Genomic DNA, 144,179 nt, shown 5'->3' with positions numbered 1-144,179 from the left:
CCCTTTAGTTCTAATACGTTATAAGTTAAGTTATAAAATAGTCTTCTTTTCTAAAAGGCAAGTGCTGTGAAACCAGGGCTTTGACCTTGATTAACATGATTTGTCTGACTCAGTGGGGGGTTTTATTGCATGGATCCCATCTTTCTTTCTCTCTCTGAGCGATACTTTATTATCATGAACTAATACTTTTTGACAATAGATTGTGGAATGCATTATGAACATATAGCTCCCTGTCAGAGAGGAATTGATAAAAACATGGGCTTCAGGTGGGGAAAGTGGAGACCAACATCAAAGCCATCACACAAAAGGCAGGAAGACTGGCTGCATGAAAGATTGATGAGGCACTTAAAACCAAGATTAAAAAAGTATAGAGGAAAACAAAAAGGAATCTTTTATAACTCATCATAAACAACGGGGAGGGCTTTGACTTCACAAGAGAACTCCTGAAATATAGATTACTGGATTTGCGACCTGGAATGACCGGAGTGCTGTACCAAGTCTGGTGCTCTCAGCTGTGATGGTCCTTGATAGTGGGTCATGTATTATGGATAGTACAGCACAAGGATGTGGGAAAGACTTCTATGCCCTCCACTGTTTTATTAATCCTTCAACATTTGATCTCAGACCTTTGACCTGGGATCTATTTTATGATTTGTTGAGGGAGTACAAACAACAAGAAAGATATGAGGGGCAAAGGAAGACTTCGTCGCTTCGGATTGATGTCACAAGCAATAGCTCAGTCCCTCATGGTGCTGCAGCAAAAGCTTTTCAAACAATTAGGGAAGTCGGTCATTGATTGAACCCATATGAGTCTCTGTTGGCATAAGACAGAAGCTTTATTGCTGCAAGGGGCTTCTTTTAAAGTGTTCAGACAGTTCGGTGCCTGGTGTGTGAATTCTGCGATATCAATACTGAAATCGGAGTCTCTGTCTCTCTCTCTGTCTTGCTCTGTCTTTATCTGTTCTCTCTCTCTCTCTCACACACACACACATAGACACACACCAACAGATCTGTACTTTAAACTTACTTATGAGGCTCATCACTTCTAGTCTGTTTGAAGTGAACTGCAAAATATTTCTGTTTCTATTTCCAAGTCAAAATCCAGAGAAATGTAAGCCTCCCCAGCAAAATGACTCCGAGGACGGTGATGTGGGTGTGCTGGTCGGTTGGTGGGTCAGTGCACCACTTTGGTTCAGACTGAAATATCTCAACAGCAATTGGAATGATAGCTATGACGTTTGGTAGACACATGTGTGGTGCCCAGACAATGAATTTGATGAATTTGAATGACTGCAGCTTTTTTAATCTAGCTGGTCAAAGTTTTTATTTGTTCGGAAAAATTTCACGACGCCTACAAGAAGGCTTAGCACAAAATTTGGACACATATTGGTGGTTCAACCATAATGATTTTGACTTTCCTTTCACTACACCCTGAAGACAGGCGATTTTCACTCTTAAATTTTGATCTGGGCTTTCATGCCATCATCATGGTGGATTGTGATTATTTTGTGGTCCTTTGTTATTCCTTATAGCACCATTATTAAGTTATAAAGTTCCTTTGTGCAGCAGTATGCCTAAAACCAGCACTCTAGACATTCCCATCAACACCGGGTTTACTTTGTGTTGAGTGCTAATTAGTCAATATTAGCATGATGCCACCTTAAACTAAGATGGTAAACATGGTAAACATCATACCTGATAAACATCAGCATGAATTTAGACTTTTAATCTTGCATATTGGTGCCCCCAGTCTATCCCTCACTTTCAGTTCTTTCCCATCTGTTGACACACAAAAAAAGAAGAATTTAAGACCCATCTTTTAACAACTACTTTCCCATGAAATGCCCCCACAACTAACTTAACTGCTTAATTGCTTCAATTCTGTCTGTTATAATTATTGAGCTACATGTGCTTATTTTCATTTTAATTATCTAAATGTATGTTTAATATTTCTGTGAAGCACTTTGATCAACATTTGTCGCATAAATGTGCTCGATAACTTAAATAAAATGACTTATGATAAAATGATTATTATTTCGGCCACTGTTTCAAAATTGTTGCAGTGAATTCATCCCGAGAACCCAACACACAGATAAAAACTATTTCTATGCACAGCATTGACGAAATTGCATTTTTAATGTCCTGATTTAAGTTCACGGTACATTTGACAGGACATCACGCTGCTAGATTACTCTACATATACATTCACTGGCCTACTGATGAGTGTGTCCTGACAAGTTGCTATCATACTGTGGGCATGCAAAATCTCCTTGAGGGTGAAATTAGGCATGTCAATAGCAACTTTTTAATTCCATCAGATGGTAGAGAGGGGGAGATAGATCAGCAGTTATCCAACAGCCAAAGCTGGAATGCAGATCATGTATTTTTAATGAGCTCATGGTAAGATCAGACACTGAAAAGGGCTAAACATCTCTGGGATATTTAATTCCTCTAAAAGCCACAAATGAAATGAACAAATGTTTTGGCTTATGAAGCAAACAGTGGTGATAGCAACATCAGCAGCGTACAGTGGAGGCTCTGGAGGTTTGGTTGGCTGTGACCTTTAGATGGTTTTCATATCCCACAACAGGGGTTCTGCTCGTGTGTTGTTATTTCCGAAGGCTGCGTTTTGTTTTTTACAACAGAAAGCGTTTCAAAGCATACAAGAACACAAGACAAACGTATATGTTTTTAATCTTGTTCTTTAAAAGCTACAAACACAGTCATCATACACTCGAGTCCTGGGGGAATTAAAGTGGCGTTCTTTTTGTTTTCAATATAAATGTTATATCTGAAATAGCGGCATCTGTTCGGGGATCCTAAAGAAAACAAGGAAACATACTGAGCTTGTACAAAAGCTTGACCCAGTGTGCTATAGTTCTGTCCTGGGAAGGTTATGTATACAGAAAGATGTCCATGAATAATAATTGAATTGAACTGTACAACAAACTCCTTTCGCTCATGTTTTTTCTTTTCAGTGTCAACCATATGAGTGTCTGTTTAATATTTAAAATATTGAAAACTAGGCCTCGCTGCCCATTGGGACAATAAAGGCATAGATAGTAAAATAGTTTTTTTCTTCTTTAAACATTTTCTCCGAGCTGAGTAATTTCTGCAATCATTTTCCTATCTGTGAATACTGCATACAGAAACTAAACCCATGCACTACATCAGAGGTTTTAACTTACTTAATTGACACGATGAAGTGATAATCAACAATAAAATGTATCTTTTGTGTGTGAAGCACTAAACACCTGTACACTGAAAGATGAATATGAAAATTTTTAGAATTGGTCAGCTTGAGGTCATGTCAGTTACAGTTTCAGAAAAAGCATCAAAACATCTGCACAATCCTCTACACAGCAGTGTGTATGTGTGTGTGTGTGTGTGTGTTTGTGTGTGTGTGAGAGAGAGAGAGAGAGTGTGTGTGTGTGTGCACATTTGAGACCATCCTCAGACTCTTCCATTTCAGTTCAAAAACACAGAGCAGTTCTCTCAGCCACCGGACTGTATCGAATCAAACCTTTGTGTGCATGCATGACCATAAATGTGTTGCATGTGTGTGTACTGCATATATGAACATGTGTTTATGATTACACATACACACTCCTTTGGGGAAACATGATCCCATTTATATGATCTTTAAACTAAGTTGTTCGACAGCGACAAGAAAAGGCAACTCTAATGTACTGCGCTCTTTGTCATATTCAGATGAATATGTGATCACTTGGTCCTGGATGAAGTCATATTTAACAGCTGCTCAGCCACTGGGCTTGTAAGTTCACTATCAGCATGAGCACAGATGTATAACCTTTTAAACAAAGGCTGACTTGCTCCGCCTCAGGCTACACTTGCCAGTTTGCTTTGTTGTTAAAGCAGAAAGAAAATGTACATGAGAGAGAAGTGCTCATAGATGAAGAAAAAGAACATTGGTGACAAGTCAAACCTCTGACAGACAGATGCTGAGAAGCTGATAGCATTCTATTTACATGCCTGGAATACGCATTTACACATCAAACGCTTGCCTGGGTTATTTAAAAGCCACATGCTTCCTCATGATGTCTTCTGTTGTGAGCTGAAAGCAAAGCAAAAAGAGGAATTGCCTTTTGTTGCACACCAAAACAAAGTAACACAACAGAATCTACGTGAACAGGAACAAAATGTGCCCCACAATATGCATAGGAGGATATGCACACCAACACAAGGAGCTACACTTGACAACAACAGACAAACAAATATTCTGCTTTGAAACCAGATATTCACACCAACACTGAGCCAAATTCATCCCGTCTTTTTGCTCTGTATGTACCAACTGTTGTTGGGTTGGAGACTGATGTCAGTAGACTGAAGCTTCAGCTGCACACAAATATAGACAACTGCTGTGTATTATGCTGTTGTTGTTGGATAAAAACCCAAACCAAATATAGTTTTTATGTGGGGTTGATGGAATTTTTCTTCATCACTCTACATGAATATATCGTAAATTAAAAAAACAATGGAGCGTATTTAAGCACCTCAAGGTTTTAAAGGGACAGTTCACCACAAACATCAAAAAATACATACGCCATAAATGATCGGCAGGCCCCTCATTTAATATAACAGACTATTCTATAAAACAATTAGGATTTGTTACACTTTTTTTAATCATACAGTACATTTCAAAGGTAATATGTCTGGAAGCGTTGTGTACCTTTCTGCCAAATGTCTCCAATCTCCTCTCTGATATTGATTTCTCTCCAATGGCAAAATTGTTCCGGCACATCATTCTTCAGCCATGGACTAGAGTGGAGGAATGTGACAGTTTATTTTGTAGCTTGCTGGTTTTTTTTTTTAATATATATATATAAAAGCTAATGCTTGAGTGTGTAATGTGATCAGAAATGCTGATATTTAAAGAAGTGGGAAAGTGATTACAAAAACATCACGGAGGACACCACAGGCCTATCCTTTTAGGTCTTATAGAATCCAAAGTTGGTAAAAGTAACCATGTTTAAAAACCTGAATAACGGATTTAGCCAGAGAGAATGACTGTCTCTCACTGTTGGTGTGCATGAGCTAATATCGAGTCTATAGATCAATATGTTTTTCATGGAGCTGAGCTGCGGCTATTATTGTATTGGCTCTTATAGCAAATAAAAACAATTCAGTGTGATGTGTGTGTGTGTGTGTGTGTGTGTCAGTCTAGAGAATCATTTTGCTGACATTTAGCAGATGCCCTCCTGCTCCAGCCTTTACCGTAAGGTGCACAACAAAGCTCATTGAGATAATGTTTTTCTCATGCATGGCTGATCTCAAATCATGGATGAAAAAAACCTTTGAGATTAACTACAGATCCATCTTCTAATGGTATTCATGCATGTTAGTTACAGGAAAACATGCCTGGCGGCCATCGATCCTAAGCCTGTGGGTCCGGAGGCAGAAATGTCTTTATTGTATTTCACCCGAACAGCCTTTTCATCTTACTTACAGTATTGACAGCACATAATGAGAGAGAACAAGACACAGAAAGAGCAGAACAGAGAACCACTGTTTTTTTTCCTGATCACTTGATCCACATTCTTCTTAAGCAAATCTATACTGAAGAGGACATGTGACTGGCCCTTTATAAACAATGGCAAAATTAATTATATTAATATAAGTTTTAACACGTCATCTTTTTATTGCATAAAGAGATAAAACGGTGGTGATAATCATATAGAAAACACACAGAAGGGGCGAGAGTGCAAATAGAGGTTTTGTTGCAACACATCCAAAAATATCCAGGCTATGTGTTTCCAAATATGCAGGACCTATTTATGTCAGTGAGCATCAGTGCATCCCACTTACAAACAGAAAGTGCTGCTTCCACTTCTCAGCAGAGCCAGGCGTACAACGTGTGTCACGTACATAGTGGAGACAGCCTTATTGTTTTAGGGAGCTGCAGCCACCCTTTAACCCAAATTATATGGCTAGAATATACTCCTAAATAGGTTCTCCGTTTCCAAGGCCAGAAGACACTAATGTGTAATGACCAACTCAAATGACCCATGACTGAACTAGGAGGAAACAAGCCTCTGGGGCAGACAAGAATCCACTGAGTAGTCCTTATAGTTTGAGTCATTCAATTATTTTCCACTTAGTATAGTGATGACTATAGGGAAAGTGGAAGCGCAGTTTAGCAAGACTCCCAACAACCCAGTGTAATAGAGGAGAAAAGTTTGTTCTTATCACATTGTGCTTAAAGGTAGCGAGTTGTTTGGAAAGGGAGGGGTGGGGATGGGTGAGCGGGGGGCAGCAGAGAGATAGTGAGATCAGAGAGAGATGGAGGATGGGGAGGATGGAGATTGTGCTGCATGCAAACTCTGCATAGTTCTTCACAGGTGTGAAAGAGAATAGCAACAGAAGGAGCACAACGCAGAGACGTCAGGCTGCGCTGCTCGATGCTAACCACTGTTGGCAATGAGGGGGCTTGACTCCTCCCACCCAGGCTCTGGGCCTGGTGCCTCCCAGGAGACTGTCGGTGATTGAAATGGAAATTCAGGAAGTAATGCTTCAGAGGGAGGAAGTGTCTTGCTCTCCCTGCCTGCCAGTCAGTCTGTCTGTTCATCCTGTGGTGCTTTATTACTGTCACTTTCTGTTCGCTTTAAGCCATAATCATTCATGGCACATAAACACTTTCAGTATGTTCAGCTGCAAAATCCACATGCAAGGATTGCAGAGAATTTTCCACAGATTTTTTTCATATCCCATTTCCTTTGTCAAACTCTGAAAGAATACTGAAATTGTCGTTATGACCTATTGAATGAATCTCATTTCGAATACAGTAACAGCTAATATACTAACAACTACAATAATCCTCCAACCAGCCTCATGTAAAGCCTATAAATGTTTACAACATACTGTTAAGTCATTTACTGAAGACTATAAACTTGTTAATATATTGCAAGTTGAAGGAAGCCGCTAATAATTAATGAATCTCCTCTCAAGCTACTCAAGAAAAACCTGTTCATGTATCTATCTTTGTTTGTTTATGGCTACTGGCAAATTACACATGTTAAATAACAGAAACAGCACAACAACTCTTTTCCTATTCATGCCGACTTCTGTCATTTGTGTGCTGCCGTTAAAAGGCAAGATATGAAAATCTTTAAACCTTTGATTTATGCAGCCCGAACACTTCAGAGAACAAAGCCGCCCTGGGCTAGCAAGAGGTTTGACAGCGCAGCCTCAATACAAAGTATTCGGCCTGCGTGTTTGAAAAGGTCATTAATGATGGGCACAGACCCCTCTGGTCAAAATGCCGATATCTCTTTATAGGGCAAACAGGCCTGAGTCAGTCCCTGCTGTGCTTCTCTGTCAAATCCTGGTGTGTGTCACTTTACAAACAATACCAAACAAAATCACACACGTCATGCTTCATCTATTTTGTTATAAAAGACCAGAAGCCTGCGAGCACTAAAGAGGAGAGGAAAAGGGTAAATTATATGCAAAGTGAGTGGAGTAGGAGGGGATTTTGTTCAGTGTGCAGTAACCTTGTTTCCACACAGAACAATAGGCCTCCCTGTTTGAAGAGAGAAGGTGGACAAAGAGAGGAGGTGAAGTAAGTAGAGGAGGCAGGAGAAGGTTAGTGCTGCACAGAGAGTGCAGTTTTGGTAATTTATAGGGGAAACGAGTCCACAGCCATGCCGGCGGCTCTGTGGCTGTACCTGAAACACAGTGGTGCTTAGAGCAAAATGAAAATGTCAGGATGGTGACGTGCTGGTGCTAAGCAGGTATAATGTGTCCCATTTTCACCATTTTAGTTATGTTTATTGGCAGGCTAACTTTTCCGAATTAGCTCTAAAATAAAAGTACAGGTTCCATTGTAATGATACGATACTTTTTATGTCTTTATTAGATTGTGCCACTATGGGGACGACAGGAAACCAGGGAGGCAGAGAAATGCATCAAAAGTCCCCAGACAGACTCGGTCAAGAGACTTTGTATGATTGACATTAGCAAATTCAATAAATGAACATTTTGACCCCATATGCCACTAGATAACAAATTGAGGGACTTGTGCAGAGGTTCACATATTTAGACTAAAAGTCAGGGAATCACCAAAGTCTTCAGTGCATAAATGAAACTTAAACAGAAAAGTCTGTGCCACAATTACAAGTGAGATGTTCCACCTGCTGGTGGGGTGAGAGGAAGAGTCACGGGTTCACTTATGTCAGCAGGATTAATCATCACAAATCAGAAATGTCTGTACAAACTTTTAAGACAATCCATTTAGCAAGCACCCACCATAAAAAAGCTGTCATGTACAACAATATGACTCAAAACAGGACCTCACACCTAACAATAACATCTGGCATGTACAGATGTGTTAAATGTGCCTGCTGCAACAACATGGTGAATACAACACTCTTTAATCATCCTCACACTAGGAGGAACATTTCTATTCAGGAATTTATAAACTATATGTCAGCTCATGTGATTTACATGTCATTATGTCCCCTGCCGTCTAGCATGTGTTGGACAAACCAAACGACCCCTCAAAATATCAGAACATAAATGATATGGATTATGCAATTCCAAAATGTAATGCTGAAGTAGATCACGGTTCACCCTCTTCATTAAAATTCTGTGGGACTGATGATGTCTACCTGAGGACAGGATGTTGTAAAGAAACTGGCTCAAAGAGAAATGCTTTGGATATACACACACTTAACACTATAGCACCAAAATGATCTAATGATGACTTCAGCCTAAAATGCTTCTTTTATCTGTTTTGTCCAGAGAAAAATATAGTATATGATTGCAATTGGTCCTTGTATCTTGAGCCAGGGAACAAGGAAGAAGATTCACTCCTAAACGATTAGGTCCAATTCCCTGCTGTTATAAGTGTATGTTCTGTTAAACATCTATTCTTGTTTCTGGGCCTGTAATTCAGTACTTGGTTACAACCAGCAATGACTTGAAATACAGTTATTTTAATGTTTTTGGAATTATAGTAACATGTAGCCCAGCAGTCTATAAAACCTTTCATACCACTGCAGGAGCCACAGAAGAGAAAGAGAAAGAAAACGTAGAATGGCGCTAAAACTGTAAGAGATCAGAGGTGAGAGGAGAACTAAAAATGAGCTGTGTGCCAATGAATATGTAGTAATGTGAAGCCAGTGAAACTCTTCTAACATGAAAAGAGAAGAGGTGGCAGGGTGTCATTTTCAGTAGCCTTGAATACAGCTCCTTTGGTATCTCCAGCTCTGTCGATTAGCACTTTCTCACAAGGATTTCATGTGTGTTTAAAGTCAAAGACATGCTATTCATCCCGTCGTGTTGGATCGCTGTTTGACCGCATCACCCGGATTCCCTCTCAAATGAAAAGCGACATTTCATCATGAAGATGCCACCTGTTAGCATCATCTGACTCGTGGTTTCTGTAGCAATTATTGCTGCTGCGGTTGCTGCAAGCTTTATTGGTGTTGTCGTTCATTGTGGAAATGATGGTGATGTTGATTAGTGATGCAGTGCTGCTGTTGTGGTTGTGATAAAAGTGGCAATAATTCCATTTGATCATGCATTATCTAGCAACATGACAATAACATGGTTTTTGATTCCAATCAGTGACATTTTCTTATGAAGAAATGTCTTTTAGCTGCTTTATTACTGATATTAAAGAAATAGATAAAAGTACAAGGGACCAAAATTATTTGGAGAAAATCTAAACAGACTTAGTGAAAAGCTACAGCAACATCACGGTGAAAGTTTATCTCACCGTCAAAAAAAAAAAAAACATAGAGATGACTACCTCAGATTTCATTTTCTGTCAGCATCAGAGAGCAATGCATGTTCTTTCTTGTTTTGTGTGTGAATGATTTGTACAAGCCTGGCCATGACCAGGAGTTCTTTAAAATGCCTTGACTTTCCATGGCTTTTCATGATTTCATACCTACTGGTGTGAGGTTTAACACACATGAAAACACAGACCACTGAGGTAAATGTGGAATGTGGCACCCAAAATAAACACTCTCACACCAGAGCAGCTGTTACAGGAGCTCACTGAGCTGATGAAGTGTTAATGTATAACGAAATTAATTAGCTAAAAGGCTAAAAGAGGGATGAGGGTGAGATGAACCTAAAGTACAGAGACAGAAGGGTGAGTCCAGGAACAGATATAGCATCCAGTGAAGAATGAGACAAGGCAGCAGTGAGGGAAGAGCTGAGGGATCAGAAAATCAGCATTTCAATTACATGAAAGCAATTGTTTTTTATCTTGAGTGCAAGTTAATGAAACTAATTAGTCTTTGCAGCATGAACCCTCTGGCACGTCAGATAATCGCCAGAGGCTTAGATAGTGCCAGTCAATTTTTAGCTTACTGCAGTAGAGGGGGGAAAAACAAACAGAGCTTTATCGCTCCAGCAGGACTTACACCTGGGGTTTACGTCAACTTCAAGACCTCTGTTCACCTTTCCAGGTTACTTAGTGGCCATTTACATGAGGCGTCTACAACCTAACACTTCTGTGAGCTACAAACGCTCAGGTCTTTAGAACAGCTTAATTAGCATTTGATTGAGAACTCCACCAGATAATTTGAATAGCTATCTGTAATAAAATGAAGAAGGGCAAGACTTCTGTCTGCTTTAGCACAGTGCATGCATTTGATGCATTGCTATGCAGCACAGGTGAAGAAAAACCTGCACGTTGCTACATCCCTATAAGAACATTAAGAATTTCACTGAAAGTCTGAACTACCCCAGAGTGAAGACTCCTGCGGTGGGCTTGTTTGTGTGATTCACTTTGTCTACAAAGACAGCGAATGGAAACAGACAGCGCTGTGAAAAAGACTGGAATTCACGGCACACATAGGGAAATTATGTTCACACTTTATCTTGGAATGTCCTCAAATATGCTTTCAAGCGAAGTCAAGTCAAGTAATGTGCTATACAATAAAAGCCAAAACACAAAAGCAAATAAAATCCTGAACTGCCATAAAAGATGAAATGGTTTCAACGGTTACAACAGATAACATCGAGCAAGAAAAGCCCATAATATCAACATGAATTTTTAAAGGAAATTTAAAAGAAGATACTGAGCTTGGCAAACTACATGCTGATAATGCGCATTGCAATGTCAAGACTTGCAAAACACGGATGAACCTTTCTACATCTGCAAATAAGAAGCATGACTTAATCTTAGTTAAATGTTCCAGTTTGACAAAGTAGTCACGTAGTCACTTGAGCATCAAAAGTCTGCACTTCTTATTTTTCCAAAGGGTTCAGGTGCTTTTTATCAAACAGCAGTGATGCAAAGACCAAAATGTTCCAGTTAAGCGAGGGAATGAGCAGACATGTGAAGGTTAGTTACAAGGCCTGTGATGAGATAGCAGGCCGTGAGAGCAAGACATACAGGACTCTTCACCGAGTCTGAGCTGGGGGAGGGGGGCTGTCCATGGTGCTGAACTCAAACTGCAGCATGAAGTGGCAGCTGGCAGAGAGCTGTCCAGGGTTGCTGAGCTATCACGCAGCTAAGCCTTCTCTTTGGCCACAAAAACAAAGACGGCTGAAACCCTTTTCTGTGACATCTAACATGAACATTACTTTATAGCATATTCATAAAACATCTTTCCAACAGATACATGGAGGATTCCTGAATAACTGATCTCCCTTGTTGTAACCTTACAGGATATCTGGATTGTTATTCATGCATTCGGTTTAACTTTTAAACTGATGCTCATATGGAGCTCGTGCAAGACTAAAAAACAACAGGGGGGAAAGGCCAGTGAGTGATCCAAGGAGATTTAGAACTCCATCTAAAAAGGTCAGAACTTTGTGGAGTTACAGCGATAGATTGCTCACAAATTGATCTGACAAAGCATCACCTTGTGTTTCTTGTTTTAATACCAACTATTGATTCACTGACCTTCGTGTATATAAACGGACACTACCCTAAATGTGGCTAACATGGATTATTTCCACTTATATCTGTTTGTCAAAGCTTTTAGAACCCCGGGCTTGTCAATCAATAGTCAGAACTGCATGGGGATCTTTCGATCCACATCAGAAAGTAATGAAAAACAGTATTAGGTGCTTTCAGTTATACTGTAAACTACACAAGGAAAGCCACCCTTTTATATAATAATGCTGTTTTTTTGATTTGAAGTTTGCAGTTGGCAATAGTAGGCAACACTTGTTATAAATCATTAGCCTTTTACTTACTTGTTGAACAATATATGGGGGATTTTACAGCCGGTAAAGAAGGCAGTACTGATTGAAGAGAACAAACAAACTTCCAGGGTAAAGTTAGTGAAGATATTTGGAAGCTCAGAATCTAGAGGGAGATAGAAGTTTGATGGTGAAGTACAGAAGCTCCAAGTAGGTCAGAACTATTCCTGGTCTCCCACCATATGCTAAAAGGTGTTCCAGTATACTGGCGAGTGTGAGTGGAAGAATATCAATGTTGCTGCAAATTCATCGGCTGGCACTATGAGTATACAAACCCCGGGGTGTTTACTGCAGTGCAGCCAGGGTCTAGCAGCTGGTCATCCATCCAGCTCTCTAATACTGGGCCTGGCTAAAACCCAGTCCCACAGAGAAGAAAGAGGGAGAGAAAGTCAGCATGGATATACCAGAAGCTGGCTGAGTTATCTGTTCATGGAGCTGCTATTTAACAACAAGATACTAGCTGAGTCAGAGCTTATTCCAAATCAATACATGAGAGTACCATACATACATCAGAAACTTCCTGACATTAACCTAAAACCTCTGCTGCTGCTACATCTCTCCTTTGAAACACAAATAAACACACACAAAAGGATTGGATTGGATGAGTATAAATGATATTCTGGAGCACGGGGCCACAATGTGAAACACAGCCAGGTTGTATACAGAAGGAGGTGGCTCATTCATTGTTATTTTTTAATACCAAGCAGAATCTCTGGGCAACATCTTGCAACTGAGTGGATACACCTCATGAATACATTTTGGTTTTCCACTATAAATTATTTGTGAGTGCTGAAAAGCAAACATAGAACACAAAATAGTGGATGTTGCATTTAAAGGACGGGAAGAGTCATTTTTGGGTAAGATTCACTTCCTTACCGAGACGTATATGAGAAGATAACACTAAAGCAGGCAACAACAGTCAGCTGACGTACATTAACAAAAAGACTGGAAACAGGAAGAAATATCTGGAATGGACTGAGCTAAACCAAATCTGCCTGTGACCAGTTATCTGGACAGCCAACACACGAGCAAGAAAGAGTACGTTCTGTAAAACGGTGATTTGTACAGATTACACACAGAGGATATTTGCTGTTTCCCGTCTTCACGCTAAACCAAGTTAACATTTATCAGATATGAGGGTGGCATCTTCTTTTCCAACTCCCTGCAAAAACAAAAGCCAAGAAGAGAATTTAGCAAAATGTCAAACTTATCTTTCAAACATAAGATGAGGGACAACTAATGACATTAGTTGAGAATTTTGTGTCCCTTACAGCTGCCATGTGACAGAAGAACAGGCCACAATCACCGCAACTAAACACCCCCATCATCGTTGTTTTTCCTCTTGGAATCTCCGAGATGTGTCCAGGATCTTTAATTAAGTCTGCAGTGTCAGGAGGGGATGTCCATATTACTCCTCTGACATTTCCGCTCCACTGATATGGAAACCAGAAGTGCACAGATTCCATTAAGTGTGCAGGGTGCGTGGCGGCAGAACACGGGGCACCTGCGGGATTCCTAAAGTGGCATTTCCTCTGCCTGTCATATCCTCTCTGCGAGTAATGAAATCAGTTTGGCTCCTACACTCCTAACTCAGCACTGTCAGATATATTGTTGCGCTTCAGTGGGGGGAGGGGGGAAGGGGAGGGGGGTACTGCAGCAGGCACAGTGATGAGGACAAAGTTAAAATTTTGATTTACGTTGATGTTTTTGAATCCGGCACCTCGCACTGCAATGATAGAGACTATGAAGAGATGAAAGATATAGCAATTGCTTAATCAGTGAGGTGCTTCCACCAAAGATATCCGTCTGTATCATATTTTGCAGTCTTGTTTATTTCCACTGAACATTATATTCAAAGCATCACTTCTAACCAGACTCCCCAGTGCAGCATACCTGACTGCGCTCTCCTTCGTTCCCTTTTCCGGCTCAACTGCCTCATTAGAGAAATGCTTTCCTCACGGCTTCCATTAAAAGATACATTGCCCGATTTCAGCTCAATTTAGAAATCATTAGATTCTCAGTGCCAGATTTTTAATATTTCCAACTGAGAATCTTTCACAAGTGTAGTTCTAAAATGCCTAAAACATGCACGGTTAGTGTTCCTAAACAGGAAAAAAAATCAGATGCACTGTAGAAACAAATCTGATCCCACTTACACCTGCCTAACATTTTTGAAAGGAGCCTCATCTCTGCTTGGTAAGTCCTCACCAGTAAATGAACCCTAACAGCACCATCCTCAGAGTATAAGGCTGTGTCAGCCAAGCTGTCAGAGGAGCAGCTGGATTCCTTCTGAGCTGAATCTCTAGAAGACAATTGAACACTTTGTGTGCCACCTCACTGGAATGAAGCTTGAAGTGGGATTATCTAGTTATCTGCTTATACCCTTGATATCTACTGTGACTGACTCTGAATCCAAACTGATGATGGCACAGAAAAATACCCGAGAATTATTTTTGGACTGCCGCTAAAGCAAAGTCAAAGGAGAGGGGTGTGTTATGAAGATGAATTTCTTGAAATGTCTCTCCTGGAAATAAAACACAACAGCTGATCAGAAATCAGAAATCAGAAAAGACTTTATTGCCATTGTAAGTGAAGAGGTTTCACATTACTAGGAATTTGTCTTGTGATTGGTGCATACATAGAACGTAACAAGATGCTGATGCTAACTGTTCAAAGGCAACAGCAGCACAAAATTATATGCACTCTTCTAGGTCGTATGTCCTTGTTTTCATAATGTAATGTAAGCCTTAAATTATTGAAAGTGTAGACAGTGTGGCTTCACTTCGCAACAGGTTGTCGTGCCTCTTGGTGTGTCTGTGGCATGTTTACATGTGAAGTATGTCAGCTTCATGAACCTGCTTCTTGCTTCGTGCCTCAAACACGCTCTGCAAGTCGTGCATAGATCCATCACCCTGTTCTGTTTTTTTACATGGAAACACTCCGGCTATATTAAAAAAAAAAAAGGTCCGCCAGCTCAGCGTCCTAAATTTCACAGGGCCGTGACAGGTTGATGCCATATTTACTGTGTGAAATATAATGCAATGAGATGTGGCTATTAGAATGGCTGTAGCTCTTTTTGATCTGAGCCCTCTGCAGCACAGAGCTGTCAGCGGAGCTCCGTGAGTTTTTTATTGGGTCGGAGATGCACAGCTCATCTGGGAGCTGGGGTAGATAGATGGATCCTATGGGGTTCGTGTACATGAGTCCAACACAGACAAGCTCAGCAGGTCTGGATGTTTCTGCCATGTTGCTTTACTTATTGGTTAACAATCCTTCGCAGCATGAAAGCAAAGATGCATGAACAGACTGAACTATTTTTTTCTCCTGTCAGATATTTTCAAGTTTTTCACTGAGATATCACATGAAAAGACGTTGTGACCATGGAATTATATGTGTGCTGAGGGAGGATAGCTGGAAATTAACTACAAGTTAATTAAGTATATACAGCAAATCAGAAACAAAAAAATTGTTAAATGAAAGACTTCACTGACAGATTTAGACTGACAATACACTTGCTTTTCTTCCCTTAACAACACAGTTTAAAACATGTTTTTCCAACTTCTGATATTTTCACTCTTTATCTCACACTCTTTTTCTGTTTGCCCCTTTGAAGCTTGTCTTTTTTAGTCTCCTTTCTGCTTCCCAAATTTGCCTCCACTTTTCTGCTTAGAGAAGCCAGCTACAAATCAGAGTATGTAACAAAATACATTTCACACTACATATTAAAACTCTGGCCAACTGCAACAAACTGAAAGTCAAGTAGAAGCATATACACACACCATACCCACCTCTCAAATACATACTGTATACGCATACTGTATTTTTATGCAGGTCACCACATGACAGACATGCCTGTGAAAACACTGCAGCGAGGAGGAGAATAAGAACACAAGCTGAACCATATAACAATCATGAGCACAAGCATGGAGCACTCCAGCCCAGATCCTGCTCCATTGTGCCAGCTGACATTGACGGAAGCCTGGGGCCTTCCTAGAAGAGGATCCTCTAATATCCTGCAGCCTGCTGATGACCGTGGCCTTTCTTCCCCTTTTCCCATTGTGTCCAATCCACAGATTCGATTTACGGGCCTTTAAAAATGATTCAAACTTTTATGGCACTGCTCACTGAACTGAACACCACTGAAATGAAATATAGGAGGAAGAAGGCAGACATATTTTATTTGAAAGTTTTACTCACTTCAATTGTCACAGCTGGCAGAGAGCATGAGATTGGACTTTCATTGTTTTGCTTTTCTTTTTAAGCTCAGTTTTTACTAATACTGTTAAAATACATTTTATTAGTTTTACAAGGGAAATGTTTCTAATGAAAAAAGCCTTTACCTCCTCCTGCTACTACTGTATTCTCTTTTCCTGTCACTACGCTCCTTTCTCCAGATTAATTAGATTAAAAGGGGCCACAATAGTCACTTTGTCTCAGCAGGAAATAGATTAAGGTCTGATATGGATTCAGTTGAGCCCAGATGCCAATAGCACACATTTATGATGCATTTACTCAGTGCAGGGGGGTGAGAGGGGGAAGTGGAGGAAAATGGTTTGAAAGTTATGTCTGATAATGCTACATTATGTATTTTAAGATGATTATACAGTGTGTAAATATACAGAAATGATTCTAAGAGCAGCAGACAATATCCAGTATCCATCCTTGCCAAGGGGCACTGAATTATATGGTGCTGTAGGTTAGTAATGCATAAATGACCATGAGAAGTGTGAGTTGGTTGGTAAACTGCAGGTAGTGAGCAGTAAAGTAAACTTTCATTGCCTCTCCTCGTAGTGTTGCGGTGAACTGCTGATCTGTTGATCTGCTCACATACAGATGAGGGGCAGCTAAATCACACCTGGGAAACCATCTTTGACCCAAAATGTCACCGGTGGATTTCCACATGTCAAATGTGCAGGGGAAATGAATGTTAAGGGAAGAGGACAGCCTTGAGAGGATTGTCAGCATGGATTTCCTGGATTACTGTTTGGGGGCAGTGGTGCAGAGTGGCTGAGGCTGTGTTTGCGGCTATGGGAAGGTAATTAATTAGGAGCACTTGTAACGCACCCTGCTTTGTCTTATAATGCCAATACTGATACAATGTAGCAAAGCAGGAAGTTATCTGAGCAGCCCATGGACAGAAATCATTTCATTAGGACTATGCATCTTCTCTGCTCATCTCTCCTGCTGTTATTATGCGCCTCCTCTGAAATGGCTGGACCATGTTTTTTAACATTCTCCGACCTCCACCACTTAGGATTCATCCAGTCAAGTCCGGAGGAGTCAATTTACCAGCATGCTTTAATAAATGAATCAGAAGGCAGGACTTAGCGGGAGATTGGAGCTGATTGCGCCCTTGTTCTGTTCATTTGCACAGACCCCAGTTAATTGACTCCTGAGCAGCGATCCATTGGACACGCGGTATCTGCTGCCAGCCTCTTCCTGACCCCTCTCACGGCAGGGAACAAAAGAGCAGCGCTTGTTTAAACAAATGCTTTGTTTTTGTCCGGGCCATGTGCACAGGCACCTGTTTGTGAGTATAAACCACAGATAGGGAAAAAGAAAGATAAGAAGAGACAGCGAAATGTATTTATCTGCTGTAGGGGTAATGTGCAGGACGAGTAACAGGAAGACGAGGAGGAGCAGCAGAATGGGGAGAGGTAAGATTGATGTAGATAGCAAAATGTGCTTAATGTAAGTCAGCAATTGATTCATAGCTCTATCAAAAGATAAAATATGGAATGAATATGTCTAATTCTCTGATGATAAATAGACATCTGCAGATTCTTACCAGTTGTTGAAGTGGATGTACAAATAAAACATAAAACAACATAAAGAGGAGATGTTGTTGTCTTTGATTTTCACATTTTTGTGAAGTAATTTAGACTGTCAGACCCATATGGGGAAATACACTATATGGACAAATGTACTGCGACACCTGGCCATTACACCAACACAGATTTTAATGACATCACATCCTAAATACACTGACATTAATATGGCGTTGATCTGCCCCTTTGCAGCTATAACAGCTTCCACTCTTCTGGGAAGGCTTTCCACAAGATTTTGGAGCGTTTCTGTGGGAATTTTTGCCCATTCATGCAGTAGAGCATGGGGCCTGAGGCCAGACACTGATGTTGGACCGAAAGCCTGGCTCACAATCTCCATTCCAGTTCAAGGTGTTGATGTGGTTGAGGTCACAGTTCTGTGTGGGCCAGTCAAGTTCTTCCACACCAAACTCATCCAGCGGCCGAGCCCAACCTCTGAAGAACACCTGGATTCAATAATAAATAGTTGTGTCTTTTGTTTACAGTGTGTGTAAAATTCCAAACGGAAAGTCATTCAGTGCATTAAAGTATGCACATTTATCTTCTCTAGTAGTCACAGAGAGCTCATAAAAATGACTATGACTATGAGCCTAATTACTCGAGACTGCAATTAGGCCTTAATAAATAAAAAAAGCAACGAACAGACAGAAACCAGACAATAAAAGGGCCATTTGATACAAAATATCATAGGAGAAACTTATTAAGTTACTAAGTTTCACTTTTTTCCCGCTCACTTTTTGTTGCAAAACTGCAGTAAAAAGTAGGACAGATGGTCCACACACACATCTGTATTTTTTTCAGTTCACTCATGTTCCTGTTTAAATATAGGCTCTCAAACTCCCTAAAAGCTTGAGAGATTGTTTTCTTAAAAGTTCACAACCAGTAGATGAGCTTAACAATAGTTTAGTTTTTGAATTTATGCTAGCACCACATATCTACCATCACATTTCTTTTCTTTCACACCTCAACCGAAACCAAACCAGAGTTCGCTTGGGAGCAGACCAAGATCCCCCTGGTCAGGCAGTCTTAGTACAAACGTTTAGTGTTCTGTCAGTGTTCTAAACGAAGTCCAAGTCATAACAAGAATCAGGGTGTGGTTAGGTTTAGGCCAAAAAAATACTAGGACCCCAAATAAGCAGACTCAGACTAAAGAAGAGCTAAAGTTTTAGTAACAACAAAACTATTTACAGTATTTAGAAAAAAAAAAAAAGCATGAAGCTCAAAGCTAAATTCGTTGTGTCTTTTCCAACCGAGCAACAGATGATTGCAGAAGAAATGGTAAATACAAAGAACTCATATAAATTTAACAACTAACTCTTTCCAAAGGAGACAGCAGAGAAATTTCTGGAATGGCTGGACAGGTGAGACAAAGGCAGGGACGTGAACAAGGAGGAACGACGGTACAATCTGGCAAAGGTGGTGTGAGAACACAACTCTTTAAATAGCCGAAGAAGCTAGTTGGGTTGAGTGGCAGGTAATGCAGAACAGATGTGCAGGGGTGAAGTTGACTGGAGGACTGACAGGTCCCGCCCAGCGCCGCTCTGCATACACAGAGCATACACACCTGCTACACAGGGAAGAATAAGGGAGAACGGTTAGAGGACAGACAGACAAGGAAAAAACACAAACCTTGTTCAAACCTTGTATCAAGACGCACTAGAATGCAAAACATGTGAACCATGTCTTCTTTTGTTACGTAGATGAACTGGCCAACATCTTCTCCCAGACAGCCACAGCTTCTTCTCCATTCACTTTCTTGGAGGGTGTGTGTGTGTTTGTTGGGGGTGACAGTTGTTAACAGCAAAAAATTCAAATTAAAAATTAATCAAGTTATTGGCTGTGTTTATACGTTTTACATCCAATCACAGTAACAAATAAATCAGACAATGCACAGGCAATTTAGTAAATTCCTCTCAGACTAATGAGTCTGCTAACAGGTCTGTGTTGTCTGAGACAGAGATAAGACTGAGTAAAAATGTGAGACCATCAAAAAGTCTAGACCAGTACTCCAGTGCCACAACACTGCTGTCTGTTTGTTGATCCTGGCCATTCAAGTCAATACAAAAACCATGAATGTCACACAGTATGATATAATTATATCAGCATCCCAAGCTCTGACTGACTTGCAGAGCCTGTGTTTCCATCCCACCACCAGCGACGTTTGCCAAACCACAATTGGTAGGAAATGCTTGCTGGCTGCATACCTGCTGCGTGCTGTAATTTTCTCTCTTGCTTTCAGTCTGAAAGCATATCACACGGCAATGACAGTATGATGTGGGTGCCTGGGATTTCAGTGATTGAGCAAAACAACCCCATGCTTAAATTTCTGTAAGAGGTTAAAGGTGACAGATGAGCTTGTGACAGGTGAAGCAGGCACTTGTTGGCAGCTGTGCCGCAAAAACAGAAGTAACCATGGCAATAAAACATGACCAGCTCTGGAAGCTTGAACATACAATGCTCTATCATTATTTTGATATGGATGTGCCAGCCAGAGGAAGTGCCATGCAGGAGACTGAAAAACAACCAAAGCAGCAACACATTTTACAGAGTGATATGGAATAATTCAGTAATCGATCCATTGTGCTGCATCTAAATATTTTTACACATGAAGCATATATCTGGGTCCAGTGCTGCCACTTAGTGAATCACAATTTTGGATGCAGGGCATTGGATTTCACTCATAAATATTTTAAAATCCAGCAATATTTATGATCATCCACTTTTATGGCTAATCTATAGTAGAGCCATTAGGCATGCATTAGTGAGTGAAGTATATTTGACCTAATCCTGGTTCTCATTGAGAAGTCAATAGCCTGCATTAAGCCTGCCTAAATAAAAAATATGGCCTGGCAACGTTTTTGCACCAGTCACTTGAGTACCGCTTTCAGGACCCTCTCCCCAGACCTCCTGTTAATTGGGACATTCATAACTCAAACATGATCCCTTTGTGACTATTTCAAACCTCAGGGACACAGAAGAAGAGGTGGAAGAGGGGGAAGCAGAGACAGACTAAGAGAGAGAGAGAGAGAGAGAAATGAAGAGAGGTAAAAACACAACAGCATGAAGAACAGATGTATGACTACGTGTACAGTAAGAGGAAAAGCGCGACTTTGCGTCTACAGCCAGTCCACTACAAAGTAGTCCCAAGGGTATGAATCTACATTGAATTACCTCTCTGTCGAATGACCTTGATATTTATGACGTTAAACATTACCTGAGCTACAGTTAGATTCTTGAAATGCTCCAAATGGGCTTATTAAATTTGGGATTTGATAATTACATCAAAGCAAGTAGCAAATGTATAAAAACTGGATTAGCAGCGCCATGGCAGCTTCTATGAGAACAAGCTAATAGGCAATTTGCCTTCCTTCTGAGTGCAGTCCTACAGTACAAACTAAAATAAGAAATGCCACATTTCTCAAATGTCATATTGCTCCTTTTCTGCAACTTATTTCTGAGTCTCACGCAACTGCTGAATGTAACAAAAGGTCCAATCCAAGCATTCACAAACAAAGGGTGAAACTCCTGATTTTCACTCCTGAGAAGAAAGAGATCCTGTCGGCGGGGTTCCACCCTCTCAGCTTTGACAGTTGGCTGGTACAAACCAAGGCTGCTGCAATGTTGTAGCTTTGGGCGTGTGTGCTGTGTTTGTGAGATAAATGACAACATGTGGAAAACTCTCCATAACACTCCACCTCCTTTGTCACCTAGTCAAACTCTCAGGCTGCTCTGGATCAGCTGTCTGGTAGAGGTGAATGGAGACATGAGGGCTGGGATGACTGTCACTAACTGTTCCCAGCAGCCGTCGGCCATCACACTACGGCTTATCACACCCTCAAGTGTGTTATATCTCCACTGCTTGCATCACGCCCAGGGATCTGCTGAGAAGTACAAAGAAAAACCTTCAGCAAAATGATTACCTCAGTCCAACCTAGATGTATCCCATGGCTGTCTCCCAAGAAAACACACCAGATAGGCTTCAGCTATGGCAACATTGTCAAGGCAGGCTAATGAGAAAAGATGTGTTAAACTGCTTAAAATGCAAATGTCCCTTGCATTTTTTTCTTTGCAGTGCTTCTTAATGGTTTTTCTCTAGAGATTTTAATTGCTTTGACATGCTATATGTCTAAAATCTGTATCCAATTTACAGATATATTGACCCATGAAAATCACATGCAAATGGGATCAGTCGTGCCCAGGTTAAGTGAGCGATCTTGGCAGCAGGTAAGAACTTTACAGCTCACAAATATCAAAAGAGTGGACGAGGCCGACTTTAGTCCCTCTCTCTCTCTCTCTCTCTCCCTCTCTCTCTCTCTCTCTCTCTCTCCCTCTCTCTCACTCTGCTTCCTCAATAACTCCAGCCCTGGCATGAATATAAATGGAGACCGGTGAAGAGCAGGGACCGGGTGCCAGTGAATGGCTTTCTGCTCGGCCTCCGACAGCATTGCTCCCCTAATGGGTTCAGCCTGACTGGATTCAATCATGTCCCCTGATACCCTCTGAAGAGGATGCAAATTGTCAATCAGACCATTCTCCCCTCCCTTCATGCTGCTCCATCTTGTGCTGCTGTCTTCGACTCGTTTTCCGTGATCATGTTGAGATCATTCACCTCATTCTCATACTTCCCATTTCATCTCCTTACAAACTCACGTTATCTCTACTTCCTGTTTTTTTTACGTTAGGTCTGTCTCAATCTGCTCGACAAGAATTGCAGTCATGTTTAACGAAATAATGAGCATGAAGAACGTCACAGACAGTAATGCTTTTCTTGGGTGCATTTTTTTCAAGGGTCTGTACTGTATGTAAGAGTCTTTTGTATTTTAAATAAATAAAAAATAACATTTCCTTACGCTCTTAAAATGTGGAGATAAACAAGAGGTTTTACATGAAAATGTCTATTATTTCCATTCACAGAGAGGAATAACAGGTTCACTGACTAAACAAACACTGGAATGCCTGCAAAAATTAACAAGGTCAATTATGCTTTTGTCTAATCCATCCATTTTTTTTTTTTTTTTAGGAAAACAGCAACAGTAAGGTGGAGATGACATATTTTGATTAGTAAAGGTTAATGTATTTATTGGATTGACTCATAATGCAATCTTATTTCATTAGCTTCATGCAAAAGCAATTAGGCTGTGAAAGCTCTTGCTCGGGGGCAGGCACAATGAGGAGACAAATAAACATATTTCCACACTGGATGACAACTCAATTCAATTCTTCCTGTAGGCTCCATGTGCATCCACCTTCCCTTCGAAATAGAGGAACCTATTCATGAGTCTCTAGTTTGTGGCACACAATAGACAACACACAAGGTATAAGCATGCCGCTGTGTCCTTGTGTGACCAAAACCTGGTTGGATTTCAGCTAAGACCAATAATTCATTATACCTAAAGAACAAAACATGTTGTTTGTCAGCCTGTAGAAGAAGACCAGTTGTTGAAAATCAAACACAAGTGTGCTTGTGGTGGACTACAGTGCTTCAAATACGGACGTTTGAGGAAATTCCCTCAAAGTGTTCCCAAGCTAACACATTCACAAGACTGGGACATACAGATGGACAGAGAAAGACAACAGAAAGATAACAAGAAAACCACAAGTCTCATGAGTGCAGAGGCATAACAATGAGAAACCAATTGATTGTCATCTAAGTTACTAATAATAGGCTAATTATCACTTTCTTTGTTGCAGGTATAGTGGAGTTCAAGCTGATGCTCACTTTCAACCATTTCACAGCGTCCACTGTCAGAAACATTCACTAACCGTTCCTCTAGTATTTAAAAGAGCATTGTGATAAAAGAAGATTGTGCTGACATGATCGATGACAGGGGTTATGCGCTGCAATTAGCTGTGATGAATTGCAAGACTGTAGACACTCTGTAAATAATTGATTTTGAAAAGAAACATCAGATGTAGGCATTCCAAAACTACAAGCATCAGTGTCAGCAGGTGATGTATGGAAACCCAGTTAAGAGCCCATTTCCCTCCCATTCCACCGGGAAAGGAGAGGCTGCAGTAAATAACCACTACATTGCCAGAGGGGTAGAACTTGGAGAGGAGAAAATCCCCTGTACTCTCACCACCTTTCTTTCTCTCTCTCTGCTTTCTCCTTCTTATGCTAGTCCATGCATTCACTTTCGCCTGCTCCACCCTAGTCTCCTGTGCCCCCCCCACCCCACCCCCCACATCTTTCCTCTGCATGTCTCAATCTCCTTTGCTTTCTTGCCCTCGCAATCCTGCTTCTTTCATTCCTCTGTGCCTGGCGGATGACTGCTGAAAGGAAGGTGGAATTGGATGCCTCCTTTGCAGAGCTTTCCTTTGAGACTTGTGGGAGATTTTGTCTTGCTGGAGTGAGGTGTTACAGCTCGCTGGCTCGTCGTCATCCAGATCATCAAGTGTCTGTCTGTGACAGTCAGATATGGCTCTTGAGATAGTGCAAAGCATTCAAGACAACAAGCATGCTTCTGTCATGCCTACATAGACTTCAGATATAAAACATGATTGTTTATTTATGATGTACTACAGATTTGTTTTGTTGGTTTTCTTCTCCTGTACTGATTAAAGGGATGAGAAAAAAATGTTTTCAGGAATTGCATACTTATCAGGACTGTACACAGGTCCTGGAATAAATTGCAATTGTTATTAACTAGATTGAGTGAATCAAAGGGTGAAGATTTGCTTTAATGTTAGGCTGTCAATAGGGTAGGTTAAGGTAAGCTTTAGGATTAGGTAAGTAATGTTTAATGCTATGGTTAGGTGGTGGTTAAGCCTGCAGAAAAATAATGTAAGTCTATGCAATGTCCCCAGAAGTGATGGGAACACGACTGTGTGTGTGTGTGTGATTTCATATTTGTACTGCTGAGTCATCCCTAGTACCTCTCAATAAACAGCTGGAAGTCCCTCTCCAACTGAAACGAATCACGCTGGAAAATTCGAACCTTTGTGGGTGGAACTCTGAGTATTTGGCATTCAGTGGTGGATGAGTTTTTCCTTGGGGCTTCACTATTACTTTTAACAGACTATGATTGTCAGTGGAGGGAAAATGCTGAACACCTTTGTTTCATGGCTGGTGAAAAAGGTCATTTCAGTTCCTCCATGTTACACTGACCTGCTGAGTCACCAGTACATTCGTATGTGGCTGACAACTCCACAGTGGAGAAAAAGAGGGCTTAATCCCTTCCCACGGGTTGAAACCATCTCCTGTCTTATCTCCCTTTCTTTCTGCTTCTCTTTGAGTGATGGACAGGCAGCTTGAGCCTTTATGGAAGGCAGCCAGACAGGTCAAAGGTGGCAGAGCGGAATAATCCCTTTATGAAACCGTCCTCCCTCACTGAAGTAAAGCTGGCATAGGGAAGGTCAGCGTGTAGGCTCTGTCCCTCCTGAGCATCAGCCAAAGATTGTACTGGTCTATTCACTCCCTTACCTTGAGAAGCACACAGCTGGCTTATCAGCCTGGAATTGGCTGTGCAGCATGAATGCAGCAGAAGAGTGAAGCCAGATGAACGTTTGAATGGGGCTCGAGTGTGAATGCTTTACCTGTTTCACTCCATCTGCTGCCAGCTTCTCCCTGTCCTCTATCACTTGTTTATCTCTCTTTTACTTTTATCTATTCTTTCACACAATTTCTGAGTCTATGTGCAGGAAATTGAGTTCGTCTTCTGTCTGAGATCTCCGTGTTTTTAAGATGACCTGCGAGAAGAGTGACTCCTGCTGAAAGGGATTGTGCCTTTTTGTACAAGTCAGCTTAGGATCACGGCTGTTCTACTCTAACACTTGGTTCAGATGAATGCAGAAAAAATAAGTGGAGAAAACCTTTTGTCTGTATTTTGTTTTGCTTTCAAAGGCAGGTCCTGATCAAAGTGGCAGATAATATAAAGACGCTATGACACTGACTTTGTTATATCAATCATGGAATTAATGACTATACTATTATAAATTATCACAGAACTCTACACTTCACAGTTTTAACATTTTGAAAGTCAATATTTTCAACTCAGTATTGCCCAAGTGGGGGGCAAAGTTAGTGACTAGTTTTAAAAAGTGCATATAGTGGAGTAATTACCAGCTAAATAGTGCAGAATGTCAGTATTGATCAATGTACATCATTCCCCACTACAACTTGAGTTCATTTAATTTGAAACTGCAGTGGTTAAATTTGTGATTTGGCCCTACCAGCTATGGTCAGGTCACTGAAGAATGCCTTGCTGTTTTGGTTCACTCTCACCTCCCTCATCAGTGTGAATTACTGACACAATAGCCAGTTTTCGGACCAGAAACTGTGATGAACCCACTGTACATTGCCTTCCTAGAACCAAACATTGCATTAAGCTGGTAACTAGCTGCTAAGGAGCCAGATACTGTATTTCCTTCAGCAGTTGGAGAGATAGAGTGTGTTCAAATTAACAGTAATGCTGGTCTATGTCTTCTGGAAGTGTAAAAAGACAAATGTTTGCTAACATATCAGCTTTATGAGTTGATAATATCCTGGTGTCTTGTTTTGAGTTTACTGCAATGCCCCTGAGCTGGCTAAAAAAAAAAAATCAATTATTACAGGTTTAAATATCAACACTTGGAGCTGGTTGTGAAAATAATGTGAATTGTAAATTGGGTACCTAGAATTTGCACAAAAGGCTCAATGACTCAACTTTTGTTTGCAGCTTCTGACTGTTATTAGTAAGGTTTGAAATTTGATTCAGGCGGATATGATAGATCTGAAGTCTTGTCCTTACACTGTCCCAATCTGTATTATCAAGCAACAAATAAATTATTTACTCCGACTCCTTTGATAATCTTTTATATCAGTTAAGTAGTGTTGGACGCTGACAGCTGTCATTCTGTGGAAGTCTTGAGCAATTACATGCCTGCTACTTTTCCTGTTTAAAAAGTGAAAAGCTGTGCTTTTATTTTTTATTTGGTCTCTTTATTCTCATCAGCATCCTCCTCTTTATCACACTTTGTTCTCTCAGTGAGTCCCCTGTCTCATCAGTTTGATAGTGGTGTATTGAGCAAAGCATTTCCACAGGTGGTCTCCTCGGGCCAGAGCCCAACCTCACTGTCCCTGGTCCAATTACAGCAAGAAGTAGAGGACATTTTTATTGGTCTGTGAGGGGACATTTCCATAGCTGCCATCGTCTCCAGGAGTAGAGTCATCTAGTGCTCAATTACTCCTCCATTCCTAACCGGCAAGGGAAAGAAAACGTCCTGCTGAGACCTGGTGAGTCCCAGCGCATTACCAACACAGAATTTCTGACCTACTTCAAGCACAAAAACCCCACAACTTATTTTCACTGCTAACTCCAGTATGATTGAATGTGAGGTGAGTAATATTTCCTTGGAGTTTGGTAGTGAGGCACTTGCATGCAGACTCTTTAATAACAGTAAAACACATTACATAAGCTTTTAAAGTAATTTCAGTATGCTCTAAGTGCAAACACACCATAAGTAATAAATTATCCCATAGGCACCCATTAATAAACAAATAAAAGTCAATTTAACAATAATAATAGTAGTCATGATCTGTATAGCACAACAAAGTAACCAGCAGAAAGATTTGGTTGTATTTCCTTTCTACAGTGCCAATGCTCAACAGCATGTATTAGAATTTTAGCATTGAAAGAAAATTTGACAGCGAAATATTTGTCTAATTAGAAATATACAAATCTAAAATTGTAGCAGACTTAGGTCAGAGCCAAGCAGAACTCCATGAGTCAGTTGAGGATAAGACGTTGCCCTTGAGAACGAAATAAATCAACTGCTTATCTGAGGCTTCTTTCAAGTCTCAAAACGCTGTGATCAGCCATAAAAGCAGTACTCGGGGCATGTAGAAATAAAAGAGAGTCTCACCTGCATCAGTAGAAAGGGTGAGATCATTTGTGAATTGTAACTGAAGCCAAGGGAGCTCACTTATACTCATCTGATTAGTTTTTAAAAAATATGTACCTTATTTCAAATGACAGATTGGACAAGACGAGACAATTTCTCTAAGATTTGTTACAACAAGGTGCAGGGCAGAGGCGGACATCATTTAGTCCAGGACGAGGTGTGAGCAGGCATCAATGAGACGAGCACCACCAGGTCGTACAGTGTACTAAACGAGAAGTTCCTTGATTTGATATCTAGCAGGCAGAACCCCAGCAAGGGGAAGACACTGAGACACTGACACTGTCAGCCCAGTCAAAGAGCACATCCTCAGCACCTTTCCAAAGGATCACTTTCTCTGACCGCCTTGACCCATCGCTGAAGAAAGTGCAGGATACAAACCAGCAACCAACTGGCAACTATGTGCAGACCTCAGCAGGCAGAACAAGTTAACTGACACCATTACCTGGATGTCACTGACATCCTTACCTGGACGTGACTGAGGCCTGATTTGATCACACTGTCAGAACAGGTGTACAGTCAGCAACATAGGAAGCAGTTGCCAGATACACAGCCAGTTATACAACAGAAACAGGTGTAGTAAAAACAACCAAGTCATTAGGGACGCGGCAGCAGAAATTATTTATTTATGGCTACGAAATAGCAAATTGCCTTTGTGGAACTGTGTGTCAGTTCGTTTAAGAATTCATGCAGACATGTTTGAATTTATTCTCACAGAATGTGCTGATTGAAGAGCAAAGCTGAAGGTAAAGCCTGAGAGGTTTATGTGTGGAGAACCGTATATCCACTAACCTTACCTTTTACATTTAAAATTCCACTGTTACAAATCCACAGTATCCTCAAAGGCAGGTTCACTCAGTAATGAACACCTGTGAGCAAAAGCAGAAACAGGACCCTCTGATAAATGTGAAATAAATTATTTCTACAGATCAGACTCCTTCGTTTCATTAATCATCTTCTTCCCTTCACCATCCGCCAATGAACAAGACTTGCCGCTGCATACTTCTTCCAAATGAATTTTCTCTTCCTGCCTTAATCTTTACTTCTGTCTTGCCATTTTCTTTTTCTCCATCTCTGCACCCCTGTGTCACTCTTCCTCTCTCTCTGACAGAATGTTTTATGGAGTGAGTGTCTATGGAGAGAGAGCAGGTTTACCAAGACAACAAATTCCCTCATCAGATGAAGAAATGTTTGATTTGCTCTGGTGAGAACTGATGAGAAATGTGTAGGAATAATAGTGGACAACAATGGCTAATTTTTTAAACAAAAGCAGAGAGCTGCTTGGGCGTGGGGGGGTATTTTGGTCCCGCTAGCGGGTGCATATTAAAGCTTGTTGACTGCACTGGAAGGAAGAATCTTATTAGCCAAAGGGAGAAACAGAAGGAAAGAGAATGACAGAATGAGAAAGAAAGACAGAGAACTAGACAGCGATATTGGCAAACGCTGCTGTTTAAAAGGGCTGCCCAAATCCAAACACAAAGTTGGCCAGTGATTGGTTGGTTCTAGTTAGGTTTTGGCACAGGCTGCAGCGACAGCTGTTTGGAAATGATGGAAGCCCCTGTGAAGGGAGACAGGAAAGAGCAGGACCACGACAACAATCCAGAATTACTGTGAAATTCTGTTGTCCCAGTCTGTTCTCCCAACACAGCTCAGAATGACGAAGAATGAAAAACAGGAGGCCACAACCAATCAACAAAAGGAAACAAATTTAAATACAAATGGGAGACTTGTGTTGCTGCTGCACATTGCTGTGAGGAACATGTAGTAATTGGATGCCTTCAATCTTAAGTTCTCCTCTGAGGCTTGTTTGTGGGTCGGTTTCATTTCACGCCTTCATCTCAGCCCAATGGGACAGATCATATAAGAACATTAAGCGCTGAAGACAAAACGAAATTTAAGCGTGCAAACTATTAATGCTTCTCGCAAAAGGAAATATCAACAACTATGAGTTAAATGAAAATAAGCATGTTTGTGGGTAATCGAGCCATTTTGTGCAAATATAGCTTGACAGTGAAAAACACTAATCAATGTGGTAATTACTCTGCAGCTCCTCCTTAATGTGAATCTGGTCACTTAACAAGTGGTGTGCTTTACCCAACAGAGATCCAGATGGCAGCTTCACTATTCATAACTGCTTCCCTATTAGATTAATTCAGAACTGAGTGAGACACAGTCCAAAGGCAAAAATACATCCAGAAACAACTGCTCCACCACTCTTGTTTTTTTTTGTTTTTTTTTTTTGTTTGTTTTTAGCACAGTTTTAAACCATAAGTGGAAGTCTCTGTTAACAGTTGCTATTTTACCCATTCAGGAGCTCATATCTGACTGAATCTGAATCTGAATCTCCAACAACCCCCAACCGTCCACTTCTTTACCTTCATTCTTATACATTCATTCCGCCCAGTCCCCTGTCAATTGTAACTCTGGGGCCGGCTGTCAAATCTCACTATGGCGTGTAAAGAACAAGCAGAGGTGATAGCAGCAGCAGAGACAGTCCAAGACGCCCCATGGCATGGCACAGTGACGAGCAGCTGAAGGATTTGTTAACCATGTCAAAAATCCCACCTCCTCAATAACCAGATAGAAACAGCCCATCTGGGAGCTGATTATTTTGCACCGTAGCTCACTGAGACGTACACGGACGGACTGCATGCAAAGAAAACATGCTGCAGCTACAGCACTGAGATAAAGTTTATGCAGATATTCATCATCAGATTCATCTGTCTGTACTCCCCCACAGTACCAACGCCGTCCTCACTGTCTGCCAGCTTATTTAGCCCCTCAGCTGCGTATTGTTGTGAGTGCCATAGGGTTCATTTTCTGTGAAATGTCAGACTGTGAATGAGTCAGCCATGGCAGGTGCGTGGGCTTGGCATATACTGTAAATCTCTGGTTAACAGTATAATGAATTAAATGGGACCACCTCCATATGGAAGGAAATGTGATGGAGGAAAACATACTTCATATAAACAAGATTGTTTGCTTTCACCTGCCTGCATGGCTCAGACACAGTGGCAACGCACACATGCATACACCCACACAAACACACACACATACAAAAGACAATGGATGTCTTTCCTTCGGAGCCACAACAGATTCGGTTTGGGAGAGACAAAGGGATGCTCACAGGCTCTGTAAGGCTGCCGCTGCAGTTTGTTTCAGTGGTGGGAAACATCCAAGAGGGGCAGGCAGCAAAAACGAATCCCCACTGATCACCACAAAAACAGGTACAAAGAGCTCAGACGACTCATAATGGATAATATGGTGATTGCAGAGCTCTGATGAGGCACTCTGCCTTCTATTAAAAGTGCTGTGCTTGGAGCATATTTCACTTTCAGCCCCTCAAAGGCTGCAAGGCAATGACTAAAAGAGGCACTTTCAGTCACATTCCCCACACACCCTCTCCAGCTCACTCACATACATGTGCGCACAGATACACTAAGACACATTTAAAGTGGGCTGAAGGCTATGCTCACGCACATCTCCTCGTTGTGGATGGGAGGTCGGGACGTATAGAGGGGTGGGTTATTAAAACATGCTTCATTTGCTGATGAAGTCTTGATGCAGAAGTGGGCAGTCTTGCTTTAAGACATGTGATCTGACTCTCTCAGCTCTCTCTCTCTCTCTCTCTCTCTCTCTCTTTTTCCAGCTGGGCTACAGTGCAACACACACACACACACAACACACACACACACACAGGCACTCACTCACTCACGCACAGTCACGCACACTCACTCACTCACTCACTCACACACTTGCTCTGCCTCTCTGACACAGACTCTCTACTTAGTGCGCTGGAGAGAGCACTGAGGCTCGCACTATCAGCACAGCTTCTCAATGGGGAGACGCAGCCAAGAGCAGACAGAGCAGTCATTCCACGGGAGCCTTCCGCCGCACGCGTGAGAAGGGGACGACAAGCGAGGGGGGGGTAAATTAGCTCCCTGTCATCACAACAGAGGAGTTCTACTGACGGAGAAGAGGCGCACACTAAGAGAAGGAGAGAGGAAGCTTGATAGAGCAGTGATATGACCAGCCTCTCATCCCTCAAATCCTGGGCAGTTTGTGACTTAGACCTCTGGGTCTTTTGCTTTTGGTGACTATTTTGCCACGGATATCAAGAGGAACTGACCAGCGGTGGTGGAGGGTGGGGTGGGGGGGGCTCCAGGGGAGAGAATACTGAACACTGAGAAGAACAGCTTTTTAACCCCCTTTGTGCTGTGTTCGGCTCATCCGATAGTGGAATTTCAGGCGGGAATCCCTGGCTTTAAAATATGGATGGATTAAAGACAGAGGAGTGAGGCTGCTGGGCAGGCAGGCAGTGATTCTTATTGAGCCCCCTTCCTCTAGTGCACACTGCTCAGGTAAGGGTGTGAGACTTTCAAGGAATACCTCTGGTGTTTGGGGACGGCGTGGGTGGGGTGTTGGGGTTCATATACTGGAAAAACTGTATCTTAGGACACCCACAAAATACTCTTTAAAGGTGAGTTCAGGTGTTGATTTGGGTGAAGATGATATGGCTGGGCTCACATGCAATAAGGGAAATAGGAAAGCAGCTTTTAGCTTATTAAAACTGTACGTTTCATCGTGCATTTTTTTTTTACCAATGTGTTATATTAGTTACGTGTTGAATCCATCTTGTAAAAAACACTAACGACACAGTGTACGCACTGAAATACTTATATTTAATAAATTTCTAGTTGAGATTTATATGAGACGCTGTCGTTTCGCTCATCCTAAGTGGTTTTAACTCCTTTTTGGCATAATAGTCAGATAGTTTGGGAAGCCATCGCTTAAGTTGTGAGTGCCAGAACAAAAACGTGTCATTTTCTTAAATCAACGTTGCGCGCAGGTGCTTTATGGGCTTTGCGCCTGCAGGTGTGCCTGCTGTTCCTGTTCCTCTACCGCTTTTTACATTTCCCACGCTGGACTTGCCAATTACACACAGAAGAGCCGTCGTCTCGCGTTTTCTGTGATGTTGCAAAAGTGAGAGTAAACTGCTTTCCTGATCGCGTGGAAAAAAAAACAAACGATATGGATGTTTCTGTATGAAAAAGCCTCTCTTGCGCTAAGAAAACGAGGCTGCACGACTGTAACAGTTTGGTTCTGTTTTCCTCAAAACTGCTTCTTTTCCTTTGAAGATCATTTAAAACGATGCCCTGGCTGGTTAGTTTTACTCACAAGTCTGCCGTGCGTCTTCACCTGCTGGTAAAATAAAAAAGAAAAAAGAAAAAGAAACAAAGCTGCTGGTAAAACCCGCATTTTATTTTCAGCAAGAATGACTCCCGATAACCAGGAGCAGCTCAGTCTCTTCGCAATATGCAGTTGAAACGATCCTTTTGAATATGCAGTCAGCTTGACGGAACAGAAATAGTGTGTGGTTTAAGAAAAAAAAAAAAGGAGCGGAAAACATACCCATGGGACCCGTTCACATTTCCACAAAACCGCGGATTATGTTGGATTTAGTGCAGGGGTGGGGATTTACAATGTGCTGTTCCTAATTATATGCGTAATTTTCGGTGAATATTAAGCAGCCTCAATGTCACCGAGGGCGCAGAACACACGGGCAACATTTAGTAGCCTAATGGTTTTAATCTCAGACGCACATCACAACACAAAGTGGCCCAGTTGGGGCATACAAGCAAGCAGTGGCTTTGGTGTTTTTCTGGAAAAGACTTGCTGGATCAGGCCTACCGTCATAGCACTTTCTTCAGACATTTGAAACATTTATGTCTATACAGACTTCTTATTTTAATGTGATATTTCCTTGGTTTGAAGCTCATATAGAAGAGACCCCCTGGGGCTTTGGGCGTACTGTATTCTTGTCAGAATGATCAGTCCAAGAGTCAGTCTCACTTACTACGATGTCTTCAACAGGGAGCTTAAACACATCAAGCCACAGTTTGGTTTGGAGGATGTGGGGTGATGCTTTTAAATTTCCCACTGCAAGCTTCCGAATGGAGAGAAGAGCTAATAACACCTGGAAAGGAGGAGAGCCTCATTATTCAGTGTGGGCTAAGGCGTGTCTCCATATGCTGGCCCTCAGCAGCCATTAAGCAGTCGCTGAACAAATGTGCAGGAAGGTTGTTCCTGCTCAGAAATTCAGTGTTAAACTTTTAGAATATTCAAAGGTTCGATGTTGCCGCTGTAAAGAGGTGACACATCCCATTATACAATTATTACAGTGTGACAAAGAGATCGCAGCAGGTTATTTTCCAATTTCTGCGTTTCATTCTTTATTTGTCGTGTGGAACAAGTCCTCTTTCAGACTGGAGCTAATTTGCGCGAGGCAGATGTTGATGAGATTAACTTTGTGTTGATCATTTGTTTGAGCCTTTTGTCTGCAGGGGTTTATTCTTGAAATTGTGATCTCTCTTTTCTCTTCTCATTCCTAGCACTATTGCTCATACCTTTGGTGAATTCATACTAGCAGACATACCAGTCTAAATTTTTCAAGGTGATATCAGAGTATATGAGAAGATATATCAGTATGCTTCTTTGTTTATTTTGTTAGGCACATTAAACACATTGTGTGTGTTGTAAACGTGTGAAGACATACTATAATACAACTCTGTCGCTGTTTTCTGTTGTTTCTTCCCCGCTGTGCGCCGTCCTGCAGACTCGGCCTTACCATGTCCTGGCTGTTGGCCATGTGGATTAGCCTCAGCTTCCTGCTGTTGTGCCAGGCCACACTCTACCAGACCATCCAGCAGCACCATGTGGCCCGGCCCGGTCGCACTGACATTCTCACCCTGGGTAAGAATGCCTCTTTGGCAGTCATTAGCCTCCCAGCACAGCGTTGCAATGCAAGACATCACCCTCTCGATGAAGCGAGAGTTCTCAGCTTTAGCTGTTCCAAAGCAACAGTAAGAGACTGCTGCAGTATGTCAGAATGATTTGCCATGGAACTGTACTGTAACATGATGATTCACCATGCTCACAGTCATAGGATATGCAGAGGGGAAGACTACTAATTGAGCTTCCGCTTGCAAGTTACGTACTTATATTTGCTCAAATCTATCTCCCCGTATACATTTTGTGCTAGAAGTGAAAGAAATATGTAGGTTGCACATATTGTTAGCCGTATACTTCTGCTTAAATCTGAACTATGGATAACCTGTTCCACAAAAAGCATCTTCTAACACTGAGAGTTAGCTGGTATGGAGATGATTTGTGTGTGCATTGAGGAATTCTTTATTACTTCACCCTGAATCTTGCTGGCAGACTGTTACGACTAGGACAAGCTGTAGGCAAAAACCCCTATTACTGTGCTGGTAGCCAAGGGAGCTTTGATCACTGTTGCTTAGATGGAAATGACAATTATTTTTCCCTCTTTTGCACTGGAAACGTTTGGCAATTAAGCCCGACGCCTTCTGCACCGTAGGGGCAAAAGGGGAGGGTAGACGTCGAGGCGGATCTAATTCTCTGATTATGGAAAAGCTTAACAGCATTGCCTGTGGTGTATGTGGGAGTGTTACAGGGAAGGCAGTGGTTTTCTACAGTGAGGCAAAGGCTTTCTTTAAGCTTCTAACAATGAGTGTGACTCCCCTGCTGAACTCTCGAACAGAGTGTGGCTGTCTCCACAAGCCAAGCGGCTGTTTAACACTGATGCTATCTTCTGCTCGCTTCACTTTTTGTGTGTCGCATTGGCTGACAAAAACACAGTAATTGAAGCACAGCATGAGAAAAAAAAAATCCAGCACTGAATTCTCAGGGCTTGTGTTGAACGTTGGTGACTTTAAGCAGAATGTCGAAGAATTGGCTCACTTTTACTGCGGAACAGCTGACACATGAAAATCCCAGCTATGATGGAGAGAAAGTTCTCAAAGTATCCTGGTCCCGTTAATTGGAACAAGAGGATGAGGGATGAGCGACAGTGAGCTCTGAATGAATTTTTAAAGGCTGGCTTCCAGTTTTTCTGTGTTTTTTTTTTTCTCTTTTTGACTGGTTGCCAAGTTGAGCTTGGTGCCAAAGATGTACAAGGAAGTGCAAGGCTCAGTAAGTGTCTCTTGAATAATGCAGGGGTGCCCACCCCCCTCGCCCGAATAACCACAGTGCTCAACCACCAGCGTAGATCTAGAAGAGTCATCCAGGCAAAGGATAGTTATGGCTGAAAGTTCTCCGGAAGGCTCCCTATCAGACAGATAAAATCACACAGCTCTTCCATACAACACTGAGGAGGGTACGAAGCTGTACACACTCGCACATTTACACATCATTTTCTCACTGAGGCCATTATGGTGTTTGCATTTTCACAGGTCCTCTGGGGATACTGGAGCTACATTCAGGACACATCAGGCCTGAGAAGATACAATCTTATAGTGTAGAGATGAATGATAAATATACACTCTGTTGATTTGATCTTTTTCATTCTCAGGTTTCATTTACATTATTAAGCTGATTCAGGGATGATTTTAAACAACATCTCCAAGAGGTCAAAAGAAGAGAGATGCTTTACAGAACACACCGTTGTTCACACTGAGGCCTGTTACGGCGTTATTTAAACACGAGTACTCTCCGGAAAACTTTTAAAATTAAACAAACTGTGATGGATGACAGCCATAATTGGTGCTGACAATCATAATCTGAGGATATGTTGTGAAATTTTACTATCCTAATCAGCAGGCTTCCCAGGGATAATGGTCTATCACAACTGGGCGCTTGAAGAGAACTCATCTCTGTCTTATTTATTTATTTTCTTTCCGCTGCTGCTGCTGCTGCTGCTCGGCAACTGTACAATTTACAGTATATCGTGTTTTTCTAAGAGGATTAAGCTGACATCAATCTTACTCAGCCGTGGAGTGGCGTTAACCGATCTAACCAGAACTGCTCTCTCCGAATTGAAATGCTATGATGAATATTTGAATTAGAATTGATTTTATAATTTGAGAAGCTCTCTGGTTTCATTGAGGCCAGAACCCTCAGATATAAATAGATATGGCCATGTAGGATGTAGCAAAAAAGATATGTCTTGTCTTGAAAAATCCATTGGCTTTTTTCATGCTATGCTGTTTCCCATAATCAGGTAATGTTTGTTGGATTTGTTTTTTTCTTTTTGGTTTCTGAAAGATGATGAAACGATGTGATATGGTGCACGACATGCAGAAAAGTAAGTTGTATAATAGCTTTGCTGATGAAGCGTGAAAAATGCAGGATTCGAAATGTCTGTGCTGATAAATAGATTAATAGAAAAAGTGTTTTATCTTCGATGCACACATGCTGTCCATTTGCTGATATTATTGATTGTCTTTAAACCTGCCTGATGAGGTAGATCTTGCAGTATGGCCAGTTAATGTTTTGTCTTTTGGACAGACATAAGCCAAGTCTTAAAGTGAAATAAGGATTGGTTTTGTCCAAGAAACCACATCCTGAAATAAATTTTTGTGGATCTTGGCATGCAGCCCAGCAGACCGACTGGTACAAAAACTCACAAACCATCTCAGAAAAGATAAAAACACACAGACAAGGGGCTGTGTGGGGAGGAGAAGTGAAGGTCATGTTGAGCAAGGTACAGATATAATCCACCAACCTGCTGAAGCATCTAACAATGTTTGAGAAATCAGCTTATCTGTCATCTGCAACAGTGAATTCACAGTGCATAGTAAGCCAAGATAAAGTTTCAAGATCGCATTTACTTATTTTTTTGCGAGTGTTTCTGTGTCAAAGTGGCATAGTCACCACCGAGGCGGAGATTGAATAACGAGTTGCCTGACTGCTTCGTCACCTGCTCAGGAAGCGGCGCCGCTCTCTTTCCCATGAGCTTCTGCTCCACACAGCCTCCCCTGCGTCCTGCTAGTGCGGCTGAAGATTGATGGCGGCCTGATTTTGGGCAGCCAATTCTGGTCTCTCAAGAAATAATCCACTACATTGACAGATGAGCTGAATCTGACATGACACACACACACACACACACACACACACTTGCCCGGCTTTGCTGCGCTCTCCCCACCTGCCAACGCAGTGAGCACAAGTGTTCACTGCCAAGACTGCTTCTGCACAAACCAGGCCATTCTTGACAGCACATAGTATTGGACTCCATCACAAGTCAGTAAAAGTTTAACCAATTTAAACTGTCAGCGTGTTGTGTTGGCAGAAGTTACTGCAGATTTGGTGTCTTAAAATGAAAGTGCTTCTTAATGTGTCCGTTTTGTGGTTAAGTTACACTAAGCACTTATTTATTTATGCTTCTTCAGCTGAGGTATGCGTACAGTACAGTACAGTAGTCATGTTCATGTATAAATACCCAGAGGGGGCAGTCTGAATATAAACAACTTAACTGCTGCTTTGTTTTATTATGACTCTGACAGGGTAGTTTAAGAGAGTCTCAGATCTAACAGAACAAACTGATCCAGGTGCAGCTGTAAAACTCTTGTAAAACTCTTGTAAAACACTTGCCAGTTAAGCTTTGATAGAAGTCTGTTACTGATGTTTTCTTGGACCATTTTTTTCTTAGATATGATGACAAGGCACTACTGTGTATACTGTACATATCATTAGTTACCTGCTGTTTATTTGAAAAAATATCATAACCAAAGGTTAAAATGGGAGTCAGCTGTCAATAGCAGCTGTAGACTTTGCTGCATGTACATGAAAAATGTTATACATGAGTGCACAAAACGAGTTATAATATAGCTGAAAAGCCTGATCGCTAATGCAGTTGTGCCGCTGTTATGTTTGCATCCATTAATTTGAAACATCTTGCAAACTCTAATCAGAGATGATTGGAAGGCGTTTTAATGAGCTCATTGTTCAATGTGCCATAATGTTCCCTCAACGTAGAAAACATGTAATTACTTTGATAAGCCAACGTGCATCATGTGGTCAAGCAGGAGCGACAACTTGATCACAAGCAGCTATGTGTTTCGTAAATTTTGAGATGCATCCCCAGCTTTAAGAACACAGCCTGTCAAAACAGTGTAGTGCACAACTTCAGCTCAAAGTATCTGCTTAACCTCCAGTTTTTTTAACTTGAGATCTAAGGATTGGGCTTTTCTGGAGAGAGGAAAATCTGACAAGATACAGGGTGTTAAAATAAACCTCGAACTTGATTTAGGATAGCTGTCTTTTAGTAAATGAGAATGGGGTAGGAGTCTGGAAGCTACACACAGGCGGTATGAATTGATTTTTTTCTTTCTTCTTTTCTCTCCATTGCCGAATGGATGGCTGCTTCAGAAGATTGATGATTTTTCTGGAAGTGTTTGGGAATGTTGAGAAATTAGCTTTACTGACTCACAACCTGAATGCACACCCAGTTCTTCAACTCATTTCCATAGTCTGACTCTTCACAGCAACAGCCAAAACAGAGAAGTAAACATGCACCTTTATTTTCACAGTCACATTCAATGTGGTAATCTTGCTGCTTTGCTTTTTCTGTGGAGGTGTAAGAGCTTTTATGAATGGCTGATCCGTCCATACTACACACAGAAGCAGCTTACTATATAGACTTGCGGTGTTTTTATTTTGCCTTTAAACGAGCTTCATTTACGTCCTTATTAAACTGTGGGGACTAATTAGAGTGAGAACTGATTGTGAAAGAAAATCCAATTAAATCACAGTCACTTAAATGGATGATGCCTTAGTCATGTGAGTGGATGAAGTGGAATTCTTTGATCTGCCTGGCAGCACTGGCTTATTTGGAAATACAGTAAGATACAGTGCACGCCACTTACATATGCACACACTAAATGGGGAGGCAAACACATCCAAGTCATTACCGTGTTGTGGAATAGGCTTTTAAGTGGTTGCAGCGGATGTTTTCATCCATGCTTTTTTATTTGATTGGATATTCACTTCTGCATGTATCATGTTAAACCATCTCTTCTAAAGTCAAATTAAACTATAGCGCAATGAAAGTCATACATTATTTATGGCCCAAATTGTATTACAAACATTCATTTGTTGAACATTACATCTAAAAATCCTGCTTTTTGCCAACAGTGGAAGTAAAATCCTGTACCATGTACCCCCACATGGGTTAATAATTGCTTTGAAAATGGTGAGCTTAGGTAGAGAGCTCATCAGCGCTAGATGATCCCACTTTCCATCACACAACATGCCCTTCAAGGTAATGAAAGCAACCTTTCTAAAAACTAGGCAATAACTGCCTGATCATTCAGGTGCCGAGCAGCACTCTCTCCGCTCCTGCACCCCCCCCCACCCACCATCCCTCCATCTTCTTGTCCTCGTCCTCCCTCCCCCACCCCTCTCCCTCCATCTCCTCGTCTCTATCGGCCCCTCAGACGATTTGTCATGGATCAGATGAGACAATTTGTCATGGATTAGTGCACTTAAATGTCTGTGTGATAGTGGAAGCAGTCACTGGAAAAGCTTAGGAATCCTATTACACTGCGTTTTATGGCAGGCGAGAGTAGAGGGAGGAGTGGAGGTTGAACTGGCGCTGTCTGTGGTCTGTGTGCCATTTCTTGACTTTTTTCCTCCACATATAATCAGATATTCACTCAGAGGTGAGTCCACTATTGTTAATGCGTTATTATGCATCCCACTGATTTTCTTGGCATGACCCTCCCCACTCTACCTGTGATTTGCCCACTCTACTTGTGATTTGCCCCACTCTCACAGTGATTGGCTTCATTCACCCTAGTCTGTATTTTAAGGGTTGGGCAAGTATAGGGACATGGAAGGGTCTTGCAAAAAAAAAAAAAAAAAAAAAAAGCAGCGTGATCCATAGTTTGCCATTATTACTGTCAATCTTTCTGTTCTCACATAGTTCAAAAGCATTTTTTTCTGCCAAATGTACACACAAGTTTTTAAAAAAAGCAGCGCTCATATTTCCAGCTGACAATTTTGGATGCTGTTATCTTGAATTGAACTGTTGTAATGCAAAAACCCAGATAATGAAAGCGTCATAGGCCGGTCCAGTTACGGTGGCTATGATGTGACTGGTGACGGAGTTGGCAGTGGGTCAGTTAGGATGTTATTTGCCTTTTCAAGATTGTTACAGAGCATACTTTCCACTCTGCCCTACTTACTCCTTTCACTGTATTAGTGATACATTTGTAGCTAAATGTGAGCAGTCTGATTATGAGTGCCATTTACAGTTATGAATGAGTCAGTGAGAAATAGTCTGTATTTCTCCCGCTGTTTCATATTCTGTATCGGCAAACAGTTTCTGATTCATCTGTGGAAATATTGCCATGTCATTGGTATTTATTTCCACAGCAGTGTTTCTCATTTCAAGCCTTCAACTGCATGCACTCTGGTGTATTCTCTCCAGCCTTGAGTTAGATTAGGTGTTGGTAGATTAGATCCTGCTTTTTTTTCTGATGTCAAATGATTGTCCCATGCTGAGTGCACAGGTGTCTTTTAACACATTTGGACCATTCCCCCAATTATTTCCAACAAACTGACGAATATGAAGATAGACAAACCAGTCACACAGGTGGTGTGTTTAAGGTGTGTTCAATCAACCCATCTGTCTAGTAACACCTTGGGACAGAAGTCTGTGTCTCACAGTAAGTCTATTTTCAGCAGCCTAGTTTGAGTAGACCTCTATGTGTCAGGTTTTATTCATTCCAGCCCCTTGCAGCATATCCATTTTATTCATACTAAACAAAGGAGCAGAAAGTTACTGTATCATAGATCATCACTATCTTTATTCATACAATATCTTATGCAGCTTCTCTTTCACCTCTACGCCCCTCAAGCCCCTTAGTAGCGTCTAGCTGGAGTGAAATGGCTTGCTTATGTTAATGGAGCCAAGAGACAGACTTGCCAGGTAATTGTGATGCAGCAGAGCTTCTTCGTGGCATCATTTAGAACCACTGCGGGGGACAAATGTTAGTCATTGAGTTCTTTGTTTGCAGAGGACTCACTTTGCCCCAGCAACTCATTTACCCAGTGGCATTCAAATTAGGTCGTCTTAACCATACTACTAATTTACTTTACTTATCTCATTTCACTTCATTGCATATTGTGGAAACGCTTTGGTAAACGTCATAAAATCAGCATTTTCCCACAGACGAACAGTGTCATTTTTTCTCACTGTACACTAATTGGCTAGCAACAAACTCTTGGTGTCTAGCTGGTGAACATAGTGGAGTATTTAGCAGCTCAATATCTGCTGGATGTTAATTAAAAAAAAACAAAAAAACAGTTTGCTTACAAGTTTGCCATAAGAACTTTAGGTAATATCAGCATTGTGTTTAACAGTTCATTCTACGGCTCCAGGTGGACAAAACAATCACTTACTGCAGGTTAAAAGAATCACACACTCGTAAAACTTCACTTTGCACCTTCTGTGTTTCATAATTGTTTTCACAGTCTTAATAATGTGATAATGCATAATGTTCAGTTTGTTTCCAAGGTGACTTGCTTTCTCAGTTCAGTCCGGTGAATCATTCATTTGAGCCCTGACAGGGGACAAAAATTGATTATGGAGTTTGGGATTATGGAAACAGAAATCTTCTTGCTTGAATATGTCCCCACTTGTCAAATGAATGATTGAAAGTCTGTCTAAATTTTCCACCCGGGTGCTCTGTCAGCACTAGCTGAGGTCTATTTGTCTTGTCTGATATGTCTGGAAGAATCTATGCAGCTGCTGTGCCGAGGCAGCACCGTATTGTCTTATCACAGCTTTATCTGACAGCAGACGTCTAATAATGGAACTTAGGTTGAGATGTCGCAGTTAACTGTTCATCACTATGCTATGTAGAACACGACACATGAGATGGACACAGCTGTAGCTGTAGAAATATAAGACAGAATTTCTGTGTGGTTCTCACATTACTATGTATCTTATATTAAATGTGCCAGTCACTTGTACTGTAAACAGCAAGAATGCTGACAGACTGTTGAAAATGCAGTGGGACAATTAGTATCCACCGGCGCTGCAATGTATCTTCATTTGCCACAGTATCTCCAGCACATGTCAGGTTCACTGAACATGGCTCAATGCCCTCATACCTTCCTGCTCGGCGCCTGTTGGCCAGGAGAGTGAGAGCATGAATGATGAGGTGGCACCTGCATGTGTCTGTCTGTAGCCTAATGACCCAGAGGAGCTTTCTCTCTCTCACACACACACACACACACTGTCTTTCACCTCACCTTTATGCTCTTTATCTTAGTCGTTCTCCGGACACCCCGTCTGCCTATTAGCTGCACAGCTCATCTGCCTGCCTCGAGTTTTATTCCTATCTTATTCTTTTTACTCGTAAGTCAGTTTCCTCAGTGCCAGGAAAGACACGTTTAACTTCAATTATCTTGGGAAACTGAGCAAAGCTGGCTGTGTTTATTTGAAAGGAAATATTATTTAGGACCTCAGGCAGGCAGGCAGGCAGGGTGTGTAGGATTTTTTCCACCTCATCTCACATCCCAGAGGTTTAAGTGGTAGGAGCTTCTCAGCTTCTCCGACAAAAGACCTTTTGACCTGCTTTCTGTAAGTTTTGTGAGTTGATTTCAAATGAAGATTAATGCCTGTTCTAAGGAGCTTGCTCAATTTTTACCCCGAAGGCATCGACTAAAGTATGAGGTTGGCGTACATGTGTACAAAATAAGAGTGTTTTTGAAACGGAGCTGATAGAACTGCATACCTTTCCACATGCTGTCTTTGATCATAACATCTTTTCCTCGTCCTTGTGGATTTCAGTCCTCTCCAAGGCATAAACTGCAAGGCACACATGCTAAATAAAGAGTGCTGGAACTGTACTGATATATGCACCTCACCTCATCTTTTATCTGAAGATTTTTTTCTCTGTCCTTGTGGAGTTCAATCCACATCAAGAACCGCAAGCTTAAGCTCTGTCATGAAAGACAAACAAAAAACATCAATTTTTATACTTTTGCTGTGGAGCTTTTACATTTGTAGGACATTCAGGCAAGTCAGGATGCAAACCTATTTCATCTCACACATCCTAAAGGGGAAAGCATTTGGAATGTTAGTACCCACATTAGGCCCAAATGCAATCTGTGTAGGTTAATGTATGCTAACATGAATATTGATGACATTCATGTTTAATCTCCAGGTGCTGTTTAAAATTTTACTTACAGTATAAACATTCAGTTGTGGTATGGGGCTGTTTTTCAGGGGTTGGGCTCTGCCCCTTACTTCCAATGAAGGGAAATCTTAATGCTTCAGCATACCAAGACACTTTGAACAATGTTATGCTTCCAACTTAGTGGCAACATTTTGGTGAAGGCCCTTTTCTGTAGCATGACTGTGCACAAAGCAAAGCTCCATAAAGACATGGCTGGATGAGTTTGGTGTGGAAGAACTTGACTGGCCCACACAGAGTCCTGACCTCAACCACATCCAACACCTTTGAGATGAGCTGTAATGGAGATTGTGAGCCAGACCTTTTGGTCCAACATCAGTGTCTGACCTCACAAATGCTCTGCTGCATGAATGGGCAACAATTCCCACAGAAACACTCCAAACTCTTGTGGAAAACCTTCCCAGAAGAGTGGAAGCTGTTATAGCTGCAAAGCTGTCTGTGTATTTCGAATGCGATGTCATTAAAATCCCTGTTGATGCAAAGGTCAGGTGTCCCAATACTGTTGTGTATGTCATACTGTAAAAAATGATTTCCTTATACAAGATAAATGCTGTTTTTTTTCTCCATTGCATTCCTGTAACTGTGCGTGTGTGTGACTTGTTGTAAGCATGTAATGAAAGTTTGCTCAGCAGAGCCAGTGCGCTGTGCTCTTGTCAGGATCAAGGGCTTTAGTTACGCTCTCTGCAGATGCAAAGAAGCACTGTAACAATGTGATGTTTCGCTGAAGAGAGAAGAAGTACCTACCTCTGGCTCACTTATTGTATATTAGCTTTTAGTTTTACATTCCACCTCTTTTCCTGTTTTGTTGAGTGCGAGCACAGAGCTACACTCACATCTCGACACAATCCCCCTTATTCTCCTTGATGCAATTAAGGTTTAAGTCCTTGATTTAACATGAATAAAATACAGAAATGTTTTGTCATATATTAAGTGCAGTCAAGCTTGGATGCTACAGTTTCACACTTTTTTTTTTTTTTTTTACAGAATGCATGTCAAGTAAGAAAGCTGGCAGAAAGAGAAGAAGCTGGCTCTGTCTCAACACCTCTGTTAGTCACAGTCACCAGCATTATTCTTTAGTCACTTTATGTCACCGTCCCACACCTTTATTTTCTGTTTGATAGAGGGATATGCTCACACGATGTTAGTCTTATAAAAATTCCTTTCTATATGAGGCAGCATCACTTTAATGTGAAACATGGCTTTAGTTGGCAATGGCAGCATACAGAGGAGCTGTGCGCATCCTGTCAGGACAGTCACACCAGACCGGGTCTCTGTGCAGCAGCATGTTGCTGTCATGATGTTATTACAGTTTTGGATGATTCACATGAGAGGGCAGGCAAACAGGCAGACAGCATCACAGTTTTTTTTCTCCACTCTTCAGCAAATGAGAAATGTCACCCACAGCTGCAGCAGGGGCAGACTTGAGGGGGCACACACTCAAAGGGCTCTGACTATTTGTTCCACTGGTGTAATGCAGTTGCAGGTATACACCAAAGGGTAAAACAATACACACGAAGAGTGGAGGTGATAAAGAGAATATTTAACAAGAGGAAGGAGGAGGGCAGAGTGGTGATAAAGATGGAAACCCCTAAACAGGGTTCATTAGAGGCTGCAAAAATAAGTTTGACACAGAGACTATTTGTTTCTGACAGATTGCTCTCTGTTCTGATGTTGTGATATCCAGCCTATAAAAATGTATACAGCTGTAAGTGTTGTGTATGCATATGTAACCTTTCGTGTTTCACAACATTGTGTCTTTGGTGGCTGAAATGTGTAAAACGAAAAAGTTCCAATGAAGCACCTTCTGAGGTGCAATAGTGTTATCACATTTGCAACCCTGAACCTCCTTTTAGATTGTACAGCAGATTTTTGTTAACTTGGTGTTAAATGTGTCATACATCTTCCAGTCCACACAAAACTGTCAGACAGCCTTTGTTGACTTTTCTTACAACAGAATAGAAGCATTGTACACAGAACCGTATCATTTTCTTCTATTGTGTGTACTTTATGTTGCAGTGTATGTCACCTTGTTACTAAACGCTGTGTGATTATTTTTATTTACTTATCTTGAATAGCTTTTATGGGACAAACTTCACAAAGTCAAATCTGGAATTTAACTGCTGTTCTGGCTCACAAAGACAACTCAAATAAAGACAAAGTGATGTGGCAATAAAGTTTATGGCAGCATGATTGAGAAGGTTTATCACTTGTAGAGACCAAGTCCTCCTATGAGGGATTGAAAACTCAGTGTTACCCAGTCACCAAAGACATCAGCAGTCAGTGTATAGTTTTGACCTGATCAGCCAGCTATTTATCTTAATTCTCTACTGTTTCATCTTATTTATTTTTTTATGTCTTGTTTGACTTGCCTTCATTAAGTAGAGCAATGCAGTCAGGGCGTTACTTATACGTTATATAACATTTTACCAATGCGTTTGTTTTTAACCAAAGTATAACTTGGTTCTAATCATGTCACTAAATGCTGCAGTGGTCGGGGCTCAGTTCTGGTGAACAATAAATCTATCTTGGTTTTGATTAAAACTAACTCAAATAATGTGCAGATTGCTTGATATTGAATGTAATTATAAGTTGCAGCCCCATTGGCCTATACTTTATATAAAAGTAGCTGTTGCTTGGTTTTTAAGTGTAAAGAATCCCAAACAAAACACAATATTCAAGTACATAATAACCTAACGTATTGAGCAAGACCTTTGATTGCATTGATGTCCTTAAACAGTGGGGAATCATCCTCTCAGTATCAAAAAGTCAACAGTTTGTGCGCTAAACGTTTCACATACCGCTGCCAGACTAGGAGGAAGAATCCTGGAATTAACTTGAGTACCACTTCAGCGCTGAATCAATGAGTGGAGATTTTCTGGAGCCTGAGGAGATGAAAGCCCCACAGTTGCGCCTAACAGATGTTATCCAACACCAGCACTGGAGATGAAGGGCCCACTTTTTCACTAGCCAGAGGTGTGCTGTGCTAATGTTAGTGGTACTGGTGATATTGGGAGGTGAATACGAGCCCCTTATAAGGTCTTACAGGCTCCTGTGAACACGCCATCTCATCCTGAGCTGAATTGGATGAGTAGCGAGTACAGATCTCGTAAGTCCCCTCTGGAGTCACGGCTCTCTCTGCAAGGGCACTCGTAATAGATGTCTTTCACATGGGACACCAGCAATAAAACGGCCTCATATTCCTTTTCATGAAGAAAAGGTGATTATGTAGTCTTAAAGGAGGGATGTGTCTCTCATTCTGTGCAGATGTAAGATACAAATAAACACCAGATAAATTGCAGGTCTAATTTAAGTAATGGTGTAAAAGAACCATAAGGTAATGACTATAATCTTGTCAGTCTCTTATTCCTAGCCAGACAGAATGGTTGTGCCTATGATTTGTGGCTGAAAACAATTAGATTCACGTCTTCTGTGGATGTGTGGATTGTGTTCAAATCTTGTTGCCAGTTGGAGGAGGCAGCAATCTGTTTGAACAGTGAGAAAATTTGGCCGATCTCACGTCCCCTGTCCGATGACTAGACTATCCATCGATCATCCTTTGCCCGTTACATCTCATTCCCGACACGATGCTAGTTGCCATCTTGTAACTATTTCCTGCGGGCATTTGCATGTCTGGCTGAATTCGTCTCTTTGTGTGTGCCTGTGTGGCTCTGAGAAAGAGGTGGGAATGAGAATGAGCAAAAAGAATGAGTTAGGGTGTGTCTGTTTGAGCCGGCCAGCCAGCTTGCAGCAGTGCTGTAGCTGAAGCCTGGCCAGACAGATGGCATCCATTTGATCAGGGAGATGCTGTAAGAGTGGGCCAGGAGTGGCTGCTAGGCTGTTATCAGGTCTAGATGAGCAGGTCATTCATCCAGTCTGCCAGGCAGTGAAAACTTTAACCTTTTTAAAAGCTTACCTTCTTTCCCCTACTGCTGCACTAATGTGTTGGTTGATGTGCCAGATCATTATCGGGACCATCCCAGAGCTCTCAGTGTTCATCTGTGTTTGTATGTAGACATGTCTGTCTATCCACACTGGAATGGTGCTAGTCACTGCTGTTATTTAATGTTTTTATTGTTATGAACAAAGGCTGTACGAAAATCAGCCAAAATGCACATAGAATTTAAAATGGCATGCATCTTTGTAACCACAAGTCGTGGCTCCACACCATAACCCATATTGTCCAAGACCACTAAGAGTCTACAGCAATGCTAGTAGCTCTCTGAAGCTACAGTATATGCCACAGTAGTAGTTTGAGCGGTATGGTAATATTTTATAATTAGAACTCAACATAATGCATTGCTGAGGTCGATCATTATTTGGTCCTGTTGTGAAGATATTCCACCTAAAAGCCAAACATGTCTTCATGGTGATGCTTGGTGCAAAGTCAGGTGATCGCTTAAGTCCATAGATTTCATACTCTGGAGATCTTGACTCATCCATTATCTTAAAAGATATTCCAGACTGGAGCTATGTGGTGGACTAACTGGCTCATATTGCCAATCCTAAAAAGTAGTAAAAGAGAATAAAACAGCCATACTTTTAGACTGGGTCATCATTACAAGGAACAGTTATGCTATCGAAGAGTAGCTCCATGTCGGCCAAAGGTGTGGTTCTGTTCCAAAAAGAATAACCTATGCTGTGAGTGCTCACGTCATGAAGAAGTACATTCAGTTTTATGATTTTTTGATGATTTTTTTTTGTGTGTGTTCTTAAATCTTCTTGGATGAATATGTAATAGTTTGGCCTGGTGTCATTGACTATATCAGGCTGGTCGTACATTGTATACCGCCTTGGTCTTTTTATATTAATTTTTTTGAAAATAATTAAAAGATAAAACTATGCAAGGCTTGTCATTTCAGATTGTACAACTGTGTGTGGTACAATATTGTGCTCATAATGAGCTCCAAATTATCTCTGTGACTGATGAAAGAAATAAAAAGGAAAAAATTAATTTATCTATAAAAGTGAGATTACAGCTATGGTGCTGTTTGGTAAAGTCACCCAAACGAGCCTGTTTTAACTGTTTCCCACCACTTCTACTTGTACACATGGTGTCCAGCTGTTTTCAAAAGTGTTAGATTTTAATGGGAATAGCTTTATGCACTGACAAAATAGCTTGTTTTACTTGGGTACAACACAGAACATACTGTATGCTAAGCACACATTTGTTATTAGATGAAAGATGACATGTTAAGCTAACAGTGTTCACAGTTAAATTTTACTTTGAACACTGTAATTGTCTCCCTTTCTTTTCCTCTTGGTTACTTGTCACGGGGCGGAGACATTTTCGGGATCACATTCGGCCCTTATCTCGTCACACTCGCAAATCCATTTTTTAAAAGGTTAGACATTAATGGCAAGAGTCTCCTCCTTCTTCCTCCTCCTCCTCCTCTCCCTCCCACTTCTCAGATAGGAGATTACACATTTCACCCTGAGCAACAGACAGAAACTAATCCGTGGCCCATGCTAGATATTAGGCCTGTGCTCGCCGTGTGGATGACAGCTCTGCAGGGCCAAGTTTTGATATTGGGCATTTAACAGGCCACTGTAAAAACCCAACTTCCGTTAGGCACTAAACCACACACAGATGCTCAAACAGACACGCACCCACACACTTGTTTTTGCACCATCCATGTGCTCAAATACAAAAATGTGTAAACACATGCTTGAACTTCCACACACACAGCAGATGTTTCATCCAAATGTTGATGATAAACTATGCGGCGTGAGTTCAAGCACAGCAAATGTTAAATATCAAGAAAGGCATGGGCGCTATCAGAGTAAGTGTGATAAGTATCCCATTAAGTGCCCTATGGCTTCCACTTTCTCTCTGATTCAGTGGATCCTAAGTGGAGAAATTAATATTTAATGCCTCTGGTAGAGTGCTACAGACACTTCCTGGGGGATTGCATCAAACTCGCTGTAGGTTTGACAGTATGAAACCCACCTTTTGACTCGCCTTTCACAGCAATTGACTGTATGATCCAAAATTTGAGGCACATTTACAGCCAACACTTGCTTATTGCTGCCACCAATTTCACATTAAATTCACATTTATTTTCATCGAGTAGACACGACTGCATGCATTTACCTACAGTGCAGCATAGTGCCTACATTATTCACACTTGCATGTCTACTACTCTTCATGTATGTGAGAGGCTTTTTGCTAAGCATACACACTGCAGTGACACTGAATAGTGGAGCCTCTTGAAAAATGAGCTGCGCAGTCCTGAAAACAAACACTTAAATGCTTGCTTTCAGTATTCAGTTTGTGATGGCTAAGAGAAGGGCTGTGCTAATAGGAAATGTTACCAGTGAATCATAGTGGAAATATTTATGAAAGCAGTTTAAAACAGGAAAACAAACCCACACGAACTGTTGACAATTTGTCCATTGGCTTCAGTGCTTTACAACATTAACAATGGCAGCAGCATCAAACATACCCTCGGTATGGGATGCCGTTCACTCCGAATGAAAGATACACTGGACTGCCTGTATTATCAGCCTTTCACACGTGTCAAATTCATTAACATCTTGCAGCTTTTAGAGGTATGTGGAATTTCAGATTTGGCTTTAAACAACAAGAACTCATCCTTATTAATAAATTGTAGTCTGAACCAGAATTTCTGTGGTTTGAATAAATCATTGCAGGGTGTTAAAACACAGCACATCTTTAGGTTGACTAAGACTTTAACACTTGCGTGACACTACATGTGAGGTTGTTGTGTTAAACCACCCAGCAGTGTCTGACGTTGATTGATTTTTCAGCCATGTTTATAGTTTTGCTTGGTGGCTCTATTCAGGCCTTAAAACAGAAGCAAAAGAAGATGTGATTTTGAGGCACACACTTCTTTTTTCTTCTCCCAATATTTTCCCCTTATCGCTCACTATATTAAAACCTACAGCAATATTGTTAAACTTGCATATCGAAAGCCACAAACTGCCAAACTCTTCTTGATCCCTGAGTTTAGATTAAAAGCTGCTCACTTGATGTACAAGATCATATTAGCAACAAGACACGAGTTTTGACGTCTGTGGATATGTTTCTCTGAGACCCCATCATTCAGTGCTGTCATGATGAGATTAAAGTGGCTTTTGTCTCTTTAAAGAGCAACATGCTCCCTGTACTGCTCCACGTACCACACAGAAAGAAAGTCTGATAGACAGCAATTTTCCATTATACTTCTAGAGTGAATACAGCCGCGAGCTCGGACCACGTCCATGAGTTGCAAAGAGGAGTGGCGATGTCAGTGTGTGTGTGTGCTAAGACCCTCCGTTCACACCAGTCTGCTGGTCCAAATCCAATTCATCAGCCCTTAATGGACTGCACAAATTGTCTCTCTAGGATCTTAACTCGAGATATGGATGGACTAAACAGGAGTAGAGTGGGAGCATGTGGCAGATAGTGTTGAGCACAGCTTTAAGACGGCAGAATTTTTGTACCCATAATTGAATTAAAATTTCAGACTTTTTTTGTTTTTTGTTTTTCAGAAAGAAAGGCATTCCAGGTAGCTCCAAAGAATTATTGGCTTCTAAATCAAACATTCACTCTGGATTCTTTCTGAATTCAGACTGAACAACAAACTTAGCGAAATCGATTAACATCTATTAGTTTCTTAAATTGTCTTTCAGAAATGCTGAGAATCTCAAGAAAAGTGTGTCTACATCTTGCAATTAACACATTTTCATTGCAATCACAGTTTGGAAGAGCTCAACAAAAGTGTGTGGCCATGGTTGAGTGGCTGAATGTCACTGCACACATTTCCGGGTGTATGTGCACCTGCAACTAAAATTACAGATGGCACGTTTCAATAGCAATTAGAATTTGTCACAGAGCAGTACTCAATAGGCCAGTGGATTCGGCTATGAGCGGCGTGGTGGAGATTGTGAGAGCCATCCTTCCTGCTAAAATCCATTTGCTCCTTCCATTTCCCTGCATTTGAACATGATCACACAGCTCACAGGGCACAACAGCAGCAGCAGCAACAACAACACTAGTAAATTGTCAGTCATTTACTCAGGGGCAGCAACACTTACTGGGCGCTCTGCTCAATTCTATCATGCATTTGATCCCATTTATGAATAGTGTGTATTTATGTGTGTGTGTGTGTGAGTATTATACACAACAAAAAATACATTGTAAGAATCCAGGTGCATAATATCAGGCATTTTAAACAGAATAATTTACTGTAGAAATTTCACTGCAAAGATACTAGATAAGTCTAAGATAAGTCTTTTGCCCCCACAGTTTCTTTTTTGCTTCCCAGCTTGGTGTGTCTTCACTCTCTCCAGCTGTCAAATTGCCACCCCTCTGACTTGTTCTCACTACAATTGATTACTTAGTAGAATTTGGAAAGGAGAGTAGCACAGGTGGTAAACTGTCTCCCCTTATTTCTTTTATTTCCCTGTATGTGCTTTAAATGAAAGGGAGAGTGGGTGAGAATGAACCCATCTACACTAAAATGATTCATCAGTCCTTTTCCATGGTTGATAACATCCCTAACAATCTGTGAGCACAGAATGTCCCCCAGCCAGTACCACTACAGCATCACCTGTTGTCAAACAACAAGCAGCAAAATCCAGCCTGGACTGTCTGTCAACACAGAAGCTCAGCAAGAAAGCTAATATTGGAAAATGTGAAGTTGAAGCAAAGTCCACTGAGGCACTGTGATTTGTGATTTTGGGCTATATGAGTAAAACTGACTTGACTCTTTTTTATTCTGACCCTGAAGCATAATTATAATTATGCATTATTGTGCTGTGATATAAGAGTCATGGGGTCGATGAGTTTTTCCTCTTACAGTGATGGAGTGTTTCCTTCAATACCTCCTTGGAATGAAGAGCTCTCCTCATCCCTCACCCCCCATCTCCTCCTCTCTGCACTCTTGCATGCAGCTCTCCTAACCTTTCTTCACGCTCCACATGGCAGGAACACTCAAAGACTTCCTCCATCCATATACTGTCCCTCCCTCTCTCACACCTTCACTCTCCCCAGCCCTGACATAACTGAGGGGATTGACTCCCCATGATTTTTTTTTTGATATTTCCCACATCTTGGGAGCAAAGGTGAAGAGTGTATTGTGTAATCAGTGTTTTCCAAGCTCTATGTGTTGTTTTAATCAGGATATCATCTTTCTCTCCTTTTTTGCTTTCTCTCCTAAACCTTTGGTCTTGCACTTTTCCCCTCCACCTCTTCCTTTCACTGAGATGTGAGGATGCTATTCGTATTTTTCCTGTATGAGGATGCCCCAGGGCAAAGGCAGATAGAGAAGGTGTATGATGCAAAAACAACAGGGGCTTTGACACAGAGGTCAGAGAGTGGAGAAGGTCACAGGTCAATGGACGTCGATCAAGGAGAGCAAATCCTTTCCGAAACCATAAATATCTCAACTTTTGCTTTACTTTAACCTTGTATATTACGTGCCCTAAAGGAAACACCTGTGATACCTGTGAACAGAGGGTAGCAGTTTAGGATGCTAAAATAAAAGACACAAGTGTGAGATTTTAGTTTATGCTCACACTATGCTACTGTAACACCTCACTTGGAGGTGCAAAGCTGTCATATTAGCTCAGTTCCAACACTCCAGAGCCATAAAAGCACCAAACTTTGTTCCAAGTTGGATTATAAGGCAAGGTGTCACAGTGACACCACAAGCTAAAACTCCTTTATAGGTTTTTGTTTCTCCTCTTTTCCTGCAGTAGTAGCTTAGGTTTTTTTCTTCCTTTTTGTCGATTCTCTTTGAGGTAAACATTGTCATTTTAGGGATTAGAGTTGCAAATGGTGTACAGTACAGTCTATCAGAGGGGTTTTACCTCTCCGGGTCCCTTAGCTTTGGTGTGGGTTGGATCAAAAGCACTCATCAGATCAGAAGGATGCCAGAGTAGGGCCGAACCCACACTGCAAAGGTCACAGTTCACTCCATTATTCATCAGGTTCCTAAGAAAGCAAAGAGAAATAGAGTGAGGCAATGTGATTGAGAGACTGATTTAGAGAGGCATCCCTCTTTTTGTAGCCATCCTCCTGCAGAGACCCCTGCCAAAAGTCCTCCTTCACTTCTCCAAAAGCCCCAGCTCTCCTTTGGATAAGGGACAAATGATGGAAGCAACGTGAATGAGGGATCAGAAGAAAGAGGGAGGCAAACCCTTCTTGTGTGGTGTGATGCTGCTATCTCAAAGACCACTTCTCTTGATTTAGCCATCTCTCATGTCTTGCACCACTACCATCCCTCTGAGGTAGGAGGCCAAAACAGAAAGATGCCCTTTATCTCCCCCTCCCCCAGATATGGCACTTACAATGCCACCTTTATGTGAGCAGCTCCCTGCTCCATTTTGCTCCAAGATCCCCGACCACTGGCAGAGATGAGTAGATTTGGCAAGAACAGAGAGAATATTCATTTGGTGGTCTTCCCTGAAATGCTCAAGCCTTCCTCCTATCACCAGCAGCACCAGAGGCAGCTCGGGATCCAACAATCATCGTGTCATCTCACCCCTTTCAGTAACGCGAGGTACCTGTTATTCTCTGAAAAGGATAGAAGAAAAAGCTGAAAACACAAAGCTGTAGATGAGGTGAAAGACAAAAAAAAAAAACAAATTCACACTTTCCCTGTAAAAACTAAATATGTCTGGGGCCCTTGTTGTACATTCTGTTCAGCTCTTGTATTCCCCATGGTGCATATATGCTGTAGCTGTTCCAGGCTGTTTTATTTTTTTATTTATTTTTGATACAGCAGCGGCCATCAGCAATGTTCTCTCTAAACACTGACCCTCACTATCTAGCCTCTCTAGAAATCCTGACATCTTCTCTTCCCAGGGGAATAGTTCAGGAAAAGGAGCATGAGAGGTGAGATCTATAACTGAACACATATCACTTTCTTCTCCCCATCCACCCTCACATTTTCCTGTATCCCGTCAACACAGACACACACACACACACACCACCTCCGCAGAACAATGAGAGAATTCTGTGATCCCCTGTTGTGCGAAAAAAAGCTCACTCCCCCACTCAATTTTTTTTTTAATAGCAGCATACAGTATCAGCAGAATTACTGCGGCTCGGCTCTGGCGCTGCAGCAGCCTTGCTAGAGTGTGTCAAGCCCAGAGGGGTTTATGGCTTTGATCTAACGCACAATACCCAATGTGTGAGGGGAGAAAAGTGTGCATATGTGCAAACACACCCACCCGCAAACGCTCGTGAAAACACATGCACCTCTACAGACACACACATCCCCTTTGATATAGTTCCAGGCTTTTAGTGGGTGATTAGGAGAGGCGACCCAGCTAAGGTCTAGAGTGATAGGAGGAAGCAGGAGCCTGCTGCTCTTTAGTTAGAGGAAACCAATACTCTGTCTGTAGATAGAGGAGTAATTATGCTCAAGGGTTGAGGGAGAGAGGAGTGAGCATTTTGGAGCAGAAGCCAATGAGGGGAGGAGGATTAAGCTGAGGGTGAAAGTGAGGAACACTGTGCTGGGGTGGAAGGGGGGGTTGTTTCAGATTCCCCACTGTCAACTGAACAGACAGCAATTAGAATTCCTCCAGAGGGATTTTGGTGTGTGTGTGTGTGTGTGACAGAGAGAGAAAGAGAGGTTAAGAATATGTGTATTTACATTATGGTGCAGGGTGCATTTGCAGCACTGATTTCACCCAGTGGTGCATAAATGCAGTTGAGGCTGCCGCTGCAGTGCATGCACGTGTGTGTGTGTATGTGTGTGTGTGCGCATGCCTGTTTACTGAAAACACTCCAACACTTGTTGATGGTCTAAGGGCTATGAAATATTAATGCCCCATCTCTCTTAATGATTCATAAATTGTATTTCGATACTCGCCACTCTGCTGCTCCTCGTAACTCTGTATAATTGGACCGTTGGCTTGGTTAAAAAAATAGCAGCGTGAGAGATGAGTGCGAAGCATGAGATGAAAATCAAGTTTTCCTCCCTCCTCGCACATTTCGGCGTGCCGCATGCAAGAGCTGAGGGATCATAATGTCAGTAAATAGTATTCATGAACAAATGCTCTCCCAGGGAATGTGTTTTTAGCATTCACACCGACACTGAACTGCGATGTGTATTTGGCTGGGGAAACTGCTGCAGACTGCCAGTGACACCTTACAAAATATCAGCTTTATATCAGCAGACAGGAAACGAGGGAATGCCTTATTTACTGTATTAAACTCTCCATTATCTGGAGAACATTCAGAACATTTTTTTTCTCTCTTTCTCTCCTCGCATTAAGATATGGCAAGGCTTCACTCTAATGTGTGCTAATCTTAAAGAAACAGATTCACATTATGTTTGTTTTATTTATTTATAACCCAGAATCGATCAGAGCTGCAAAAACACCACTCAGGACTAAATGAAAAGAAAATAAGCTTCGCATTCTAAAGCTTCTTTATCTGCTGTTTCTGTCGGTCCCCCAGCCTTTAGCTCGCTCTCTTTTTGATTCAATAACACTTTGTAAGATAGTCACATTAATATTAGGATAGGAGGAAATCTCCAGTGGGAACCGATTGGCTGCTTTAGATGCTTTTTCTCACCCCCCCCCTCAGTGCATCTTTAACTCTCTCATACACACACCTAACACACATGCAGTGGCATAAGTGGCTCATCTGCAGGACCATCTGGATGTCTGTTTACAATAATAGGTGAAGTAATAAAGCGTAGAGTTGTAGAAGCGATTGGCTTTCGATGGTGACGTGTCTACACTCAATGAGAGCATACATTTGCGCTGTAGATGAGCTTCAGTGTAATCTCCTTCATTATACACACGCACATGTGTAATGAGGGATAAGCTGCTAAGGCTTTTGTCGCAGGTGGGTTGTCATTCTGTTAGAAGTAGAAGAATCAATGAAACATAAATTCGGCATGAAAAAGCAGATAACTCCAACTTGCACAGCCACAGACTTCCCTGTGTGTAAGATATAAGGACGAAGCCTTACACGTGTAAGTTCAGTCACGCTCGCCTTCATTCAAGGATTCATTAGGAATTATTAGTACAACCGTAATTCCCTCCTATATGTCTGTCGTGAATGGAAAACGTACTGGATATTGCTGATCATCAATCATTTATACACTGAAATATAAGTGGATCTTATCACCCTTATCTGTAACACACACAGATTTCAGGTGCATCTAATCGTGATTTTTGGAAAAAGAGAGCAACCGAACAATCAGCCCAAGGATTTAGCAAGAAGTACTCAATAAACCAGTAGCTCCTCAATCACTCGCCAGGCCCTACGGACTACAGCAAAGGTCAGTTCCTCTGAGAATCTATCGAAACAGCTGGTCCTAGAAATCTTTCCTAGTGACAGGAGCCTCCTTTTTCCTCTGCCTGAACCCACGCTGACCAATGACTAATGAAGATTGAGCCAGTATATTATGTGCAGAACAACTTCCAGGAGCTAATAAATCCTGCCAGTGCTGTTGTACAGACAGCCAGAGACAAGGGGACAGAGAGACAAGTAGGAAAAGGCAAAATGTTTGTGGCTTTCTGATGCACCTTTTTTCCTGCCTCATGCTGTAGATGTTTCCCTTATGGGATAACATGGAGCTGTGTGGGTCAGAGGCCAGGATATGTGATGCAACACCATGCTTCAGGACTGGAAATGTTATAAATTTTCACTAAGAAAAAAAAAACAGAAAGTTTGACATGGAGTGGTTTGCAGGTATGGTCTCCACACATGTGAACGCTGTAATGAGCATTTCACCTGTTTCACACCACATTCAGTGAAGGAGGAGTAGCCTCCCACTTGCTTCGTGTTTTCATGATAATGTCACCCACGCACAAGAGAGACAAGTTGTCTCAGCTGCCATGAAAATAAAAGCGGGAGTGTCCACTGTAGGTAATTACAACTAATGAGCATATGACATACAGTTACATCCGCCATGCATTCAACACATGGCTTAATAGCAAAGTTAAGCCAAGATTCTCTACAGGACTTAAGCATACGCTCGTCTTCTTTATTTACACAGTATTGTCTTTTATAAGTTTATTTTATTATAATTATTTTTAATGAGGCTAGCAGAACAGAGTCTGGCAAAGAAAGAAAACAGATAGCTCACAGGGAAAGCTTTTCATCACTGGGACAAAAGTAAAGGTTGGCTGGCCACCAGCATGATGCAAGATGGTGACATTTTTATCATTTGTCCTTATGTAAGCGGTTCCTGAATACAAGAGGTACTGTGCTGTTTTTTATTGAGACAACTCACCAAACTCTCACTTTTCTTCACAACGTTCATCCTGTCCTTTACTTTGGTTTTTCACTGCCTAACAAAGAAACAACGCCACATCTGTGCTCTCAAGGGTAAAGCACAGATAACAAACAAGTCATTAACTGCCCCCACAATCCCCATATTTTCCTCCCAAAATGAGACACAATACAATCTGAGGCATGCAACTTCTTTATCTAAGTAATGTGTTCAAGCACCCTCCATCACACCCCCCTCCATCTTTCTGCCCACTCTGGGGGTGTGTTGTGATGTGGTTGGAGACATGCAGCACTCGAGGCCCCTGGGTCCTTCCACATCTGGAGCCTGCCACTACTACTCTGTTCCAGCAGGCTCGCGAGATGCAGTGATGACCGCCACAGGCCACCCCTCACCCAGCGTTCCTGTCGCTGCAATCTCCTCTGGGTGGGTGGGGGTACATATCCGCCAGTTGACGTGCATGTTTATGTATGTGTTGTATGTGTTGATACGAATAATGTTCAGTTTCACTTATGTGCCAGGCTAGACAGCGGTAGACCACCATCGTGTGACTTGTCTTGCACTCTGACTTGCCTGTCTGATACTTTTCTGTGCTGCCAACACAGGCATTGACTGAGCATTGTCTGAGCCTTGTCTGTTTATTCACTCGCCTCAGGGTGTTCCAGCACAAGCTGCTGCATCGACTGTAAATGCCTTCCCTAACGTCGCTGTCGCTGCCTCCCACCTCCATCCATGTCAATATGTCATATTTATAGTATGCACTGCACAGCATAATAGCAAGTGCTAGCTTTTGATTAGGCTGATGTCTCACGGTAATCCACTTTGATGTTATGTATAGAGGGAGAATCGAAAGGAACCAGTCTCCCAAGATGCCCTTCAGCACCAGACACTTAGTCTGGACCATGTTCAAGGTAGCAGAGGAGAGGGAGGGAAAGGAGAGCAGTTAGAAGTGGAAACCCTCCTATAGTATAATAGTGAGCGATGGTTCCGTGATGCAGCCCTGCAGAGAGAGATAGCCCTCCATCTCACTTATCTACTGTTTGCTCAATTTCCTCTGTGTACGACAGTGCACCTGGGGTCTGGCTGCAGCCTCCAAATGCTCCTCAGCAGCAGCCCCCACGAGATAATAGCCAATCCCACTCTCCCCACTCCCAAATCAGACGGGGCCGAAAGACCTTATGCTTTGTTTAAGATTTCCAATGAACAAACCCAGGTCCCTGTGGCAGCAAGCCATTACAAAACCAGACAGACTTATATCAGACTCCTTTTTGCTCAGCTAATGGCACAAATGAAACGAAAAGCTCTTTGGACTCGGACAGAGGTCATGTCAGCTAAAAGGGGGCTATTTGGCTATTGTGTGCTACAGGATGATTACTCCACAGATGATAAAGAAAAGTATTCCACTATGATTACCTTCAGGCCCGTAATCCACGGAGTCACCTCAAATCAGAGCATTACTTACTGTATGATTGGCTGCTAATGGGCGTGGATTGTGTGAGCGACACGATGTGCTGATAACAGCGATTGTAAAGCACTCTGTATACAAAGTTGCGGAGCTGCCACTGATGCTTTGATGTCCTCTCCCATTATCTTCCCACTCGACACCTTGTCGTCTTTGTGTTTGCTGAAGGAGTCAGATGCAATTATTAGACGCCTGCAGCTGTGTCAATCAGTCTCCCGTCTTGCAGATAAATAATTCCTCTTTCGACTCGGACGTCATATCTGTCATTATAAAACACAACAGCTGCCTTGAATGAAAGGTAGTCACACTTCTTAGTTCAAGCCTTTCGAATTCATGTGACTGCTGAAGACCTCTGCTTTCGCAAAAGCATGAAGAAAACAGCTTGCAATTGGGTATTTTTTTTTAACATTTGTGAACTACTGAATTGATAAGCAAGCATGAATTCTGAATTAGTTTTCCTTTCTATAGATATAATGCACAGGAACCAGTTTCATCAAAATTTTCTCTGCATTTGTAACACCAGCCTAAGTCTTTTTATAGGTAGATGTAAAATGCTGATGACCATTGTGCCTGTTGGCCGTCCTGTGGGGCACCAGGCTGATACTGTGCGTAGACAGATCTGTCCGGTCGTGTCTCAGCCTCACTGCAGCAGAGATGGGCCAAACAGATATAGCATACAGTAACATCCCCAGGGCACGCTCTTTCTGGTCAAAGAGGAAAAGAACCGCAGGTGAATCGTTAGGAAATTCAAACCCTCAAAAACCCAAGCACAAATCAATGAGCAGAGCTGCTTGTAAGGAGCGCGCAAACCAAACAGACTTCGACTTCCCGATTGCCGCACTATCAACATTTCATGATGATGTGATGGAATCAGCAGCACGCTGGGAAAACCACTTGGGCCCCGTCTGTCATGGTCAAGACATATGAGCAGCTAAGACCCCTCAGAGATGAAAACAACCTGAACCCACTCAGGCACACATTCACATATACAGTCATGCTCGCTCACACATATAATGTGCAACAGAGATATCAGAGCTTGTGAGCTGCAAATCCATGTGATATGAGAAATTCGAACAGAACAAGACGATAATCAGCAACACCATGCTACAAAGCTCCTCTTTCACTGATCCACAGTACTTCCCCATTTTTTTCTGTGCTGCTTAGATGTCTACCATAAGCCTCACTGTAAAGGAATCCAATCTTAATATGTAGCATAGTTGTGAGGGCTTTTAATGTCTCCTGTTTCTGCACTCTAAATGCCAAATCTTTGCTAACCTATTTAACCCAGCACCTCCGGAAAGGATGAGACATTACAGCACACTTTTATCCCTCTAGTAAAAACCACACTTGCCAGGGAGAGGATCGGGTGGGGTGGTTCTTTCTGAATAGGCCTCTTTCTAACTAATGCTCTTAAATGATAGATTAAACAAAGAGACACTTGGTGGTACAGAGGGTGGTGGGGAGATCCAAGAGATCCGTGATCGAAATCAGAATTAGAGACACATGATGGGAGGGAGATGGAGAGCGAGACAAGCACGAGTGGGAAAAGGCAGTCGGCTAGAATTGAGGTTCAACACACAAATAATTCAGGTTTAGACACAAACCCTGTGCAATGTTAACTTAAATGTCTAACGACATGCGGCTGCCTTGCTAGTCAATTAAAGCTTATGGTAATGAACCAAGATGATACAAGAGAGTTTCAGACTTTAACGTGAAGTGCATGTGGTTCTTTAAAAGTAAGGCCGCAGTTTCAGAGTTGTCTCTGGAGAGATGCCATTAAGAAGTACAATAGCAAGTTAGACACAATCAAACCTGGGATAATAAAGAAACAGATGGTGCTGGGCTGCCTGTTTACACTACTAGTCTTAACTGCTGGGACATTAAACACACCCACTGGTATCACTCACATTAGCGTGACTCAGACAAGTGAATTGGGCAATGTCAAGAGAAAGTCAAGAATGCTTGTTAGCATTAATGGAATGTCTGGCACCATTGTAAAATGAAGCAACGTGTCATTTAATGTTTTTCCCTGCCACTGCTGGGAATGAGCTCGGTGATAACACATTCACTGCTCTTGTCTCTTCACGACAGCTGGGAGGTGTAAGTTAACTTTTCCCGTTGAAGAGAGGCACTTAACATTGATGTGTGCATGCTGAGATATTTGCTGGTTCATTTACTTGCAAGTGGACATGCTGTGCTCGCTTTTTGTGCAAATCCGCATTTGTGTGGTGTGTGTCTGCGTGCGCCTGTGCATAGATGTATACTATACAAGTGTACGTTTCAGAATCAGAATCAGAATCAGAATCAGAATTCCTTTATTAATCCCTGGAGGGAAATTCTTGTTTCTACAGACAATTGCACATGCAGTATTCCCGACCAAGAAAGGAGAAAAGTGCAGAGTATATAAATAGGATAAACAAAAACTAAAATCTCAAGTACAGTAGTATTTACAAAAACTGTATTCAAGAAATTTTTTAAGAAAATTTAAAAATACAGGTATGTACAATGTGTAAAAGTAGCCAATATGTACATTGTATAAACAGTGAGTGTGTCCGTCACAGTGCTGAGTTTAACAGTTTGATGGCGACAGGCAGGAATGATTTCCTGTGTCGCTCTGTGGTGCATCGTGGCAGTATGAGTCTGTTGCTGAACGAGCTCCTGTAGCCGATCAGCACATTGTGTAGAGGGTGAGAGGGAAAGTCCAGTATAGTTCTTATTTTGGACAACATCCTCCTCTCAGACACCACTGTCAGAGAGTCCAGTTCCTCTCCCACAACATTGTGTGGACTCTCAGTGCAGGACTCTGGTTGCAAACACTTTGAATCAACCCCTCCAAAGCTTGTTCTCATTCAGTCGACGGTACTTTGTTTGTCTGTGCCTCCCAGCTCATTATACATGCTGGTCTCTTTTGCCACACAAGTACTGTTATCTAAGAAATGAGCAAATACACAAATAATGGCTCATCCACATGCAATTATGTCAGATTATTGTCATATTACGTTCATTGCATTTGATTATCAGCCTCCTCATTATCATATGTAATCGATGCAAAACTCCCAGAATTATCATCCTGCTTGTTCTTCTACAAGACATGTGCTCTAACACAACGCTACATACAACTGGAAATAATTGGTGATGTTTCATGAAGACCTTATCCTCCCAAGAGTAGCCTGATGGTTACTCATTGAGATGTATCTGTTGCTGTTCAGTTTAGGAGTCACACTGACTGTCCTCAAAAATGGAAAACTTACTCTTGATTTTCCAGACAGGATACCATGAATTTTTTGATTCAATTATGCTATGCTGGGAGTCCTGTCAAAGACAAGGAAGCTCTTGTACGATTTTCTTTAAGAATGAATTGGCAAATTAAAGGAATTAAATATTATTGGAGGGCGGCACGGTGGTGCAGTGGTTAGCACTGTCGCCTCATAGCAAGAGGGTTCCAGGTTCGAATCCCGGTCTGGGCCCTTCTATGTGGAGTTTGCATGTTCTCCCTGTGCCTGCGTGGGTTTTCTCCGGGTTCTCCGGCTTCCTCCCACAATACCAAAAACATGCACATTAGGTTAATTGGCTACTTTAAATTGCCCCTAGGTGTGAGTGTGAGAGTGTGTGGTTGTCTGTCTTTGTGTGTTGGCCCTGCGATTGACTGGCGACCAGTCCAGGGTGTACCCTGCCTCTCGCCCGTAGTCAGCTGGGATAGGCTCCAGCTCCCCCGCGACCCTGACGGATAAGCGGTATAGAAAATGGATGGAAATATTATTGGATGTTATGATGAAACAGAAAATTGCTAAAGGAAAGAGAAACTGGCCCAAAGTTTAAAGTGCAGAAACAATAGAGTGTCATCTACAAAAATGATATTGATCAAATTTTTTCTTTGCCTGTGTCAGATAAAAGTCAGCGCTGAATTTAAACATGAATCAGCCTGCATTTCTTACCTTGTTCTGATCCTCCACAAACTAAACACCAGCACTTTAAATGATCAGCAGCTAAACTGCTCGGTCAAGCTTGGCAACAATATGTCACCATTTGTACTTCGCAGTACAAAAGTCTAAAAATATCCTGACTTTGCTCTGCTTGTGTAGTAATGGGCTCAATTAAAAATAATACTTTGGCAAACAAAAGTGTTATTAATCCCTTCTTTGGTTTTTAAAAGGACATACGTGCCTCTGAGGGCAGACTGCAGCTTTTGTGATAGTTAAAAACTGAAATCTATTAGACAGCCAGGCCTTGGAAGTGTAATTAGGCAGCTACCTGGCAAAATTCTCTCTGATGCCAAAGTTTTCAAAGCCCACCCGGCTTCAAAGCAACAGACCCCTGAAGAAAGGATTCAATTAATTCATTATTTATTATTTACTGAATATACACCGGAATAAACAAAATCTTTTTTAAGCACCTAATGCAACCTCTAAGCTAGGCTCCTCAGAGAGTAAACAATGGCTGGTTTTAGCCTTCCATTTCTGCATCTAGTCACTGCATTTCCTTTCTATTGTGTTTGCTGCTCACTGCACTCTGCAAGCCAGAAATGTTCAAAACATATGTGCTCCAAAGCAAAGGACATTGTCTGCTACCTGCAATTATATGACTTATTTATATGCATGTGAGAGGAAGAGTGGTATTGAAAGGAAATAGATGGAAAGCTTAAAAGAGAGGAGCGACTGAGACAAAGCACCATAGAAACAAATGGTAGGTTTGACTCACCTTTGGGTGAGGGCCTGGTGGACATTGGGTGATGCTAATGTTTTTTTAATGACTCAGAAAAGCAAGACACACAGTTCTATTAATCAACAAACAAGTGAGTCCTACAGTTTCTAACCCTCCTCTAGACCAATCTACAAACCAAAATAATAATAGTAATGATGATAATAATAATATTAATATTTTCTTAATGCAACTCTTGAACAATATCAGTCATAAATGTTATTACTTTGCTATTTTCACTTGCATCTCATAGCTCTGGTAACAATGCAATGTTAATGCTGTAGAGTGCCACTGACAGAAAAGTAAGACAACACTGATTACCTTAGAGAGAAAAAAATAAAATGAGAAAATGTGGTCTTCATTTTCTCTCTCTCTCTCTCTCTCTCTCTTTTTTTTTACTTACTTACTTTTCCACTGATACCCATGTTTCAGTGCATTCTGCCACATCATTTTGCAGTCCTAAAGCTACCTCTTAATCTTTTCTATTGCTCCAGTGATTCATTCTGTCTGAACTGGTGTATTTAAAGCAATCCAGTTATTCATGAGACCCTCTTTGTGACCATACATATTGAGAGAAAGATATTTTTATTCTTTGATATGTTGCTGAAGTTATGCAAATCTCCCAGTTTACATGACTCTGGTGTGAGTAGAATGGCTTTATTGGTGTGGATCACCGTTTGCTTTGCTGTGCCAAAATTGAGCATTCTTTCAAACTTGTGGTCAGTGTTCATTTTTTTCAGTGGAAATATTCTTTTTAATAGAATTGCTGTAAAGGGATGTGGTTTCAGTATTTACTTTTGGGAATATTATGAACAATGATTAGTTTAATAAAGGTATTTAAACTGTTATTAAAAAATACTGGACAGAGTGCCCTGATTCCATTGACTTTTCGTCTATTTTTACATGATTTTCTATTAGAGTTTTGCTATAACTGCGTTAATTTTAAAAATATTAAATGATGCTTCAAATATGGTTTTACTTGATTTTCTTTGGAAGCATTTTCATAAAATACAGACATTTTGTATTAAAGCTAAGATAATACAATTTATTAAAATTAAAGCAACACTGATGTTGAGTGACATGCAGCTAAACAAAGCATCCCCTTCACATATTTAGTGACCAGGCTGAAAACAAAATCTTCCTTTCTGACCATGCATTCACATAAATGTTTATAATTTCACAAAGAATCTCATTTCAGTGTGACATGGATTGTAGCACATCACAGCTTAGAAATAAATGAGTTTTTCTGTCTTAATATTTTCAAACGTATCCAGGCATAAATGCCAAAGATGCAAACTTTTGTGTGTAAAAATAATGATGTTATTTAATGTAATTATTGCGATGTCAACATGATAAATGTGTTATTCTTTAAGTTTGGAAATAATAAATGTTCCACTGGCCATCAAGATGAAAAACCAAAACCTCATGATTAAACAGCAGTAGAGCACGCAGCCAATCAGTGTCTTTTGAGGTGAAGCAAACTTCGCCGACTAACTTTGTAATAAGTAAAGTGAGGCCTTTTCACTCAATCAGCCATCTCTCAGTCTGTTTGAAGATTCAGCTGAATTAAGTTATATGCAACAAGCAGCAAACGTTTCGCTGATCACTTCACATTCGGAAAAGATGAGAATACGTGAGAAGTTTGCACATATGACTGTGCACGTCTGTCGGGTTCTTTATTCATCTCACACAGTAATTTAATGATTCATTGCTCATGGAAATAGCACCAGTGCTATAGAGAGTATGAACATGCTTTCACAAATGTGTGTTCTAAAGACAGGATGATCTGACATGATTGCCATCAGCTCTCACTTTACAGGAGCTCCAGCAGTAAATCTCTACATGTGGATGATTCACAGATGATAAATTAAGCGTTCAGCATTTCAGGGCAAGTGCTGTTATTGTAAATAATGACCCTATCAAACTTCCACATTATGTACCAAACCTGCTCTTCAAACATTACAGCACGACTGATGTTGTTATTCAACATCAGTCGTGCTGTCACACTGCTTTGCCAGAAGTAAAGCCTCCTCTGACAGCCATGCCCTTACTGCCAAACACTTAATTAGCTAGAATCTTTTGTCTGCTGTCTGATTTCAGCAGCTATTGAGCAATGAATATTTTGAGAACAGGATCCTTGAGCTTGTGTAAGGGCTACACCAATATCACAAGGGGTCTGCAAACGGTGAATAGCCAAGCTAGAAGCAGGACAAGGTCCAGTGACAGAAAAGGTGATTTCGAATATTAAAAAAAATCAAAGTTACTCTTTATTTACTTCACCCTGAACATCAATCAAATTCTCATTCTTCTATCATCAATTGTTCAGGTAGTGTGTTATAATTGTTGCCTTTAGATGCTGAGAAACATGCAATGCCATGCAGTCCTGCGCATTATGTGCTCAAGGGTTGAGGGTTGCCATGGAGACAGATATCTGGACTACCCAAGTTATGATTTATCAACACACCCTCAGGTATAGCCTCGATACTTGAGGCTCTCAGAGGAAGAAACTGGACTCAACAAAGCGTGTGGCCAGTCAGAAATGCAATGTGTGTCTGTCACAAACACAATGACGGTTTAAGAGTTGCCCTTTGAGACCCTTTATATCAGGGAGTCCAAATGAAAGCAGCATCCTGGCTTTGTGAACTGTGTGAACTGCCAGGTTCTTGGTGTGTATGTTCTTATCAACTGGTTGAGTTATGCCAACTATGTGAATCCACAGCAATTAAAGAAGCAAAATCAGCCACGACTTTTGGAGTTTGAGCTGGCTCAGGGGCTGTGACCCAAGTGAAGTGAAGTCATTACAACCTCTTGGGCTTGGCTCAACAGAAATATAGCTCCATGCTCAGAGCTGGGGAAAAGGAGGTCAGGGGCCAAATGGTGGCTGGGGAATGGGTCAGTGATTACAGTAAGAGGCCTGGTCGCTCATCGATCCCTTGGCTCAGGCTAGAGCGGGTGAGTGACTGGAGGTCTCACAGACAAAAAAAAAATGAAGCTGATGCAAGGAAACAGGAAGAGATGGGGGCCAAGGAGAGGCCAGGGACACTGAGAAGCAGAAGCATGCACTATGAAGTCTTTCCAAATGAGACTAGGAAGGGCCGTGTCAGCTAGTGTTGTGTAGACACAACATAAAATGTGTGAAGTGAACTCAAACTGAACATCCCTGGAGAAATGCTCTGTTCTTGGTCTAGTGGTAAACACAACAACTAACTTAACTTCAGTGTATTTAATTTGCTTCTTGGAATATTTGTGTACACGCACATATAATATATATATATAAGCTCTGCCTCGACATGCAAAATACTTTTGACTGCACCAAAACTTTAATTACTTTCTTTCTTTTTTTCATGGTCGTGATTATCTTGCAACCATTTTTTTTTTTTTTACCAAGAATCACAGACTAATGTAGTCCAGTAATCACAGTGAGTAGGGCTTATTGAAAAGCTAATTGCCTATTAGTCTCAACTTGTTGCCTTGGATTTTCCTTGGCTGGTTATAAGGCTGAGGACTAAAGGGCTTGAGAAAAAATATGAGGCGATGTTTTCAAACTTCAGAGAGAAGCTGTCAAGCTTTAATGGAAAATGCCAAGTTCTGCAATGATGGTTTTACACAGCCAGAGCAACAGAAAATATTTATAAAGTTCGAGTCACTCCATCATGCTCTGCTTGTGTGAAGTGACTATAATAGAACAAAAGTACATTTTCTAAAACGCTTACACTAAAGTAAACATAATTATTGCATAATATGCAGTTGAACTTGCATGCAAATATGCAACAAGCGATGTTAAATATGCTGCTGGTTAAAATGAATTTGTTGTATTTAATCGTTGCTTTCAAGTGGCTTCCTCACACAAGACAAACAGGTTTGTACTGACACACAGAACATATAGTATTTCAACACACACGCATACACACACACACAAAGTGAACAATTTGATCAAATTGCCCACCCACTCCCCCAGCCAGCCACATCTTCTTCTCTGCACTGTTATTTTCCTTTCTGATCCCTCTTCATCCAAGTCCCTACGAAGCCCTCACAGTCATTTCACCCCTACTGAGTTAATCAGAGGTGGAGGCCGCAGCAGTATACCTGCAGACTATACACTATAATCTACCTAAACATACACATTCACCACAAAAACACACACAGAGACACACACACGGTACCTACACTTGTATAGGTTATAATCATGCTGCTTGGCTCTGTCCTGTGGCGAAGAGAAGAGCAGGCTGGAGCAGGCAGCACTGATGATGGCCTGAGTGGACACTACCTGATGGTACTTAAAGGGAGGCCTCAGCTTCTGGTCCCTGCATCCCATCGCCAACCACATTTATCATAAAAACAAACTGATACATTTCATACTTCATACACCTTCTTTTTTCATTTTACACCCTGAGATATCTTTGCCCATTTGCTTTGGTGTCAATTAAGGACAAGAAAGCAATTCCTGAAATCATGGATTACCATGCCTGTCGAATGATGGTGTTTAAAAACAGCAACTACCAACGTTTTATCCCAGTGCTCACAGAAAGCAACGTGAGTTTGTGCCAGAGCCACCCCCAACTGAATGCTCGTGGGTGTGCTAAATATAGAAACCATTTTCCATATTTCTTTTCATCAACACTAGGGCCATTGCCCAGCATATCATTTTCTCATCATGCAAATTGGCAGAAACTTGTACCATTTGAGTTGTTCATCTATTTGGCAGAGACAGCCTTTTCACTTTATGCGACATTGCCACAAAGCTAGCAGGTTCTTGCTTGTTTACTTGACTTCAATGCATTGTGGTCGAAACTGAAAAGCGAGAGACAGGACTGGAGGAAGTTTGGAATTTTGAATTGATCTGCTGATGCATATTTATGAACTTGAAATGGCATGTGTGGAATAGAAGAGAATACAATTTAATGACTCTAAATTAAAATGGAAATAATATGTCTTGCTGGGTAAAAACTGTCATCATGATGAGAATAAGAACAAAACCGCAAAGATCCCATTTAAACGACTACCCTACACAGGTCTGCTGCCCCCATTGTTTCTGGGTGGGGTGTGTGTGTGTGTGTGTGTACTTATGAATGTGTCAATAATTCATGCTTCAGCTTCAACAATATCCAAAATACTTATATATTCATTCTAGGGAACAAAGACGAGTGCCAGCCAAACTGCCAGAGGCAGTGAAATGTGTAGAATGGATACTGTTGAGAAAATTTAAATAAATATAAATAAAGAAGTAGCTGATGATGATGGGATGAAAATGTAACAAGAGGGGGAGGGGCTGTGCTGTTTGCAGGACCCCTGCAGGACAGTGCAAGGATAGAAAAAATGCTGAAATGGTAGAAACAGTGAGGCCTTTTTATTGGGTCCTTTTGTTGCCTTGCATCTGCAGCAGTGTTCATTCAGTCAATCAAAACCCGCGTTGTGTACCGTAGTGCGGAGGGAACAGCATGGTTACCCGCTGAACACTTCGAATTTGTTTCTTTAATGAACAAAATATTGAACTAAAACACAAGCATGTCAAATTTGTAATTAAGTAACTGAGTAAATGTACTTTAGTTATATTCTACCAGGCTGCAGAGTTTTTTTGGTGAATATCTTTAATTGAAGTACGTGATCAATTCAAAATGGTTTGATGGGCTGTGGTGAATAGAATTTAATGAATTTGCATATCAGGTGTGTCGTAAGTTAACGATGTATTATTCAAATGCATGAAAACAAGTGGTAGACGTCTGCATGATTTGTTTTCAGCAAGAAATCTTCATTCATAAGTTTCCCATCAAGTTAGTGTGGCCCAGTCCCTGGACATCACTGTGGACTGATTATTGTGTCTATTTCAGACATTTTTTTAACTGAGACCCAATAGAGCACTTGAAAAAAAATGTCCATAACTTTCTCAGTATAGGGGAGCTAATCCAGCAGACTTTTGATATCTAAAGATGTCAACAGCATACATAGTAAAAACCTTTGACCAACAACAGAATTTTATTCAGACTCACGTCTTGCACCATATTGCTATTCCCCAATGCAGAATGCACTTTTTGCAGATGCCATAGTTTGAGAAAAATGTTGGATCAAAATCTTAAGTGAGATTTTTTTTTTCTCCCAGCAAGTATGCTTTTTTGACACTGGTAAAGTTGCCACAAACATCCAGACTTTTAGCTCAAGAAATTTCAGCATTGAAAAGAAGTTGTGCACGCTCAGCGGGAGAAAAAAAAAATGTTCCCAGGATTATTTCGTGAGGTGAATGATAAAATGATGCCCGCAGGAAACAATATAGCTGCACAGTAAGCAGAAATTTCACGTAAATTCTACTAAACATGTGTTTTTCTTCCTGTGGTGGGTCCTAGGAGCTTGTCTGACACTTAATCCACACTGATGTGTCTGTCTTTGAACATATTTCCTCTCCCACATGGCTCTCCTGATCACCTACCATTAAAAGACTTGTGGTTATTTTTTTCATATACGACAATAGAGGAGAGCAACACTTCCCTCCCCGTGTCTTCGCTCTTAATTAGTTATGATCACTCATCTCAGTTCTAACAGCATCTATTCGCAGCACCCCAACTTGACAGGAGAGATGATGCTCTTATTGTGGGGATGGAGAAGAGAGGAAGGAGGAGGAGCAGTGTGAGCGTGTACGTGGTATGTCAAGTCAAATTGTTTTTACATTTCATCTTGTTGGCTCCTTATCTATTCAACTGTTTATCTGCATCTCTGCTGGGGTATGTGCAAGCTCCTGGCGTGTGTCTCTGTGTATGTTTGTGTGCAGCAACTGCCAAAGTAAGGAGGCAGAAGGCTTGCTGTGTCAAGGGCTTTAGGGGGAATGTTCAAACTCCAGTCAGCGGGGGATTGTGTGTGAAATACAGATGTTAGAAATGGCTCAACTGTTTGCCTATTGTTATCACTGCTTTTTGGCTAAGAGAAGAACAGTCTTGGGTTTTGACTTGACAAGGGAGAAACAGAATGATAAATTGTCCCACCAGCTTTCATCCAGCCCACCGCCCCCACGCTTCCCCCTGCACAGCCTCCCCACCCTGCAGTAGATATCATGAAAAAAACAACAGATTACAAAGTAATACACAGACAGCGACACAATGAGGAGAGGAGATAGGAGTCCCCGCCCTCATGTCTCACCAGCTGCCACACAGGAAAACAGGGCATGTGTTAATATGGCAAAAAGGGAGTTACAGCCCCCCCCCCCCCCGAACGATTTCTGGAGGCTGGATGGGAAAGTAGAGAGACTGAGAGAAACAGAGAAACATCAGCACAGTTAAGTATAAATATATCTGCATGTGTCATGATGAAATTAAGAGAGTGGAGCGCTGTGTCAAAAATAATAATGTATTCTGAGATTTTTCCCCCACATGATAATGACTCTTAACAACGCTTGTTTACCACTACTGTTGCATATACATTCTAATTAGCCAGAAGAAAAAAGAAGTCAGCTCTCTGATCTCTCCCGCTGAACGCTGACGATGAGCAGTTTGGCTACTGCAGTAATTAAGTCCAGTTGCTCAACAAAGCAACAATGTAATGTTACTCTGTTAAATGAGGTTTGTTTGTTTTAAAGGGAAAAAAAACTGGACACAAACAATGCGTAAGTAAAATTTCAGACACATCCTTAGCAGATAACTTCACCATTTGAACTGTTTGTGTGGCCTCAGTGCAGGCTGACGCTGCATAAAAGATATAGCAAAACAAAATTGTTTGTCAGTAAAAATAACATAGAACAAAGAAGCTTGTGGCTAATTAAAGGGCTGGTACATAACGAGAACAAAGTTAGGTGTCTGAAGGTGGGGATGTCTATACACTAATTAATCTGCAGAGATGAAGACATGGTTGTGGCAGTGTTGCTAATAATAACTATCCATGCCTTTTCAGACAAACTTATATTAACACATATAAAATGCTTTTGCAGAGATCCAAACCTTGAAAAACAAAGAAGAAGAAATACAGTGTATGAAAATCTGAGGGCCATTAATCCCATTTGAAAATGTACCATATAACTCCTAAGTAGTCAAAAGATCAACAATATAACAAGGGGTTGGACCCATCTGTGTTTTAAAACTAAGCTACATAACATAAAAAGAAACAAAATACCTATGAATTATGTGGCCTAATGGAATCATATAAAGAGAAAAGAGAATAGGCCCAAGAATAGAGCCCTGCAATACACCACAGATGATATCTGCTGTAGATGTCATAGTCCTAGCATATACCTAAATGCTCAACTACAATGGTTAAAACTAAATATTCTTCATCATCATTTACTTTAACAAGGGCTGTTTCTGTACTGTGTAATGATCTAAAACCTTGAGTTAAATCTTATTTTCATAGTTCAGATAAAAGATGAAAAGAAAGTGACATATTTTGTCATTGGAGGGAACTCACTCCAACGAATTTGTGTTATTTTTTAAATTTGTGCTCTGCATTTAACCCACCCAAGTGACGTGCACACACACACACAGCAAACCCGGGGCAGTGGGCGACCGCGTGCAGCGCCCGGGGAGCAGTGGGGGTTAGGTACCTTGCTCAAGGGTACCTCAGCCATGGACACCAGGACGGGGAATTGAACCAGCGATCCACCGGTTACGGGTCCGACACCCTAACCGCTGATCCACGACTGCCCCAAAGTAATTGGTTAATTGGTTAAAAGAATTAAAAAACACTTGTTGGAAATGCATCTAAAAATAGTAAGATCAGATGCATCAGAGCTTGGCTTTTAAAAATGGTTTTTACATGATTTAAATTGGGGAAAAAAAGCTCCTGTGGCCAGAAAAGTGCAATAGAATAGTAGCAGAATAGTAATTATTATCATTATTTTTATTATCAAATTATTTCAAGCTTAATTGGAGAGACAATATAATTGAAAGACGATAAAGAGACTTAGTTAAAGAAAAAGAAACTAACAGCTGAACTTGTCGTCAGGTGAAATCTGGCATCTTATATTGTTAACCTTTTGAGTAAAGTACACTTGAACAATTTCACACCTCTCTGTGGAGGCTCCAAGGCCAAAGCACACGCTACAGTTCTAACCATTACCCACCCACCCACACACACAAACAACTGTCAACCTACCATCCACCATTCCCAAAGGAAATGTAAAAGATCAAATTCCTCCACCCTGAACTGCATGAGCACTCTGGCTGATGTGTAACATTAATTTCTCATGATGTCAGTCGGCTTTCATCAGCGTTAAACTTTAGCATACCCACAAGATGACCGTCCGGGACAGACGTGGGAAGACACTGGAGGGGCTATGTGAGAAGATGGCTGTCCCCTTTGCTCCGGTGGTGGCATACCCCCACCCCACTCTGAACTGCCCTCACAACAACAAAAAAAAAAAAAAAAAGAAAGAAAGAAAGAAAATGAAACTTATACATTTTAATATCTTCTGCCTGGATGCCTTCCCCTAGCTGGGTGGTTATGTTTCCCAGAATGCCTTCACTGGCTTTCCAATTACAGAAGAGAACAAAACAGGAGATGGGAACAAAAGTGTGCACTGGAAACACACACGGTGTTTGCTAGTGTGAGGGGGAATGAGTTGGTGTAGGTGTGTGTCTTGGCTGCTTGGTTGGTGTTATATCTTGATTTCTTTCACTGGTATCCAGGTGAAGGTCTTAGACACGCTGTTCTATAAAACAGTGATGTAAAGCCTTATGAAAATCCTAACAGTGACACTTGGATTATGGTCTTTGTGTAAAGTGGGATCATCATCAACATATGCCATTGTATCGATTGGAATTATGGTTGTAAACATGTAGATTTATTCTCTGTGTATGAGGTTTTGGTCCAAAGTAAATCAGCATACAGTGAGAGTGTTAAGGCTTTGTCAGGTTGCTTTTCACTGCATGCAAGAACATAAAAAAAATATTCAACAGATGTTCAGTGTATGTGATGAAGCATATGAGCTGACTACCATTATGCAATGAGAACGCTATCTTCTAGCTACAGTCATGGTTGGTTTTATTCCAGTGAAGACAAGTTAGGTTAGTGGTGTCACACTATTTGACCTGAGTGAGTGTGGGTTGACAAAAGAATCGTGAACCAATAGATATGTGGCAGATGTAACTTAAGAGGCTGACTGCAGAGCATCCTCCTCTTTTCACAGTATTCAGCCTTTGGGCTAAACAGCATTTCCATCCATCATGCATCACCTTTTCATGATCGCATAGCTTCCACAGCCAGATAGTTTTACATTATGTATTGTGAGCCAAGTGGTCTTATGCAGTCTTATTGCCACTAAAGGAACAGTAAGCGCCTGTCTTAGTAAAAGGCTTTTTTTGGTCTGTCTCACTTGTTTGCCTTTTTGCATTTCTATGAAGAGGAAGAGGCTTTTAATGTAGCACATACGCTTGCTATATAAAGAAAGACCTTCACTTTTCTATTTCATCATTGGTTCAACTAATCCAATTGGCCATAGACAGGAGTAGAAACATGTCTGCGTTATCTTACAGTACTTTGAGCTCTGAACTTCAGTGATTTTTCTTTTTGGGTTATGTGGGAGAGTGTGCTTTCATCTACCCCAGTGATAGTATTGGTTTATTAAGAGCCTTGAATAATCCTTGAAATGATTCCCAAATGCCCTGTCCCCAAAAATAGGAGCAAGGTAATAAAAAAACAAATTGTTAAAACAGTTATTTTTTTTTTCAAATGGTGATGTCTGTTATACTCCCACAGTTGAAAAACCACCATCGAGCAATACAGAGTGTTGGAAACTCTGTTTGTTTCAGGCTGCTCTCAAAGAAGTCTTTGCTGTGGCACAGAGGAAAAGAATATCACCTCACACACTTTCAGTGGATGACTCAGTAAAATGTGGTTTACCACTTAGTGTATAAATATTCAGTCAATGTGCACTCCCCATAGGGATCTATGTGGACTATCAATATGATGGATTAGTCTCTGCCTCCTGGAGAAAAAAAATAATTACTCAAAGCAATAATTATTCTGGCCCCATGCTGAATTGCACAACACTCGGTGAGTAGATTTTGTTGTCAAGTGCTGAAGTGAATAACATACAACTTGAAGGACAAGCAAGCTAGAGATCGACAAATAGCTCAGTTATCAGCGTGGATACGTGTCTGACTCTCCTGTTTCTTACATATCTGACTCAATGGAGCTCATGTGCACCAGATTATCTAACAATTCTTCCCTGCTTCCACCTGAAACTTCAGAATTCAGCTCCCCACAAGGACATGTTCAGCCAAGCCTCTGGTTTCCTCATGTCCCCATTGAAGCTGTTGCTTTCCACGTCTGAGCTCTAACATTACAAGCACAGAACATCAATCCAGTAATTGGATGCTGATCTTGATTAGCTGATCTTGTATGGCAAACCTAAATCTGAAGTTAGATAACTGAGTAAAAGTGTGAGTGATTTCTAAATGCCCGTGCAAAATCATTACAGCATCTTACAGCACATTCCTCTGGTGAGCTGTTGGGTTGTTGGTGCCCATTAATGGTCATCGTGCTTGTGGGTTTTTTGTTATTTTACAATATACAAACACACACTCAAAGTTCTGCTGTTGATTTGTTCGTTAGGTCACTGAAGTCAACACCACTAGCAGATTCAGCAGTTTAATAAGCTCTTTAATGGGAGAGAAAGCGATTTGATCAGGACTTTCCACCGGGGGAATGTGGTGCTTTGGACCTGTGCTTTCACTTATGCTTGCAAGTTCATTGTATGGTAGAGATAAGTCTGTAGCTGGTCAAGAAACAGGCAGTGCCCCAGTAATTAATTTATCACTGAGTGACAGTTAAGCTGTGGGGCATATGCTCACTTGTCATTAATAAACAGATAGGAGTTGATTTATGTGGACGTCCAGGGCATGTGCACTTATCTGTGCGTGTGTTTCCCTGTCTGCTAGTTTCATTTTAGCTGACATGCATGCATGTGTGTTTATACATAATGCAGTCACTACAGTTGCTGCCTCAAGCTGTGATTTTATTTATATTCGTAAGGGCTTTGGAGTCTTTCTAAAGTTGTCTCCTAGTGTGGAGATCCATCAAGCCAGTGCAGGGAAAACGACAGAGGAGCGGAGGTCAATCGAGAGTGTGGTCCACGTCGGAGGAAACAGTGGTTGCTGAATTTTTTAGGCCTTCCTGTCCCATCAGCCATTTGTTTCTGGTCTAATGTTTTTTGTTGTTTTTTAAAATTGTTATTATTATTTCTAAAAGGCAGAGTGATATAAGCGAAGGAACTTAATTTCTTTTTCTCTGAGGGAAAGAAAAAACAAAAAGCAAAAATGGGATTTCCTCTGTAAGACCGGAGTTTCCTTCCTTGGTTTCTTTAGTTTTTCAAAATTACTTGTTTCACCTTCTCTTCGAGTTATCACATATATCACACAGATGGAGAGGGTGTTTTCAGTACACTCTCACATACACATGGATATGTGCTGAAAAAGATGCATTGACTGACCAGCCGTCAGCCGGTGCTGTCTGCAGCCATAGAGGCGTGTGTCTGCAAGTTTCTTCGATTAATCCACACTTCCCCGAGCTGCTGAGATTTAACTCCCATCAGTCGATATGAAATCATCCTACACAAACATACACATCACTGCATGCACACATCATAACTGTGACCAGTCGCACAGGAAGAAGGTAAACTCACACACACACACACACACACACACACACACACAGAGCTTTCACACCTTTCCAGAGAATGTGTACGCTCCTGTGGGTTTTATTGGGTGGGTCGCCATCCAACCATGAGTTCAGGAATCTGGTCTGTCAGCTGGCAGTCAGGACTCGGCAGGTGTCTCCTCAGCTCAAAAGCGAAGTCAAGGGCCAATAAACAACCACAGCAGGAGAACTCAGGGCCAAATCAATAGCGAGACCATGTATTCTCCATGTACTAGCAGCAAGATCTTCTTAATCACATAAAAACTCGCCTGCTTCTCGCTCGGGGCTGTATATTCACATGCACCTCCGCCTCAGCGACATGGAAGTGACACGCCGTGGGCTGCAAATGTCTTCTCTGGAAACCGTGCCATCAGTCGGTACGCTCGCCCAAAACTACAGCTGTTGTCCCCCTGTGTCTGTTTTGGCGTGATTGCTGTCAGGTCATTCAGATCAGCACATGGAAAAAGCAGCCCTTTTTCTTGTGCTTCTTTTCTCTCAGTGTTAGCTGTTCATTTTGCTGAACTGGTAATATTTTATACGGTAGCATGCAATGTTCTCAAATGGAAAGTAAGTGTTTACGTGCTGAATGCCAACTTGTGAGATCTGCAAATTCTTCCATGACTGCAAATGAGTGGAATAAATGCATCCAAATATGTTCCAGAGTCAGTTTAACTGAGCTTTGAGTGACTCACAGTGAACTTGGACGCACTGAGGCATGTGGTTTCCATGCTGATGTTGTTGAAAATAACTCTTTTAGCTATCTCCATGTTAACTCAGAGTATATGCTGAATGTAAAGTGTGGTTGCGCTTGTAGCACAATGAATCTAGCACCGATGAGGACAAGATATCAAATAAATTAAACCGCTACAGTGGTTTTAAATAAGGCATGGAGATTGTTACATAAGCTCTCATAGTCGTGCAGCAATTAGATGGCTAACTAGCATTTTGCAGCACAATATATTTGGAAATATAAAATGAAAATCTGGTGCAAAATGTGTGGGTCTGGGGCTGCTGATTGATTTCTTCTCCATTTCAAGTGCTTTATTTTTACCCAACCTCAAAGACTGATTTTGTTTCTTGGCATAAACATTGCATGAATTCATTAAACCTGTTCTTAAATTAATAGCCACTATATAACAGCAGAACAGGTTGTTGTTGTGCCCTGAAAAAATAAATTAACAGCCTTTTATTAAGGTTATCTCCCTGCCTGAGAGCTTTTAAAGACTCATACATTAGTTGGTTTTATCATGGTTGGAAATGTACTTTCCTTGTCTGTTCTTTTATTTACTCTCATGGGGCACATTCACTTTTTGGTAGTGTATGCTTGCAGACAAACAGCGTCAGACTTTAAAGACACACGCTGTCAGCAGTAATCAGCTGACCAGAAGACGTTAAAGTATAGGGCTCCCCCATAGATTACAGTGAAAAGTTGCATAGTAGCTCCACAGAGACATACTGCTGCTCAGCTCAAGCAGTCAGAAGCAGTGTTGTGTTGGTTAATGAAAAACAGCAATTAGTTAAGGTTAATAGTTATCTCATTTAGAAGATAGCTGAATTACTTATAATGATCACTTCCTCTAAAAAATAATGTGTTACTGTGATAAGTAACTTTTTTGTTACTTTTTAAACATCTACTGGAAAGACTGCAGTCATTTTCCAATATTTGAAACTGACGATTTTGAGAGATTTTAATATCAAATGTTTTCTTTTACACTTAAGTGTTAGGCAATAAGCAGTTAGAATTGGAATTGCTCTAAATTTAATGTTCCATTATTTCGTTTGAATGAATCATAACGAACACTTGTTGTATTTAGTAATCAACATTATTGTCCCCTTAAATAGCAGCAATTTTTGAAAGGAAATCACAAAATATTTAACAAGTCTCATGCTGTAATGCCTTCCTGATTATATTTTCAGTGTGCAGAATTGCTTGTTTAAAATGGCTAGCTGTGCACATAACATCGCAGAAGCATTTAGTTCCCAAATTTTATGCGGAATACATATTTTATATTTTCTATAGAGTTTTATGGCTGGGAAAATGCTTTGTGGATATGAGCCAAGAACTTCTAAGATAGCCCTTCCTTGAGCAGAAAATAGAGGGAATGGAATCCCTGTGTTGGGTCTGTTTAACACATCATTTAACTGAGAGATTGCGTTTCTTTTTTCAACATATCTTAGTAGCCATTAGTGAGGATTTGCCAACACAGCTAGAAGTTTTGGTACGCTGGCATTACAGCCACATTCCTAACTGCTGTTATCATGACTTGGGATCCACCAGAGCCCGAACAATTACAAGAGCCCGTGTTCTTGTGAATATGTGTCACATTAAATTTACTCTGACAGGAAGGAAGGAGGGAAGTGAGGACAGAAATGCTGTAGGGATTAATGTTGAGCTCGGAAGCCCATTTCTTCAAGGCATTAGCTGCCTGGTGGAGCGCTGAGGTCCTGACAGGGAACTATGACACAGCGCGTTGAGCCATTTGGGAGTGTTACAGCTGAACACACACACACATTTTCTTGGCCCTCCGAGTGTGTGTGATCGTAAGCCACTGCACAAATCAGACACCTTGTACCTCAGAGAGAACAGGTAGCTCTAAAGTACTCTTGAGAACTGTTGCACGTCACCACACATGACCAATTTCAGCGGTGCCATGTAGAACACACCTTCAAAAATTTAATTTTCTATCTAAAAAATGTCTAACAATTTAATTATCATAACACAGCATGAAACTTTTATAAATGGGAGAAGACATATTGCCAACAAGACCCACGGGCCAATGAACAGCAGAGGAAAAACAGAGGTTGATAAATGATGCACAAGTGCGTATATCTACCCACAGCCGTCTGAGCGATATGTAAATAAGTCTGGCCTACAGGTTTGGTCTATTTGAAGGGACAGAGCTCTAAAAACAGGCCAGAGGATTTCAGATTGGTGTTTTAACGGTGTGACCTTTGAGTGAGTTGAATACATGCAGACAGCAGCGTGGAGCCTGATGAATAGCTTGGGTCTTTTCCCAGCTGGGAGAGCAGATGCTGAGAGGAGAAACAGAACATGTTTTTCTATCCTCTTGCACTCTCCTTTTCTCCCTGCTTCTAATCTTATACAGTATTAAAGATGTGGGGAGGGGCTGGGTGGTTGGTTGAAAATGGGAGGAAGGGGGTGGGGGGGCTCAGGAGATGACACACTATTAACTCTCCTGGCGTTAATCTTAATGCCTCATGCTAGAGGACTATACACAATCCATTTTAATGCAATTAGCTCTTGCCAGGAAGGATGAGTTATTCAATGGGAGCATAATTGCATCCTCAAGTTTTTACACTGGTTCATTCCAGGGATGTAATTACTTTCATACATGGTTTAACACATGGCGTCACTGACACATACAGTATGTACACACATTTAGACACTCATCCAGATAAATACACAGTCGTGTGAAATTAAGCTGATATGCAATATATCATGCAATTTTACCTGATTATTCAAAGTAGAGAGGTAGAGTTGCCCAGCATCAGGTTTCATCACTGTTGGTATTCACACAGAATTTCTAAGCACCAGACCCAGACACGCCTCATGTGGAGATTGATGGGCTGGCTGTGGATTGCCACCCTGAGGGGGACAACTGTGTCTTCCTGCTGTCCTACAAAGCCGTCTAGCTGCTTTGTATTAAAACCAGGATGACAAAAGCTCCAAACATTACCCTTTTATATTTCAGAGGAAGATAAAGTAGGATGCAAAACACACATGCTGGCATTTTTCTTCCTCGGCCTGTTTTCTCCTTCCTTTCTCTCATCACTCTCTTTGGCTTTAAAAGTCTGCCTTGTCTAAAGTATTTCCAAGGGAGTTGGCATCCCCACTCTCAACACCTCCCCCTACCCCACCTAGCTCTTTTTTCCCATGAGTCTTCTGTTTATTTTTCCTTCTTTATTCATTTTTAAGTTTGATGTAGCTGACTGATTAAGTTTTTTGAAAAATGAAAAGTTTCAAGTGAAACTGTAGCAAATTAACTCAGGTTTGAAGCTGCTTTCTCAGAGTTGACTTTTTTCTCCCTTATGGATAACAGACTTTGAAGACATTGCAATATGACAACATCTAATTAGTTAAGCCCACTTGCATTCACAAAAAGTGGCTTCTCAAAACTTAATAAATTCTCTTACTGCTCACAGTGAAGAACACTAAGTCCCTGTTCCTTTCCCTCATATTGTAGCATTGTATGAAGCCAAAGATGGAAAGCTTACAGCGTTGTCCCTGTGAGGCCAGTGCTTAACCAGTGATGTCTGTGTAAATAAAAGTTCTGCGTAATGGGGTGGGCAGCAGAGACATATTGTAAGCCCAATGAACTGCCGCAAGGGAGACTGTTTCTCTGCTCTAAGTCTATAAATAATGGAGATGAAAGGGAACTAGGCCTTGAAATAATGTTGAGAGGCCGTGGGCAGCCCATGGGCCCTTGTCAGAGCCAGAGGGAAGCAGGCACCACGTCCACCCACAACTCCAGTCCCAAGCCTCCAGTTAAATTTGGCAAATGCTCAGTCATTTACAATGAGGGGGCTGATCAATTGTTATGCAACTGTTTCACTTCTACCATTGTATTTTGTTGAGCTAATATCTATCTGTGGAAAGGCATCGAAGCAACTTTAAAAAGTTTGCAGCAATTGTTTTGGCATCTAGGAAATTACATTTGGAATAAAACAGTTATGCATGATGTAATTAAGCCTTGATTATGCTAAAGTTTAATAAAGTACATGATCTCAAAGTAACTCACACATGCTCGGAATGGTCATCTTTCACAGCTCCTGAAAGGGATGTTTGCACTCACACCCCAATTCTCTGACCTGCTTGACAAAGGTTGGGCTCTCGGTGCTCCTTGTATCAACCATGTGCCCTTCATGGTGTCTTTCTGCAGTCAGCAGCAGCAGCAGGAGCAGCATGACCAGATGCACTGACCCCCTACTCTGTGGAGCAAATTGCTGACAAGCTACTTTTTCCAGCAAACTCCACATATTTCCTGTTGCTGCCTGAGACCCTTAGAGGGCTTTGCCGATCTCCAACACCTGCATCACACGTGACCTTGACTGCAGAAACTGGAGGCTCTCTAGTGTACAGACAGATGTCAGAGCTGTCGTGACAGAACTGTGGGTGGAGGTCACTGATGGTGGGTGGTTGCACACCAAAACCCCCAAGCATGTGATGCATAGTATGACTGACACTTGCACGCCTTCAACCTTCAGGTAGCTGGATCTGCCATCCTACATGCATGACATGTCCTTTCCTGCCGTGTACTATACACATTTTATCCGGGTGAGCTATTATGTCTTGGCACTGGAGCATCAGATGTCTGTAGTTGGGTTTGGACCAAAACCCACAGTGGACCACACATACAGCATATGCACGAGTGTGCATAGACACACACAGGTCTGTCTTAGCAATCTGACAGTTTCTTATTGCCTTAATCCTAGACTGCAGTAAGCCATTATACTGTGTTTCTTACTGACCTGCTCTTAGACCCATGTTGCTTTTCTCTGCCTTTCTCAGAAAACTGACAGGATTATTTAGATGTTTTTCCTCTAAGATGAATGGATGTTACGAGAGTGCATACACACAGAGTTAAGTGTGTGCTAATATGAGTGTGAGAATCAAAACATCCTTTCTGCCTATTGCTTCATGGGCTATGGCTGCATTTCACACTGAAAATTGGCACAGAAGCCCAACATGAGGAGGAAAATTTGCATTGCTGCTAGTGTGATTCTACATAATAACCCTCACCGTAACCCACTTCAGTGGAGAAAACTGACACCCAGCCAGAGCTAGTGTGTCTATTATCGTGCTCTCGCCGTGCTCAGGCATGTCTCGTGATGCAGACATCCCGCCAACTCATTTATAAATGATCTGAGAGTATGATACAGCCCTAGGAAAAAAAATAGAAAAACGTGTAGCTGTCCAAGTGAATTTCACTGACATGGTGCTTTATATAGAGCAGACTGGACTTCAGAGTGGAAAAAGCGAGAGAGTGAATTCCGTTTGGTGTCGAACTCCACTGTTGTACCTTCAGGCCGCAGTTCTCACTGTGACATCCATTTCATTAACTTGGTAGTGCAATATTTACCATGTTAGTCCAGCATACTGTATGAAAAACACCTTTTCCAGTCAATGTCTTCGTCACCAGTCCTATGACATTCATTCATTCATTTATTTTCTATACCGCTTATTCATCAGGGTCGCGGGGAGTCCTGTGACATATAAAGCATTTTCTTGAGATGAAGAAAGTATTGCTGAGACTTAACTTTCACCAGTACCCTATAAATCTTTCATTCAAGTAGCTGTGTTAATTTACATCAGCACATGTATGCATAATGACAATGCTGTTAGCACCAGTCATCTCTAGAGGAACTATCTGGAAGTGGAACGCTCTACTTTTGTTTTTCCCTTACATGTCCCAGGGAGGCATGTTGAGAATGTGACAGTTGTGTCCCTTGTAAAACTGCGAACACAGAACTCCAGCTTTGGCAACTGTATTAATAAACAAGCTGATAAACACATTAGCGGATCCACAGTACCAGAATAGAACAGAATGACAAAACAATGAGCCTGGAAGTCGAAACAAGGCAAGCTCCAAGACTCTGATGAAAATATCTTGGTTAAGTATCACAAAGCTCTGAAGAATACTTCTTCACTGCAATGAACTTTGATTTTAATATCCCTCAGATCCATGACCAGTTAACCTGCTTATTGCAGACTTTGTCCATCTCACCAGCTTTCCAGTCCACTTACCACTCCTGGAGTCCGTATTTGCCCTCTTGAGTTAATCCCTGCTGAACTTTTTCAATTGCTCCCAAATCATAACCAAACGGTTCTCATTGTAGCATTATTTGAACTTATTATGATTTGTGACAACAGAATGCCCTAACTTTAACCGAGTAGCAGTCATGATGTTTCCCGTGCAAGTCACGATTGTTTGATGGCTTCACCTAATCGGACCTTGTCAGATCATAATACAGATTCGTAACTTTCTTGCAAAGCACTGACAAATGATGTTGCCGACAGGGATGTCAGATCAGTAAACACTTCTGTGTCATTCTAAAAGGCACAGGCGACTGAGGTGTTTTGTAGAGTAATTTGAGTGACTTCTTGCAGTGTGTCTTTCTGCTTAGAACGACTCTGCCGTGAAATAAAATACAATGAAACTGTTTGTTTCACTAGCTCGGCATAGTTCACGCATGTCAGCACACAGGAGGAAACATACCTTGGCTATAAAGCATATTTGAGCAAGTTATAATTAAGGTAATTCGAAATTTGCAAACCTCTCTGCAACCTGCTTACTATGAACTTCATTCAAGCTGTCCTCGGTTCATCTTTGACAAGGCGATGTACCTTGTATACACATTAACCTTGCCCATTCTCCTGGAGCATCTATTGCAGGGTACCCTCCATCAAGGCTACACTTTCACCAGAGGAGTGACAGGTCCTCTGTCACACTACGGCCTCACATCTTGGTGCTGAAGATGGATGGATGTGCACTCAAGTGCCCAGGTGAACTACAGCAGGTCCTGTCTGCCATGGTACTGCTAGCTGCCAGCCCACCAGCTGACCTGGCTTGAGCTGACAGCTGCCTGGCTCCGGCACAAAGCTGGATTAGGCAGGAGAAAGCTGCCAGCACCCTTTGGGTAGTAGGACCACAGGCCTAATGACAGTTACTCAGCAGGTATGATTTTGAATCAAATCAAAAAAACGTATCCTGACAGTGTAAGTTTGAGCAACCTGGCATATCTAGAGTTTGTTCACACAGTTACTTTAAATACCCAAGGTGACTGGAAGGTGCTACCCACTGCCTATTGTTGTCTGAATGGGGATGTGGGATAATGAGCTGGCATGATTGATCAGAGGCTGTCAAGGAGCATCAGCTGGACTCTGGCCAGTAATTCTCACCAGTCAGCATGTGACCGCCATCAGAGGGCAACCGTGCTCGGACAGAAGCGGCAGGGATGTCCTGCATCACACTGCTCACTACATCAGACCTCCAGAGCAGGAGAATTGAAGAAATACCACATACTGCTTTTCTTTTTCCTTCTTTTTTTCCCTTTGTTTGTTTGTTTTTCAAGGACTAGTCTGTACTCCATTGTCATGAAATCTTCACTGTGATGTGTTCAGATCCTTCAGGGTTGGTGTCTATGCTGGTGCTTGTTGCAGCAGTGTTATGTTTTCCTTTTTTGCTGAATAACTTTATAATGTGGTAATTGCATGGAGCCACAGATAATAACAGCTGTTAAGCTTGTTAGAGGAAAAACACATTTGTCTTTCTTTTCTTTGTCAGTTAGCCACTGCCTTCTTTTTTTGCACCATTTTGTTTTTTCCCTGTTGTTTTCACACTTTTCTTTTGTGTGTCTCTCAGGAGACAGTGTTCATAGGCACAGTAAGATTGCCTCTAAACGGACCGCTGGTCTCTCTTGGTTGGAGATAGAGTAGCTATTATTCAGGCCCTGGCCTCCTCCCAGTTTGAATGGTCTCCCATCCCCAACTGAGTGACAATGAGACTGGGCAGCAGAGGAGGCTCAGGCAGGCGAATATGACAGGGAGCAGGCGGCTGTGAATATGGATGGAAGTGCTGCTGGGGAGGCGTGGGTGGTGTTTGGTAGGGGTGGAGGAAGAGGAGGAGGAGGAGGAGGAGGAGAGCCACAGAAGCCTGGACCCAGGGACCATTGCTCCTGTCAGTGAGGTGGCAGAGCGGACAGCCTGCCTCTGTGCTGAGCTCAAGCGCCCAGTGACGCTTAAACACCATGGAACATCCAAGAACGTTACTGCTCAGTGACTGCTCAGCACAGTGACTACACATCTGAAGAGCGACTTGGCCCAAAGGCTCAGCAGAGTGAAGTGTAACTAATACAGAGATAATAAATAAATGTGACCACCACCGATTTCAAAAGTCAAGATGCTGTTAAAATGGCTGCCTTTGTTTGGCTTTTGTGATGCAAACTCCAGTTCAAATATAAATCCTTAACTTTGCATTGAATATTTAAGCATAGATAGCGAAATATTTTTCTCAAAAAAAAATCACAGATGTGGATTAAAGTCGCTGCTGCAAGTCACCAGGAAGGCACTTCATGCCAATGAATCAGTTTAAATTGATGATACACATGAAAATGGTTGATGGTTCACCGCTGATGATGTGGGTTGTAACAATAAAAGCAAACTTACAATTCATGTCTCACTACCCTGGCTTTGGTTACAGCCTTTGTGGACATTATGGGAAACTCTTTGTGCCTCTTATAATAGCTTTATTCAGTATTGAGGAAACTGAGACTGTATCTGGGATCTGTAGTTGAGCTGAGCCCACAAGAATCCAGCTGCAAACCAAGCAATTATTGCCACAAGTGATGTACACACTAAGGGACGGGAATGAATCCTTCCTTTGAGGGAAACACAATGACTGATACTGTATACCGGGTGTGTGAGTGCATCCATCCAGGTTCACTAAAGAGGTTTCTTTGCTTCTTTTCTTCTGTAGGATGCTTTTCTTCTTAAAGGTTAATTGAATTTGTTGACCCCAGAAATACTCCTTTTTTTTCATTCAGGAAAAACCCATATTAGCCTCACTTCAAGCAAAGAGCAAAAACAGATAAACTGAAAGCAATACGCCGACATTTTCTAGCCATGCTAGTGTGATGTTTAGCATTTAGCAATACCTCTGTAAAACAAGGTATCCACCTTTTAATTTATCACACAGCACTTAATCCAATACTGTAGGCAGAAATCAATGCACAAAACCATGTGAGCAACCCCACATGTAACTGTGTGTACAGCAGGTACAAACATTTCTTTGGGAACATTGGGTTTCTCTGAATTATGCTCCAGTCATCCCTACCATCGATCAGCACCTTTGTGTGACGGCAGGAAATCACATCATATTACTAGCTCTTCGCTAACGTCGTTAGCGGATATTGTTCTGAGGCAATGTGTGGACTTGCCCAATGTGATTAGGCCCTATGATGAATTTGCCCTGTTGTTTGGAGACCGTTAACTGACTAGAATGATTGACCTGAACCGAGAGCCTTTTGAGCATTTATTGATGTTCCCCGAGTGTTATTCCTTTAATGACTGCACTCTGATCATTGCCAGCTTTATGGCTTGGGGGAAGCCAAGTTTAGTTGTCAAAGTTAGACTAAATGGAGTTTTAGAAAGCAGGGTTACAGTGCACACATGTGGGCTGGCAGTGTTTTTTGCAGCTGGAGTGTTTGCTGATTACAGTGAATATTTGTGATAACTGGGAAGCTTTCAGATAGGTAGAGGAGAGCCAGATGCCTGTAGGGTTCAGATTTTGTTCATTTGAGTATGCTGGGTCTCTCCTGGGGTGAAGTCTGGCAGTTTTAGCTAAGACAAAGTGGCCCTGATACACCATTTGTCCACTAGTTTTATTTTAAGCAGCATCAGTAGGTACAATGAAGGGAAGATGTCAGAGGGTTCAGAATTACGAGTTTTTGAGATTCATCAGAGAAAATTGTGTGTGTGTTTGTGTGTGTGTGCAAGCGTGTTCCTGTAGTTGTGGGGACAAAAATCAAAATTACACAGTCACATTGTGAGGACCTGCCTTATACAATGCAAATCCCCACAATGTAAATTATTAAATATTAGAGTGAAGACGAAGAAGAGGTTAGGGTTAGGATTAGGCAAGTAATTTTTATTGTTATAGTTAAGTGGTTAAGACTCCAGGAAATGAATGTAAGTCTATGCCCCCAAAAGTGATGGAAACACAACTGTGTGTGTGTGTGTTTTGTGTGCGTGTGTCCACAAGCTCTTGGAATAGCCTATGGCCTGCGTAGGTTGAAGTTTAGTCTGTCAATCGGTGCACTCAAGCACTCCCAGGAGTCAGACCTTTTCGTGTTTAATTGACTCCCTCAGGCCAGTGCCTGAGAAAGAAACATACAGCAGAACCATAACAATTCTTCTGAACAGAAGATGGGTAGCAACCGTATCACCTGCTCACCTGAGTTCAGTATGCCCAGTCAAGACTGGTCCCACAACAGGGAAAGGCGGTGCAGGGAAAATGAACACAAGTTTTAGCTGGGAAAGAGCAAGGCCATACACCATTCACTTATCTTAGTGTCTCAGGAGTTGAAAAATTTGCTCTGGTTTGTTGTTGTCGTCCTCACAGCAGAGGACATTTGTTGCATCTCTGTTTCTTCCTTACCTGTCATTCTTCAACTGCCGTTTCTTGTATTAGTAGTAACATTTATTGTTTCTGCTATTGGTTTTGTCAGCCTTTGTAGATGGACACACGGAAATGTCTGGTGCAACTGTTATGTTTTCAGAAGTTAGCATTTTGCGCTGACTACGGCAGTACACAGTTAAGTAAGAGCCAGAAAAGAGCTCAGTTTATTTCATCTTAAATATTCAGTTCCGTTTGCAATTGTCACACATATATGAAATGTGTGCAGTTTCAGTTTACAGAACACTGTCAGGTATTTCTGTCTTAGCATCTGTGTTGCTTTCTTAACATTAACAATAATAACATCTGCTAAAATGTGAATTGGCTTGAGTTATTTACTGTACATCTACAAGGTACAGTTTGATTGCTCACCATGCACGCAGTAGATACGTTACCAGTTTCTGCCTTCACATGTGTCTCTCATATCGACTTCCTTTTCCATGCTTCTTTGGCTGCAGGAGAGTCGAAGGTTAAAAGGAAATGAGAGCTGAGGAAACTGATTTATTGTTGCTGCTGTTTAGTTAGCACAGGAGGGGAATAACCCTCATAGAACCAGAGTTACACTATTCCAACCTCTCATTCTACCTCACACAAGCAGAGTCCTCTACTGGGCTCACTGAACCAGCTGGGTGTTAACTGCCACAGTCCACCTACCCATAGTATAAGCCACTTCAGTAGAGAAGTAGGCAGCCTCAGTCAACCCAGCCAGGAGTATCTGATTTTGCTGGCCTTGGTCTAATCCAACAGGTGTCAATCACACAGTCGACTGCCTCTGACCAACCCTGCACTCTGAAGAAATTCACCAAGTGAGCTATTGGAGCTCTTGTCATATGTGGCTTTTGCCATGATGCCTCAACACACTGTCTTGGAGGGGAGTTGAGGTCAAGGCAGCCTGAAAGTGGACAAGCCAGGCCATAGAGAACCTTCATGGAGATGGCCCACTTGTCATCAGTTATACTTCTGCATGAAACTGAGGACTGAGGAGGTGCTGTCATCTCCAACAAGAGATGAAGCTGTCTTCTCAATGGGGATGGAGGGGTGGGTAACAGCCCCCATGTATCAAACTGTTTGTAGCTTGTAAATTACTCACATAGCCAACACCTCTGCGTGAGAACACTCCCTACATGCCTTATCAGAATGTAAACCTTCCTATCATGTACATGCGGTCATGGTGACCTACAATCCCCCCCACCCCTCTAATCCTTTCACCTGCACACACAAACACACACTGTGTGCATAACCACCATAGAGATGTGTAGTTGCCCACCAACAGGGAAGAGAAAGATAATCATGTTGCATGTTGATTTGAAAACAGTAATGGGCCTGACTGTCCACACTGTGAAATGAGCTGAAGCCTACAGGTATACATGTTTAAAATGGCACATTGTTGCTGTACAGTGAGAAAAAAAGCACAATGCAAACGTGTTTATATGTTTCTGGCATTATTAAGTATTGTATACAAAAAATAAATAAAAATCTGAGACCAACTGTGGTGACAGCCGAAGACTTTTTAATAACAGCCATCAGAGTGCAGAAGCACATTATCATTTATCACTTGTATTCTGAGTGTTTAAGTGCGCACTAGTAAACACTATCCAACTCGAGACGTAGAGCATCGTTGCAAAAATAAATGAATGTGACGTTTGTTACATATTCATGATTATATTACACAAATGATGAATGCATGTGTCCTTAATGGCATTATTTAATTACAATTTATCCTAGATGCTGTCATTTTGTTTGTATCCATATTCCATAAAATATAAATCTTTAGAGACTTGCATGGAGACTATTTTTACATTTTGCCCTGTCGCTTTCAGTTGTTGCACACACAGCAGGGAGATTATGGCAACTTTAACAATGTAAGGATTGAAGAATCCATGAATATTTAAGTGTCTGGTGAAACTGATGTAATGGTGATGTAAGCCACTGAAAGCCATTAGTCAGAACAGTTAAACCTGAACAATTCTCTTTTTTGTAAGATCCTTACAGTCTTCTTTGTGTGTCTTTCTGTGGTGCCTGTACATACAACATAATGGGCCCGTGGTTTAATGTGTGCTCGTCTGTGTTAGTGTCAGGAATACTTTAGCGCTTTAGCAAGTGAATGATAGCAGACCTTTGAGATTTACTTATTCTATATGATGGACTAGGACAGTGGGCCTTTGGTATTCACTTTGAATGTGTGTTCAACACTGATATGACAGCCTTTCAACTGCTGGAATGAAACAGTGGAGATCCCTCACACAAGTAGCCCTGAGCTCAACCATACATTAGCATCTGAGCCTTAACGGAGCTGACAATATCACATTTATGACTCACTGGACGCACAGTGGCAATGCTTTGATCCCCATCACTTTGAGTGTTGGATGTGAGACACACCCACACACACCCACACACATTTCATAGGAAGGAATTGGCTCTCACCACAAGGGACACTGATACACTCAATAGCAGAGGTGAAAAGTAACTACAAACATTTGCTGAAGTACATGCAGTTATGATGTACTTGTACTTAACTTGAGTATATCCATTTTTCTGCCATGTTATACTATTGCAGTACAGTTCAGAGACAAATACTTTCTTACTCCACTGCATGTATTTACTGTTACTATTTACAGATTCTGATTCATTTAAATGAAACCCCCCTTTTACCAGCTGCAACATTAAGTTAATGTACACATTAATTAATCAATAATAATGCTATCATTGTATGTACATTTTTACTTTTGGTACTTTAGTATGTTAGTCTAATTTAATGCTAATACTTTTATACTTTCATTTGTATAGAATTTTGCATGCAGAACTTTCAGTTGTAAGTATTTCTTCACTGTGGTATTGGTACTTTTAGTTATGTAATAGATCTGACAACTCCCTTCAGCACAGCTCAATAGAGCCAATTAGAACAGGAAGCATTTAGTGATTCATGCAACATCTGACACATCCCAGTGGATCTCCCCTTCCCATCATTTCTCTCTCTCTCTCTCTCTCTCTCTGACTCTGTCTCCATTCTCTTTCTTTCAGCAAATCCCTCTGTGCATGCGTACGTCTCTTACAGGCAGACGAGAATGAGACTCCTCCATCCTGTTCGACTCCATTGAGCAGCTAGTGTACCTCAGTTCACCACAAATCATAATCTGCTCATGGTGAGAGTAACTATTCAGCATGGATGGGACTTGAAGCCACAGAGTCATATTGAGTTTAAGTGAGGGAGTGTGTGTGTGTTTGTATGCGTGTGAGTAACTTCCTTAGAGAGAGAGAAAGAGTCGAACTCAATTACTTGCACGTCACATCTAACACACATCATACCTGCACTCGTCGTGTCGTCTCTTGAACCAAGCATGTATCGCTATCACAATCGCACTGCAGGTGTGACATTTCTTTCTGTTTCTTTCAGTCTTTTCCACTCCTAACATGGAGCGTGTCAGGGCCTCCTCCTCACCTCAGCGGGAGATTTGCGGTGGGGAAGGGGGCGCGGTCAGATCAAGGCCTCCCCCTGTGCAGACCTCTCAGTGGAACACAACGAGACTTGTCAGCCACCACTGCACCATGTTATATTGATGAATCTTGCCCAAATTCAGACGCGACAGACTGGCATGTCACTGCAGCAAATAGCGGTTCCCCACATCTCCCAAGACAACAAGACAGATCCACTGCTATGCTGCTTCAGTCAAAAGTGCTCATAAGGTTTTTCTGTATTTGGAAGCTTATCGTAGAATTTTTGTTGCTGGAGTGATTGACAGACAGAGTAAAAATCCACAGAACAAAGAGACTGAAGGAAAAACAGAAGCCAAAGGGCTGATGTTATGGTTGCTCTATATTTTCTCTTTACCCTCTTTCTCTCTTTCACCCCTCTCCAAGGCCATTATTAGCATGCATGAGTCTTCCGTTCCTCTGTGCTCTTGGGGAGGCTCTCACCAAGCCAGTTCATATTTAGTATCCTGAATGAAACATTCATAACTCAGGTATGTGGGCTTAAAAACAATGAGTGCTGCTGCTTCGGAAAGGCCCGCATCAATCACAAGCCTGGAGAAGCCAAGCATGAGATAAAAACAAGCACCCTTGTCGAAGCAATTTGGGCTCACCTCAGGGGTGGCGTAGGGGGGTCACGGGCACAGGGGTCCCACAGTGAGTTCTACAGGAACTAACAATATAATTTGTACTTTCAGAGGCCACTAATGTCTCAGTGGGATTATTATTTTTGCCTTTCAGCTGGTTTCTCTCTTAAATACACAGAGTGGTGCGGCTTCATGTTAGCCTGCCTGGTTTATTTTCAGACTTCAGCCTCCCTCAGTTGTGTAACCTATCTCTCAGCCCCCGCTATTTTTCTAAACACATTAGAGCTGAATTATGTGTGTGCATCATGCAATTATTGAAGAAATGCCCATAGAAAAGGCTCCCTCAAGAGACTCAACTGTTGTTATTGTTGTTATTATTATCATCATTAGTGCTATCAGCTTGTCTGCAGAATAAATATTCTGGCTCTCAATTGAGGGACAATTGCTGATTAATCCGGTACAAACAAGCCCTTGCAATTTGTACCTTAGGAACAAGCACAAAGAGTTCCTCTGCTCAGTAACCTCCTCTATCTTATGCCACATCAGCCCTTCTTCCATTCTCCCTCATCTTCTCCAGTGCTGTTGAATCTCTAATTAAACCACTGACGGGAGGAAAACGGAGCACCCTCAGATGCTCTGACCCTCCCAGTGAAAAACCTCGATGGGAAACTAACAAGAACTCCCACCTCCCTCTCTCTCTTCTTTGCCACGTTCCCTGCTGATCTTACTTGCAGTCAGACTCCAACTATTTGCTTTGATTATAGTAAATAGTGCACTTCCAATTTGTGGTCCAATTGAAACCCCGTCAGACCCCCTACCTCCTTAAATTTCACACCCCTACTGCTTTCTTTGCATGAGTAGGCAGAAGCTATACACAGGAAACATGCACAGTAGATACATGCTGATACTAGTGCTTTCAGTAAGTGGTGAGCAGTTGCCTACATCTAGCTGCATGCCTCGACTGTCTTTCCTCTCCCTCTCTTTCAGTTATGAAATATCACAGACAGTTGCCACATATTTCAGCATGTGATCCAGGTGCTGTTTGGTTGTCTAAAGGATTCCCAGTGCTGGAGAGAAAGTACAGGGCACTCCCCTGCCAGTAAGGAAAGGGAACAGGTGAAAACAAATAAAGGAAATTAGTAACAGTCTGCTCAGGCACACACACACGCACTGGTAATTGCCTTGTCCCCGAAGAGTACACACACTCCTCAAAAACACAATGTTGAACAAAGTGAAGCGAAACAGGGGTTATATTGTACATACTCAAAACCATTTGGTAAAGTTCCAGCTGGTGTATGCAGCCGAGTTCTTATTCCAGTGAAAACATGCTCCAAATGAAAGCTTATGCACTGCTTCAATCAGAAATGAGAGCAAGAATTCACTCAAATGTGGATATCAGACTTGGATTTTGTATGTATGATGTGCAGCAAAGGTTCCCGGCCTGGGAGTTGAAGTGTGGACATTGCAGTCATATAATGTGAGCTTACACATCCAGCAGACAAAGAAGACATTAGCATTTATTTGGAATTGTTTTGGGCCACCTGGCAAATGTAAGTCCAATATTCATTCTCCTTTGAGTTGAATGTTTGGTCTCCAGCAAGTCCTGAGGGAAATATCTGGCTGGCGAATGCTTCACTATGTTCTCCAGCTAGCCACTTACCTTGTCTGTCTGCCATTTGGTGGCGGAAAGGTTTTTAGTGCTTTTATGCTGAAAAAAAGAGCTGCCTGTTGTGATGGAAAAAGAAGCTAAAGTATATCAGCGGAAACATTTTTTGTGTGGGATTTCAACCTAAACATGATGTGAGAGAATTGTCTTTAGATAGACTTGAAAATACACTATATAGACAAAAGTAAAAGATACCTGACCATCACACCAACAGAGACTTTAATGACATCTCAATCTAAATACACAGACAGCTTTGCAGCTATAACAGTTTCCACTCTTCTGGGAAGGCTTTCCACAAGATTTTGGAGTGTTTCTGTGGGAATTTTTGCCCGTTCAGTAGAGCATTTGTGAGGTCAGACACTGATGTTGGACCAAAAGGTTTGGGTCACAATCTCCATTCCAGTTCATCCCAAAGGTATTGGATGGGGTTGAGGTCAGGACTCTGTGTGCGCCAGTCAAGTTCTTCTACACCAAACTCATCCAACCATGTCTTTATGGAGCTTTGCTGGGGCACAGTCATGATGGAACAGAAAAGGGCCTTCACCAAACTGTTACCACAAAATTGTAAGCATAACATTGTCCAAAATGTCTTGGTATGTTGAAGCATTAAGATTTCCCTTCACTGGAAGTAAGGGACCCTGGCCAACCCCTGAAAAACAGCCCCATGCCACTCCTGAATTCAATAATCAAGAAGTGTGCCCCGATACTTGTCCATATTTGTCTATACAGTGTACCTGAACCCTTTAATTGTGATAAATAATGTATTATTTTACCCAACAAAATCATTAATATGCATATTCTCACAAGGGTAAATGTCATAAATAAATGCACCCACCTTGTGTTGTTATTTCCAGAGCTTGAAAATACAAATCTTAGTCAGCATCACTGACTGTTGCTATTTTTCTGTCTCAGTGCTGGCTACATTCGTGATGCAGGTGGATGTCACCTTAGGATGCGTGTAGGTGTTCATGTGTAGGTGTTGCTGAAAGAGGAGAGACAGAAAAGCAGACTGGGTCCAGTTGTGACAAAAGTGAGTCAGGCAATGGAAACAGGGCTGGTTGCTGCCTTCCTTCTTTCCTCCCCTCTCCTCCTCCTCCTCCTCCTATCTCTCTGTAACTCTGTGGGGATTTAGTTATTGTGTATTTTCTCCCCTTTTTGGCAGGTAGTTTTGCCTGATAAATGAGCAGCGTTTGAATCGAACAAAGAGAGCGGAAGAAATTGCATTCAACAGTAAAAAAAAAGTTTCCATTTCCTTCTCTTCTTTCCACCGTCATTCCTCTATTTTACTTATGTTTTGCTTTTCCTTCTTTGACAGTAACAGTAGAGCAGAATAGGTGACAGTGTTTGGTGTTGCTAGTAGAGGGGAAAGAGTGTGGGAGGGGGGGCATCTTTATGTCTGGCAAAATGGAAATGTTGAGAACTGGCACTCACATTCTCTACCTACTCTCAATAGAAGAAAGCTGTAAGCCCTGTTCCTACGCATGCCAGAAGCAGGCTCATTTTTGCACTGAGATGAAGAAAAAAGAAATGTCTTTCAACTTGCATCCGCTCCTCTATGCTGAGAACAAGGGAGTCTTTCAGTTTAAGTGGAGTATTCAGGAGAAAGAGCGAGTGAGAGAGGAGCAGACAGGGAAGGAAGAGGGAGAGTGAACGAGGCAGTGAGCTTGGTTTGGGAGCAGTTGCATCACTCATTGTGCTGTGAGACTGTCCCACAGCTTGGGCTCAGGGATGCCAACTGTTCAGAGGAAAGCATCCTGCTGAGAGCTGTCTATTGGCTGCCACTCTGAGAAGATTTGAGGCAACATAAAATGGGCAATTTTGCATAATGCTAACCTCATTTCTACTGGAGAAATTTTTCTAAACTTCTCAGCTCTATACTGAAGTCAAATTCTCAAGAAAAACTGCCACTTTAAGCTTTTTTGGACAATAATGTTTCTGTAGTTCAGAGCCTCTGGACTGAGCTGAACACAGTCAAACCCGCCACTTCGTGATTTTTTTATTATTATTCCTTTGACTTTAATTCAAACATGGAACATTACAATTGAATATTAGTTTCACCACAGCAATGACTTGGTGAAAATTGCATTTTGAATAATGACTCAAACAATTGAGCCTGATTCTTTCATTCAGTTCTTTATTCTTCTTTTTTTTTCCTTTTTTTGTTCACCGCTCAGTTTTCTGCAGGAGGTATGAGCATGTGAAAAGAAAGCGTTTGTGTGTACCCTTCTTCTCATTTCTCAGTTTGTACATCCTCCATTCCTTTCCTTGCCTCCTCTACTTGTGTCTTAGTCACCTGAGATGAGAGCTGAGAAAGCAGGAGACAGACGCGAGGAGAGAGGAGTCGAGGTATTAGACATTTTTAAAAAAATCTGACGTGGAAATAACAGCAGTAGGCTGTAACATAACTGTGTTCATGGCAACTTACAGTTGCATATTTATTTTAAATTCCTTTTACAATGGGGCATAAGGTCAGTAATAACAATAATTGTAAGTAATATTGAGGTGAAATGACAAGGCACTACACAAACAATGAAGAATAGAACATCTGTACCTTAAATACAACTTAAGGATACAAAAGGAACATTTGTGGAGTCCTGCTCCCATCATGGTTTACATATTTTAGCTGCGTCGAGTCTCTTTTATATGTCACAGGTGCCAGAAAGACTCCTACAAATATAAACCTGCGCATCCTCACTCATAGCTCCTCCACCAAGAATCCACCCTCCTTGGTTCTCGTTCCTCAACGAAAATTTTAGGAACCGAGACGTCCTCCAAGATGACGCACTGAGATCAGTTTCCAGGTCACAGGCAGGAGGACGGAGAAGATGAGGAGACAAAAAGACATGAAATAGAGAAATACGAAGATAAGAAGACTGATTCCTTTGCAGCCAGCAACGTGACCCTTCAGTCTAAACTGAAAAGGGTCACCAACACAAGACCTTCATTATGCCACAACTCCATGCAAATCAACCACACTGACAAACTTCAAGTGTTTCGGAAAATAATAAAAAGCATCTCTGAAAAGGTTAGCAGAGGATCCTGTCCGCCTGTCTCTGATTCGTCCTTTTCCAAGGTGAGCTCCCCAGCCCCATCATAATTGAAAATTAAATATTTGCAGCGGTATAATTAAATGGTGACTTTTGAACTCAAATGAGACCTCAGACGCATATTAAAAGATTAGAGGGCTCAGATCTATTCACACACACATGCTCACACATGCAGACATGCACAGCCAAACACACACACACACACACACGGCAATGACAAGGTAACAAATGGTGACAGCTTAATTATCACACCGTCTAAGTCGTTACAGCACAGCCTCCTACATCACCTTTCGATTTCTACAGCCCATAAGTTCAGGGAATATCTCATTTATTTTTAATTAATTATCACATAGCACCATAAAGCTGATGGTAATGATGAGGGAGAGGGCCAGACGGCTCTTCTGGGGCTAATTCGGGGGGCTTAGTAGGCCTATTGGAACTTTGAGTTTTGGGTGAAGAGGAATTAAAGAAGCTGTTATTCTCATGAAAGCTGTATCTGCTCAAAACACTATTTTTGGTACCATGTGGATCAACAGTTAAGGCTACACCATGGGTATTTTCACAAGCTTTGATCACTTAGACATGCATACAAAGGGTCCCTGCATTGCAGCTTAATTGAAACAGATTAGTCAGGGTAACTTCTCAACCATCTTTTGAAAGAACTGCTCACCATGTAATATTATTTTCATTTACTGACCACTTGCTACCTAATGTCTCAGTTCCAATTATCTCACTCGGCAGAAAACTGTGAAATACTATTATTACTCTCGCTATTATGGATTCCTAACGAGTCATAAATTAAAGCGGAGGATATTTTGATGTGTGGAACAGAGAAGAATATACTGAGAGCTTTTTCCCATTCCTAAGAAATGGGATCATCAGTTGAGTTTGGTTAGTATAAATCTTTTAGCAGTGTTAATATAAATATGATTAATGATAATGGATGAAGCCATTTTTATTAATACAGAATAATTTGATAGGGCTCACTTAAATTCATTTCATTTCTCTTTTGTTGCCTTCTGTTTGATTTTATTCTTTTTAAAACATTGATTGCCCAAGTCAAGTTTGCAAAGATCATTTCAGTGTATACAAAATACTTTAGCCAAAAATATATAAATACCAGTTGCATACAGCATATCAAACGTGTATAAAGCAAAAGTGATGCTGTGTTCTATTTGGTCTGCTACTGATGTTCTATTTGAGTTTTGTGGGTCAATTGACAGATGGGCTTCGGTCTAGTAATAGCATCACTTAACTGGGATCAGCACAAAACCATAACACACATATCAATCCCTTCACACAAACTGGGAGGGGATTGTAATGCGTGATGCTTTGAGCGCAGCAGTGGTTTAAATTGATTTGCACGCAGAGTCTCCTACTTAGCCAGAGAGGAGGTCTGCATTTAAAAAAATCACAACAGCTCTTAATCTTGGACCTGAACGAGGGCAGAGCATAGGCGATCAATAGCATTAGATTGTAGTTCTTACTCCCACTTATCTTGGTCTCTTTCTGTTATATAAGGAGTAGAGAGAACAGGACCCCGAAAAGGTTCAGTGCATAATTCAAGCCAAATGTCAGCAAGCTATATGGTGATGTCCTGAAATGTGGCTCGGCCCACAGCAGCTCAGGGAACCTTTAGCACAGCACAGGACCATTCAACTGAACATCCCGACTGGCTTCAACCAGAGATTGAATGAAATCTTTTGATATTGGCTGGATTTTGGACTTATGCGTTTTTCCCGCGGCTCAGCCTTATTCACCGACTGCATGGGAAATATTTCAATGACATATTGCGCTTCATTTTGTATTTCTCGCCTCTGTCCACTGCTGTATATAACCGCCTGCGCACCGGGGATAAATCACTTCCCAGCCAGCTTATTACATGAAATGAAGGAATTCATCATGGTGACAGTTGGCCGTTGCGAGGCGTTCACTGAGATTTATCTGAGAGAAATTGATTGATTCATTAACACTGAGTGAACAGTGCTTTGCTGTGGGGGCAGTGCGGCGCACCTTGCCGCATGCGGCTGTGCGTGTTGAGGGAACATGTCTCCAATATGGAGGTCTTAGCTGGGTGTCCCCTGTGGCAGCATACAGGAGTTCCTGTGTCCCCATCTCAGCTCATTACCTGGCCAGTGTAGTCAGTGGCCCAGCGCTGAGAGCAGGCACTTTGCAGCAAGGAACAGAGGGTTGCTAATTAGTTCATCCATATGCCTCCCAACATAATGGAGAATGCTTCATAATATCACAAGGCTTTCTGATTTAACGGAGCTCTTGCTCAGAGACACCATAGAGTGAAGAGCACAGGGTCCCATTACTTCTGGTAGTTTGGCTGATGCAAGTTCTACAATGAGTCATATGTGACTGTTATGAAGGCCTCTTATAGTACAGTATATACACTTAAATAGTTGGAGGCTTCGCTTGACTGAGCTGAGTTAATTTCCACGTGGTTAGGTTTCTATATGTCCTTCAAAAGGCCGTATATGCACTTCCACTGGAAACCGCCCTCATTTCCTAAGGTACATGGCAGAAATTTTATGTTTAACAGCCACAGAGTTGATTTTATGATGGTGTCTGGTTCCTCTCCTCATTATGTCACTGATGCAGGAGGCGTTAAGTCCCTCCGTCTGTCTCACTGCATTAATTAGAAAAATCTAATGGTTTTCTTAAATTTTTGATCTGATATTGATTAAAGAGATTTTCAGGTGCCTACTATGCAGCCAGATTGCGCATCAATAGTTGTGCAAAAGTCTTTAGGTGTTAACAGCAAGGTCGACCCATATTCCTGTTTATCTTCCGAAGAGAGGAATAAATAAATACAGTGAAAAAGTTTTGTTAAGCTGTCCTCTAAGAAAAGTTTTACTTTAATGTTGTGACAAGGTCAGCGAAGGTCCTCGTCTTGATGAAGAGAGGAGAAAAAAGGGATGTGCCTTGTGATGAGTTACATGAGGAGACACAACAGTATGGCGAGCTTGCTGGCTGGCAGCCTCTTCCATCTGTCTTTTTATCCGACTTCCTGTTCCTCCGTCTCTTTTCATCCTTTTCATCTGCTGCTCTGGTAGGACTGCAACTGATGATGATTTTCATGATAGCTGAATCTATTGATTACTTTTAGGATTAACTAATCTGAAAAAGGACAAATTGATGTAGACATTAAATTAAAATGAAAGGATTTCACATTTCTCCAACACATTCTTCCTCTTCAGGTAAAATCTTTAATTTGTCCAACACTTTGGTTTATAACCAAATCAAAGCAAAACTGATGAATTTTCCTTCAGCCTCAGCTGTACGTTGTTTGAAGTGCTAATTAGCAAACTCTCAGCAAGTCACATCATTGGTCTCATCACTCAGAAACAGCTGTGGCAATCACAAAAAAGCATGGCAACAATACCTCGACAAATGAAGAGACAGTCCTTCAAGAAATCACTTTGTTGTCTGGATGGTGCAGAGCAGCACAACAGGAAGACACCGAGCCATAAATGTGCAGCCAGAGGATGATGACATTTTTGGAAGGAATTTTTACAACGATGATAGACCTAAGTAATAAATATGTTGATGAAGCAGAGGTCTTTCAGCCCATTAAACATTAATTTTCGATGCCACTTTAACAGCATCTGCTTGTTGGAGTGTTATTAATTTAAAAGGTTTATTTACATTTTTTAAAAGATTTTTGTCCATCATTGCTGTGAATTTTTTCTAAGTACGCAGTTTGACAAAATCACCAGAAAGAGAAAAGTGTTTGTCACCAAAATATCTCATACCAAGTGAATTCCAAAATGGAACAGGAGAAAACCAAAAGGTTGGAGCGTTGCTTGCATTGGTTGTTTTATACATTTCTTAAAGGAAAACTTTGGTTCATTACAACTTGTGTCTTGTCTAAATAGTTTTCATTTCTATCAGCCATTATATTCATCAAAATAATTGCTATCTTAAAACAAAGTAAGATGAGGACAGATAAGACATATTATGACCAATAAATCAGAGTCAAAGCTATGACAAATAAGACATAGGAAACCATCCAGTAATGAACTGAATTTCAGAATTTGGCAGCATGTTCCTTCCTTCCAGTCTCCTGTAGGAGATGCTGCTCTGCTGAAATGCATTGAGAGTAGATACTGTACGTTCAGTGTCTCACCCTGTTCGTCCTTATCGGAGCCCTACAGCTGATGCCAACTGAAGTGTGCAGACCAAGGAGGGCGGGCCAGGATTTATCTGTGACGTCAACAAAAAGCTACACTATTCTCAGAAGGCCACATGCCAAATCTGAAGGTGATTAATTAAATTCCAACGGGAACAGGCGGGTCTGAAGACATTTTTATTTTGAATAGAGTTGGCATCTGCCTCAGCTGCAGGAACTCTGAGAATGAAAGATATGAGACCTTTAAAACACATTTAAACAAGCAGCCATTGTGTGCAGCTGAATGAGTCTGTCTGGTTTGCAGCAGTTTACTTTTACAAAATGCCATCACTTGTGATACTGGATAAATAATGGAGCTCTTGTAGAAAAGTCAGTGGAGATAATCATAGGAGTGTCATAGTACAGTAACTACTGGGGATTTACTCTCCTCTCCATCAACCATCTGTTGCTGAGCCTTGAGAGCTGCACTCAAATTTAATTTGAGCGTGAGAAACAGCTGGCAAATATTGTTATTGCATTTGCTTCTGTTTAGAGTGCATAGGTGTTGACAGATCAGAGCAATAATGTGAAAATTAATGTACAAATTACCCCATGATGAAATTAATCAAAAACACACTTCTTTGTAACAGTGTCAAGCAAAAGACACCAGCACAACTCCATTATTTGCCATTTAGGAGCATTTACCTGCGCCTTCCTGAGTGCCCCTTTTGTATGACACACTTAATTGCAATATGACTTCAGATGACTTGTAAGAGTCATCTGAAGTTTTATTTGTGTGTGTGTGTGTGTGTGTGTGTGTCCATAACACAAATCTTTTTTTCCTTGCCCTCTTGTATATATCACATCACCAGTGAATGTTTTTTAGGGAAAAGGTACATTTTGATTGCAATATCTGACAGCCAATAGGGCTACTGTGTCTGAATGAACTCAGGTCGGTGACCTGTGGTAATGAGAGCCCATGCCTGGTGCGGACTGCCTGCTTTGAACGTATCATATTTGCAACTGGTCCCACATACACTCTGCCACTGGAGATGTCTTTAATGAGAGAGAGACATGAGAAGGGAAGACAGGTAGTGAGAAAAGTGAAATGGAGACATTCTAAGACAAGTATTAAAGTGAAAGATGGTGCTGCGGTTTATGTGTGTGCATGTGTGCATGTGTGTGTGACAGTCAGAGAGCAGCTGATGAGTCTCTAACAAGCGGCTTCATCAGAGTGAGGAATGAGCTGCCAAGCAGGATCTTTCTTTTGACCTACCTTGGAAAGCCACGGATGGATGGGTGGAGGGATGGATGGACAGATGGGTGGATGGATGGACACAGGGAGACAGAACAGAGAGAAATAGGGAGAGCCTCTACCTCTAGTGCTTTGCAGAGGCTCCTTTCTTCATTGCCTGTCAAGACAGCTCGTCTGCCTGCCAGGAGACGATCATTTATCTGTTGGCTCTGATTCCACAGTTACGACCAGTACACAGGCAATGACCAGAGAAATGATGCAGCATATATGATGGATAAAGATAAACACGGTGACTGTTGTATTGGCACCATACCAGCCTCATCTCTTCACAAGTTGATCGGTTAGGGATGGGAGGTGGGGGTTGGATTGTGGATGAAAGGTATGTATCAGCGTGGAAAAGTAGTTAAGACAGACCTTTATGTACCCGAAAATTGTGTTTGACCTTATTTCTCTCCTGGATAAAATATTTACTAAATGTCAACACAATTCAGTTTTTCCAATATATTTATTTTTCTTTGAAGGGAGATTTTCTTTGCTTGTTTTCTTGCTCCTTCCCTCCTCTCTCTCTCTCTCTCTCTCTCTCTCTCTCTCTCTCTCTCTCTCTCTCTCGTCCCATCACAGAGCTCAGTGCACGCTCTTGCATTAGTATGCACACTGAGTGCAGTCACACTTTGATGTGCAGCCACACGATTTCACAGTCCACCCCGGTGGCACAGATCAAATTTACAGGTATGTAGAGGCAAGACTGATGAGGAGATTCAGGTTTTCATTTCATTTCTGCTTAAGGTTTTCACAGTTATGAGACAATATAATGTCCAAGGTACATGCACATTATATGAATCTCAGGTGTTAGTGTTAATACAATCATTTTGTCACCATAACTTTTCATCAGCAAGTTTTGAAGCAACAGAAAAATGCTTTTACAAATGCTTTGACAATTTTATGTTATCTCTGTATTTCGTGCAAGTAAGTCTGCTTACAAGACAGAGTGACCTTGAGAGTCAGCATGGACACGAGTTCGACACAAAGTCATGATTCTAATCTTTATAATTAATGGGTTGAAGAGTCTGTGTCATTCATTATGACTGATATTTAATCTCGTAGATGGGGGATAGTTTCTGTGACTGGATTATGGGATATTTGAATTTATGATTGATTCCTCTCTGCAGAGGATTGCTTTGGAAGACGGAGTAATCACTCTCCGTCACAAAGGAAAAGAGTGAAAGTTGGTGTTTTTTTTTCTTTTTGCAGAGCTTCAGAAAGTCAGTGGAGTGTGCTGCCAGTGTTACAAAGTTTGAAAAGAAGCCACAGGAAGCTTAAGAATGTTCAATTGCAAAATTATCTCTTCACACAGAGAAATTACGTGATTCATATAAAAACACTCTTAATAAACACTGAAGTATCAATTCAAAGAGACGTCAGATGTAGGGAAAGTTTGTTCGTTTTTGTCCTCATCTCTGCAGGGATGTGAGAAGATGGCGGCTCGTTAATGATAAACTCGTCAATCACTTTTGTAATGAATCATCTCACATCTCGGTACATGATTCATTTTTCTCTGTTGTGGCCTCAACAATGGAAACAGATGAGACTGAGACTCTTCTCCCACTTGTGTTACCGCATCAAGATGTTATCTCCAGCTTAAAAGCTTATCAAGGCGACAGTAATGATACTGAGTGACTGAATTGTGTGTTTTGATGGATATCACTGTGAGTAATCTGATGCCAAATTGTGTTCCAGTTCTCATATTGTTCCGATTTTAGAGTCTGAAAATAACTACACTCCCCCTCTCCTCACATTCATAGCCCCCCCACCTCTCTTCTGTCATCTCGCTTATAGCCATTTGTCATAGCTGTGATTCTTTCCCACAGGTAGAGAAATAGGTTGAAAACCCATTTTAGGACTATGTGATACAAAAATAGATTATCATTGTCTGATGTCTATTTGGCCCCTAGTCAATCTGTTGCACATTGTGTACTGTACTGTAATTTCAATAGTCTCCATTATGTTCTCTGGTAGATCCGAGAACTTGTCTTTAAAGCCATCTGCAGTGTTTTATGAGGAGAGAGAGGACAATTAGCTTCCACATTAAAGAAAAATCTCTGAGGATGGTGAGAATTACCAGCGAAGTCAAATCATTTTTGACGCAACCGTTCACTACAGTGACATTTAAGCATGTGCATGCTTTCTGAATGGCCAATGGAAAATCAATTGAGAAACATAATAATATGAGCAGATGCCGGTGCTTTGTTTAATCCAGCAATCTAAACACCTGACAAGTCAAGATACTCACATTGGTGTTACAATCACATAAAAGTCCAATATTGCCATTAAACAGTCCTGCACTGCAACAATTATATGATGTCTACCTTGGTATAAACATTATGGCAAAATATCTGATGCTTGAGAAATTTAGATAATCTCAGAGTATTGATCGCCATGTCGTCAAACCAGATCAATGTTTACTGTATATTGTATATGAAATAGCAAAAGTAGAAAATGTCCACCAATGAAACTGGAAGAACCTCATGGCAAACGGTGGTTGTCTGAATTAAACATCCCTTTATTAGTGTATGACCTATCATCATAGACAGGTGGTGAAAAATAGCTGTGGCCTGATCAATTTAAATAAAACATTTTCCGTCATAATGAATTATAGCGTTGTATGACAGCTTCATGTCCCCGTCTTCGGTCATAGTCCACAACACAGTCTTGTCCTTGTCGCTACCGAGAGCAAGGTCAGGTGCTAAATGCCACATCTGACATCGTTACTCTGCTTTGTCAAACAGGAGCTAAGTGTTTAGCACATTGATTTTCCTTGGGGGAGTGATCAATGTTCTGCCATACAATTATCATCTCACGAATGTGTCATTTAAAAGCCAATATCCGTTTTAATAAGGTGCTATGTGGAAACTCTGTCATGTACACGTCAGGCAAAGGCAAAGCCCGGAACTTATAAAGGCAATGAGTCATAGAACATTTGAAAGATATTCGACATGTGAAACAACTGTATGATATGTAGTTAAAGCGACAAAGCACCTTGTAAATGTTGGGGACTCTTCAGAGGCTCATTCTTTTGCAGGGAAACAGGGTCACTTCTCCCAGCTTTCTACAGCCACGTTTGCACTAACAGCCTGGAGTTATGTGTTTGTACAGGATGTATGGTAGGGCATTCAAAAGGCTGTGCATGACGGTGTTCGGAATAAAATTAAAAAATGAATGGATAAATAAATGAATGAATGAGAGAGAACATTAACAGACACATGGAGAGATGTAGCCAACTGCATTAATGCAAAATCGTGGTGTTAAAACATGCAAACATTTCAATGAGAGGGATTTGAGCCTATTAACATTTATTGCATGTGTGGCCCAGTAATGCAAAATCATGCAACTCCCTGATTGCTCGGCTTTATGGAAAGTGGGCAGATTATTTTCACAGCAAAGTGCCCTTTCTCTACATACACTACTCTGGGAATTTTTTGCATGCATCCATAATTTGATGTTAAGTGCCTCCTGATGCATTATGCATATTCGATAATGCATTGTGTGTAATCCAGGCAGACCTCATGTGAACCCAGAGCGGCATGTCGCTCCTGTATGGCGTGATCGTTGGATGAGACAGCCACTATATTCTCTGCATCACACCTCCTCTGCAATGTCACACAATATTCATAATAGACCTTCAACCAGACAGAGACACATTTAACACATGGTACGCAGTCTACCAGGAGAGCTACAGGGATGCCTCATTTTATAGACTTGGTTCCTTTCTTTTCCTTTTTCTCAGAAGAGGTGAGCTGAAACAAATGGTCTGTATTCAGGCCATTTTCCAGGGCTCACAGCATTCACTTTTTGAAGACTGCACTACAGTGCTGTCCGAAAGAGCAGTTTTGTGGTTTTGAATGGACAATTTAGTTTCTCATTTCACCATCCGACTCTCATTTAGAGCGAGCAGTGACCTGTGTCATATGGACGTTGGATAGAGGTCAGGTAACGCCAACTGTACTGCAGGGTGCAGTGAAACGCAGAGAGGTACGGCTACACCTGCGCACTTGGATCTGATGGTTGTGTTGCATGTGGGGCGGCTGTGTCTCAGGACGTGGAGCCGGTCATCCTCCAGTCGGAAGGCTGGTGGTTTAATCCTTCTGCAGTCTGCATGTCAAAGTGTCCTTAGGCAAGATACTGAACCCTAAAATGCTCCTGATGGTTTTTCCATTGGCGTGTGAGTGTTTGTGTGAACCTTTATTTGTCCCAGTGAGCAGGTGGCACCTTGCATGGTATCGTCTGCCACCAGTGTATGAATGTGTGAATGCTGGCCCATGTTGTAAATCGCTTTGATTGGTCGGACAGTCAGAAGAGAAAAGCTCTACATAAGGACAGCTCATGTGCATCGGTTCTTAATGACACACAGAGGCACACAGTAAAAGAGAGGAATGAAGTAAGAAACAGTCATAAATAGTAAAGTTTGCTGACTTTGTCTAATGTCCTCTTTATATGACCATGACAGCATGTAGTAAATTTTCTACAAAAGTGTTCCTGGGACTGCACTAAACTATTTTTGGCTTCACCCTCCTGTCGTGGAAATAAGATAAGCGGGATGTAGGTGAAGGGACGCGAGCCATCTTTCCCCTTTACTGCAGTTTTTTATTTTGATACCACATTTAAAATGCAATGAAGTCCTTCCCCATACAAAACATAACTGTCATGTCCATAAAAGAGTATCCTTACATCTGAAAGACCATAGAAGTAGGTTACATCCTGCATATATTTACCATAATCATCCTCCTTTTTCCATTCGTCTCTAAGGTAACTTCTGAGAACTTTTAACGTTCCCTCCAAAGTGGTGTTTTTGTTTTTTTTGTTTTTTTGACCTGATATCTATTAGTTTTTCACTGCCTTTCTGAACAACCATGTGGATAATAAAAGCTTGAATTGACATTTAAGCTATAATGGTTGTCAGCAGCCCCTGTAGTGCCCCTCCCTGTTCTGGGCTTGAGCTTGGCAGTGGGTCTACTTGCAGCGGTCTGAGTCCATGACATGGAGTGTTATATATGCCAGGGCATTACAGAAACCTTCTTAATCCGGTTTGTCACGCTGCTCCCTCTGGACTGGGGTAATTTCATGGTGCTGAACTGGTATTGATAGAGCCTTGGTAAATGAGGCACGCAGCAATCGTTAACTTTAATAACCATAAAGATGTGAGCATTGGAGTCATACAGGCCCACGAGAGGAAACCCATACAGGTGATTAAGAATCGACCAGAGCCGTGGCCAGCTGCACCTCGCATCTCTTATTTGTACTAATGGAATTACCTGTTAAAGATGTCAAGACTATTACCACCAATGGTGCAATTGCTGCAGTATACTTTTCTGTAGGCAATTTCCACGTCTCCATGCCTGAAAAAAAAAAAACGACGTGTATTGTGTGATGTGATTTTCTTTCGGAGACTCTTTTTTTTCTTGAATTTCTCCTCATTTATCAAACCCATTCATAGTCAGTTTTTGTAAGTTGGGCCCACTGCAGTTGAGCATTATTCAGTATTGAGAGACTGTGAGACTGTAGCTAGATTCAGAAATAAGCCATACCAGCAGAGGGGAAAAAACAACATTGATTCGTGTGACTCCAGTATAGCTGGGTCAGTGGTTCCTGTCAGTCAGCTTAAGCCCCGGAGTGTATCTCTCCCCCTCTCCTCCTTCTTCCCTCAGGTTTGCGCTAGCTTCAGGCGCTACTATAGCTGCTATGTCCACTTGTTTGTCTACTCCCATTACCGTGGGTGATGCTGCCTCAGGAGGAAAGTGAAATCCAGGCCACAAAAGGGTCAGTGAGAAACCAGCCAGAAGCCTTCACACTGGCAGAGGCCAGACAAGCCATACGGGTCACTGCAACAGGGTGTCTGATGGGTACTTGATAAACAGTGAATCCACTCCAGCCCCTGATGCATCTGTGACACATGGGTCAAAAGGTTTTCAGACTGGATAAGCAACAGTTAGCAACGCCTGTGATTAATATGTTTGTTATTCTTGGAGACAGTCTACACTGTAAAACGTCCCAAAGCTAGCATTCCTCCCACTTCTCCTTCAGATGAATTTAGTGGTGGAAGCTCCTTCCTCCTTGAGGCTACCTTTTTATTATTCATTGGCGAGAGTCAGCTCTCTGGGAGAGGGTTTTAGAGTGAGAACAAGTGGCTGGTGCACAAGCCTTGGTGGACGATTTACTCTGAAAAGTCAGGAGAACTTCAGCGTTGCAAAGGAGTACTCCATTTCCAAACCATAAGATTAATGGTGTCTTTTTATGCTTTTACCAACAAAGGACTCTGTCAGTGTCCATGTTAACACCTCCTGTCAGGGACACGCACAACAGCATCGCTTCAGTGTGGCACATACACAGGAATATGCACTATGCATACAGTCATCTTCTCTCTCTCTCTCTCTCTCTCTCTCTCTCTTGCAACTTCCCACATCTCACATCATACTCCACGAGGTGTGATTCAGGGAGCATTGGCAGTGATATACTCTGTCATGAAAATATAACAGTGAGGTCTAATTCTACTCCTCTCCGGGATTTCTCTTCACACACAACTCATTTTAACTGGTCCGGTTACAGAAATAGAGCAATTTTAGCAATAAATGAGGGTTGTGTAATTTCTGATAAAATATATAAAATGTATCACTTGCAAAGAGGAAGGACATGAAAAGTTGTTCCCTGGCACAGCCTCTAAGGCCTCCATTTGGGATCCACTCGACGGTGCTTTGTAGCATGTTTAAACATTATCCTAAGTAATCGAGGGGAGATTTCATGAAGTTCCAACTTGATGTTTAAGTAATGAAAAGCTAAATTCTGATGAGCATCATTAAACATATATGCAGCGGGACAGCTGGCCCACAGTCTCTTTGATGCCTTTGCTTCTTGAAAAAGATCATTAATATCCTTCTCTTTTCCCCTTGAATCTGTAAAACATAAAACTAATCAGGGACAAACAGAATATAGCTTTTTGAATTTTGGACAGCTTTTCAGTCACTTTCATTCTATTTTTTTCAAAAACTGTGCATCACGTGTCATTAAAAAAGGTCACTTTCTATTATGCATGATTTCACAAGAAGGAAAAAAAAAACAACAACTCAACAAACAAATTGCTGTTTATTAAAACTTTGTGAGGGTTTAAACTGAATCTCCTGGCTCACAATACAAAGTGAAACTGTTCACTTTCAAAAAGGCATTTGGCTACTGTGAGAGTCTCAGTTTGTCGTCCAAATGTGCAAAGTGTTCAGCAGCTCTCCCTCTGCTTCTTGAATAAGAGCTGAGTGTCAGATTTACATTTCTTAGCTTGATACATGTCTACATTTATTTAGTGACAATGGGGAGCATAATTCCTGTAGCCATCTGAGATGTAAATTCACAAATTAGAATCACTAAAACGGTGGATAGCTGTCAGTTACACAGACGCACCGGGGAACAACAACAAGCCTACGGAAAACTGAGAGGAACTGTGAAGAAAGATGGACTGTGGTTGAAGCAGCAGCTGCTTGTCTGGCAAAACAAAACAGGCACTCCAGCATGCAGGCGGAAATGGCTCATTTTCACCCGAGTATGCACTGATTAAGTTGTTATGACGAGTCCTTGAGAGGCTTAAGTTTTCCCGGCTGCTGTGTTCCTTCCCTCGGCCATATGTCATTACTTAATAAGTGTAGCAGCGAGAGTCGGAGTGTGAGAGAGAGAGAGTTAGCAATGGAGGAGGTGACAGAAACGCTTGCTGATGGTGAGCCAGTGATTACTGCTCTTGGCCACTATGCATAGATTATAGCTGTTGACACTGAGGCTGAGCCAAGGTGTACTGGGAAAATTTTGTTTGCTTGCTTGTTTTTTGTGGTGACAAGTCACAAGCACCTGCATTTATCCCTGTGTCAAAAAATTGCCAGATGCAACGAGATCAGAAGGAAATCGGTTGCCAGTAGAGTACGTTCTTTGTCACTCAGAGGATGAAAAAGAAACTGTCACTTTCATTACTGTGAGCCTGGAGTCTTTGGTTTGATAAACTGTCATGGGTGCGTTACTGTGACCTTGAGTTTAGGCACAGAAATAACGCAGCCCATCATCAGTCACTCTTGGTGACCCATGTATCTATATAACACAAGCCTTCAGAAACTCCTGTAGGTTTAACTGGACTAACAGAACTCTGTTAGAGCTGATTAACTCAATAAGTAACATTATAAAAGGACATAAAAGACCCAAGCTTTGTTACCATGGTACTCAGTTTAACATAATCCTAAAAAAAAAAATAAATAAAAAAATAAATCCCAACTCAGTTAACATAAAAATTTTATATTCAGGCCAATATGATACTTTTAAAGTAAGGTTTAAAGGTTATGTACATGTGCAACACTGCATTTTTGCTTTATTCAAGTATGCGTAAATTTCCCCCATATATAAGCTCTCAATGATCTGCTGCAATTTGTCTTGAGCTCCCATTCCTTCCTCCACTATCTATCTCCACATTTTACAACCTTACCTCATTAACAGCTCCTAATTGGCCGTTGGGCTAAGCTGAAAACAATGAAGCATTGATTTCCTCAGACATAATCACCTCGTCCAGTCATTTAATGGTTGCTGTCACTGTGGGCCGCCAAGAGAAAAATGACCAGTCAGTGGTCCCATCGATGCCCTTCACCTCCCCTCACCAAAGGCTAGAGTGCACAGCCACCCACTCCATCTTAGCAGGTTGGTTTAACCCCTTCAGCTGCCTGACAGGTCCCAAGCACAACATCCATCACAACCTGCAGTCATGTCTCAAGTTGTTATAATCTCGTATTGCAGTCACAGTTGAGCAGTTCAGAAGCTACATGTAATGAAATACCACAAAATATCACATGCATAGATACACAAACAAACTGATACGAGCACACGGACACAAATTTAGACACAGATAATGGATGGTCATTTACCCCACCAACTACCTGAATGGGATTATGTCTGGTCCAAGTGGCTATTTGTCGCCTAAGGAGCGCTCTTGAGCGGCCCAGTAGAGTCATCATGAAGACATTTAAACTGCTCTCTCCTCACATACCAGATGGTTCATAGTGATCACGCCTAATGTCCACAGGGCTGATGGCTGGACCTTGCTCCACAGCTGACACACACGCACATGCTTGTGCATGTGTGTTAGAGGCAATCCCAGATTCTGATTCTGAATAATTAGAATAATAATCATAATGATCATAATAATCATATGTTCTGTCGAAATTAACTCGAATCATCTCTCTGGTGATGCAGGTTTGTTCAACTCATATCAACACACCAACCTCTTTTATGTCACTGAATCTTTGGTATTGTTGACATGTATGTGTATAGCTAACCCTGACTATGTACAACTGCGAGTTACAAGGCAACTTATGCTGCTGCTCGGGTTCTTTAAGGACTCCCTTAAAGAGCAGAGCTTTGCACACCAAATGTAACTCTAAAAGCATTTGCTGTTAATGGTCAGTTTGTGAACTTAAGTGTAAGACTGAAATACATGATTACACATAATTTTGAATATTTGATACACAAACGTGCTGCTGTAATTTAAGTTCCAGTGAGGAAATTAAACCAGAAGTCACAGATGAGGGCAAATTGCATGCAAGTTCCAAAAAATTTAATATGAACGTGACAGGAGTCGCCTTTTGTTGTTGCTTATCCGATGTTTGCTGGTTACAGCTCTGTAGTGCTAACCTGCAAATAAGACACTGAAGCTAGCTGAAGGGATTCAACAGAATTCAGTATTCTGTGATGCAACATAAAGGCCTCACTTATTCAGAGACTGCTATGACTTGAAAGCAAGTCTGCAGGTCAGGAAGCTGTCAGTAAAATATTCAACAAGCCAACACATTGTGGGGTTGGGGGTTTTAGCACACTCAAGGGATTTTTCTCCTCACTTTTATAGTCTGTGTTCTGCATCCTCCTGCCCAGAAATATCTAACAACAAGCGCTGAGAGAGTGACATTAATACTGCACGACAGCACGGTCCACCAGGACTGCAAATGTTTGCCTTTTAATCCGGGACTCGGCGGCCTTTGGTCTGGCCGCAGCAGACATTGATGGGAATGGGAGAAGAAAACTGTTGCCAAACTTGTTGAGGCTGCTGGGAGCTCAGTTCCGTAATTCATGACCTGAGCCATTTCAAACATTTGCGCAGCCAATCCAGCTAGAGAAACACACACCAGTTGTTGTCATGCCAGTTCAAGCAAATGCATCTTCTCGCCACAGAAGGATGTTCTCTTTAAAACTTGGTACAGCCCAGCGAAATAAAGCTGAAACAAACAAGGAATGTGGCATTTATTTGTCTCTCTTTCTTTTTGCACTCTATCCACTCTGTGTATTGGAGAGGATAAATTCAACCCTGCCACTCTCCTCTCCTCTCCTCTCCTCTCCTCTGTCCGGGGATGAGCTCCAGTTTAATTGTTGGATGCTGGTGTCTGTTGCGGTGGCTGTCATGGGAAGATAAAGAGTTTTTCCTGGGGCATAAGGAAAGGGGAGAGCGGTGATGGAGGGCCTCTCTCCTGCAGCTCCGCTGGCTGCATTAGCCCCACGCTTTATAATTGTGTGAAGGGGGCACTTCCAGTGGCTCCCTCATTACTCACTGGCATGGCCAGTCCCTGGCAGCCAGACACACCTTGTCCTCTAGCTTTCTCTCTCTGACTGTCTCGCTCATTTCAGGATGTCCCAAAGCTCCAACACCACCTTTCCCTCCCATGAGCAATCCTTCCTATTGTTATTTTGACCCAGTGCCGCCATTGGCACAAATCACCTTCTCTCTTTGCAGAATTTGTTTGACATCCTCCTTTGTCAGACTGGGACCTATTGTACAGCATTTTCTCTGACTGATGTCACCTATGCTTTCGAGTTAATGTTTTACTGTAGTATAGCCTGGAACTGTATTGGCTCAGTCATGGGACTCAATGGTGACAGCCACCTCAGTCTATGGCTGAAGCCTATGAATGTCAGGTCTTCACTGGTGAAATATATTAAATAAAAAATATCTTGCCTTTTTCATCATATTGACAACATGTGGAAGATATCAAGGTGCAAAGGCAGGCACATTAATATGTAATAAGGGCATGATGTGATCTTCATCATGGGCTGATTGGTATGGAGTGAGAACAGCCATCACTGAGTGAGAGGCAATTAGATGACATAATTGAGATGCCTAGAGGGCCAATTTGTTACACATACTTACAGTGGAAGTGCCCAGTGATTGCAGCATGCCTCACACTGAATGATGTGAGGTAGGCGAGTTTCCCTCAGCCTTTTTTCACATCATTGTTGCTCATTTGGATTTCTGATGTGATGTTGATTGAAAATACATAAAGAACATAAAGAGTTTGTGAAACGTTCCAGGATCTTTCTATGTGAATCTCTCACACATGGGCCAACCATCTATCTCTTTTTCTGTCCATCTGCAGAGGGAGGTACGTGTGAGGTGATCGCAGCCCACCGATGCTGCAACAAGAATCGCATCGAAGAACGCTCTCAGACGGTCAAATGCTCCTGTTTACCAGGGAAAGTGGCTGGGACGACACGCAACAAGCCCTCCTGTGTGGATGGTGAGCAAGTCTTATTTAAGTCTAATTTAGCGAGTCTTATTTTAACATTGTGTATTTATTACTGAAGGCTCATGCGTGGGAAAAAAGAAAAGGGAGGAAGAGTCAGGAAGTGACGGGATGGATGTTCTAGGTGGTTGTAGCCCCTTTGATTTTGATGCAGGAGGCTGGAGTTTACCTCTCACAGAGACCTGACATCACTATGATCTTTTCCTCAGTGTTTTTGTGGTCAAACCTTACTGGCTTTTGTTTGCCATAATTACCACAGTTGCCATGCACAGATATTATTGAATTGAATTCTGACATTGGCAATGGCTGTGAAAAGAAAATTGCATTTATGTAATCCAGAATTTTACAGACTCTTCCAATACTGATGTTCTTTTGTACCAGTAAGGTTGGTTTTCCACTATTTACAGGGCTTGATGTTTTTTTTTTATAAGGCCACTTAGTGAGTTTGTCATTAAACAAAATTAAGCTAAAAAAAATTGTCAACAAAATTGTATTGCAATCAAAATCATCTAAGCATTAATTATTGTAATTTGTATTTAAATTACCTTAAATTGGTGGCCCAAATAACGCACTATGATGATATTAGAAATTATTGTTTTTTTAAATTACACTATCAGTCAAGTTCATCTTTAACTCAATTACACTTACAAAAGGAGTGTAGGGATGTGAAGAGAGTCTGTAACCATACCATACATGAAAAGCAGAGAAAAAAACAATTACACTGAATGCAAAGTAAAAAAAAAAAAAAAAGGAAACCAGATCTGAACTGATAAACAAAAGATCCACAAGGGCAGACATCTGCGTTGGATTGTTTACATATTATCCTATTTGTATGATTAACATGATATAAATATTTCCTTTTTAAACTCTCTTGGTTATCACCAATACTGCGACACATCAACATGAGACTGAGGAAAGAATGCTAAGAAGACGTTTTGCATGTAAGCAAACTAGAGTTCAGTGTATAATTCTAATGAATTTAGTCCCTTTTAGTATCACTTTGACTCTGAGTGACTCAGCCTGTCTAAGTGCAGCTGTCTACGTCACAGGTGCCGTATAAATTACCTTTATATTTTAGAGAGATGATGGTTTCAAAGCAGTGGTGGAAGAGGTATTCAGAATGTTTACTTAAGTAAAAGCAAAAATACAAAACCGTTAGCTTAAAAATGTATATGGTATGTAAAAATGGCCCATTTCAATTATTGATGCAGTGCAGTTGATAAAGGTGGAACTCAGTTACACTACAACACTTACTGCACATACTGCTGTGTAGCTTAACCCATAATAATAAATGCTAATTTATAAAGAAAGCAATCAAATAAGAGTGCAGTGAAGTAGCGCAAAATTGCAATAATAAAATTAAATACGTTAAATTTTCACTCAAGCACAGCACTTGAGTAAATGTACTAGTGACATTACACTATTCCAATCCAATCATCAGGCTTATTTAAAAAAAATAAATGACAAAGACATACATCATATTCTAACATAACTTCGTCTGCTAACTTCTTATTACTCTCTAACTTTCCTAATAATAAAAAGACATTGAACCATCAAGATCCCAGAAGTGCTCTGTGCTGCTGGGCATCATGCGAGATAGCAGATGATCCGGATGGGCTCCTGAACACCTGAGTGGGGAGCACGTTGCAGACCACATTGCCTACGGCAGTTCAGGCTGATGGAAATGAATAACTAATAAACACAAGTCAGGGAAGCTACAGGCTAGTGCACCTGAATTACCTCAAGTGAGAAAAACAATCATGCAGAGGCAGCTACATTGGGGAGAAAAGCCGACAGGAAGTCACAAGTCTACTGAGACAGAACTGCGATGCCCCCATCACTCCATGGATCTGATTTATTGCTTCTCAGTCTTGATCTTTTCACCCACACCTTCAGCAGAGACCAAAGTCACCTCTGTGACTGCCCTTTTGCAAAGAAATGACAGCAAAATATCTTCATAATGGGGCATGTTACATGACGAACCGGAGAGGCCTGCTTAGCACGTTTCACTGGGTTAGATATCCACAGCTGACACTCCAGAAGATCCTAGAACATGAGCCAAGAATGACTCAATAGAACTTTCTCTTGGTTTCATGAAAAAATCATCCATAGTGCTTTAAAACTTTTCAGCGAACAGATGAATTTATAGTCCTTGGGACATTTTGTTGAAGAAACGAATGTTTGCCCTGTGGTTGGAGGCATCACCTGAATGAAACATTCACAGAGCTGACCTTGAGATGCAGCTGTTTTAGCAGAGTGCGCTGTCCTTGAGACACACACGAGCCAGACGCTGTCTCCTCCACAGCACGCAGCAGACAAGAGAATCTTTGGAATCTCTTTATAATCATTCAGATTGTGTCTTTTTCACTAAACATGGCCTAGACAGACCTAATCAAATCTTTGAAAAAACTCATTCAACCCAAACATTAGACTAAGACATTTAGTAAAAAAAAAAGTACAAAATGATAAAATGAGATGTTAAGAAATCCAAAAGAGGATGCCAGTATAAAGTAAATGGGAGATGTTGATATTGCTTTATGCCCCTATGCCTCAGCCTCCCACAGTGAGAGAGTTGCAGCTGTTCGTGTATTGATTAACACACACTTATAGAGGGAGTGGTGATAAAATTGAGAAAGACAAGTCACTGAGCAGCAAGCTACAGTATTGAGCACCATTGCACCACGCTGAAAGAGTTAAGGTGACCTTATTTCAGAATAATTTTCCTTCTTTTATGTGGGGCCAACTTCACCTACTGCCTTAGAGCATTTTCACCCGCTTGAAAGTGAATCAGACTGTTTGCTATTTATTTAACACTGAAACCACCACGGGATAAGGGCTGAAGGGCGGACGCAATAATTATGTGATTATTCATAAGAGCTCATTTGTAGTCGGAAGTGTCATGCATTGCAAACACGCAATTTAATTACAAGATCTTTTTTTTTTTTTTGTTAGTGTGGAAATAAATGGACCCAGGGGGTGATGGTACTGTTGGAGGTGGTGGAAGGGGTGGTCCTATGTTGTCTGTGTAAGGCTTTTGATTTTCTAGAAAAGCCATATCTGAGTTGCAAATGTTTGTTAACTGGGCCCTGCAGGCTGCCGTAGCACTATGTGAGGGATTATAGACTTGTGGAGTCAGTGGCCTGTCCCCTCAGCAGCACACCGGGCTGGCCCAGATGGAGCTTTCTCCCCAGGTCCTGGTGTTATTAATGTTCCATCCAGATGAGGAACGATGCTGCAGCCCAGCTCATCTCACCACCCTCTGGGGGACACCTGCCGCCACTGTACCATACACAGGTTGTGTTCCAAAAAAAATAAAATTATATAAAGAATAGCTGGTGCTCTGATAGAACAAATCAAAAATATATCTTCAGAAGTCATTTGGTTTGGACACGCATACAGAGCCTGGAGGACTGAACACTCCTTTATCTTTGGCCAAATTTGCAGAAACAGGCAGACTCGCTGATATGCTGTATTATCAGTCATTAGCATCAAACTCCAACATCAAAGCACACAGTGAAGATCAGTTCCATTGTCGAGTGTTTACTACCTTGTGAATACGAGCCACATGGGGTTATTTCAGTTGCTATTGGTAACTGTTTTGGGTTGTTATTAATATACGGGGATGTGACGACAGCTTGCGTTGGGAGGTGTCATGCTTACTGGGGGGTCTGCTGTCAGATTATCCCCGTGGTGGGAATTGATTATTAGATTTGACAAGGAGAACTATGTCCTAGTTATGTCAGGGCCAGCAAAGCTCTTAGTGAAAAACATCCTTTTTAACAAGTCAAACGCTCATATCTCTCCAGCCTCACTGGGCCGATCACATGCACTCAGATTAGGCGCTCATCACTGCACCGCTGCCTTTATCCCAGTGTATGAGACATGTAAGCCTTCAGCCACATATGAGAAGCTGCCTGGGCCAAGACTGAATACTGCACTTGCACATACAGTATATGATATTAAGCAGCTGCATGTGCATGCATACCCTCTTGCATGTATATGGTGGTTGTGTTTTAACTGATAATTTTTCTAAATGGTAGAGTAAAAGCAATCCAAAATTAGTGTAGTAATAGCCTACACATAGGTCATCATGTAGAGTAACTGTTATCTGTTTCTTTGTTTTTTTGTTTTGTTTTATTGCCAAAACTCATGTTACCTCTGAGATGAATACGCTCACTGGCAATGGAGAAGGAGGCGTAGGTGTAGGATTTGAATTAAGAGCAGTAGGGGACTATCACTCCCCATCGCACCTTTTGATTGTTCAACCAGGCCAGCTGGACAGCCTCAGGAGGTCAGGAAAGAGATCCAGGTTGGCTAAGCAATGGAAAAGTATAGACTATTGTGCACACATCTTTGCAGAAACCTCCCTCCACTGCAACATCCCGGATCAAGCTGATGCACTGGATGGGTGGAACCTTTTTCTGAGTCGAGCGAGCGCAGGACTCCTGCGGGACCAGGGGAAGCAGAATCAGTGCTTGCATCACTGTTACTTGGTGCTCAAATGCAATGAAATGTCATATTTTTAATGAGCCCAAACATATTATCATTGCCATCCAGTTGCTGCTGTTTACATTCACCCAAGTGCAAGTTTTAAAAATACACAGAATTATTTTCTGGGTGTATGTATAAAAAATATATTGTTGAATTTTATTATTTATTTTTTTTTTTTTTTTCATCCAGATCTATTCTAAATTCAATTATGTCTACTCCAGATTTCAGACACCAAGGTATTGCATGTGCCTATTCAGTGTTGTAGCCAATATTAAAAAGAAAAAAAGAAATTAGTCAAGCTTTGCCAGTTCAGACTCAGAGTCATGCAGTTTGTACGGATGTGATGATACAGGGAGAGACAGGTTTTCTGTTCTTTGGTGTCATAAAATTAACTTAATATTTGATGTAAACATCCATAAAGAGTCTCTAAAATTACAAGGTTCTCTTTGGCCTCATGCCCACCTTCTAAGGTTTCTAGTGGCAGACAGAGTTGAATCAAGGGCTCGGGTGTAATCATCAAGCAATTTGCAATGTCTCTCAAGGCTACCTGTTATTCCCTATGATCTCAATGCAGCTTAATAAAAACTGAAAGAAAAAAAAAATAGCAAAGCTTTTTTTTGCCTTTTGAGAGATGATCTGCAAGCCAATCAAAACAATTACATTTACCTGCACATTATTCATATTTGAACACAATATGATACACAATATTTGAACACGTCTGCACCTTTCAGAGTAATCATTGTCACCATGGGCAACATCGTGATGTTGTCATAGCAACTTACATACATAGTGATACACATATACATACTAAACACATATGTACTTTATATACACACTCAAAATCATATACCCTCATACTATCACCTTATTCTTATGTTATGCATTCAGCTTTATGTATGTATGTGTTAATGTATGCTGTATGTATATCATGCTCACCTGCCTGTATGCATATGCATATTTTTGTGTATATGTATACACATAGAGCATGTTTGCATTTGTAAGTGCTTAGTGCTGGTAAGTATATTGAATTTTGGCATGGGCAACTTCTCTATCTGAAAACACACACACACACTCATATGCACTCATTTACTCAACACATGCACGCAGATGCTCTAATATGCACACATGCTATCACTTTGTGTTGTCATGTAGCCGCTGTAGCAGTAAACCCGTTCAACAAGAGATGCACGCAGATGCCTTCTCGCTGCTGATCACTGATGGGGAATGAACCCTTCTGTTTGGCTGCAGGCGCATATAGCTGAGCATGACAGGTTGTCATGGTACATTTGAGATACATCCAGGGGAGAGGTGCATGGACAGTACTTGAGGGGAGGGAAAAGAAGTGCTGCAGTTCTTTCACATACATTACTGGTCAAAACAGATGCAATCATAAGCATGCTTGAATTCAGCGCAGTTTGAGACGGTCTTTAGAAAGTAATAGTCTCATTACAAGGAGGGCCGCTATTGTCATCAGCAGGAATAAAGTTTATCTTATGAAGCACTTTCTTGTTGGCAAACCTTGTCCTCAAATGTAAGAGTTTATTCATTACTTGCTTGCAGAGCAAAGTCCAAGCTCATGACACCCAAGAATATCCAAGCAAACATCTCATCCTCCTTTTATAAAACCTCTGCCCCCCTCCATCCTCACATGACTCTCATATTATTCCACAGTGCTCTTTTGCTGTTGGTTGGCAAGACACAAACCTGCTGCAGATGCTGCCTGAGGCGATGGACAGAAGGAGCGCATTATACTGTACAATAGAAAACAATAACTCGTCTTCTCACACACAAAGGCGGACATAAGGAGAGACTAACAAACAGTGAAATCCTCCTGGGTCAAAAAACATGTTTGTATCTTTGGAGAAGTTGAGGATAACGATTATGAAACAGGTTTTCGTCTCCATCTTTGTCACATCCCACTGAGCTCTCACAACCTTTCTCAACCTTCAACCTGCCAAGAGACAATCTGACCCGTAGCTCGAGGTGGAAGGGCTCTTTAGTTTTGTTTTCTTCTCTCAATCTCTCTCTCTCTCTCTCTCTCTCTCTCTCTCTCTCTCTCTCTCTCACTGTCTCTCTCTCTTTTTTTTTCCTCTCTGCTCCTGCTGGTGTATCAAGTATGTGATGTTGCTAAGAGAGGAGTAAAGAAACATGAGGCAGGTCTATGTCAGCCGTTAGCTTTGTGAATGTTTTTTGTACCCACATGAAGGAAAGGAAATAAGCACACAACAAAAGGAGTCATTGTTCTTCTATTAAAAGACATGAACGTACATACATATTCATACACACACGCACACACACAAGCACACGCATGTCAACTCCACAGGTACAAAGTTACACCCACTTACTGATGCTCAAAACACACACAGACACACTCAAAGGGGATTCATAATGTCAAATAGAACATTTAAGCCATGGGTTTTAGTGAGATAATATACTTAGTATGTATCACTATCCCACATACTCTACATGTCAGTACTTATATGTGTATTTTTTTTTTTATAAGAATTAACTTGAATTCAAAAACCATAATAAAAGTAATCAAATGAAATGAAAATGGAAAGTAATCAGGAATACTGCTTCAGCTCTGCAGGTGCCGTGGAGTCCATTACACATTCAGAAATTCAGAAAAGCTGTGTGATTAGAAAGCCAAACGATATTTTCTGAATAGCTAATCAAGCTCAGCTCTCTCTTTCGTGAGAGGGGCAAAGATTAATGCAGAATAATGACTCTCTGAAGCTGACCTCGGGTTCAGGGGTCCACGTTTCAGTCCTGCTGTAATTATACACTTGCTTCATTTGCTTCATGCTCCCGTGACCCTTTCAGTACTTTAAGGCTGTTGCACAATGCTTGCTCTCATTCCTCTGTCTCATTAAGATGGAAACGTGTCTTCTTTTTTAATCAAGCATTTCACTGTAACTCTTTTTGTTTACGTGCATGATATTGTGTAAAAGCAATTGATTGGCTGTTTGGTTTGGTTATTGACTAATGAATAATTGAGTAATCAGCGTGCTTTCTGAGCACTAGCTTTAACTGTTCAGAAGGTCGACAAGGATTTTCTTCATATACTATATAGACAAAATTATTTGGACACACCTCTTAATTACTGAATGCAGGTGTATTATGGGGCTGTTTCTCAGGGGTTGGCCTTGGCCTCTTACTTCCGATGAAGGGAAATACTTCTTCATACCCAGACAATCTGGATGATGCTTATTCCTCCACCCCACAGCAACAGCCCTGGATAGCCCCCCCTCCACCCTAGCACACAAAGCAAGGTCCACAAAGACATGGGTGGATGAGTCTTGTGTGGAAGAACCTGACTGGCCCACGCAGAGTCCTGTCCCAACCCAGCGGACACCCCAGGATAAACTGGAGCACCCATCCAGCACCAGTGCTCGACCCCACAATCGCTCCATTGCAGCCACAAAGGAGGAACCAACTCCACTCCAAGGTCCAACCACTTAGAATGCAATGTTGCCAAAATCCCCATTGGTGTAATGGTCAGGTGTCCCAGTACTTTTGTCTATATAGAGAGATGGCTGATATATAGTAGATGGCCTGAATGAGTGAAATACATGAAAGGAAGCTGTTTGTTTACCATTATCTGGAAGCACTGATCCTGCATCCCAACCTGTAAACTTTAATAAACAAATGGTGTGAGAATTCAAAAGCTAATTGCTTTCTGCCCCAGATCTTGGCTGAAGGCAACTAATTTACATGACTTAGCAAAACAGACACTACGGTTGACATCATTGGATTCACATTTTGACACAGGCAGAGATCAATTCTCTTCTTCATCCGTCAAGGTGTTCAAACATTCTGCTACCTTGCAGGGACGGGGCCGCGAGTTCAATCCATCACACTGCCTGCTCACCAGTGATCTGACAGATGCACTTGTGAAAGGTCCATCGCTTCATGTTTTTCAATCAATTCAAGTTCCAATCTCGGTTGTTTGTCCATCAAAGCTGAAGACTACAGCCTGCTACATGGCTAACATCTTGAATCAAACACTGTTTCTGTGGTTGCTTTCTGATTATTCCAAGCCAATCTGTCATCTTTGACAGTATATAGCATCTACTTTATGGCAACGTGAGATTAATTGGTGTTGGTGCTTTAGATCACACTGAAGGCTTTCAGCTTGTAAACAGATGGATTTGAAAATTAATAGTTGGCCCAAAAGGGATAACTGGGACCGTAGTCAGTTGTAAGTCACCCCTCTCCTCTCGCGCCCTCCAGCAGACACAGAGGAGGAATAAAGTTGGCTGATGCTGGAACAAAGGTCACACCCTCCATGCTGACGGTTGCGCTGGGAGTAGTTAAAGTAAAATGACTGTAGTAGGTGAGTGGTCAGCAGAGAATGATGCATGGATCCCAGCCCAGAAATGGCTCTTCTCCAGTGGTCAAGGTCAGAGCCAGATGTCCTGGCCTGGGTACAGCCACAGACATGAAGTGTGTGTGTGCTCACATTAAGCTTGCCTACATTTTTTTTTTTTTAATCCTCCTGGCCACCAGACATGCCATTTACTGTGCATTGTCAGGTTTTCTCCAGTGAACCTGTTGTCAAGTGCCCTGACTGAAAAAGATTTTTGAAGCAAAGATCAAATTTGAAGATAAATATTTATAATACTGTATTGGAGTAAATAAATGTAAATAATGTATTTCATAGTCATGCTCATTAAAGTTTTGATCCTCCTTTTAGCGCAAGATGGGAAGCTGTCAAGATATTAATTAGGGTCTGGCAAGGCAAGGCATTTTTTTTTACAAATGGTGGATTGTCCGCATCATCTGGTCTGTACTGTGGAAGAACTTAAAAGTGTTGCAGCTCTATTTTTCGATGTCTGGATGATGTATTTTCTGCCTAATACACTGTAAATATCATGAAGTTAAGCACAGCTTTGAAAATGTTGTAATTAGGCACTTCATTTATGTTCAGTACATCACGAGGTGATGCATGCTGCCATTCTTAAGTTTATAAATGTAAAGATCTCTGCAGACATTTTTAATTTAATTTTAATTATTTTTTATTTTTTTCAGAATTTTAACTGGTATGCACAAGATGTCTTCTACTTCGCTGAAAAGTTCATTCTCAGCGCATTGTGAGCTGGAGGTGTTAAGTTTCCACATCACATTTTTTGTCTATGTTGCACAGTGGACCATGATTGATTTCCAGACAGTTGTGACCCAACCAAATTAAACACAGATTTTTACCATCATTCTGTGAAGGTTAAACAGCTAAGTGAAGTAACAAAACACATCATTATTATTAGGGGACTTAAAGTATAATAATTTAGATCAAATGTGCAACCACAGGCTTTGAAATCCATTCTCACAAAGTCACAAAGTCTCAGGGCAGGCGAAGCCTTCACTGCAGCAGAACTTATAACAACACAAACAAGGAGACAAGGTGAAAGGAGGAGGCAAATAGTTTACATGTGATGGTGATTTTTTTTTTCCTGGTTTGACTCGACATCACGTTGTTATTAACACCAACTACTGAGCGGTCATCACTCTGTTTCGTGCTGCCGGCTTAACGCTGCTTTCACGGTGGAAAATACACTGACATTTTTTACTGGCCAGGACAAACCACAAAATAATATTAGCAGTAAAAACAAACAGTCAAAATCAATAATCCAGGTTGAGGAGTGGACTACTGAACAACCAGCGTTCTGTTTTCTCCCTGATTCAATAACGTTGTACAAGAATTTAATAGACATTACTGAAATACATTTTCAAAAGTAAGAAAACCTGAAAACTTCACAGGTTCCTGTAATGCAGCGATTTTCCAGAATCCAGCTGTATAAATTATCTATGCGCCATGTGGCACACATTTCAGGGCACAGAGGGTGACGTGAATTTAGTTTTGTGTAATAAGTACAGTGAATTCGGCTCTCATGCAAAGCGGTTCCTGCATTTAGCAGCTCAGGTGAGGCAGCCTTTTAATCTCCCGCATTGGTTTTTCATCCTTTTCCTTTCTCTCCCTCTCTCTCTTTTCCTGCTTTCTCTCTGCTGCCATATGAAGGAATTGATTTTTGCTTTGCAGGTATTACTTCACCATTTTCAATTGCAAGTGGATTCTGCATTCACACTTTTGAATATAAATCCTCCACGGTTGGTGGTATAATGAAAAACAGCTCCATTCCCCCTCGCTCAGTTCCAAGAAGAAGGGGCTAAACAGAGTGGCGTCACATCATCATCACTTGGCAGAACTGATTAAACGCATCTCCTCAAGCCTCGTCATAATTTGCCACTTAATGAGGACTTCCTGCATAGTTACGGTGTTTGCACCTAAAACACAGCTGAGTGTAAACATGATTAATGATGTGAAAGGCATATTTAGCCCACGGATGAGGACGGAGGGAGAAAAGGAAGGAGGGAGTGCAGTGCATGATGGACCAACATGTGGTAATTAGAGTAAGGTAAACAGCCATGGGGGGAGCCAAAGGGCAGGTTCACAGCCTGTTAGTGGATGGTCTGATTCTGGCATTGAGTATCCTCAGGGCTCATGGAGAGAAAAGCGTAATCAGGAAATGCATGCAGTTCACTGAACAGTTCACTGAACAGCAGTGGGGTGTTACTCTGTGTCCAGTCTTTTTCTGCTCTGTGTGTGTTTGTTTGTGTCTGTGTGTGTGTGTGCACGCGCTTGTGTGTGGCAGTTCACACACACCGTAGCACGCTCTGTGAGGGACTGCACTTTAACCGTCCTCTTCCATCAGTTGAAGACGGCATGTTGCTCATACTCACAATTGATTGGCAGTTGGCCTGTATCCTTGGCAACACAAGCTGGAGGGGAAGATGTGTGTTTTTTTTTTGTTGTTTTTTTTTTTTTATCTTCGAATGGTTAAAATAAAACGTGTTCAGGAAATGAAATGATACTGGTTTGATTGATTTGATTTGACCCTCACGTTTTATTTTATGTCAATGTGATAAATGGAAAGATGCTCTTTTAAGAAAACAGAGTAAATGCTGAAAAAGTCAGTGGGGGAGAAATGACTTACTATTTGAAAAGCTGCTTAGAACACATCAAGTTTGTTGTCAAAACATTAATATGGAGTGTGAAAATCAGAAAAAAAGAAGTTCCTCACACATCACGGTTATTAAAAGATTCAGAACTCAACTTTGGAAAAAAAAAACAAAAAACTGTAGCTGTGATTTAATTCAAGGTTCCCACTGCAAGACGCAAGACATCTTTTAATAAAAATAAAAGAAAAAACAAAACTGCTAGAAAACTTTATAAATAATACATTATAACAACAGAGATTTTTAGCTTGTCCGATAACAAGTAATGCAGGTTTTCATTCAACACGCGCTGCATCTAAGAGAAGAGGGTGGAAGTACATTTCCTCTTGAGATTAACTGAACCTATGGACTGTGCTAAATTAATTAAACAACAATAATTTATATATATCTTAAATGACATCTCACATATCGTGAAAGGTGATTTGTTTGTATCATCTAACACCTAAAACAAATTTTCAAATTTTTCAGATGCACACACACACACACACACATAGTACACCCAGAGAGAAAGAGAAAAGGAGGGAGGGAGATCTTGATGAGAGGATGAGAACATATTTGTTTTTGTCAAATAGCTGGAGGAAGAATTCAGTCGATGTTAATGAGAGGCAATTAGTTTTGATTAAAAATTAGATTGCTCCCCTACATGCAATGTAGCTGTATCAAAACAAAATAATGATTAATTTCTGTTGGTATAAAACATTATTGAGAACAGCAAAAGTACCCATGCAGCAACGATACAATTGCTCTGAGGCAGGAGAGGAGGGAAAAACATTCATTTAGGGACTTGGCTGGATGTTCCTCCGGAGCTGCTCATAATAAAGTGTGTCTGGGAAGAATATGCACACAAAATATGTTTGTGTGGGAGGTTTCACCATATGTTAAACTTTTTGTAATCATTTTGCCTGCGCATTTAAACTCTGGTTACTCCTCGTGTTTTTAATTCCATGTTAGTCATTTTACTTTTAAAGCTCATATAAGGTTAATTTTTAACTATGCCCCTTAACTTTTACCACTTTTATCTACTGAATTCTCGACGTTTCATTACATTCTTCTTCCGCTTTGTCAGTATTATCAATATTCGTATTGGCTACTGCAGTGCGTGCGTACTTAAATGTGTATGCGTGTGTTTGTGTGCGATAAACCAACCTGTATTTGTTTTATATCCTCCCCAGCATCCATTGTAATTGGGAAATGGTGGTGTGAGATGGAACCATGTCTGGAGGGAGAAGAGTGTAAGACTCTGCCTGACAACTCTGGATGGATGTGCTCCTCTGGGAATAAAATCAAGACCACAAGAGTGAGACCTCACACACATTCACGCTCACACACGCACACACACACACACACACTTTGGCACACGTGTATGTGCGTGTTCACACTTACGCTCACAATGCATAAACACACACTTACAGTGCATGTACATTTAACCCAGACATACAGGCCAGCACACTCACACCACTTTCAAACAGCATACAGCAAAATGCCAGACAGACTTCACTTTACCATTCAACTGTTTGACTTGAAATGAGGAAATGACTGCAAATAAAAAGAGGCTGTGTCTTAATACTTTGATTAAATGCTTTAAGCTTCTCGGTCAGCTGCCTACTTCATTTTTAATTACTCAGCTCATCATTTAACAATCAAACATGCACAGTGCCAAACCTGTTAGCAAGAATGTGCACAAATCACACCATAGAAAAAACTCAGAAAGCACAGCATGTCTGTATAAAAAGGTGGATTCTGTTTGGTGTAAGCAATTTATCTAAGAGCCCATAGTAATAAAGAACAAACATAAAGCAGGCAGTAAACAAAGAGGTGGGCTCTGCCTCCGGCCACACTCCTCTCAGAGATAAAGTTAACGGCCACTCTGTTTCTCCACTGCCTTTTGGCTCTGTAAACTGACTCCAAATGCGGTATGCAAAAATAATGAAGGGAGTTAAGTCCTCGAAGCCGGCAGTCCAGCACTCTGTGACAGGTTGATCACCCGATTTGTATTCATTTAATTGACTCGCTCCCCCACCTGCTCGCGATCAGCAAACCGTCGTCTCCTCTCAGTGCTTGGCGACAATGACTTTGAATTGAAGCAGAGACTAATGTGATGGTAGGGAAGGAGGGAACAGCCAGTGAAGGTTAGACCACACAGGGCTTCCCAAGGTTGTTCTGCAGATTTATATGCCAGCAGACAGACATAAAGCTCTCACTGGGGCCGTTCACATCCACCACAGGCCCAAAATTTTCAGAAAGAAGTTGATCGAACGGGGCCTTGCCATCCTGCCAAGGTAAGGTGTAGTGCTTGGTTCACTCTAAAGAATGCATCTCTAATTCTCAATTTATTCCTTTGCACCTTTTGAACTAAGTACGTTTTATTGTCTTTACATAACTTAGGACAAATTGTTCTCTTGAGATACATTAATCAAGATTATACATTTTTGCAGACAAATGGAGAATGTGCATTAATACGTAGCTATGAGTAAAACGGCTTTAATTTAATATAATCAAAAAATCTTAAAGAGAAGAGGGCTAAAAGTTCAGGCCTGAAGCTGCATTTCTACCCAAATACACACGTGTCCTTTTTTCTTGACCCTCTCTTTGCAGAACACCCAGCCATACTCCCCTTTTTAGCTTCCGGAAGCAAAATGCAGAGGATGCGTCAACAGAAATTGAGCTGCATTCTTGCTTCTGTAAAGGTTAGTCTTTTTCTCAAGCTGTTGTTTGTGTTTCGTTTTCCCGTCTCTCTCACATCAATGTAAAGCACTTGAGTGTCGGGCAGTACGAGTGGGACCAACTCATGTTCAATGACTTCTCATTAACCCAAATACTCGGTGCAAAATAATCAAGTGTGTGTTTACATGCTGTGCATGATTGGGCAGGCGTGACACAAATACTGAACGCACTGCCACCCACTGTAAATATTTATCGCCCAGCACAGGCAGTGCACACATAAATAAAAAGTAAGTTGCTGCATTTTCATATGAAGGGAGGCAGGTGTATTATTAAAATCAGTCAGCACGTAGACGGGTTAACATGCTAAAGCACTGCAGCAGCACACTCATGGAGTACTGTAGAAACACACACACAGAGCCAGGTCCAGCCCTTTGCAGAGTCCTGCTGTGTGTAAACAGTGAGTAATGGCAGGATCAGACCCTCTTCCTTTCATTGCCTCCTTTGTTCCGTGTTCTGTTTTTGTTATTGGCCACTGTGTGGGTTTGATTACAATGCCTTGCACTGGTCTGCCAATCCCATTAGTCACTAATCTGTGACATGCTACTTGCTCCTCTCTGTGTGTGCTCGTAGTTGTGTATGAACACACATGTTTGATGTGTTTGATATGTCTCTATTTGTGTGCGTACGCTCACATTTGTGCACGAGACCCCCGGGCAAAGCCGCTTCTCTTTTTCGTCATGTGGCTTCTTATCAGAGGCCACTTGATACCCTGATCCCCCTCTGAGGGTCTGAAGCAGCTATCAGCACACAGCATAGCCCACAGGCTACATGAAAGGCCTTTTATCTTGCACTCTGCTTTCTTTTTTAATCAACATTCCTCATTCACCTGCCTCTCAGGCCAAATTGCCTCATTTGTATTTGTTCCGTAACAAGCCAGCAAGTCCACAGCACGGCATTTGGTTTTTTGGTTTTTTTTGTTTGGTTTTTTTTTTTTTTGGTTTGTTTGTGTTTTTAATTCTGAGCCATTTCATTTCACCTGCAGGTTTTCATTTTGCTCTGAAAAGTGTCACTGAGGCAGGCGCGCACACGCACACACACACACACACACACTGTTCACTCGGGCACAGACTTCATCACTATCTTTCAAAAAAAAATGGCATGAAAAGTAAGAAGCCACGCAAAGTCAGTGCCTGACATCCATGTTTCTTCTTTTCTTTCTTTATGTCTTTCAGAGAGGGAGCCCTTCATTGCCTGTTCTGTAGCAGCAGACAAGGCAGGCCCTTTTGTTTGTGGAAGTCACAGTGAGAGCGAGGCTGGGGAGCACCTTCCAAAACACTCGCCCACCATAGATCTGCATTATCCGCTCCACTCACTAAATAGATCAATCCATTTCTGCTCCCTCCGAACAATTATATACCGTAGGAAAGACAAGCAGAGTGAGAGAGGTTGTAATGAAAACATCTTTTCTCCCACTTGTTTGTCTCTCCAGCTTTTGATGATCATGAAAAGATTTACGTTTATTTGATATCCTCACTGTTAATGTGCTACACTGAATATGAATTTGCCAACAGTATCATCAGGAATGTCATACGTAATACAATCCTCATTGGACATTCAAAGAATTTTTTAATGGATTTTTTCAGTTAGTTCACATTACAACATAATTGCTCGTGTACAGGAATTCTTTTAACTGTTTGAGGCCACACAATTTCCTCTATGGAGTATGTAACTGTTCCTATTGAGTGCTAAGCACTGAACTCAAATGAACACACCACCATCTTTGACCTTCAGCAATGTTTGGCCTCAACTAGTCCAACGTGGTTTACTTGCTGTTCAGAGACTCAAATGTCCTTCATTAAGTAGAGCGGAGGGCATTTTTTTCCAAGCAAAATAACACGCTGTGACAGGAAGTAGATCGTCTGTGAGACAGTTTCAGAGCAAAAGTGACCCGCCAGCATCACCATCTAATTTGTCAAAAGGGAGACGCACGCTGCAGTTGATCAAAATGCCACATACAGTTCAACCTCACTCAAGAAGTCATCTGTTCCACCTCTGTGCTTGACAACACTTCTCCTCCTCCTTCAGTCCTGTATAATGTCATCATGAAGACAAACATACAGACATACACATATGATGAACTGTCCTTTGAGATGAATAACGGAATACTTGTATGTATACTAAGGATGAGATTATAAACCAACAGATGCTGTCCAAACTGGCCAAGAATGGCTAGACTGTCATCCTTATGACATTTTTATACAGGTTTAGGGTGGAGGACTTCATTCCAAGTGCTTCTGATTAATTTATATCCATTTTCTTTGCTCTTTTTTCATTGTCTATGTCACATTAAATGAATCTTGATGTATTTTGTTGTCTGGAGTCTTCTGTTTTTAGAGGGTGCTCTTTAGTGCTGTTTGAAGAGGTTTCTCAGCTAGCATGATTGATTTGTTCAGCACTAAACGAGAAGGGGGAAAAGGGTAGGCTGTGTTTGCACTAAATTCTCTTGCTAAGGCAATTGTCCTTGGCTCCTTTTACTAACTGAAGTCTGAGTAAATTGCGATTTAATGCGGCCACCAAATTAGAATGCAGACAGCTTAGTTGCCAGCAAAGATGGGATAGGCAGGAAATCCTTGAGCAATCCGCTGCTACCTGCTGCACTGTTCATTTGAAGAGACAGAGGACAAAAAAGAACAGAGGACACTTTTAGTCACGCATGCACACACGCACTTGCACGCACGTGGGTTGAAGTAACAGCATTTGCATACAACCCTTGTTCTGCCGCTAACAAACCCCTGGTGGCTCCCGCGTGACATGTGGAGTGAACCGTAATGTGTGAGCTGTTACTGCTCTAGTTCTGGCAGAGGTCAGTCTCTGCTCCAATATTTTGATATGTCGTCACACAGTGGATGATACAAATGCAAATGTTGGACAGATGAGCCCAGTGGATTACCGTGTTTAAAGATCATAGGGGAAAAGGACCAAAGATTTACAGAGTAAGACACTGTGACGAGACCTGGAGGAGAAATCAACATGTTAACTCTGAGACAGTGAGGCTATTTAGAGCTCACAGAGGAGCAGCTGCAGTACAACTACCCAAATGGGAATGATGTGAGAGTCTGTGAGTGTTGCTAAGAGCTTCTTTAAAATGGACTCACAACTCATATGGTCTATTTTTTTTTTTTAATCTGTCAATTGGGTTCCATTTGTTTATGGTGAAGCCTCCCTTGTTTCAGAGACTTTAGAGCATCAATATCCCCAAACAGTATCAATCTACTTCAGCTGTCCAGTTCTGTAAATTTGTTATTCTAGTGACTGGAAATGTTTAGAGGTTATTAATATGCATCAAGATACAAAGAACAATGGACAATTACAGGATAGGTGTCCCATTTGTGTGAGTGCAGAACTTTATGTGAAAATTGTAAAATTCCTGGATCTGCACCTGAACTCAAGTCTGACTTTAAAATCTTTCACCATTTTTTTTTTTTTTAGATAAATGTCTTTTAAAAGTTACATAAGTACAATTACACTTGATTACAGAAAATCTTTAAGTTAGCTGATTTATGACCCCAAAAGAGATTAGATTAGATTTATTTATTTTATTCTATTTTTGCAGTTTAACCAATTATTCCGTCAATTTAAGCATCGTCTGCCAACAATGCCATTGTACTGCAGTTTTTAGACATACTCAGTGCTGATGTGCTGACAAATTGAACCCACATTATAATGCCTGAGAGACTCCTCCTCTGATTGTTCCCTGAAGTTTAATGTCAAAAGAACGCACAATACAGTCGGTGAATGCAGGTGCACACAATTCTACCCTCAGAGGATGGTTAATGAAATCATTAGGCTAGCAAGTCCAACATTTTGGTGCTCTGAGACTCTCCGTGTGCTACAGCTCCCAAGCAGCAACCTTCCACAATCAAATTCACACACCTGGCTACCACCTGCCAAGCCTGCTGGAAATGTCATGGCTGTATTTTTTTTAGTAGAACAGGATTATGGGATTTCTAATTGGCCCCACAGTGCGCAGGGACATAACATTTCTTCACATCACAATCTTAAGCAGTATTTTACAAGCAGTAAAATAATTGGAAAGAGGGATGAAAGTGAGGGAAATCAACAGTCTGGAAAATGTGCTTTTGCTGCAGAGGCAGCCGTAAGAGGGCAAGGAACTCAACTGCATTAACTGTGGTAGACATCCTGCGCACGGTTTTTATTGGGCCTCAGGTTGAGCAGGATGCTGAAAAGCAGAACATTCAATAGCAGTCTTAAGGTTACACAATATACCATTGAAATGTGTCCAGGTCTGCAACTGAAGCTGAATAAGAGTCCCTGAACCAGAGTCACGGAGAGACAGCTCAGACTCCACCGCGGGTGCATGTCTCCCATTTAGCCATGTCAAACTTGTTTTATCGGGTCAGAGGGAAATCCGCACACATGATTGTCTGGTTTGGTGCAAAGGCGCAAATGAGTAAGGGGGGGTGGGGTGAAGGACGAGCTGGAGGTGGAACGGGATGTGGCTAAAACTAACTAAGATAAAGTCAAGAATATGCCAGCGTCAGTTTGTGAAACAGACATACACAGCATGGAAACACACCGGTCTTTTTTTTTTTTTTTTTTTTTTGCACAAAGAGCTTTGCTGATATATCCCGGTATACCTATAAATGCCAAACACACCTCAATTTTGAGCGCTGTTTCCACTTGTATAAGCTCTCTGTTTTTAGTAGCACCGGGAACCAGGAGGTGAGATGGGGCTGTACAAAGCCTCCACAGTTCAAAAGACTCCCCTTGTTTTTTGAGACACGCGAATGGAGCAATTCCTCTGGGTCTGATCCTCGCACACTTGTATGCCTTTGTTCTATCTAAGTGTACGTGTGTTTTCTCTCCTCTCCTCTTCCTCCTCTGTCTTACAGATTCATCCCAGGACCTAACAGAGAGCTCCTCATTGCAGGGCTGCGTGCCAGGCTTTTCCCTCCATCTACCGTTTCTCTTCCCACCGAACGGACTAAAACTATTACATCCACGGCTACTGACTGGATTACCTGGGACCACAGAAAGGATATCCACGCAGATAAAACAGCTTTCCTCGTGTGGTGCCAAGGATTTGAAACCAGACTAATCCCCTGTTTGATCAATGAGCCCCATGTTGGTGACTCTCCTCTTCCACACAGCTGCGATCAGTTTCCGACCTACCCCCTGTCTCCGTTTCCCTCACTTTGCCCACCCCCCTCCTCCCCAAAAAACAGCTTAGCAGGGGTTATTTAGAGGTTGTTAAAACATTATTTGATAGACATTCGCCAAGCTTGAAGGTAATAAAGGAGCTTACTTGGACCTGAACATAAACATGGAACTGAGAGCGCAAGGCTGGAAATTACCTTGAAATCTTTCTATTTCTGTGTGAAAGGCATTTGTATTTGACTGACTGCCCCAGCAGTACGGCCCCGCTGTGACAACACAGAGGAGATTTGGGTGACAAGCACTGGATTTTCAGTGACCACTAGCAGCCTATGACGAGTTAATGAAGATCTTTGAGAGGCTTTAGGGTCCATCATCATGCCCTCACTTTCATCCTTCATGATGCACATTTTGACTCATTTCCCAGGGTGAGCCCAATGTAAATTCATGAGCACTTCTTTTCTTTGTATGTAAGATATTTTGTGTATATATACATATATAAATACATTACACGTACGATGACAGATCCAAGAAGCTGAAACGTATATTTAAGACTCTATTAGGAGCTCGAGTCCCATGGTGGAATATTGATCAGCCACTGAATACAAGTAATCCAGAAGCTGTTGTCCTCATATGGTGTGTATTATACTGCTTTGCAGTGTATGCTTGCATTGGAAAAAGCCACAAAAGAGTCATAAAACTAAGTATTGGTCACTTTTGTCATTCAGCAATGTCTTTGGCTGAGCCAGAAAATTCTTGTAGTTTCTGTAAAGATGAGGAAAACACTGTATAGAACTGCCTCACGAAAGAAAATAGCACTAACAACAACCCCTGAGCTTTTCACTGGTACAGTAGGGACATGGAAAAGCGGCAGAAAAACTCGGACCATAATCGGACAGTTAGTCATGGCCGACTGCTTGACTGTGTTTCTTGTGTAGATTTCTCTCTTACACACCAGATAGAGAGAGAGAGAGAGAGAGAGAGATGATTTATTCAAAATGACAGTGAGAAAGTATTAGTCACACTGGAGAAACATACAGTTATCCCCCAGTAGATAAAAGTACATTACAGGACAGCCTTATGAGAAATAAAAATGGTTTTCTATACTGATATGCTGTCTCTTAGTCTTTCATATTGTAACTGACATTTTGAAAAATGTTCATCTTATGACAATTTGATATGTTGTAATATGTGGGTGGAAGATCTTGTCAGAGTTTCATTTATATGATATGTTAACATTGTGAAGTTTTTTGCTAGAGTGAACAAGCAATCAACAACAGCACAAGGCAATATGAAATTACTTACAGGCAGACAAATACACACACATGCGGGAAACACACAAACAAATCTGTGATGCTTCATTTATACAATTCCCTTGGTGGCAGAGAGGATTTATCAGAACAGCACATTCAATTCATTCATGCAATTAGAATAAAGATTTCCAATATCGTGCCAGGCAAAATTCCAGATGATTTTCAATATCAACCTCCTCTCTCGGCTGATGTGAGATTTATTTCTTCTCCCAGTGGACGCACAAGTTTACATTCATCACTTAGGAATTTGGCTGGTTTCATGGAGCCCGGCGCCTCTCTGAGCAGTCACAGAAGGTATGAAAAAGACAGACGCATCCATCTCCCAGTGGTCTTGCCAGCATCATGAAGGAATATGCAAAGAGAGAGGGAGCAAGAGTGTGTTTTTTCCTCCTCAATGAGCCATTCCCTTCTTTGTTTTCTCATATCTAATAGGATTCACCGTCCTGCAGTCTTATTGAGCTTGTGCGAAAGAAAATGAGTCAGGGAACCAGTTTGTGTACAAAAGTGTCTCTGGGTGCTTTTCTGCTCCTGTAAATGAATACATCCGAGCGTATGTGTGCATTAGTCTGTTTAGCCATGCTTCTGTGTGTATTTTTAGAGAGGGTACCAAGTGTCTGTGAGACAGGCGTCCCGCAACGACACACTGTGAAGATTATCCTCAAATTCAGTGCTTGTGTAGAAAATCAAGGGATTTCTCCCTCCCTACTTATCCAAGTTCTAAGTGGATTTTTGCTTAAAAGGTGCTTGGGGATCAGAAATGGAAGAGGTGCTTTTTCTTATTCTCTTTTATGCACTCCTTAGCTCTTTCCAAAAAATGATGGAGTCGTGCTGTGGAAGGAGGTCCTGCTCCATTTTAGGCAAAGCATAAAGGAACACAGCATGAATAGATAACAGGGGCCAGGTCCTCCTCCCTCCTCCTCCCCGATGGCTGCGCAATCTCAAAAGAGAGACATCCATCAAGTCCTGCCGACCTCCCACCGAGACACAGAGACAGCCATGTCCACATCACACTGGACGGCTAATCAACGCCTGACAGCAAGGACAACCTTTTTCATACAGCCAAGATGTGTGCAGAAGATGACAGAGAGTGTTGTTTATAAAACTTTCATTAGTAACTTCCAAGGGTATCTCAAGTAAAACACAAACTTTTTTCCCTGAAGTCAAATGCTTGGCTGCTTTTAGGAGCTTTTAGTGGGAGCCTCCACTCCCTCTTTGACACCACTGCCTCGATCTGCACTTTATCACATTCATATTCTTTAAAAATATTGCATAGCAACCTATAATTTGTGGAAAGGGCACACTCCATACCTGTGGGGGCTTTGCAGTCTATAATTACAGTTATTACGGGCATGAGTCACTTTGAATGTCGCCTTTACAATTAACATCCACTGCAGCTGGACATCTGAGAGCATCTCAAAATCATTAATGACACTAAAACTTAAAGTCTCAGTGTTAGCTGTTCAGCAACTTCAGGCGTTATTACCAGAGGCCCATTTGTCATGAAAAGTAATGATATCATGCAGTCTTATGTTAGAGGCGACTGCTGAATAATCATTTTTGTTTCATCAGTGGACATAACAAATGGGAAAATTGCATGTCATTACACACAGTTAATGATGAAGAGTGTGTGATCCTTTTCAAGACCACATCATCATAAAGATCAAAGGGTTTACACAAGCACATTTGTTCAAAAGTCTGTAAAGCTAAACAGCAAGCAACATAGTCAAACACACCAGTGCATTGCTGCAACACTGTTGTTTGTGACAAATGAACACACACTCTGATGGGTACACAATACATCACTGTCACAGTCCCATGATACTGCGCCATACCCGCCAACCACCAATACACTTGTCAGCGAAATGACTTACCAGTCTATGATTGTCAGCAGCTGCCATAATGACAATTTATTTATCGTCTTCTTTGCGGTTTTCGTCTTATTTCACCTCGTGCTTCACCCCAAAGTGTTGCAACTGGGCCCCATCAGGGCCAACAGTGGTGTCACAGATCAGCCTGCCTGGGAGAGTCTAAACATCACTCTTTCCCATTAAGCAGGAAGCATTTTTCATAGCAGCGTCTCCCCACAGCTGGACAGACATCAACGCACAAGATCTCGATTGTTTGCCACTTGAGACTGAATGACCAGCAGCTAGATCTGGAAAACAAAGGGACCAGGTCGAGAAAGCAGCTAATGCATTATTTCGAGCCTGAGGGGAGTAAACAGGCACGCTGTGTATATTTTTATAAGTCACAAAGGTTTAGACTTATTCCTGCCTCCAGCTACATACATCTCACCTAATGCAGAAATAAACTGTATAGTAATAGTGAAATGTACAGAAACACACTCCCAGTCATTTGTTTTTGTCACCTTTTCATGGTGGAAGACAGGGGACGCAGAAGCCTCTCTGGTGACAGTGTGAACAGTCTGATGTTGGATGAGGACACACATCACACCTTGCGGGCTTAAAAAGCACTTACCTGTAAAATTTTCTATTTCACATGTGAAAAGAAGTGAGTGTGGGGGTAGAAAATAAAAACCTCAGTGCAATACAATAAAAACATCTTTGTATATAGAGTTGCATTGAATTACACCATCAAGCTTATTGAAGTATAGCGAATTGGTATTTTTTTGAGCGCACCAGTATGTTAAAAACTGATATAATATTTAGAATAACCAGGGAGAGATTCTACTTTGGCATTTTTTTCAGTAGAGGTCAGATAAAATTTCATGTTATCTGCCCAAGCTTATGTGGAGAGTTCACAACAGCAGCTTGGCCTTCAGGCTGCCTGCCAGAGACAAAGCACTCTGCCGGCAGTCCAGTGCCGCCCACACACACAGCATGCTGCAGCAAATTCAAAGTTTGGACGACGGAAAGGAAAACTAGAGCTTTTTTTTTTCCTTGTTGCCTACACACTGAGTGAAAAGTTTTGCCATGTCACTGGGTTCATTCAATATCTCTCTTGTTAAGTTCCCCTTATTTGTTAGTCAATCATTTATTTTATTTTTCTGAAACGTAAACACAAAACCTGTTGAGATGAGACACTCACCTTAACCATTTCTTTGTGTTCATTCATTACCCAGCTCTGTCTCGTCCACATTATACCCCTCTCTCCTCAAGGATTCCTCACTGAAAGCCCTTTACAATCTGTCGCCGTCGCCTTTGAATCACTGTCTTTTGTCGTTAAAAGATATCACAAGACAGCAAGTATGAAACCATGGCGGTATTAATGTTGGCAACTGATTTACAGTCACAGTACACCGGAGTAAAGTAGTGCTAAAGTAGTCATTTAATATGCCTACCTGGCCTTAGAGCTACACAAGTATCTTCCAAACAAATTGTGAAATCTTAGAAACAACAGTTTGACTACTTAGTAATTGCAATGCATCTCATGTTCAGGACTTGCCACTGAGGTTTTTCTGGTAAGAACAAGTGAAAATGCATTTCCTAAAAAATACAAATAGGTACAGTATAGTCTCACCAAACGGGGTATGAATAACTCGCCAATGTCGTTATCACAACACATTTTTTGACTTTTGTGTGTACTAATTTAACGCCATCTACACTCAATCCATTTTTGTCATGTTAATTTATCTGTGAATGTCATACAAGACAAAAAAATGTCAGGTGCCATGACGCTGTGAAAGCCTTTGTAGATAGAGGAAGCAGATGAGGCAAACAAGCAAAGGACTTTATGTCCAGTGTGAAACCAAAAGAATTTAACTTAAAACTTAAATTTTAAGTAATGTTCCTAAGTTGACTCACCCACATACAAAACATAAGGTATGTCGCATAATAGAAGTTAACTTATTTTTCCCAAACCAAGATGCTTTGTTTCTAAATCTTAAGAAGAAGTGATATGTCATTAAAAGCAGCATGTTCATTACTCACCTCGACATGTTATAACCTTAATTGTCAAGATCTTCATGTTTTACCCTGGAGGACAGGCTCATTCATTCTTTTTTTTTTTTCACAAACCAAAAACTGGTTTCTATCCAGGCTAAGCCAACATGTCTTGTTAGCAAATTTGCTGAGCTGACTTAACTGACTGCCTTGTAACATTGACTGAGGTTAGCAGCTTTTATTATCAAAGATCGGTTTTAAGCTTGTCAACATCTTAATCAAGACAACCAAAGGTCTTTGAGAAACATTTTTGTAAACATCTTCATTACTAAAAACAACCATAACTACAATAATTCATAAATCCCTTCACACTGACACTACTAAAAACATTTAAGTCCTACAGAAAATGTGTGAGTGTAATATGAAAAAGATAAAGCAGGAAAATGGGCACTGTTTAGAGACAATGCGGTTCTAACTCCAAATAATGTCACATTTGGTGAATGGATTTGAAATAAAATTATTTTTCTTTATTGTGTCAGATACCACTTGAGTGGGTTCATATATCAACCCTGATCAGTTACGGAGTGAATAGTTAGCTGTTAAACACAGAGTTTGAACAGTCCTTTCATTTCTCTTTGCAAAGAGAAGTTCAGTTGGTACATTAAATCTGTATATGAAGTTTATTACTTAGATAACTTGCCTTGTGGAATTGAACTGTACCTTTGTCTTTTATTTATTTACTCTATGTATAAATTCATTAATGGTATATTAGCACACTGATGCAGTCAAGTTGGAAACAGCTCTCAGCAGTGTAGTCTGGGTTAATGGTAAAGGTGATTGTCTAATAGCTTCGTTCTCTGGTGTGCAAATGAGAAGCACAAGGGCAAGCGAGGATTGTGAAGGACACAGTCTTTGGGCCAGGAGGAGACAGAGCCACCCTGGAGGGCCAAACAGTCCTCATTTAGATTCAACACTATCATTTCACTTAGGCTGGTGAAATCTAGGTGCCATGCTTGCTCTCCATACAGTGCCAGGAACACAAGCGGGGGATCCATGCATTAGCTATACAGATGATTGTGTGTGACTTGCAGTCACTTTCCAAGTCTTGTTGAGGCTATTAAACCAGAATTTGGTATGAATTACCATAATGTGCTATCCAGGCCTTAAATGCATATAACTCGCAGCAGCCTACGCTGTTAAGCAAATCGCCATAACCTAGCAACAAGCACACAGACACACAAGCATGCATAAGGGCAGACCACCTTCCTTTAAGTAGCCAGTGTAGCAAATGCTGCTGCTAGGATGGAATGTTAACATGAGTATGGTGCAGAAATCAATTTAGATGTTATTCCCATGACAGTGCCTGGGTATGACTGTCCAGGGTATTTCTATTTTGTATTACCGTCCCCATCTTGTTTTTCCCCAAGCTATCAACCTAAATAGAATGGTGTCTGTGTCTCAAGGCGATGGCCATTGATCCACATTGAAAGTGAGATACTACTGCCTGAGCCATCAGCCCAATGCATTTTATTTGTCAGGCCACATTGTCGAGTGCAAATAAACCACACAAAAAATCCTGCTATAACACGTGGCTGTGTCAAAACCAGCTGCTAAAGTACACACTGAGATGCTTTCTCAAGAACTGCAAATTGGCTGTGTCATCAGCGGCTCTATACCAAGCCTCCCTCCTACTATGCTGTATGTTCACAGGTATAAAAACAACCAGTTAGAATGATATGAGTAATCATATCATTCACATCACACAAATGTGGTACTCTGTTTGATGTCATAAACATTTTTCATATACTTTTTCATGTGCATAATAGTTCTGTGTATTCTTCACCTTCATTTATCCAGCTTTTTTGTCCCTGTTCTTTGCTGTATTCTTGTGTAAGGAACAGAGAAAGAACAGTGAAAAGAGTCGAAACCCTTGTATGCACATAATAAAGCTGATTCTACATGACTCTATTACATGTAGAATCAGTGACTACTACACAACAATAGAATCTCAGGCTAACACAAGTTTGAAATGGCCATCATGTCCAAGCAAATATTATGTATGAGCACATCACTGAAAAAAAGTGTCAACATGAAAAAATGTGTACATCAGTTAAACGTATTACATGTTCATACTGCCAGACCTTTTTTTAACCTATCCAGATTGCATCCAGATTGATTAGCCACATGAACTGCAGGTTTTGGGAATCAAATGCAAACCACATTTGAAGGTGGTACAGATGCTGTGCTGGGCTCTCAAATCCATTTTCAATGTGTCTTTTGTGTCACTCACAGTATGACACGTGACCTCAAATACAGAGTGTCGTAAATGCGTCGGGGCAGCTGAGGAGAATCCATGCTGCTGCTAGCAGAACAGTATGCAGGACTACACAGAGATCAACAGTGGACATACACTGAAATAAATTGTCTTCTCCCGGGCTTGACAGCACAGTTGTTTGGAGGGTGAGATGATGGATCTTCATTTTTCATGCTTTTGAACTGGAAAACTGCAGCACCACCAGCTCATGCAGGTTGATTCGTGACACAAATCCAATCTGCGCACTTGCAAAAACAATGCATGCAGTCTGTCTGAAAGATCTTCTTTGAGAAGAAAATCTGATTTATCTGCAGTCTGAACAAAGCCTGAACATTATGTTTACCAATAATAAAGTATTTCTGATTCTTATGTTGTGTATACTAAATTCTTTAATTAATGTTTCTTTAGTTCACTAACATATTGACTTTTGTATAGCTAACTGGTTTGTTCTTTGTTATTTTGCAAAGCTGTGAAGTTTTTCAGTTGTATTTGGTCACCAAAGCCTCATATACCCACGACGTATCCCTGCATCAAAGACTGATATGCACTTCCATATAACTTGTTTGCATATATTTGCAAGTGCCGCAAAACATATCATGATGTTCAACATCACTGTGGCCCAGTGATGGTCAGCAGGGTGCACAGTTGAAATCCTGCTCCCTATTAGAGTGTGCATGAAGTCAGCAACAATGTTGCTTCACTTGCGCCATGTAGTGTATACAAAGACAGCTCTCATGTGGGGTAATTTTCAGTATAGCAAAGCTTTAATGTGAAAGATTCAACTAGACTGAAGCTGTGATCCCCAGATACAGTTCAATGCAGGGCTGTACGGGGATCTCCCCTGCCACTGCTCTCATTTCATTTAACACTGGTGCTGCATTTTTCTGAACCGCTCAGAGCAAAACTATTTAAAGTTGCTCCCCAAATGAACAACTTAGTAAATGAATGCCTGGACTGTGTCATCGATTAAACAGCACAGTCTTTCTCCTATGATTCATAGGCAGGGTGTGTGCATTCAGCCACATAATCTCTCTTTTTCATTTCAGCACCCCCAGAATTGCCGTCGACACACAAATAATGACAGTGGCAGCAAAGCTCTGCCAGCCTGTCTACGAGCTCATGTGCAATGCTTTGATCATTTGGCTGATTCATAATTTTCTGCTACCCGGAAGCACCATTCTGTGCTGCAGCGGTCAGATTTTTGTTTCGCTACATGCTTAATAGCAATATATTGAGATTACATATTAGTGACAATTAAACCCTTTAAGAATGCTATGCTAAAACCAGCTGCTAAAGTTTTATCTTGATCTTGATCTTGAGAGAGGATAGACTGCCCAAGGGGTGCTCATTTCAGACATGATCAGATGAATGAAGGAAATTCTGTTCAAAATAGAAAGCTGGCCATCAGATAATGTCAGTATCGACATGAACTGGTCCATGTTTGTTCCAAGTTTCAGAAAAACTTAGATCGAGACGAATCACCATACAACAGACAACATTTTCTGCAGTGCCTGTAATGCAAAACGCAAAGCTGACCAAGGCAATAAATCTAAGCTGAGTAAACCCCTGGTACAATACAAAATATATCTAAAAGCTGAAGATCATATAGTAGCCTGAAAGTCAAGTCCTTACAACAGCCACAGCTGACATTAGCACTCCTGCAGGCAGCAGAGCTGAACCCTCCAAGAACAATGAATCTTCAACTGAGGCATCGACAGCTTCACGTCATCAGTCAGCTAATTGTATAAGTTGTTGTTGGAGATCATGGCTTTTTTTTAACTGTCTTAAATTACATATGTGAGATTTTTTAGTCTGTCCACATCTTAGCATAAAACAACAAAGAAGAAGAAACACCAGCATAGAATGCAAAGTCCCTCCCCTATCAGTATTACCCATGGGACTTTATTTTAAAATAAATATGTTTAAGAGTAAAGTGTTAGAGTCAAATGATTTTCAATGCCATGTGAATTTAAATTTAAAGGTAATTTTGCAAGTCAAGAAAGTCACAATTTATCATAAAAACGTTCAGTTTTATATAAAACCAACCAGTGAACTACAACATCAAGTTGGCCGTCACCTTGGAACAGAAATAGTATTAAAACACGTCAGAATCACCAGAAATCTAACAATATAACCTTATTTTATAACGTTATTTTTTTTTTAGCAAATAAAGATTTTGCTTTTGCGCAAGAAATTTGTTTTTTGCTTATTGACATGTTTCATTTAAAACATAAACAGGAATCAAATGTTGTATTTGTAAGATTTAGCAAGACCAGATATCAATCAGCAATCAGATTCATCAGAGGAACAACAGAACTGACAAACAACACGTCAAAGCTTTATGACTCAGTGACGTGCGACCTGCTCAAACAGATTAGGTTGATTAAACATGAAAACATACGTATGCAACGTATAAAGATGTTGTGTAAGTTTGAAGTTAAACATACCTTTAATATATGCTAATCCAACATCTTTCTTTAGGTTACTTTTAAGAATAGGAGGTTTTTGTAATATATAAATGAAAGTCTCGGACAGATCATCTTTGCTTTATTTTTCACATCCAGTCGGGTAGCCCATTATTCAAATCTAGCACTAATATACCTTAGAATATTACTGCCACACTTCACAAGATGATGTAATGCCAATGTGCATAACATGGTGTGTAACTTTAAAGCCTGTCCGTGACTGTCTGCTGTGTAGCAAATGAAAGAACTGAAAACCTTCCACCTGAACCTCCCCCCATCTTTATTATATTAATCACACTCGCCCATATTAAATGAAATCCATTTGAATACCCCTGGTTGCACAAATAATTTGTGTAGCCAGGTTGAAAGAGTTGGGAGTCAAAGGCGGCATAATTAGACGGGACGATTCTGAAACCTAATACAAGATGTAATTAAGGAAATTAATAAGGTGCCAGCCCCCTTTCACTGGGTGCTCTGCCTGATGATTAATCACAGCCTGGGCTAATTTGATTTGTGACATGGAAAGGGATGACTTGGTAAGTCAGTTAGGAGAGCCCAGTTCGACAGCATATGACATTAATAAAACATGGGGGCCCAGAGAGCAGCAAAAAAATCCACTTGTGATTTACATGAAGTGATCAGATTAAAGAAGTCTTTGGATAGAGAGCCTCATGATAAAATCACTGACGGGGGGAGCGGTTGTAATTTAATCAACCATTCTGATGTCATGTTATTGTCATGGTCGACAGGACTCAACTCATTTAAAATAAACAAGTACTGACCAGAAGATTTTCTTATGGAAATGATGACAAGGTAAAACCAAACTAATGTAAGCTAAGAAGCTGAGGACAGTAATGTGACAGATCGAAGCAGTGAAAGAGTGAAAGATGATGGCAGGGCATTAATCACTGTGGTACTGGTTTGGAGGACGAGTGTTGCAATACTCGTTCAGGGACACAAAGATCTTGCCCCGAGGTTGAAAAGGTCGCAAATTGTTACAACATCCACACTCACGGAGATTAAGGTTAATAAAAGACGACTTGGACGTATCTATTGCTATGCTGTCATTGTAATGTGACACAGTTCACCTTGTGTTCTCTCCAGGTGACACCGGATGAAA

General features: G+C 41.3%; 1 protein-coding gene across 2 annotated transcripts; it reads left to right on the top strand.

The window, feature by feature from the left end:
• Nucleotides 1-31,564: 31,564 nt before the first annotated feature.
• Nucleotides 31,565-134,195, top strand: LOC124056765 (chemokine-like protein TAFA-1). Of its 2 annotated transcripts, none has more exons than XM_046384548.1 (6): nt 31,565-32,251; nt 34,507-34,643; nt 113,635-113,775; nt 126,459-126,583; nt 127,882-127,973; nt 132,864-134,195. In XM_046384548.1, the coding sequence occupies exons 2-5, from the start codon at nt 34,520-34,522 to the stop codon at nt 127,906-127,908; spliced, it is 417 nt and encodes a 138-aa protein (XP_046240504.1). In that variant the 5' UTR covers nt 31,565-32,251; nt 34,507-34,519; the 3' UTR covers nt 127,909-127,973; nt 132,864-134,195. The 2 variants fall into 2 exon arrangements, with proteins under 2 accessions (XP_046240504.1, XP_046240505.1); XM_046384549.1 differs by lacking the exon at nt 132,864-134,195 and adding an exon at nt 129,183-130,289.
• Nucleotides 134,196-144,179: the final 9,984 nt, after the last annotated feature.

The sequence above is a fragment of the Scatophagus argus genome, chromosome 3 (assembly GCF_020382885.2).
Source record: "Scatophagus argus isolate fScaArg1 chromosome 3, fScaArg1.pri, whole genome shotgun sequence".
NCBI classification, from domain to species: domain Eukaryota; kingdom Metazoa; phylum Chordata; class Actinopteri; family Scatophagidae; genus Scatophagus; species Scatophagus argus.
The sequence above is the reverse complement of the archived record's forward strand: the minus strand, read 5'-3'. Positions and strand labels throughout refer to the sequence as shown.

Excerpts from the sequence above, each read along its gene's own strand:
- LOC124056765 (XM_046384548.1), top strand. The coding sequence starts at position 34,520 with ATGTCCTGGCTGTTGGCCATGTGGATTAGCCTCAGCTTCCTGCTGTTG. Across the intron at positions 34,644-113,634 it reads CACTGACATTCTCACCCTGG|AGGGAGGTACGTGTGAGGTG; the intron begins GTAAGAATGCCT and ends GTCCATCTGCAG. Across the intron at positions 126,584-127,881 it reads ATAAAATCAAGACCACAAGA|AACACCCAGCCATACTCCCC; the intron begins GTGAGACCTCAC and ends CTCTCTTTGCAG.